The sequence below is a fragment of the Falco biarmicus genome, chromosome 1 (genome assembly GCF_023638135.1).
Source record: "Falco biarmicus isolate bFalBia1 chromosome 1, bFalBia1.pri, whole genome shotgun sequence".
Taxonomy (NCBI): Eukaryota; Metazoa; Chordata; class Aves; order Falconiformes; family Falconidae; genus Falco; species Falco biarmicus.
The window spans coordinates 108350987-108495165 of NC_079288.1; the positions used below are offsets into that span (position 1 = coordinate 108350987).

General features: G+C 40.1%; 1 protein-coding gene across 1 annotated transcript; it reads right to left on the bottom strand.

Annotated features, from left to right (window-relative positions):
* Nucleotides 1-3025: 3025 nt before the first annotated feature.
* Nucleotides 3026-59950, bottom strand: MTNR1A (melatonin receptor 1A). Its single transcript, XM_056326507.1, has 3 exons — nucleotides 59483-59950; nucleotides 54569-54751; nucleotides 3026-6528 (listed from the first exon to the last, which is right to left on the bottom strand). Exon 3 carries the CDS (start codon nucleotides 6392-6394, stop codon nucleotides 5660-5662), a length of 735 nt encoding a protein of 244 aa, XP_056182482.1. The 5' UTR covers nucleotides 6395-6528; nucleotides 54569-54751; nucleotides 59483-59950; the 3' UTR covers nucleotides 3026-5659.
* Nucleotides 59951-144179: the final 84229 nt, after the last annotated feature.

The window sequence follows — 144179 nt, forward strand, 5'->3', positions numbered from 1 at the left end:
AGTTATTGGTTAGTAGGGGAAAAGAAGGGCATTGCCAGTTTCTTGAAACAAATGAATTATGATCAGGCCCTTTGTTTCCTCAAGTGCACTGGGTTGGATTAGTTCTGTTTTGCATTTCCAGGTCATATGTAGTTAGTCAGATGTAAGGTCCATCTACTCCAGGATCCTTTGGCCCATGTTTCTTCTGAGGAAGAGGATAAGAACAGGGCAAAAATGTATTGATAATTGCTCCAGGTATCATTCAAATAATCTTTGGCTTAGGGATTCCCTGATGCTGAAGTTGTATTTTTGTGCTTGCTAGCCCTAGGGAACCTTCTTGCTGTGATGCAGTGCAATTGGGTTTTGTGTACCTGTTTAAGGTTTTTACAGACAGCGCTCCACAGAAGCACACAGCTTGTGTGGAAGAACTTTTTGGTCTGAACCATACAGGTGATAATCTCATTGTATTGCCCTGACTTGTAGATACGTTATGAAAAGCTAAACAATTGTACATGTCAAAGAGCAAAGAGTATGCATTTGAGTATAAGCACTTTTAGAATCTGGAAACAAACATGAAAAGTAAAATTCTTGTTGCAATTAAACAAAACCCTTGTGCACACATGCAATATAAGCAGAAAGAATAACACTAAATAGACTTCCTGTCTCTGGACTGGCCAAATCTCTTGCATTGGTTCAATTTTCTGCCAAATAGATACTATTATCTTGCAGTTAAGAATGAAGCAAAATAAAAGACTACTGACTTTATATATTTATTTATGATAATGACAAATCACAGAGAGAGTTCCACTGGATAAGGTTAATTTTGCAGATATTTAGCAGGCAAATTTGCATTCTCCCACAACTTGAATAGCTGACAATTGACAAGTTTCTTAGAAATGAAACATACATTGCTTGTGTAATACTGTAAAATAGCTGATTTTTATGAAATCTAATATGCCAGAATCCTCAGCTGACATGAATCAATGAAACTTGGCTGGTTTATGTGAGCTGAAAATGAGACATTGTCTCTCAAATACTGTTTGGCTATAACTTTTGGAGTGATCGGTATATATAACTATGAATAACATGCTTCTCAAAATATGCATACTTTGGTCAGTGTTTGGTAATAGGGATGGTTTGTGTGATAAGTATTTTATTGAACTGGGAAAATATTTTCTGTGACCATTATTAATATATGCACTTCTTTGCTGAATTTACTTTTCTTTCTATTAAAAATTCTAAAAGCTTTTACTCTGAGTCTTTTCCACCCTATCCTTTACTGCAACCTCTCAAACACATATTTGATGTAGGAAAAATATTTTTAATGAGTAAATTCATAAAACCACATAATAGAATTCTTAGCACAGGGGAAAAATTTAAGATATAGTAGATGGATTATAAGCCAAGCCACTGGCTTATAAAAAAGAATATTTTTTGTTTAAGAAATTCGGCTTTAGCATGTGTGATTTCCCAAGCCTCAGTGACACAATGACAGATGTTTGTAGTTCTTAATTATTTGTAAACCGTATTAAGGATACTTAGAAAGTGCAGTTATTAGAAAAGAATTAAAGTGTAAGTCTGTCTGTATTACCACAGTTTGTGAACAAGATGTTAAAATAGAAGAGTTTCTGAGATTCTATTTTAAATTGGGTAACCACATATGTACATGTGCATTGTATTTTAATGAGCTTTTTTTATGACTTTTTTTCAGTGCAGTTTAAGGGAAATAACAGTTCCCTTCACTATGTCATAATTAATCAGGTTTAACATACCATTTCAAAAGTGGTCCAAAAGAAGAAAAATGTGCACTATTAACTGATTATAGAAGGATGCACTTATACACTACAATATAGATTGATTACAATAGTATGTTTATTATGGCTTATTCAAAGACTTACCTTCTAAAACAAATAAGAAAAGGAAAAAAATAGTAAAATCACACTACATATTATGCCTATTGAAATAACATGTATTTGCTTCATATCTATGCAGTTCAACTAGCCCAATGGACAAAGAAAACATGCAAAGCACTCTTAAGTGAGCTATTCCAAATGAAATTATTGTTGCATACAATTACAGTTTAACTACCATAAATCCCCTGATAATTGATATTAATGTATTCATTAATATTCTGTGTGCTGGTAAGTTTGAAATAATGCCAAACTTTCTTGTTAACATGAAATTTGCATTGAAGATGACCACCAATAACTATCTGTCTGTAAGGGTTCAAGATGTGTTGTGGTAAGATCATATTCAGATTGTCAACATAATCAAGTTTCTGACATGAGAAATAAATTCTTGTAGGATAAGGTCAGGGTCAATTAGACTAGAAGTCTTCAGTGTTACATACAGGGGGTTCACTGCTCCTTCACAGAGGTCCTTTGGCTTGATTAGAGCTACAGATCAGAAATGGATAGGAAGTACAAAAGTACACTATAAACTTCCAGATAGAGCTCTAATGCATTTGTGCTATGCTAGCCTTTCATACAGGGGAAAAAATAATGGCTTGGAATGTAAGAAAACATGTCATGGCTCATCCACTTGCACAGAAGCAATTAATTTTGGATAAGTTTTTAACTCCATCTCCTTAGAATGGATGATTATTTTCATCAATCATTTTAGGTTGACCATAAAGAGTCTGATCTTGTGAGGTACTGATTTACATTGTCATGCTCATTGTCAATGAGCAGCTGACGAGGCTGCTGATTGTCTTACATGAATCACTTTGACTCCTTTGAAGCAATAGAATCTGATTAAAAGAAATCATTACTATAGAGTTAAACATCATTATGCTTTCACTTTGGCAATGAGTGGTTTTGCAAACCTTACCTAAAATGTACTGCAGAATGGCAGTAAATGCAAAATTAATTTGAAGAGGGCAGCAGATATTGCCCAGAATTTTAATCATCTTAATTTAAACTAAATGCTAAAGGCTAACACTCTTCCCTCCCCCCAAAGAAGAACAAGAGATTAATTTCTTAAAATTATTGCTATATTTAGCAGCTCATAACATCACCAACATGCACATTTCTGTGATTTAGATTTAATACAAATATTTCAAAATATCAGATCTGAAAAATGCTTTCCATTTTTGTTACAGGTCTATTCAATAAAATATATAACTTTGGTATAACATGTTTTATTATATATAGCAAACCATTTTTATTATCATCAAAAATATATTTTAGCACTTGTGAATTATGGGGATTTCAATACCTCAGATAACCCATTATATTGGATACAGTATCTTGAACCGGTTCATAAATATGTAGACATGATAAACATGTACATTTTCTGTTGGAAATGGCAAGTGAAAGGTCTTTGAGAATTCCAATTTTATTAATGATTACGCTACTTAAACTACCTTTATGCTACTTTATTAAATACATCATAAGACATTATTTTCATTGAAAATATGCTTTAAATAAGGCAAGTTTTGTAAGAATTTAAACATAGTTTTTTCTTACATGAAAAGCTTCTTTTCTTATAAGGTGGTCATGCCTCCCTTGCTAGTTCTAAATCACTACACATAAAGCAATAAAATTACAGAGCTAAGCATCCTCCAAGGATGGAATCACAGTGAAGAAAGCTGTGATATACTCTATGCTGTTCATCATGTTGTATCATATCGCATCATATGATGATACCACAATAGAAGAGAGCTGGTTATTTACACAGTGGTTCTGACTGCAAATGTAAACAAAGATGAGTCAAGCACCTCAGCAATGCATTGACTTGCTAGTTCATCTCCAGGGCTTTACAATGTTATTCATTAGTTCCATTGTCAACTTGACATGAGGCACCTATTTTTAAGGTAAGAAACTGGTCAGTTGACAAAGTGTCAGGTGGGGTTTTCAAGTAAATAAGAATCTTTTGTTCCCTTTTAGTTCATTATTAAGTCAAGGGTACATAGATCTATGATCCCAGAAAAACAAAACACTGTTAGATTTGTATGCAGTTTAAGGAATTATATGAAATAGGCTGTTGGCTTCTAAAACATAAAAGCTCCAGAAAATCTCCAGTAGAGCAAGTAACAATTTAAATGAACTGTTTAGGTAAAGTCCATGTTTTAATATAGATTAACAGAAGCCTGATGGCTATTCAGAAATTCTTAGTCCAGTTGAAATTATTGGAATTGGTTTGGAAAAGCTCATGTACTTGTACATCAGTGTAGGTAAGAACACTTGAGCATTAAAAGGTATGACAGTTGAAGCATCTTTCCAGAACTAAATGCTCCTTCTTCTTAAGGTCAATTTTAAGGTGAATCCTATTGTTGCGATTTGCTTTTCTCCACCAGAGGATTACATACAGATTACAAACAGATTCATTGTTGCAGGAGGCTGCCTGTCTAGCTATTCTTCCTCACTTCACAATATGCTGTCCCTCAGTGAAGAGGTGCCTGCTGTCTGTGGAATGTCCACATAGCAGGTTCTGTCCTGAGATTCACGTGTTCCTCCTTGTACCAGTATCATAAGTAGCATAATCTCTTTTCTATTATTTAAAGGTGTCTAATTTCTCTAAGTTATTACATTATGATCAGCATGTGGTAAACACCTAATTATTATTTTGAAAAACTTGTATGTGGCAGATTACAAAATAACCTATAGTCTCAGGTTATTCTCAGGAGATCAAGTTGAGAAAAATGTTAAATTCTCATCCTATAAATATTTCTCATTTCCCAGGGCTTTATGAGGTTAAGATTCCACTAACCGTACAAAAATGTCATCCTCACCCACAGTTCCTCTTAAATGCGTTAATCTTCTTCTCACCGAGGCTTAGAACTCCTGTACTGTACACGAGTAAGAAATAGTGGTCCTTCCTCGCTTATGTTTCTAGGACATAGTTCCCCAGAAACTCCTCTGGAGCACTTCCTGATTTCATGGATTACTGTCTCTTCAGAAAGAACGGTTCTTTATATTTCTCTTCCCAACCCTCCTACACCTTTTTAATGCCTAAACAGCTTGAGCTGATGAATCATTGGCTCTTTTCTTTCCTTGCTGTTTATTCTCCTGCCCTTGTAGCTTTGAAGATAATCAGTCGGGTATATTTCTCCTTCTAAAAGTTATTTTAAAATTGAGAAGTCAATTGAGAATGCCATTCCTAGGAAGGCTGGTGAGGTTTAGTCTCCAAAAAATGAATAATCCTGTCCATGTTAGGAGCAAAGCAATATAAGTAGAGGTACTTGTTTAAAATCCTAATGATTTTTCAGTCACCTTGATTTCTCACTTCACATTTCTTAATATATTTCATAAATATCTGATTCCATCTTTTAAAAGAAGTTCTCAGAGGTTTTAGAATCAGAACCATAACCTGGCCAGAAGAAGCAGGCAGAAAGTGGTAGGAACAGTTTTGTGATTACTTTTATTGAGCCATGCAGTGTGGATACTTATGTTTCAATCTTTTTCTAGTTCTTTATCTCAATTCAAGGGGGAAAAAAAGTATCCATGCATAACTTTGCAATTCCCTCAAGGATATCATTGTGGTGTTATATGAGAGATATACCACTGTATAATAAGATCTGTATGTCAAGGCTCCTTGAGTTCCCAAATACCATGCAAAGAATTTGATCAAAGTGCTTTCAGTGTAGAATAGATGTTTCACTATAATATTTAACAGTAGGTCTAATAGAACAGATACTTTATTTGGATGCTGTTGAGTAACAATAATAAGATTCCCATTTTCAGACAGAGTCCACCTTCACTTGATTGTTGTTTGTAATCAATGGAGAAGGTTTACTTTTCATCCTGTCTCCTGCATCATTAGAACTATCTTGGAAAAAAACTTTTGCTGTACAAAAAGTGACAATAATTCTCTTGTATTCTCTTCTGAAGTTCTGGTTCAGAAGTCCATATATGATAGCATTAAGGCAGCTGTTGAAATATGCCATGTAATAACTAGATACAAACAACCACTCTGGAATCCTAGGGATTATAGTTTCTGGGTTGAAGGCCACAGCAAGGCCTATGAAGTTCAAAGGGGCCCAGCAGACTGCAAACAGTACAAACACCACAAACATGGTTACAAAGTTTCTGAAGTCATGTGGTTTCAGCCGGGGGTTGTTATCTGGTTTAACCCTTCGCCTTACCTGAATAACCAGGATCCATATTCTCAGGTAACAGAACGTAACTATGGCTATGGGAAGCAGGAAATGGAAAAACACAACTGCTATTGTATACGCTGAGCTCACAGATTGTGCAAATGTACATGAATAAATCCTGGGGTCATACTGTAGCGATCCCACAAACAGGTTGGGCACAATAGCAACAACTGTTAGGACCCAGATAAGAACAACATAGCACAATGAATTCTTGTTGCTGTACAGTTTGTCATACTTGAGACTGTGGCAGATATAGCAGTACCGGTTGATAGCGATGCCTGTAATATTGAAGATTGATCCAATGACACTTAGGCCCATCAAGAAGCCACTAATCTGGCAGTGAAGGTATCCCAGATTCCATCCGTTGCGAAATACAGATGTGAGAACCAGTGGATATGGGTAGATGGCTACAACCAGGTCTGCAACTGCCAGGCTTACAACAAACACATTTCCTGTAAAATAAATATAAAAAAGCAAGTATTAGTTTTGCTCTTTTCTGTTGCTTCTGCTCTCAATATATTAATGAGCAGCCTTAGTGGAACACTTCAAATTTAATTAGTTTCTACTTTCTAGATCAAAATTAATTGACATATATCAGAAAAAGACACTCATTTTTAATCTAGAAAGGAAGTATCTTAACTTAAAGATGCACTTTTTAAAAGAAACTGTCTTTGAGTTTAATTACCATGACCTAATATTTTTATCATCTCATTTATTTGGATTCTTCCAATCATACCGACTTAGAATTCATATCAAATTAAAATATTCATAACTTTAAGCCTTGCTTTGGTTTTAAATAGATAGTCTCTCTTGAAAAATCAGCAGAAGAAATATAATTACTAATAAATTTCAAAACTCACATTTACCTTCCATATTTAATTTAATTCCCTTTCCTTACATTACCCCTAAACTTTTCCAGTCCTGAAATGAAAATCTTTTTTTTCCCATTTGCATTTCAAGCATCCATGACTTTAACATGACTTTTAAAGTTAGTCTCTGAATCTGCTGGCTAGCACTTAACTAAACTTAACTTCTAAGAATCTAGCAAACATAGCTGTCTTTCCTGAATTGAGAGACATACTCTTCAGTAAAAGAAGTGCTCCTGGACAGTGACCTAGACATTTCCCAGACACTTTTGATGCCACATTCTCCTCTGCCTCCAAACTGGAAAATTAAGAAATGATCCATCATCTTGGATCATTTTTTAATTAAAAAAAAAGGAGATTATTTTGGATTGTATTAGTTCTTGATAGAACCCTTCTCTGTTCTTCAAAGACAATGGAAACCATCATAACTATGTGTTTTGAATTAATCTTTTGAGTATAATTATATATTCTTTTTCTAGTTGCTTAAATGATAACTCATCTGAATGCCTCCACCATTCCAGTTTCTAGGAACGTCACAAGATACACTGATACAGCTTTTATTTATTTTTTTTAATAACTGCTACATGTATTGGTCCAGTTATTCATGTCCATAGCTACAGAAAGCTATAAATGTGTATACACACATGCGTGTGTGTAGGTATATAAATACATGTGTATGCATGTATACATATGCATGTGTGTATTGCAGATTATATTTTAGAATTCTGAGATTATTCACTGAAAATTAAATATGAGCTCCTATTGCAACCTGTAAGAAAATACAATGCTAGTTTTAGATTATGTAGCATTTCATTATCAATCCAAAGTTGGCTTGGTGAACTGCTTTATGCATTACTTTTGAGCAGACAAAAATTAAAATAGGTAAAAATAGGTTAAACAAAAGGTTAAAGCATCTATGGACCAATACAATTCACAAAACTTTTTTTTTTTAAATATTACCTCAAGCATAGTCTCTCACTAACCTTACGCTTTAAATGGTCAGGTAGAAATACTAAATCTGCAGACACCTACAGAGGAAAACATAGAAATTATCTGGGTCAGGATGCTACTTATTCTTTTTTGTTTAAATTTTGACACATGTATGAAGTACCACATTTGATATTTGTACTAATGGCAGCTGGGACAAATGGCCTCAGTTAAAAGATTGCTACACTGGATTCATAGAATTTGTATCTGGATTTATAAATAACTTTCTGTTGATGGTGTTTGCAGTTGTTTCTTCTTTAGTCCAGGAATTCACTGCCAAACTGAAATATGCTTATCCTGAAGGCTGTGGCAGAATTCCAGATCATTTCAGCACAGACAGTAGAGCTCCTTTAAGCAGAAGATGGCAAGGGAAAAAAACATTGCTTTCAGAATTTACCCTTCACATAGTGGCAAGCGATACAAAAATGGATAAAAAGACTATATGAAACTCAGAGCTCTGTGTTTATCTTGTGAATCAAAAAGTGGAATGTGAATGAAAAGTTGCTGTTGGCAAGTTTTTTCCCTGCCCAGAATATTGCAGGTTTGATGAAATAGCACCATATCAACTCCAGATGGGACAAAGAACTGGGACACTTATTTAAATGTAATACTTAAATGAATCCTATTTATTTTCTGCTTTGCTGTAGACTGCCTATCCCAAGCTTCTTTCTCTGCCAATCCACTGAAACTTGTGCTGGTGTTCTCCATTAATATTGCTAATATTATCATTATTTACCCACTTGAGCCAAAAGATTCAGCTATAAGAACAAAGCTAGAAGCAGGTGTTGGGGTGGTGGTGGGTGTGCCTTTGTTAAAAGAAGATAGGTGGCATACTTTGAACAATTTTAGCTGTGCTTTGGAAACAGCTGAGTCTATGAAGAGTAGGCATTCTGTCTCTGAATCAGCCAGATTTTAGGCTTCCATAAAGTGGTGCACCATGGTTGTCCCAGCTTATCTTTTCAGTCAGTTGTCACAGAGTGACAAACTGAAAGTCTTGGAAATACAAGCTGCTTCGTACGGAAATTCAAGGCTAGCAAGATATCCTGGGACCTTGACTTTTTAAAAAAATCATGAGCTTGGAAACCAAGTCCCAGGCTACCAGCTTATAGTTAGTATGTCAGCTGGACGACTAAAGCGCTGGGCTAGAACTACCTGGAAACCAGGTACCTGCTTGCAGAGAGGACTTTTAACTGGCCTTTCAGGAAGGGTTTATCTTCAGTCTTGAGTTGAGATACATTTTCCTTGTGAGTCCAGAAACTTTGTCATTAAGATAGAACAGAAAATTCAAGTAAAAATTTATTTGGGACTTGTATGTTTGTTGTATATTTTGAGGTTCATTGTTTCAGACTCTGAAGTCTGATCTAAAATGACATTGAGCTTTCATGTGTTACACAATATACAATTCAAAAAATATGGTCCTAGATTTAGGCACCCACCAGCAGTGGAAAATACTGATATTCTATGAAATTCTCATATTGTGGGAATAGCATATTATGAAATTAAACTCTTATGTGTGTGGAACACTTTGTATTGTAGAGGTAAGCATCATAAAAAAGAGATACAGGAAAAAATTAATTTTTGTCTTCAGAGTCGGGTTTGAACAAACGCTATAAATGAAGCCTGAAACTCCATATCGAACCCTTTTAAAAAGACACAAAATAAAACTCTGGAGTAACTGTTCCTTGAACAAAATTTATTCATTCTCTTTAGAGTGAGATCCTGTTTCTGTGAAAAAATTTGATTTATGTCCTTAAAGAATGAACTACTGTGCATTAACACCAGCTGGCTGAATTGAGAAGATAGAGTTTGAATTTGACTTAAATCAAATAAACTTTAACAAATTTAAGCAGATGTTGTGCTACAGATGTGTGTCAGAAGAAAGATAATCTACTGGTAACCAGCTTTAGCAGGCTATGCTTTTAGATGCAGTCTAAAACAACATTTCATTAAATATTTTCATCACCCTTACTGAAAAAGATAACTTCCTACTCAGCAAACAGACCTACCTGCTGGATAAAATCTGCTTAACAAGTGCTCTCCTAGACAATCTGACTTTTCCAAGAGCAAAATACGACATAAACTAAGTGTAAAAACTGTGACCCTGAAAGATCATAAAAAAATGCTTATGAGATTAATTGCCATGATGTCAAAATGAATGTAAGAGCATCAAATCAGAACTACACAGTAGCATCTTGTATCTGCATAACATATACAAACTATGTGGGTTGATATTCCCTAGATTTAGTGCTATGTCCTGAAGTTAATAGGAATTAGAAAGTTTCCAGAAATTTCTAGCAACTTCAAGAAATGCAGAATATTAATAGAAAAAAATACAGTTGCTTAGTCTAAGTGGTGCTGAATGCCCACCATGGACCCAGACTGGGAGGCTGAGCACTTTGCCAGCAAATCAAAAAGGACTGATTTTTCCTGCAGTTTTAGGAGAACTGAGGGAGATATGGTCTACAGACTTCTTTCCTCAAGTGCTGAGACTGTGAAGTATTTTAACTCTTCATTTCTTATTTTGATTTTAGGCTGGGCAAAATAATATATTGTAAAAAGGGAAAGAAATTATCTATGGTACAAGATAACAATGTTTTAAAGCATTAGGGACTCCAGCTAGGATTTTTCAGTAATAAGGAAATATGAATGAATTTTTTAAAAGATCTAATTTTACTGGCAACATTGGTAAGGCTACTATTTCTCTTCCTTTTTTTCCAAAATATTTCTGTACCTTTTAATATTGGTTGCTCTGTCACCATTTCTGCTCATCTGTTTCAAATTATTTCCTGTCTAAATAATGTATTGGCTTCTTACAACAAGTGCTTTCCAGACACCATCATGTTTTCATCATGTTGATACATTTTGAAGTATATAACATCACATTTCCTGTTTATGCATTAGTGTTCCACCTTACACCAGCTTTAACTAAGACTTTATGCCAACTGGAGATGCTTGTGCTTTTAGGTAAGACTGAACAGTACATGCAACTACCATTAAAGTCATGTATGAAACTTTTGTCAGTAGCCATTGACTCAGACCTCTAATGTTTACTTGTTAAGCATATCTTTAAGGAAAGAGAATAGTTGCAATGTTGGATCAGTTACAAGATCAAACTTAGTTTGTAACTACCAGATCCATGCCATTCTTATCTACTGTCTTTTTATCACCTGTCAGACATTGCCAGTTATGCTAACAGTCATTGCTGATTTTTTCATAACTAGGCTTACTTGACTAGGATGCTTCACTATAAATTTAGATCAGGTTTTCTAGGAGTTGTGATGCATTCAAATATTATATTGCTAAGATTGTTATTTTATAAAAATAAAATATAATAAGTTTATAACAATAAAATATAATAAGTTTTAATATATTTAATAGTGCTAAAGTTTCTGTTTAAATTTTAAAGCACTGATTTCTGATCACTCTAATACTTCTACTGATTTTCTTCAAGGATAGCTTACAGATATTTTTTTGGCATTTCAAAATGTTTCTCATTAATCCAGCCCTTGCTCATAATGTTAATCTGGGGTTTTATGCTGCTAGCTGAAAACAAGACTAAGATTAGGTGCATGCCACTGAATGCCTGCAGCAGTAGAGAATTTGAATGGGGTATGTCGTTGTTAAAACTGAACACAGCCTCACACTGACACATTTATATCTAGCAAAAGCCACAGCATTGATAGATAGCTGGCAAAACAGCTGGTTTAGAAAACTAGTAAGTCCTCTTCACAGGTGAATGGTAGGAGTGAATAAGTCTCTGATTCTAGAATATAAAACATTGCATGAAATAAAGCAATGAGCTAGTTTATGAGGAAAGCAAAATTAGAAGGCTAAGCATAATATTCAATATGATATGCTTCATTTTGCCACCAAGAGCTGAACTTTTTCCTTAGAAAGACATTTTGTTAGGCCTCTGCTTTCATAGCTGTTTCCATGCACAAAATGGTATCTCAGTGACAAATATTAACACTAGGTTTGTTTCATGTTCCATGAACATTTTTGCCCTGAATATTGTTGCATTAGCACCACTATTTCACTTGTAAAACATCACAAACAACTACAAAATCAAGGAATGAAAGCTGTTCTTGTGAGTGTCTGATGCAAATTTAATAAATTATCCTTCCTTGTTCATGTATCTGGAGACAGAGCTCACCTCTGCAGGCTCAGTAACCATTCTCCCTGGGACCTTCATCAGTCACAATGTTTCAAGAAAAAGAAGACCTGTCCATAGTCTTTCCAGGATTAATTTAATACTGGAAAGTTGATGTACCTTGCAGCACAGCTGGGGATTCCACAAAGGTCATATGCAATAAAAATTATTAAATTAAAATACCTCTAAGTGGGGTCAATGACCACCATTTCTTAGGCAAAATCCCAAGGTCAGGTAAGGTTACCTAGACAAGCAAGCATGCAGACAGTCCCAGCTTCACAGAAGAAAGATTTGAAAGGTTTCAGAAACTAACAGTCCTTGCAGCTCAGCATCAAAATGGCACAAAACAGCTGAGCAAAAATGTAGAAATAAATATTACATAAGCTCCAGTTACTCCTGGGAGCTTCATTCACTTAACAGATCACAATATCAACTCCCCTAGATCTAAAAAGCCTATTTTTAAACTGAAGGCACTATTTATAAACCTGGCCTGAATCAAGAAGTCCACATGCACATTAAATTTGAATAGCATGATGGGCCCGTGGGTTTTGCTTCTCATTAGCAAATTAACCCTGATGCTGCAAGTAGCGGTGCTGGGAAATTTGAATGGCTTAATGCCCACAATGAACCTTTTCACTTTAAGCACATGAAGACCTTTCTTTTTCCTTTTAAGCTGAAAAAAGACCTTGTATTTATTCTTAAAACCTCATTCAAATGTACACCTCTGAATCATAATAGAAGGGATTTTCAGACCCTCTATCATCTAGTCGGTACACTAATGAAACCTGCTCTGTAATTACAGACATGGCAACTGCCTACAGCTATAATGAGGTCAGGCAGGTAGCTTGTTAGCACTGAGGAGAGAGTATTAAATATTTATGGTTTGAACTCATTTATAATGTTATTAATGTAGAGATTTTGAGTGTCATGGACAAGTTCAGGTACTGCAATGACCTAAGTAACCTAACTTCTAACTGCAGTTGACAGAAATTTAGGGTGCTGAGTCTTACAGGTCTGGACAGCTGGAGAACTACATGACAGTATATTTGAGAGATATGGAAGGATAGATTTGCTAAAGATAATGTTATCAGAATAATCCTTATTGTAATACTTTATTCTAGTGTGCTGCAAGTTGAAGAAAAATTGACATAATCAGCACAGCACAAATGAAAGATGCAATTTGAAAAGAAAATGTTATACTGAATTTAGATTATAATAATTATCACACAGAAACTTCCAGTGAAGCTGCAGCAACAATTAAATTTGAAATGCCTATGCCATCTTCTGGCAGAGAAAATTAGATGCATGAAAGACTAATTGGCAGAAAGTGGCAGTGAGGAATTATATAATACTCAGAATAAAGGAATGGAGGATTTTGCTGTCAGGTCCAAGCTGACTGTAGCCAAACACTATGTAGATGTGATTAAGTAGTTTTGCAGGTATGCCAAATGTCATGCAGTTTTCTGTGACTATCATCTACCACCTTTTCCTGCAGTGCCATGGCACATGTGTGTGTGAGACTGCTACTGCTTTCCTTCTTACTGTCTAAAAACATTTGTCAGAGCTATTCTTGGTGGTTCAGTCATGAAAGTGATGTGACTTCTACTGTCAGGCAGAGAAAGGAACTGAATCCATATGCTGGATAAGTTCTACAGACTTGGGGATGTACCTTGCCTCTGGCAGTTTTGTATGGCACGTCAGGGCTGCTTTGAAAATGTCTCTTGTGTTGGACCTCTTATATGATAGTACTTAGTTTATACTAGGCAGTAGATTTAGTAGGTGCATGGGATATTTAGTGAACTAATACTAGTACTAGAAAGCCTGAGCATGCCAAGAAGGGTAGTGCTATCCACTGGAAGAATTTGTGTGACATGAAATATAAAGCACCTGAGAAAAGCAGCAGTAAAGAAAAGGCCTAGACTACCATTGCACATTTAAGTACCTAATGTAAAAGTAGACAGGAGTTGACTGAAGACCTTTTGTGGACCTAAACATAAAAATCTAGAGGCGGTCTGGGTCTTTTTAAAGGATTTTTAAGCGCAGTTTTAAAAAGGACTTTAAATAGCACCAGTCAGAGCTACCAGTGAACCTCAAGCTACGGTCACTTTCCTGTTACATTATGCAGTGCCACAAAATATTCTGCTTTAAGACTCTATGTAGTAGGTTCATGTCCAAGATGTTTTGCTTTAGAAGCAGCAGCAAATTGAACAAGACTTCTGTTCTTTTATGGAAACCTCTAAAATTTTATCAGAGTAATAGCTAGATAATACATATTTACTTTGGTAACAAGGTTATATTAAACTGGCACTGTCATACAATTTTGTAGTTTTATAACATAGAAATAGTAGACCGAAGTCACTCTTACTAAATAAGTAGTCTTGAAACTGAACAATGCATTTTTTTAAACACTTCATTGACAAATCTCCAGTAGATGTTGATAATATAAACAGTTTAATTGCTCTTTGACAAAATTTTGAAGTGCCATCTGCATATCTCCTGATACTCTGGATTAATATTGCTGTAGTTATGTGCCCCATTCAGTGTGTAAATATGTTTTTTCAGTTCTATGGGTGTTTTTCACCAAATGTGAAGTCATGACAACTAATCCAGTCAGATGTAATGCTGTTTAAATCATTCTTAACTTAGTTTTTGTTTGTCCATCCAGCCAAGGGTGAATTAAGGCATAACAGAAAATACCAAGAAGGCTTGTAATGACATTGAAGTGGGTCAACAAACCCTGCTGTCTTGCAGGCGGAAGTAAGAAAACAGGGCAGACAGATGTAGTGGTGTATGTCTTGAGTTTGGCGACCCCGTTTTAGCTTTGCTACCTGCCTGGACTGTTCTTTCTACAGTTCACTGGACTGGTGTGTTTTCAAGGTCAGCACCTTATTCCCTTTGAACATCAGCCCCTTCTAACACGATGACAATATTGCAGAGACCAAATAGATTTGCCTGAGTAACTTATCCACTTTTACAGAGGGGGCTTATCTTACCGCTTCTGATTTCATCTTTTCTATCTCTAAATTCTATGATTTATTTAGGACAGAAAAAAAATCCTGTGGAACAGCCTGTTTTCCAAAAAGGTATTGCCTAGGTATTACAGAACACTCAGGTTGTCATCACAGTTCGGCAAACTGTATTAAACTGATCAGAATAACAATAGTGCCGATGTCAGAGGACTGCACTACTGAACCACATCACAGCAGAAGCAGCGTAGGAGTACTTTTTCCACCAACTGTATTTGCATTAGAGACTGGAAAGAAACTGACAGACAAAAATGGTACTATCACAGCTTAGGTAAATAAAAATAATAATACAGTTCAGAGACTAAAACAAATGAAAGGGGAAAAGGCAGAAAGGGATGCTTGTGAAATAATTATGGTTTGTATTTGTACAAAATCTCACAGATCAGTCAGGATTGGTGTTAGAAAATGCAAAGATACAACCTATTCCCTTGCTAGTTCTAGTAAGTATTTTGAGAAAACAAACAGGAGAAAACATAGAGTGAAGGTGCAACCACGTAAATGACAGCAGACTTCTATACTGTATATAATAATGCAAACATGAAATCCCTTTCCTGAATCTCTTTGAAAGTCAAAAGTTTCATGTAACAGGATTTAGTGGCCGAGTTCATCCATAGAATTATTCATGGGAAGAAAAAGAAGTTAAAAATCTCTCAAGAATATAAAATAATCCATTTTCTTTCTGTTATGACTAGTAACAATATAGGTGGTCATTCAGCAAACCCCACACTTCACTACAGAGTCCACAGTAGACAGCAGAAGTAATGAAATTAGTTCATAAAACAGCCTTCTCAGTTATTTCTCTTAAAATCAGCAATAGTAGGACATCTGCCAGGAAACTGGAAAATAACACTATAGAAAATATCACTTACACACAGTTAAACACATGTATATTAACTCTCCCTTCCTCTATCTATTCTCTATTCCTTTTCTTCCTTCTCTTATTTGCTCCATCACCACATTTCTCTCCTTACCACTATACAATCCAAAATCTTTTATGTTTCTGACAGAAGCCTTTTTCCTCCTTTCTTTCCCCTCCTTTGTTTGACCCAAGTTCCTAAAAAAAGGTGAGAAGATACAGATGATTATCATATTACAGCCCCACCTTAACAGTTTGATGATTCTTAGGGTGTATCCTATCAAGTCGTTATCAAACACCCAGCTGCCTCTAGTTCTTCCTGCCTCCCCTTCATTTCTCTATTTTCTCTATTGTGCCACAGCAAAAATCCAGAAGTTGAATGGTCCTAGATCACAGCGGGGCAAGTGAAATGGTATCAAGTATCATGGGGAATTCACTAAAATAAGTACTATTTTAATTGCCATATGAGTGGGGTTTGTTGATGAAATTAACGGATGGTATCAAAAGCTCTTGCTCTTCTATAGCATCAGATATGCATTTAGCATCAGAAACGGAAAGAAGGACAAAGAAGTAGAACTTGTATATGCATGGCTGCAAGGCCAACCTTCTTAATAGCTGTCTTCTCCAGTGTTTGTCTAGTCCTCTTTTTGAAAACAAAATGGGGAAACAACAACTCTGGATTAAGAGACAGTGAAGACTCCACGACACATAATTCCTTCCCTATGTAAAAAGTTTTATAAACCCTGAGAAATTTACTCCAGGTCTTGGACCACAGTAGAGTGTTCTAGTCCAACACTGGAACACCTACACTATCCTCTGATGTCTGCGTATATCCACAGCCTGCCAGGAGAATCCCTTTCTTAGCATCACCTTTGTAATTGGTACGCACCCCCACCGACTGCAAGGTTCTGCTGCCACCATGCTGTGGTGAAAATATGGTAAGAAATGCAAATTAAACCTAAACTGGTTATGCTGAATATCAAGCAAATTCAAAACATGACAAAGCAACAATTTAGGTTTCAGAGAACTTTCTTAGAGCATGTCAGTGTGAGAAATCTATTCAGGATTGCTGCAGCAAGCAATTAAAATTATAGCCCTGACAATCTGTGTCAAAATCTTAGAAGCATTAGCATATTTTTGCCCTTTGTATTATTTAAAATAACATGGATTTAGATATATGATACAGGATAGATTTATAAGAAACTAATTAATTTATAAGAAATTAATTCATGCAGGCAATTAATTACCACACTTTTGTACCTGTATAGTATAATTAACTCAGAAACAATGTTTGCTTGCTTATATTACACATGTTTTTTAAAATTGCTTGCTGATAAAACCTAAGGCTACAGATGAAATTTTATATTAGAGGAGAAGGAATGAAGATATTGCACTACCTTAAGGGAAAATTACATTTTAATTCTATCAAAAAGTTGGGAGAAATACATAATTTTGCTGGAGCTAAGTGGTTTTTTATAAATTTTTTTCCAAACAATCTAATTTCCAGTGCTGTAACAGAATAAAATGGATTTGAATAAAACAGTTTCTCAGTTTTCTAATGATACCCCCATTGCTAGTAGCAATATTCTACAGAGATCTTAAGATAAAATTTAACATTTATGACATTTGAATGACCATAAAAATATTTTCATTTATATTAAGGCTTCTTTGTACAATTTAGTTTCTTCATTACAAAAGGAACTGGCAGTACAGATAAAGTAACAAGGACAAACTGAGCATAAAGAAATTATAGAACTTTAAAAAAATATTTGTAAGTCATTATTCCTTTAATTCTTCTTAATAAAGAAATGAGGGGTTTTTTTGGTATTTCTTCTGAGTAGCCTAAAATAGACACTGACTTCACAGCAGGCAAATAATGAAGTTATCCTAAATTCATACTGATACCTTTACAGTATGATATGAGAAATACTGATGTACATCAGCTAGTTATTCTGAAACAGGATTCATGATGGTGTTTAAAAATGTTAAAATTGTTTAAATTATTTTAAATATGATATTTAGAACAATAATTATAATCCTACCTAAGCTTTTCATAGTAAAAAATGTTTGGCATGTCCTCCATTTAGGCATCACGACCTATGGGTCAACCGACAGTTACTGCTTATGACAGAACATGGAAACAGGAATGTTGGCTTGGATATACTGTTACACTTGTAGCTAATGAATATATCACCAATTAATCTTAACTGAATAATCTATTTTTTGCCATCAGTCCCAATGATAATACTTACACAGAGGTTGGATCTAGTTTGACCAGGCTCTGGAAGTTACAGCAAGGAGGGGAATTCATTTATTGCTTGTTGCTTTTTTTTCCACTGCCTGATGGGATTTTTCACATAGCACAGAATAAAGTTTCCAAGCAATAATTATTTGAGAGAAACTAGTAAGAGAAACAGCCAGGTATTATTGCTTCTTTACATCATGGAAGACTGCAGGTATTGCCACTATTTACCCTGATGAGTTTACCTAAGTGAGGTCTACTTCTTAAAGGATTTTCCTTCTCTTTAGTAAATACTGACATGCAGCTCCAAAATTTTTCGGTATCTTCTGGTTAGTTAATTAGCAAATACTTTACTTTTATATTTAACGCTTATTATAAATTAAATGAGGTTTGGATTTATGCCTTTTATCTTAACAGTACTAAATTAAGTTCTTTACTGAGAGCTCACTTACATGGAGACATGTAGTTTAGCATGCCGATGAATTTGCCAAACCACTGCGTCCTTTGAAGTAGGCTTTTGACTAGAAGCTATTGGCTAAAATAATGATTTAGCTAACTCCACTGACTTCAGACAAGTTGAAGTAGTGTAAATGAGTAAATAAGCGGCTCTGTGTATTTAATATATATCATAATTTCCTTATTGAATTATTGCTCCTTTCCATCTTGTTTTGTTACTTGCCTGTACTCTGGTTTTCTTCCGTGAAGGGTGGTGTAGAATTTTTCAGAAAGCATTTTTTTTTTCTATTCTTTAGGTCTAAAATGTCTGTTTATCAACAAATGTAGTCAAAAGACAATGAGCTTATGGCACTAGCTAAGAGGAAAGACATACACAAATACTGTTGACTTTCAGTACCTACATATGGCTTCAGAACTTATCCCTCGGGGTTCTTACTTAACCTGTAGCACCAGAAAAATCTGTTCAGTACAATGAAATAAATTGCTTAAACCAATACTTGCTGTGAAATGTATTGGATTTTGTATTACTGTAATTTCAGTACAGTAGGAGTTAAAAGCTGTGCTATGGTATCTCATCTGAAGTACTTGTACTCATTGATTTTTGTTATGACTCAGAAATATCCTAACTGCTCACCTTAAGAGTCCAAACAAAATTGTAAAAACAAGTTCAATGCCTCCAGTATGAAAAACATGAACCCTTTCTCTGTGTGAAAATAAAATTAATTTGGAAAAGTATGCCACCAATATAATCTTTGTCTTATAATACTATGTATAATATATCTTGGCTGATGGAGCTCCTTTGTTTTTTTAATGCCTATTTTTTCTCTTATAGTCCTTTCTATCTTTGTTTAAATGTTAGGGAGAATCTTACCAAAAAAAGCTTTTAAGCAAGCTGAAAAGCTACATATAGACAGCTAAAGATAGTAACCCTTTAAATATTCAGTAAAAACTTTGCCTGTTCTCCCTCTGAACCTTACTGCTGAGTTCTTCATCTTTTTTTAGGAACAGGCCTTTAGTGTGCCAACATACTTCATTATTTATCAAAATTTAACAAACCAGAAGTCAACAATTCAACTTAGGGAGCTAAAAATAAAGGTGGCACCCAGAGAAGGGTAGGAAAATTACCTCAATGAATATTAAAAAAAATCCCTATGCTGAAAGGATGCCAGAAAGAAGAGGTTCTGTACAATCAGTGTATGCCAAAGATACAGTGTATTTATAATGTGCTGCAACACCTGACATGAAGTTTATTATGAAAAGGATGCAGTGGTGAGCAAGCAGTAAGGTAAACTTAGCTTCAGATGGCACTGAATGGTCCCTCTGTTTTACTTCAGTCTATTAGGGAACAGTTACCTCATTTTTTACACATTATACTTGTAAAATGTTCTACAAGTGACTCAATGCTAAAAAAGAGGGGAGCTGCAAGTGTCTTCCACATCTCAGCTAAAGCCTCCTAGATTTTCTTCCTTTCGTTTCGGAAACATCTGTATTTAGTTTTGTAGGTGGAAAGATCCCTTCAGCAGTTTTGAAAGTGAAAGACGGCTTGAGGTCCTCCAAGAGCCACTTTGGCAGTTTCCAAGTATGAGCACAAAGCGTCTGCTTTAGCAGAATAATGTATTTTGTAAAGCAACAGCAGAAGGGCTTCCCCAAAAGATCTGAAAATTCTTCACTCTTTAAAAAAAATATGTAAACCCAAACTAACAGCCTTCATTCATGTGAAATAAAACTAGTCAGTCCATGATGCAGAAGTAACTATTTTGGTAACACATAAAAAACCTCCTTCAAACTCTGTTATTGAAATTGCATGTATCAGTTGCAACCACTGATAGGTAATAGTAGTATTTGGTGTCATTATATTCATTTCCTGATAGATCTGAATTCATATTTTAGAAAAGTACAAGGGCATTTTTTCTATAAATCCCAATATCTGGCACGGGACAGTGTCAGCTTTGTATGATATTTTTAGGGATATTCTATTAACAAGGTCAAGCTTCCTGTAAACCTGGTGTGGCAGGATGTTGAGCTCATCAGAGCTCTAAAATAGATCAATTAACCTTCTCCTTACAGTGATCTCAATGACGAAAACCATTTAAGACAGAGAAGAATAAAAATAAACCAGTTATTCCCTGCCTTTTTTGTACTTTCAAAGCAGATCCTTTCTTCCAGGATTGATTTCAGTCACTTCAAGGGCTTTGATGGTCTCCTGTGATCCTCTTCTCCCTATTTCTTAAGCCTGATTGGATTTCTGTTCTCCTCAGCCATCTCAGTGCCCACTGTAGCTGCAAGTTCTCTTCTTGTTGATGCCTTCCCATGCCTGGTCTTCCTTTTGACCAGTGCTTGCTTTTACTGACCCTTTGCAGCTCCTTCTGAGTGCAAGAGTCATCTCCCCTTTCCTCTGGGGGATAAACCTCACCCAGGTATGCCTTTACTAACAGAATGTAGCATGCAGAGTGAAAAAAAAAAAAGGAATGTGTATCTTTAGTCAGACTTGAGGGTGAAAAGAACAGTAGTTGAACTTTCTATCTTCAAGACAGTTGCTGAAAATGTCTCTTTTAAGTCTGCATGGAATTAAAAACTTATGCCAAACTACCAAGTCAAACAAATGAACAAATGCATCTAACCTTTTTCTTTTAGGACCAGAAGAAACTTAGTTATATGAGATATTCAGTAGATGTATTGAAGTCAGTAGATGTACAAAGCAAGAGCAGGTTTAGCAGTGCAGACAAAGTACCTACCTCAGCTTGGTCACCAACCGTTTCCTCTGATGACTAATTGTCTGAACATCAGGCCAACCTGGAGACAATATCACTGATGAGCAAGCATTGCTCAGAATAAGAATTTGTTTCACACTGCTGAACAAGTCCTTAGAGTGGGAAGAATAGGCAATAAACTAGATGGTAGAAGTGACAACATAGCAAAACTAGCTTTTGATCTATATGTATTGCTTATATCGGTGTGCTTTCTAATGAGCTGACAAACAATAATTGACACAGCTGAACAGCTATATGCATATGTAGACACATAATGATGACTGTTGAACAAATATGGGCCATACAAGGCTCGAAATAATCTTAGATATATTGTGGAAAAGACATATGGACTGCCATGCATTTGTGGTTCCATAAATAAGGAAGATTATTTGAAATCACTGCTGCCTCTAGTTCATAATGAAAATGTAATTTTTAATATGAAGTGGATTATAGTTAGGACAAGATTTAAGATTTAAGAATCATGTTATCCATGAGTTCAAATTACAAATCAACCTCAGAGCAACTTTAGTTAGTCATACAAATACAGAGCATTTGGACTATAGTCTACAGTATTAAATGAGTGCATTAGTATTTATTAATGTGATAAGCCTATCATTCACACATAAAAAGATTTACTAAGAACACCAGTTACTAGATAGTGATCTTTTAGTGCTCCTACAGCACCTTGCTCATTGAGACTATTAATCTTCATAAAAATGAAGAGAGGGAATCCCAATGCCCCAAAAAGCCAATGACAGAAGTCTAGTGAAATTATCAAACCACCACAAATACATCCTGTATTTTGTATTTCTCATGCTCACTATTACTGCACACAAACAAGCCCTTCAGGGAAGACACCTGCAAAATTCCATTAGGAGTAATTGCTGCATTTTATTATTTTAGTCAGTTCATCTCAAGAAAAAATAACTGGACCATAGTGATATCAAAGCAATGCTTTTCTAGAAGAAAATTCTGAGAAGCAATCGAATTAAAATATTAGCCATTGGCTATTTAAAATGTTGCTATAGTCAACTGTTTCAGAATTTTTTCAATCAAATTCAGAAAAAGTAGCATGATTACAAAAAGCTTTAATGGGACTGCAATAGCTGCATTTTTCAAATTTAAACATAGTCTCATTTTAATTTTCAACATACTAATTCATTACAATGCAGTCTCCAAAATTAACAAATCAGGCATAACCTGTTTCCTTGTAAATCTAGCTATTCTGCAAATGGACTTCATTTATTTGCACTCAAATGTGTTTAAGAGTGAATAAAAGCACCTCAGTAAATTCATTCATATAAAGATCTGAACAAACCTTTAAAGAAAATTCAAGGGTAAAAAACCAGATATCTCAACTTTTTGGTTTTCCTGGCAAAAGTTAAAGAAAATAAAATAGTGCTTCTTACAGAAAGCAGAAATATTTTCCTTCCTAAGCTGAACTTTGTATGCAGAAAAAAAATGAAATTCTATGTGGAAAAAACTCACACAGAATATGAGAGAAATGGATGATGGAGACCTGTCCTTCACTTTGGAAGATATATTTCAGAAAAATTGCCAATTAAGTCCTTATTTTAATTCTTCTAGACACTATATACTGTCTGCCAGTGGATGGTGCTTTGCCTTGCTATACTGTAAGGTCAGTGCTTGCTGTAGAACTTCACCTAGTTTTCACAGTTCTGTGAAAAGGGATTATTTTTTAAAAATCTCACAATTACTAGACTGGATCAAAAAGTTAATTTAAAAAACCTGGCATTTAGTACAGCCAACTTGGTGTCTTGTAGATTTTGTTAATAGGTTAGAAAAGCAAACCTTCTATTTTCAAAAGAATGTTGGCATTCATAAGGACAGAGCTGTAACAAATCCTGGCCTTCCAGTAATCTTAAGAGAGCTGCAGCATGGTCATGTCCAGCCTGACCTGAGCCAGCAGAAGATATTGAAGATACATCACTTCTACAGACAGTCAATTAATGGATTGCTTCCAAAATGATGCTGGCTTTTTTTCATTCTTCTGTTTCCTTCTCTGTTCTTTGATTTCTTCTGCCCTTCTTCTTCCCACAGCTGAAGGCACAAGTAGTGGAAAATACACTAGCTCTAGAAGACAAGCTCTGCTTCCAGAGCACAGATACTCCAAAACCAAAAGGAATGAGACATTTGGAGATAGCTTAATTACACTAGGACCAGCTCTTTTGCTTCCTTTCTTTCTCTCACTGATAAATTGCTGTTGGATGGTATACGGGGAAAGACAGCCTCTGAATAAAAATGTTTCATATTCCCTAGTCTGGTAGATATATGAAAGGATATCACATTGTCCGTCACTGAATGATGGACAGCTTTTTTTCCTGAAATTTCTATGTCATGTCGTTAAGAAAACACAGGTGACTTTGCCAATGGCATGTATCAATCTAAGCTGAATTTTATTGTATTTCTTATATAGCTGCTGGAAATCTTCAGAAACTATAATATAAATATCCTATACTGGTGATCTTAATGTAAACACATGGCAATGTCTCATGGAGGTTGTACTAGAATTACTATAAAAATTGCTACAATTGTTAAATATTTGAAAGAGTAAAAAGATGTATATGTTCTCTAGAAAAAGTTTACCATTAAACCTAATTCCAATCTTTCAGGTAATTTTTTTTCTCTAACAGGCAAAAACTTTGTATGTCATTTAATACTGGCCCAGTTACTGAAGTTAACAAATCTGTCAGGCCTGATATCTTCTTTTGTAAAGTTAACTGTCCTGTGAATATAATTGACTTATGAGCTCTGTTATGGCTAAGAATGAACACAAGTAACACAGCAGATTCACTAGCCTGAGTGAATCTTCAAGTTTTAGCCCTGTAAACTTACGGCACAGGCCAGCCATAAAAGAAAAAAAAAAGTGAAAGAGCCAGTGTTTGCGCTAATAGGCATTCATGTTAACATCTCAAAAGGGCTCCATGTTAGAGAGGAATTGTAATGGTGATATCGTTGCAGGAAGAGTACTGCTGTCAGATACGTGTTCACATGCTGGTACATTCAAGACGAACAGAGGTGATCCTGTTACATGCCATTTCTGTACATTTTCTTATGATTGTATTGGAAGAAAGCTTTGAGGTCCAGTTGGGTTTGCTTGAGTTAATCAACGTACTCACAGTAACTTTGAGGAAACCGCACCGGTTCTACAGGCATTGCAAATAAAGCTATTTTGCGGGTTTTAAAATTTAAAAAGTCACATACATTTGACAATGTGTCCTTATTAAGGCAATAAATCAATCATTACTATTCTCCTATAGACTTCCCAAAAAACAAACAGGTGTTCTAGAATTTTATTGTATTGAAATCTATCCTGTTATTTCAGCATAATGCCTGAGTGAAAAATATAAACTCACTCTAAAAATGATGTTCACATCCTTGACAAGATTAGCTTTTAATTTTCAGTTAACAAACAAAATCAGTTTAAATATCAAAAAGCAGGAGTATTTTTAGATCTGTGCATGTTGTATTTTCAGAAAGTCAAGAGAATATAAATAATCCAGTGGTTCTATGGCCTGTTTCTCAGCTGTATTGTTCTTTGTATGTGCAGACACTGGGTGAGAATGTTCTTTAAATCACCTCGTCCATCATGATATGAGATATCCACATATCCATATTTCTTGGTCCTTGACCATTTAGAAACAACATGGGAAAAAAAAATAAGCATGTGTAATTCTCAGTTCATAACAACATGTGCTACCTACTGTAATAAGTACAACCTCATAGGTTACAGTATTTCACCCTAAGAACAACTTCCTGCTCTATAACCTGAACAGATGTTCATTTTACGAAACATTTTGCTTTGAGAGGTCTATTTATTTCTGGTACTCGCAAATCCCATGCTATTGGGAGCTGCAGCAGTTCCACATGCATGATATTTCTGGCCAGTTGTTTGAGCTACAGATCTGTGAAACAATAATTCAAATTTATTTGCTACACACATAAAAATACTATACTATTTCAGAGGATATTGTAGTTATGTCAGCAGTTGGAATCCTGTTCATTAGCAACATTTTATTTTGGCTCAGATCTTACTCTGTATATCTAAATCAAAATAACTTAGAGAGAGAGCACACTTATAATTTAGGAAAAATCTTTATTTTTTTAGCTGTTATTGCTAATCCAAAATACTTTTCTTGGTAGATGACTGTGAACTGGAACAAAGAGTTATACACTGGAAATAATAAACAGTCCTTGTAGTCAGCTAAATCAGAATGACTCAGTGTAAGAAGATCTGCATGGAGGGAAAAGATACACAGTAGAGCCAAGTTGATAAGGGTCCTCAAAGCATGTATATTAGCCACAATACACCTAAATATTTGATATAGACAGGGATCAAGGTTGGAGGAATTTTACTTAAGCTTCTAAACCCTTTCCTTCTCCACTAAGCTAGAAAATTTACAGATAAAGGCTTTGGTTAAGGTCTAGATCTTATCTATATGCAAAATATGTCTCTGGAATTAGTCACATCCAAGGGAGACTAACTCTTAAGGATCCTCAGTTAGTTTTAATTTTTTCTGAGACAAAATGATCAAATCAGTTTGAATTTGCATATTTGACAGCAGTATTCTGCCCACTGAGTTTTTGAGAGCTAGTAGCATACTACTTGTGAAAAACTCTACAGAGCCAGCCAGAGCCATCATTAGAAATGTGTTTTGTTTAATTCAAGGATGCCATTAATTCAGTGAATAATTTTGTCATAAAGAAGATTTCTGTTGCTTCATGGAGTTTAAATTTACATTTGTAGTATGTTTCAAAAAAACCCCAACCAAATAGCTTTCAAGCATGGATTAACATATATGGGAAGACCTTATTCTAGGCACTTATTTTCTCATGCAATAAATCACACATAGTATTTACATACCTGCCAAACTCCACTCATTTCAAGGAGACTAATAACTGGCATGCTCTCAAAATTCAAAGCTCAAAGAAAATTCAAGTATGAAGTGGTGATGACATCTCTAAAAAAAACCTTTGTTGGAAAAACAGATGGGTGTCCAACTTGAAGTCATGAATGTTTTATGAGCCAATATTCTGTAGATTTAGTGTTTTAGATGTGCATCCATGAATGAGTCTGCAAAAAATATTTTAATAAAGTTGTAATTTAATGACTTGAACACAGTGCAGTTCTCTCATATTGCTTGCATCTTTAGTTTAAATGCATTCCATCTTCAAAATATTGCAGCCAGGAGATATGACTTGTGAATATGCAGAAGTAAGTAACTGGATGTTTTTGACTTTTGATAAGAGAAATTACATACTGGACACCAGTCAATCAAGTACTCACTAGTCTTTTCTATTAAAAAAAAAAAAAAAGAAAAACCTTATGTATAAATAATTTTTTTAAATTGTAATAAATTACTACGGAAAATTCTTCAATAGTACTCCAAAACTGACCAAATGGGTGTACAAGCAGCAACCCAGTGTATGGTAGCACTGAATCTTTAATACTAATTTTTAAACTAGGGTATCATGAAAGCGTGTGCAATATTTGACAGTACTCAGTGTGTTCTTCTAAGGAGTAAGGAAACATGCTTCCTGCACTATGAGCTGCAGTGGAAAGATGGCTATAGATCATCTATAAAGAAAGTACTCTTCCATCTATTTGCTAGCCAGGACACACACTTGACTGTGATGCTTACTGATCTGTGGGGAACTGGCTGCAACAGAGTGTACCGGCAATTTAGCTGCATTTGCAATGGCCCTAACATATGATATAGGCCTCAGAAAGGGCTGTCAAGCTGTGCTAGGAATATGCGTAATGTAGGCTTTAATTCTGTACATACAGAACCAATTTTGTAGGCTGGCTACACAACCAACATATAACATTTGTAGAGTGGGTTTAGTAATAAAATGACAGTAGAGACAACAGTGATGACAAGTTGCAGAGATTAAAATAATAAAATAATCCCTTTTTAATAACTTTAGTCCAGATTTTGAAAGCTGTATTTAATGTTTTGACTCATGCTGTCCACGTCAACTCATAAGCCATGTCCAGTTTTAACTGGAATTGGCCACCTAGTAGCTTGTAGTAGGTTTACAAATATTACCCACCAATTACTATTTTACTCTACCAGTAGCTCATGTTAAACTGTTGTTATATCAGACACTATACTGAAGTTGCTGGGTTAGAGCCAAAATGACAGTACAAGAAAGAGCAGAGGAAAAAGTATTTTCACATCTATATGAAAAAAGCAAAGTAGAACATTTCTGGAAATTTTTCATATTTATACCTATTGATAGTCTTTTGCTGTACAGATTATGATGAAAAACAAGATGAGGTAAAATTTATTGACAAATATATTGGCTAGATCAAACTCGGGCTCTAAATATTAAGAAATTCTTTTTTAAATAAGAACTTTAGATATCATAAAGCCTCAAGAGAAGTGCTTCAAAGAAAATCCTGTCTGGATGTCTCCTCTTCTAATGTTTGAAACTTTTCAATCAAATTTGAAAGAGGGTCTTTAAGACTCTGCAGCAAAGATTCTAAAAGTTGTGTGAAAAATTGTAGCTAACTAAAGGAATAAGATAGGCACGTCAAGGGCCCAAGGTGATGAGAACAGAAGGGACACAGCACTCAACAAAGCAACAGAGTTGAAGTGGAAACCCTTTGAACATAGGCATGTAAAGAAGGACATGCCTACAGAACAGCCTTGTGGGGAAAGCTCTCAAGCCTGTACTGGGGAATTGGCACACTCAGATGCCTCTCTGAAATGCCTCTATGCTGGTACATGCAGCATGGAGAACAAACGGGAGGAGCTGGAAGTCTGTGTGCAGCTACAGGGCTGTGATCTCATTAGAGTAATGGTGAGATGGTGGGCTAGCTCACCCAGCTGGAGTGCTGCAGTGGAGGTATACAGGCTCTTTAGGAAGAGCAGGCTGGGAAGGCAAGGAGGGAAAGTTGCCCTTTACATGACAGAAAGCAGCTAGAATGCATGGAGCCCTGCCTTGGGACGGGTCAGGAGTCAGCTGAGAGCTTCTGGGTCACCATTAGTGGGCAGACCAACATAGTCTGCTGTTGTACTATCTAGTCCAGACCTCTTGGTCAGGAAGTAGTAGATAAGGTTTTCTTCAAGCTAGATGAGGCCTTCAAACAACTGGAAGAAGCCTCACATTCACAGGCCTTGGTCCTTATGGAAGCCTTCAGCCACCCTGAGATCTGCCAGAAGAATGAAACAGCAGGGCTCAAGCAATCTAACTTTCTCAAGTACATTGAAGAAAACTTTCTGGTGCAAGCAATTGAGGGACCAACAAAGAAAGATGCTATACTGGACCTGATATCTATGGACAAAGAAGAACTTTTTGGCAACTTGAAAGTCCGAGGCAGCCTTGGCTGCAGTGACCATGAGATGGTGGAGTTCAGGATCCTAAGAGAAGGAAAAAAGCAAAAAGCAGGATCACAGACCTAGATTTCAACCTTTTCAGGGGATATGGCCCTGGACAGAAGAGTGGTTGACAGTTGGCTGATATTCAAGGATCATCTCCTCCAAGCTCAGTAAAGGTCTGTCCCAACAATTAGGAAACCATGGTTTGCCAATGGTTTCATGTCTTCCAACCAGTGGTGGCAGAGATGCACATGGATACACAAGGAGCCACTAACTGAACTCAAACATAAAAAGAAGCGTACAAGAAGTGGAAGCGGGGGCAGTTGACCTAGGAGGTACGTAAAGTTGCTGTCCAGCCATGCAGCAATAGGGTTAGAAAAGCTAGCTGGAGTTGAATCTGGCAAGGAATGAGAAGAGCAACAAAAAGAGATTCTACAGGTACCTAAACAGCAAAAGGAAGAAAAGGGAAAACATGGGCCTGCTGCTGAATGGGGTAGGTGAACTGATGGCAAATGAAATGCTGAAGTGCTCAGTCTTTACCAGTAAAAGTGGTCTTCAGGAAGCTCAGACTCCTCAGATCAGAGAGACTGTTCAGCCTGGAGAAAAGAAGGCTCAAGGGGGAACTTATCAATGTGTATAAATATCTGATGGGAGGGAATGAAGATGAGGGAGCCAGGCTCCTCTCAGTGGTGCCCCATGATAGGACAAGAGGCAGTAGGCACTATTTAAACACATGAAATTCCCTCTGAAAATAGGAAAACACTTTCTTACTGTAAGGGTGGTCAGTCACTGGCAGAGAGGTTGTGGAGATGTTCAAAACCCATCTGGACGCTGTTCTAGGCGACCTACTTCAGCTAAGCCTGCTTGAGCAGGGTGTCAGACTAGGTGATCTCAAGAGGTGCCCTGCAACTTAGATGATACTGTGAATTTCTTACTTAACAAAAAAACATTATCTCCTTGATAATGAACATTCAGGAAACTGATAGGAGGTGGTCTTCAGTTCCTTAAACTCAGAGATCTCGTGTCATTTGTGAGACCCTAGGGTGCCCTAACTAGCCTCTTGCTGCTCCCTCAGGAGGTGGTCGCCCTGCAGGTTCTCTTTATATGCCCCAGCCCTGTGCAGACATCCGTCTCAAATACCATATGACACCTCAGATGGCATCTGGGTTTAAGTACCTCATTTGTAAGTACCTTAAGAAAGATGAACATCCAAAAAAAGCTATGGAACAGACAGGGAGAAGAAAAATAAATAATTTACAAAAAGGAATTTAATCTTTCTTTTTTATTTGTCAGAAAATTAGTGTCATGCTTTGTCTGAGATGGCTTAAGGTATGTCCTAAAATTACTGAAAAGAGAAGCACGAACTTCTAAGATCTTGGCAAACAAGTGGGTTTGTGTCAAAGCTAGTCTTGGAATGAGACATTCATGGGAAAATGAGACAGATTAGACTCAAAATAAACTTTCCCAAAATATCAAGAAACCGCCTTCTTTGCAGAAGCATTTCTTTGTAGAAAGTATTTAGTATAGACAAAGAGAAATCGATATTTCAATATAAAGTATGTATGTCATGCTGCATCAGAAAAGAAAGGAACACTGCAGCAGTAACAGGAAGAAACTATGACTATGCCAGATCTTTCATTTACACTTTTGTACTGATTCTCAACTACTGTACTACTAATTTTCTCAGTAACATTTTGTGCCATTAAGAATTATTTGTAGTACTATGAAACAGGAGGCCTAACCCCAAGTACAGCAGAGTTCAATTTTGTGGAATGCAGGTTAATCCAGCTTGAATTGCACTTAATCTTTGTTAGTAGATTAACAAAATATATTTTCCTGTTTCTTCTAAATTACATCTAAATGTTTGTAGAAATTAAGAATTGACATAGCTTAGAGCTCAATAACAAAAGCTTTATTGGTTATGATTTCAATGCTGGAAAAACACTGTCTTTGCAGTTGACAAACTCTCTAGAAACAGGAGGACACAAAAAAGCAGAAGTCACAGAACAAAATGAAGGCTTTCCTGGATATATACTGTCTCTTCCATAGGGACATTTCTTTGTTTCTTTCTGGGTTAATGATTTTACAACTTCAATGTATAATTATGCAACTGCAGAAGAAAAAATCTAAGTCTTTAATTCTAGACAAACACATAATCATGCTTACATACACATATATAGCATTATATACAGGTACATAACGCAAAATTGTCTCTGGTATCAATATAGCACAAGAAATAAAATGCAGGTAGCTGTGCTAGATACCTCTATGAATATTAGAGAAGTTCAAGTCCCTATTAAGTTTATGGCAGAACCTGACTCTATTACAAACCAAGTCTATGTTCATTTTTTTAAGGGCATTTATTTGATCATAACTCATACTATAGCCAAAGTTGTTGGATAATAATGTTAGAAAACAATGTGATAGAATAGTACAAAATTAAGCTATTTCACATATTCAGAAATCTCAGTGACAAGTCTCATTCGTCAGGGATATATTTTCCCTTTGTTGAGCATACATCAGTCTCATTAACTGGAGTGATTTATGCATGTTTAAAACTGAAGATGACATTTAATAACTGCATCAGCAATTGCATGGATATGTGTTCAGGTAATCTGACTACTCATTTCTGAAAACAATTGTCTGGAACATTTCAGCCTTGCTAAGTAGTCGTGTTTGCTATACATTATGTATAAAGCTGTATAAAACAGATGAAGTGCTCCCTTCCTTATATTGTTCCATTCTAGATATATTACTTTTACATATGTGGGGCCTTGGTTCATCTAATTAGTTAAATATTTTGATTAATAATCAAGCCCTTACTTTGTAAGAGGCACCAGAATTTTATTGCTAAGAGAATTGTCAGAAAAATCTCTATAAAGTTACATTTGTAAAAGGATAAATAAAAATAATAAATCTCACCAATTATTTAAAGTAGCTGTAAAGAATCCTGTCTAAACTCTGTATTTGTCTGTCTCTATAAAAAACTATCTACTTCCAGATGACTAAACCAACTGATTTGTTTGTAGAGCTCTTTTCCTTCATGTTCAGATATATTTACAGTTTAGAATATAACCTCATCAAGAATTTGTGGACTTCTGAAAACTTTGTCATTCATTCTTTTTTATATTTCATCTTAAAAAAAACCAAAAATAAACAAAACAAAAAAAACCCAAAAAAAACCCCACAAACAAACAAACAAACAAACAAACAAAAAAAACCCAGACCCAAATAATTTTTGGGAAAGGTGTCAGTCTTCCACTTGTTATGATCATCTTTTTCTTCTCCCCTGGCCCCCAGATGTAGTTACACCCTCGTCTTCTCACCTACCAAATGAAAGTTCATATTATTCTTCACTTGTCAATTCATCTTTTGTCACCTAGTAGAACTAGCAGAGCATCATCTCCAACTGTACTGTGGCACTCAGACAAGGGGTAACCAATTATGGTGAGCAATCCCTCTGGCTGACACCTCAGTTTATCTTTCCTCCCTTTTTCTCTGTAGCTTGTATCTATCAATATGAAAAATAGATTAGCATGCATCTCTGCCCCACATGGAGTATTCCTCCACCTTTTCCTGAAACTAAGCCACTGAGATTCCGTCAATCTAAGCAAAGAAACAAATAAGGTAGTAGATGTTTTCATAGAACCTTGGACTGAGGTTCTAAAATGTGCCTCAGGGATGTGGATGCCCAGATCTCACTTAAGATCAGTAGGAACAGAAATCTACTTTCTTTGAGTATCTTTGAGAATCTCAATCACATTTTTCAGCGGTAAAAACAGCAGGTTGTAATGGAAAGAACCCTAAGGACCGTTTCTAACAATTTGGAATAATTGTAACAATTACAAGGACTGAGAAAAGAAATTACTAGCAACTATGATTAAAAAATTATGGTTCTGAAAACTCTGGAGATAACTGAAATTTAATTTACAGTACAGAGTACATCCCACTGCTTTTAACACTGTCCCATAATGCCATATGCCTTTTAGTACTGGAGACATTCCAACATCTGGGTTAAGATGTTTTTGGCTTAATTTGAAGAGTACCCTTGCGCACATCTGTTGTGCTCCCTGCTACCCATGGACTGTGACACACTTCCACTTTGTGTGCCTGTCTGGGAGACAATACCACTGAGTTTTCTAAAATACCCAGATTATTTCAAATAAAATGTATTTGGATATATACATCCAAATATTTGGATTCTGAAAAGGTCTAAGTACAACAAATTTCTTTTTTTCTTGTGTTTTGTTGTTGTTTTGTTTTGGTGGAAAAGCAGAACATAGAGAGTATGGAGTTCAAGAAAAAAGCTGAGGGACTCACTTGGAGAAAGACAACCACAAACATAAAAGAATTTTTTGTGCACATGAAAATTGAGGCATGTTTCCTACCAAAGATGAACTGCAGTTTCTGTGAATGAACACATACCTATAAAATGTTTATGAGAATTTCATTGTAGATGGGAATGAAATGAACCAGCTGCTATTACCTGGACAAAACTGTTACTGTATTTTAATGAATTTTCTGTAAGGATTAAAAAAATCATACTGTATCACGACTTAATACCAGCTGACTGCTTAGTAAAGAAGTTATGAACCCTGTGTTTTTTCAGATCTGAGTGCTAATTCAATGACTCAATAACAACATTACTACAGTGTAATTAATCACTTCCTGCTACAACTAGAAAATCTTTAACAAATGTTATTGTAAGTGACTCCATTCTTATTCTGAGAAGTGATGCATAAAATGGAATACATTACAGTTTGGTTTGCATCTTAATGGTCTAAAAACAGAACATTTTTCCCCTCTAGTGTCTCATAGCGGAAATTACAGGACTTTGCACCTCTTAATGAACTTCATGAGGCTCCTGCCAGCCTGCTTCTCTAACTAGATTACCAAGAAATGTGTTTTTCTCTTAGTACTCCTCTCTTTTTACTTTTCTACTTTTAATCAGAGGAAAAGATCATTTAAAAATGTAATTGATCATCAGTAAAGGCCAAAATAAAGAGTTCATACTATTAAGAAGTAGCAATATTTATTTCACATTCTTTGAGAGAAACATTGTCAAAAACAATGATTTATTTAAAAATATATACTCTACCATCAGAAATGTTTCTTTATAAAGGAAAAAGCTATGAAAAGTCTTTATCCTGGACTCTCAAGTTTGCAGACAAGATTGCAGAGGTAGAAAAATAAGAGTGCCAACTCCAATAATTTTCCATCATGGTTTTGTACAAAGTCTCAGAGGTTCTGTCTCAGCTGACCAGCTTTCTTGAGGTGTTTCCATTGATTTTATAGAGGCCTCTGATAACTCTCCTCCTAACTGAGGTACTTGGTTGGTTCTCTGCAGCAGAAGACTTGAATGACACTCCAAAAAAGAGAGCAACTATGATACAAATCACAGATATAAGAAAATAAGAATGCTAAATACTACCTATTCTTGTTTAAGAAGCAGGGATATACGAATTTAAAATTCATAATAAAGAAACAAACAAACAACACCAGTGAACAGATTCCAAGATTTCTACACCGTTGTTTAATCTCCCAAACATATTACTCAAATTTCAAAAGTATGTAGATCCCACAGATCTGTAGACTTTTTGGTGCCTATCCTTTTGATACAACACTCTATTCTCCCTGTTCAGGCAATTGCCTGAGTATTTTCTGACCTAAAAAATATTTGTGGAGGAGGATAGATTCAGAAGAAAGAACTCCTATATATGGCAGATTGTTTTATTATGACTTTCCTATGAAGACAATGAGAAAAGGTGTGCAATTTTTAGAGACATTTTATAAACTTCAATACAATACTGAATTCCATTATTGCTTAAAGTTTTAGCATTCCAATATAAGAACGAAATCTCATAGCTAGTTTTCAGTTAAAGAGAATGTTTGTCATCCTAATGGAGATGTTCTTACAAGTATATCAGGCTTAAGAAAAATGAAGAAATTGCATTCCAAGAGAAGAAATTTTCAATGCCCCGCAGCAATCTCAGAAACATATGCTTTCTGTATATCAAGTAATTAATGTCTCTTATGGAACCTGTAAATTGAAAGATGCTGAAACTTATTATTTTTAGTGTCCTTTAATGAAGAAAATTTCCCTACAGGGAAAAAAATTCTAAACAGTTCAGTGCAATAACATGCAAGATTTTTATTGTGGTATTTACCCACTGCCAAAAATCACTGCTAACGGATTACATTCAAAATCTCAAGAAGCAAAAATTCATACCAAGCTTGGGTGAGCTGTAAAAATCTGATGTTTGTTGAACCTTTGGCTAAATAGTGCCAAAGGAAGTATAAATCAAATACCTTGCCTATAATGGCTCTTTAACAAAGTCCCTCAGAGTTTACTGTACATGAATTAACAAGCAATTGGTTGCAGAGGGACTTCTCTGTAGATGGCAATCTAATGAATTCTGACAGATTGAATGGTGCAAAGATAATGGGCTGAGCTGTCCACTGACTGTAAAGCAGAAGCTGATTAAGGTTAAGACTTTAGGAAAACACCCCAACAAAACTGAATCAAATTTGATTTAGGGGTTGAACTGCAGGAGTTCAGTTTCTTTACTAAAGATTGATGTGTCAAGCATCTGAAGTTTTACACTGGTATCATGACTTGCTATGTAATTTAAAATTGTTCTAACACTGCCACTGCTGTTCGCTCCTCCTTTCCAAATATGAAGGGTCACACAAAACTTACTTCATGATCTTAACACTGTCTTTGAAATAATTTCAAATTCAGTTAGATATAAAGAGTTATTATTGCATAATTTGTCAGAATACTTTTTCAAAACAAGTACCTGAAGTCAGATTTCAGGAGATGAAGAAAGATTAAATAATACTAAGAGTTATCTATCAAAGAGCTGTTCTACAGATTGTCTTCCAGAAGTGTCATTTTGTGTCTTTACTAAGACTTTACATAAGAATGGTGGCAAGACGTGTGAAAAGGCTGGATGACGTCTGTCAGGTCTAGAATCAGTAAAATTAGGTAGGGCTTGCTAGGTAGAAAAGAAAGTTTTTCTTCTGGAGATAGTAATTTGTTCATCTTATGCGCAAAACAGATAATTAAATCTCTCTGAAACCAGCAACAGAAGAAACAACTTTTACGCTTTCTATCATCATCAGAATAAAAAGCAATGAAAAAGATACTTATTTTCCTTATATATTTATTTATTTATTTATAGATGTCATCTGCAAAAAGCACACTGAACCATTCTAGACAGTGACTTGTGTAATCAGCCATGGCTGGATCCTATTATCACTACACAAGTATCAACAGACCAAGGTGCTTTTCTTGGTCATCATTACAAAGACTAAAAAAAATCCCATAAACCTAAACCAGAAAAAAAGCAATAGAACTGCACCTGAAGGTGAATTTGGCAAGATACCAAACTTGCCGAGCTTTCACAATGAGGTTATGAAAATTCCGATAGAGTTATGGATCATTAACATCACTAGGGTGCTGGAAACAACTTTCAGGAAAAAAAAAAAAAAAAACAACTTCAACATGAAGACAAAGACTGTTTTCAATGGACAAGTATAGAACCTTTACTCTTAACACTCAAGGTTAAGCCGTATATTACCTCTCCAACTATAGATAAAAACCCCTTATTCTTCTCAAAAAAAGACATAATATTAATCAGTCATTTTTTTCTTTTACAAAATGCTAATCTATCTTGAAGTATAAAAATATAATATAGTTTGAAATTAAAGATTTTGCGTTCCAAAACTGTAAGCACTCCGACAGATGCAGACATTTATATTTTTTTTTCATAAACCTCAATAAGACAATTCACATGATCCAAAGTAGGTTTTTAATTGGTCAAACTCTTTTGAGAATTTTCATTGTAAGGTCAGGTGAAGGATAAAGGGCAAGTGAATATTTCTTACATTATTTTATTGGAAAAATGATTATGTGTTAATTGAAAATTATTATGTGTTTTTAATCTTCACGTGTTACATAGACATGTGACAATGACAGGCCCCTCAGAGACTGCTGATTGTACTTTGAGCTCTCTTCATCAATTCCATATGCCATTAGAAGCAGGAAGAGAAACACTTCCCAAAGAGAATGAGAAAGTAGCTACTGTATGCATAGATACAAAGCCAGTCTTTACTCCACAACCTTACTGCAAAGAAGTAAGCAAGCAGATTCTGAAATACAATAATCAACCGACCTAGGAGATACTTTTTCAGAGTCTGTTTGGTAGAGCTGATCCTGTGTTAGGTAGGATAAGAGGCAGACTGGATGACCCCTTGAAATTCCTACAACAGCTACTTGCTCTCATCCCTATAGAATTTGACACATCCAGTATTTTGAGAGCTACTAATGTCTCGTTATCAGTGCATAAAAGACTAAGAGGTTAAAGGCAGATAGAGTGGAACAGATCTAAATTTCCAACTAGAAAAAAATGTCATTACATGTTGCAAGTTCCTAAACATCTTAATTATTTGTTTTAAGGTCATGCTTACGTGTCCCATTCAGAATTCAAGTGCCATTATAATGTCTTAGATTATTTTTCAGCAGCTGTAGTCTGCCAGGCAGAAATGAGACAGCAGTCACTGTAGCTATATAGTTTCCAAACTGTTGAAAATACTGAAGTGAGCCATTTTTCCATTCTGGTTAACTACAATACAGATGGAGTCTAAAAAGACTTCCCACTTCAGGCAGGTGTCAATGACATCATTGGCAAAGCATACACGTCAGGCAGATTTGGCTTGACAGTCCAACAGGTAGTTAATTCATGTCTTTTCTGAAAAAAAGAGGATACTCTCTTATGACAGCTCTGGTCCTGGAAATTTAGGGAGGAAAACATCTGCAAAAAGTGCTATTTAGCCAAAAAGGCATGATTAGCCAAAGGAATCACTGGCACAAAACACTGAAGTCATTTGCTTGCTGGAAATGGTCAAATTTATCTTTTGCGAACAATCCGTTTTCCTTTAGAAACCAGAAGCAGCCTGGCTGCTTAAAAAGATCAATAAGACCTCTCATGAAAAACATTCAAAGATAGGGTAACAGATTCTAAAATTGTGGAATAAAATCACCTAGAAATTAACTTCAAAGCAACAAAACCAAATAAATCCCAGAAAATTTAGCACTGAAAGCTCTTTCAGAACTTTGGATTGCAATTGATGTGCACAGCTTTGACCTGTCAGTACTCACAGAACAGCACCACAAACTTTATTTTGATGAAAAGCAGCTGCCTCTATTAATATGACTTTTGTGACAGTTCAAGCAGCTAAGGATAAGCCAAAGGGGAATGCAGTGTATTGGAACTGATTTTGATTTTAGATAAATCCATGGATTTGAGTGACTGGAACATGGACATACCAGGCACGCAGATGCAGTGACGTAAGAAATCTTCCAGTTACCATTGCTAAAAACATGTCTCAGGAACTTCATTTTTAATACTTCATTTAACAGCAGGAGTCGAGTCATTTGAACAGAATGTGCCTTGAGGATCTGGATAGAAAATAAAATACATTTGTCTCTTCTTCTCAAGTGTAACTGCCTAATATTTTTTTCCCCCTTGGGTGGTTAATACATCAATCATGCTCTGCTTTTGTGGAGGTGTTGCAATAAGATGAAGACTGAACTGTTTGAAGTAACTGAAGTATTCTTGAGACTTGTCGCAAATTCAGTGGCAGCACTTTTGTGTGTCCTGAGTATTTTCTGCTCTCAAAAGCACTTGAATCCTAAGTGCAGTTTAGGCAAGAAAAAAAAAACAAGACCAAAAAAAATCTTTTTAATGGCTTTTAGTTCCAGGCATTCCAATAGTGACATACACAGCTGAGCCCCAGACCTACAAAGCATTTAAAACATCAGTCAGCTTCAGGGATAAGCATTGTTTGATATGCTTATGATACGATATTCAAAATGTTTGTGTTGAAATGGAACTGCACAGAAAAAGAACACTGTCTGAAGAAACAAAAAAGCCAGCAGTGACCACCCTCCCCCTTTTTCACTTGTACAAAAAGGGTCCCCTGTCAGGTGACTATATTTGAAAGACAGCATGAACCAAATTTCTAAAAAGGTCCTTAGACAACTGTAGATAGGCAGTTGCTAACCTACCCAGGTTTTCCTGAAGTGGACAGAACGGACTGTTCCCCAGCCAGTAGTTTGCACAACACAGAAAAACCCCTCCGTCTCAGGGAGAGGAAAAGAAGACACTAAGTGTTACTGATATTCAGAACTCTGTGCGTGCCCATAAGGTACAGGAGGTATGTGCACCCTGCACCCTTCAGATGGAAGAATATTCTTGTAGAGCACAACTGTCCTGCTGTTCTCTCTACTCTGCAGCTGGGTACTTGCTTTCCACCTCTCAGACTGCAGAGTCCTGGTATGTCAGGGACTTTGACAAGGGGACAGGGAGAGTAAAAGGGGATACAGAGCACGCACATGGATAACACACTTTGCTAAGCTTCAGTTCCTGGTATGCAACTTCGTCTCTTACCTCTAGCACAGAGGTCCTCAAACTACGGCCCGCGGGCCGGATACGGCCCCCCAGGGTCTGCAATCCGGCCCCCGGTATTTACAGACACACACACACATACACCCCCACCGGGGGTTGCAGGGGGAACCAAGCAGCCGCAGATGACTGCCTGCCACTTCATCCGCGTGCCGGCCCCCTGGTTAAAAAGTTTGAGGACCCCTGCCTAGCTGTTTCTCACATGCCTATCTTAACTGCAGGTGATTCCCAACCATGCCACACAGCTCGCAGCTGTAAACGAAGATGTCCAGAGGACTGCTTGGCCAACCCGTGTCCCCTCTGAAGCCTCTACAATGATGTAAAGCACACTGAAAGTGTGTAAGGACTTTTAAAGGGCATTATATGGAAATGCTGAAAATAAAGACTTTTTGAAGGGAGGCCACTTAATCTATCTGATAGTATCCAACCAGGTTCTGTTTTAGCTTGAGTAGGCAGATGTCTTATTGAATAAGAAAATACCACAGCTCCTTATGGCTTGAGATTGATGGCAAAGATCATTACAAGGGGATGTGTAACATCAGTTGCAGCTGACCCACAGCTGTGGGAGCTGAGAACATCAGCATCAGTTAAGGATCTCTTTGTTTGATTTAAAACAGTTTAAGGAGGAAACTACCAAATTATATGGTGGCACAGACACCCCACTTTCACACAACAAAATGTGGGCAACGCCACTGCTACTAAAATCTACCCTGAAACTCTCAATTCAATGTAAAAAATCAGCATAGCTGAATTCAATGGGGCAGATGGCTCTGGATTTTCATCCAGTAGATGAAGTTTGAGATACTCAGTCCATTTGAAATTAGGTTTGAGGACAAATATATCGGTAGATGCATTCTCACCTACTGAGAGGGCAGAAACATCTGTAGCCAAAGGTACATAGGCGTTAATTAAAATGAAATTATTATTGTAACAAGTGCTGCCCTGGGCAATGTAAAAGATGTCATGAAACAGGGATATATATTTCCTGTAGTGTAAGATATACATAGTATATATACATACGTATATACACTGAACAGGCTTTCAGTCTGCCACATCTCTTACCCAATTGTAATACAAGTTATAGCTGTGACACACATCTGAAATGAATGATCAGCAGAGAATTCCAGAATGGTGCTGTCATTAGACCTTGAATAATAAATAATTGCATTAACCCAATTCCCAACTACTTGACTGCAATCCTTTTAATAGGGGCCTCTTTTTTCGAGCTTTTGCAATATTTACTACATAGAAGCTCAGTCCGTGATAGGGGCAGTATAGATAGCATGAAATTGGTAACTATTACTTCTAGTGCTACGTAATTTCTTTTCTGTTGTTATAAACATAAGCCTCTCACCTTTTTCTTATGGTTTAGAAAATACTTTTTCAAATTAATAAATAAGGCTCATGGGAGAGGAAAACAAGACACTGTTTCCAAATTCGTGCTTTCGCCTTGTACTGGTCATGATAGTTTCAGTACTTAATCCACTGCATATCAACAGAGGCACCAACCACTCCAATGCTTTTTAGAAAATCCTTGTTTACAGCTGTATTAAATCTCTGAGTCACACTAGCAGCTTGATTCGTGCTTTACTCTGTGTGACCTCAGCTTTGCTATTTAGTTTCTTTGGGGACAAGATTTTTTTAGGAGTCTCTGATTTGATATTGCTTTTATGACAGAGAATATTTGGCTGCTAGTCCTAAACTAATATTTTAATGTAAAAGGTGTGTTAATTCTATTATGATAATACTTTAAGTCAAAGTCACTCATTGGCTCTTAACAGAAATGGGATAAAAATACATGTCAGCAGAACAGAAACTTTCCAGGAAGTTTTGAAGTCTGCAGTTTATGTGGCAAAGACCATAACTATACTAGCAAGCATTACTAGCTTTTCCTGTAGTGATTTTAAAGCTATGCCATGCCTATATTTTATGACTGCTTTATAGCTGTCAGTAGAATTTTCACACATGCATAGTCACCATTGACTGGTATTTCAACTTGTTTACAAGGACACAAACAATTTTACTAAAAGTTAAAAAATTCACAAGCTAAAGGAGACCTTAATTCCTTACTGTAAAGCTGTTCACAGATAACCTGCTGCCTCCTGAGCATGGTTATCAGACATGCTGGTCTTAGGAGAAAATAGTCAAAGCTGCCTGTAAATAAGCACCGTAGGCTTTCCCAGCAAGTACAGCAAAGTGTTTTTCGGTCAAACTGAGGGGCTGATCACTGATTTCACACACATACACTTTAAAACAACGTTAACTTCATTGATGTGAGCAATCTTAGCAAGGAGAAAAAAGCAGCTCAAGTCCACCTCCTGCTTTCAGCAGAGTCCACCATCTGCTGTGAAGTTTCTGACTTCAGTAGTATGGAAAGCTATGGAAATGTGGTGGAAGAGATGACAAGACTTATTTCACCTGGTAAAATTGCTATTTTAGGGCCAGCTTCATGAGAAACATGATGAACTTTAGGCACTGCTGCAAGAAATGAGAGGGAATGCATTCTGGGCATACTCAACATTATTTGAACTGTCATTTGAGTGGAAATATCCAGAAGCTGCGTTTTCACTGAAGCTAGGCAATATGAGGCAGAAAAGTCAATTAAACAGCATGGTTAAAGGGGCTGACAGAAACGTAAAAGAATTCACATGAGCTTTTGAACTTTGTATCACTAGTGACTAACTCATATGTTTAATTCAATGATCTTCATGATGTACCTAGATCAAAAGAAAGGTAAATGGAGATAAGAATTTTAAATGGCATTACATAGAAATGCTGTAAATAAAGACTTTTTAAAGGGAGGCCACTTAATCTGCCTGATAGTATCCAATACCTGTAATCCAGTAACACATGTTTAGTTACAGTTTTACTGAACAGACTGTGATGTAGTGGAACCCAGCAGATCAGGTGAATCACAGTCCCATGAACTCCACTAGCTTTGCCACCTGATTGAAGTGTCTCAAAATGGGATGTTTTGGAACAATTCCAGAAAAAATAAACCCAACATCTTCTAATGTTTATCTTCATTGTGTCATCTCATCCAAAAATGGCTGTGCAAACTTAAGTAGGAGATTGTCTCAGTACCTGATTGTCCTGGTTTTGGCTGGGATAGCGTTAATTTTCTTCTGATTAGCTGGTGCGGTGCCGTGTTTTGGATTTAGTATGAGAACAATGTTGACAGCACACTGATGTTTTAGCTGTTGCTAAGTGGTGCTTACCCTAGTCAAGGGCTTTCCAAGTTTCCCATGCTCTGCTGGTGAGGAGGAGCACAAGAAGCTCAGAGGGAGCAGAGCCAGGACAGCTGCTAGAGCGATATTCCATACCAAGAACATCACGCTCAGTATATAAACTGGGGGGAGCTGGTCAGGAGGTGCCAATCGCTGCTGGGGGCCTGGCTGGGCATCTGTCAGTGGGTGGTGAGCAACTGTATTATGCATCACTTGTCTTTCTTGGGGTTTATTTCTCTCTTCTGTGTTGTCTCCCTTTTCATTATTATTATTGTTGCTGTTGTTGTTATTCTCATCATTGTATTTTATTTTATTTCAATTATTAAACTGTTCTTATCTCAACCCACAGGTGTTACCTTTTTCCCAGTTCTCCTCCCCATCCAACCAGGGAGTTGAGGGCAGGGGTGAGCGAGCAGCTGCACATCCTTAGCTGCTGGCTGCGTGAAGCCATGACAATGATCATGAAAGAACATGATCTTCAGTCCATTTCAAGGTAATTTTTTGAAGGTGTATTGGACATATTCACTGAATAAAATACTTTTGTGAACAAAAGGTATTTATAAGGAAGGGAATTTGAGGAAAACCTCAAGTGTTTTAAAGTTATCATTGCAACTTGCAAGGTACATTTTCAGAATGTCACAGGCTGCACAGAAATTGTTTTAAAAATGTATGGGAAGATCAAAACTGAATTACATATTGACAGACTCACAGAACACTCACAAAAGAGCAGGGAGAGTACCAAACTTGAAAGTCAGAAATAAATATATGTAATAATATATAGAATATATACAACAATCCACACAACCAAGTGTGCATACAGACACAAGTTTTGAAGTAATGAGTCACAAATGCGGAAAACAAAATCACAATCTTTCATATTCAGAATAGATGACTTACCCAAAAGATAAATCCACAAATTTCTGCCTCAGCTCTAAAGTACTACAGAATAAATAATCTATATAGCTTGGAATTCAGAGAAACTTAGTATCCTTCACTGTATTTAAAGAATATATCTCTCAAGCTTTATAAAGAGACTGAAGCTGCTGTATTTCACTATTCTGGATATTCAGTTTATAGAGATAATAGGTCTCCCTCAGATAAGATAGTCTGATGTTGTGCTTGTAAGATATGTAAGGATCCGAAGAGCCTGAGGCGAGACGACCTTGATGGAAGCAACAGTCCACAATAAGGACTGTTCTTAATATTTTTCTTGAAAAGTTCTACACTGCCATTGAAGCTGAAAAGTTTCCTTTTTGCTATGCCTAAATATGCTAAACTAGGCAATGCTCTGTAGAAGTGCGTTCATCACTGAAATAAACATAATTGTGCAGTGTCTGAAATTCTTAGGTGGGCTAGGGGCATTCCTGAGCATTGTACATTTGTAATGATTCCTTTAAATTACATAAGTTTCCAAAAAAATGGACTTGGGTCAATAGACTCAGAAATACACCTAGAAAGGGAAGAACCATAAGTAGTGTGAATTTGTCATGACAAAGGTTAATAGCACAGCCCTAACACACCCTCCCAACTACAATTTGTATTGATCTTGAAGATCCCGACATAGCTATTAAGACATAAGAAGAGCCTATGCACTTAACCACAAACATTTAAAATCAAATTATTAAAATAGGTGGTGAAAACAAATTAACTCTTCTGAAGAAGGAAAAAGGATATTGACAAAAAAGATGAAGAATCAGCTAAACTGGGCACACTAGGGACACAGTATTACACTAAACTGGGCACAGTAGGTACATGGTATTATACTTTTTTGGGGGAGGGTGAGGGATAAAGTCAGCTGTGGAATACTTTGACAAAAGAACTATAAGACTAATTCAGGGACATTACAGGCATCCATGCAGTAGGTAAGGACATGATACAAACTCAGAGACAATATGAGGAGGCACTGAAGAAAGCAATGACAGAAAATAGCAAGTTAGATCGGATGACATCAAGGACGTCGTGAAAGAAATCAAATGCATTAACTATATCTTCTCTCCATGGAAAACTGAGCTGATTGACTGAAAAGCTGCAGCCATAGTCTGGTACAAGTCTTCCCTATGTCACAGAGGTGCCGTGGAAGTTTATATTCCCTGCAGTTATTTCAGATAAAGAATCCTTGACTGCCCTGCTGAGACAAAAGACTTGTTCCAGTCGTTCATGAGAACATAACAAAGTATTGGAACCAATAAATTCAACAGCAGAACTGAACTGTAGCAGAACTGTGTAGCAGAACTGTGTAGCAGAACACACTACAAACAAGGCAGTATTGTTCAAACAGTGAAGTCCAAGAATGGCTTAGGCACTGAGCTTTTACAATACTACAACAGCAGGTGTGACAGGAGATGGACAGGACAGACAGTTGTAACATAAGAAAGGTTCTCAGCTGCAAAGAAATTATTTATTGTTAAAGAAAATGTATTTTGAATTAAGAAATTTCAAGTGCTGAAGCTGCTAAATGGCAGAACCAGGCCTTGCCCCTTGTATAGCCCTGATCCAAGGCTGGTTTAAAACTTAGTTCAGTTAATCAGTGGGAGAATAGAGAAACAATAGATGATCAGTTTGTGTCCACAGGTGCTCTCAGAAGCATATATGAATAGGAATTGATTGTTCAAAGACTAAGTGTGCTCGGAGGATTGTGTGAGTTAAAGCCGGCAGAAAGACGACCATGATCTGAGGAGGAACTGGGAACCAAGGCAGAGACTGGACCAAACAGATGAATCAGCTGGGACAGAGTCAGGTGATGGATTCGCAGAACTGACAAGACCAAAGGGAGCTCCTAAAAGCTTTGGACATTGACTAATGAATGGATAAGTGTATGTGAGCTGTGCTGCAGCCCTTTGGTCTCTGCCACTCACCGAGCTGGTGGCCCAACTCTGAGTTGTGATTAAAGTAAACCTTGTGTAAATTTCTCCCTTAACATCATTGTACATGTCTCAAAGAAATGTCAACAAATATATAAACAATATGGGTCAAAATAAAACAGACTGCATTCAATTCCAGGTGATATCTGATTTTCTTGGAAAATACTTCCAAGGTTATTACTCCAGTTGAAAAAAATTGATCTTAAAGTCATATTCTTATTTCACTTTGTACGGAAGGGAATCAAAGAGGTCACCCTAGTCCTTTTTCTTCTTCAAAGATATGATTAACTCTGCCTATGGCATTCCTCTGCATAACTGCCTAATTTATCTGTATCTTAAATCAGCATGTGATCTAATATCTTGCTTGTCCTGGACTAATTTTTTACACTGTCCAAGTTTCATTTACAAAGTATTACAGACTCTTACAGAACTTTGCAGGCTCTGAAAACTGAGTATCTGTAAGATGCTTTGGCATCTGTGATACCTTCAGTTCCAAAGCCAAAGGCCTCGTGTCCAATTTGGCTTGGCCAGAACACCCTCCAGCGAATACACAGGTCCTTAAAGAGTCACTATTTTTAACTACACTGAGTCCGTATTTTTCTAATACTAGAATTTTGAAAAATCTTATAGGATTGGAATTTTTTGTTCCAAACTTAGAAAGGCCTCACTCTTCTTATTTCATTACACATTTCCATCACCTATTTTTTGGTGTCAATAGTTTGCATAATGTATATACTATTACTGCTCAAAGGGCTTTACAGTTTATCAAAGAAAAGAGTTTAGACCCAAATGACAGTTAGCTGCAGAAGTCATTGGTGACAAAGGAAACTTGCAATGATTTTTTTTCTGGATTCACAAAACTAGCAAATGAGAATTTCAGGTGACTGTGAGTTTCAGGTTCAAAACTATTCTACCACTTGCTCCACTTAACTGAGACTAATTTCAAGACTCACCTTTTTCCACAGCCCTTCCTCTCAGAACAGTGCCAGTATACCATGAAATTCTGAAGACAGTGCTGACTCTTTAAATTAAGTAAACTGCCTGGACAATTAACAAAGCATTAGGTACTGTTTTAAACAGCGTAACTCCAAGCAGACTGTTTTCCAGTGGCAACAACCCAAACAAGAACTTGAAACAGCAAGAAGTGAAGAACACTGGTCCTGGTCAGTAAATCTAAGACACTTGCAGAGCAATACTGTAACTCAGAGGATTCAAATTTATTTTCTTCTCTACTTACTATGAAATTCTTATCTTTTGAAATTGTTTTGACTGAGGTTATGTTATTGCTGCACATTCTTTCAGATACTACTAGTGGTCATTATTAACTGTAATGCTATCAAGCCTATCTACCTACACAGAAAAGATTTACCTTCACAGGTGAACATTCCTAATATTTCACAATGATTTGTAAACTGAGGGGATTTGGTGTTGGGGCAAAATAAGCATTAAGTGCTAAAGTGTAATTTTTGAAGTCATTGTTTCCTCAGTACAGTCAATAGTTTAAAATGACACAGGGTTTGAGGGAGAAAATACATGTAGAAAAAAAAAATGCCTAGGGACTGCAAAAAGCAATAAACGCAAATGGATTTAGTTATTTTCTACACTGACAGCTTGAAAATCATGACATAAAGCAAGATCTATGAGGGGATCTAATGAAATTAATTAATTATAAGCTTTGGCTAGGAACAAATATGGAAGGAAAGTCACGACAGATAAAAGGACCAAAAAAAAAAAGTGAACAATATTAAAAGCAAAAGTCCCAGGGAGAACAAGAAATAGAGGTCACATGTACACAGTGCTCAGAAATTTAATATTCAATATATTGTCACAGACTGAAAGAAAAAGGTCACTTCTGAACTTTGAGCATGGATATACAGTCAACGGAGCCTACAAAGGACTGGGAAGATGGTTCTGGAAGACAGTAAGGAAAAGGGCAACTGACGCCCTTTCGTTAGAACTTCAATAGATTTTTTTTAAGTCTGATCTTCTGAAGGAGCACAGATAACAACATTTGAGAATTTGCTGCCATTTGTTGTTGAAGAGCTGGAAAAACAACGTAAAGCTGCTTGAAAACTCCAGAGAAATAAAGGGCGAAAGAAAAAGACAAGATTAACTATACCCACTTCCATTTATTATTCAGTACTTCGGAACATGCTGTATAACACGCAGTTTTGTTTTAGTTATGAGTAGCAAAATGTTTCATTCTGCTTGTCAGATAACGAGCAGGTAGGAGAACTGAATCAAATGGATTCTCTTAATACTGCAATCTAAAACGGTCAGAAACCTGGTGAAATCAAGATGTCCTGAACAAAAGAGCAAGTCCTTCTGGAAAGCCCCCTTGTGACAAGGATTATGATGGGATCTAGTACCATGCATGTCCACCTTTCACGGATGGTACAGAGGTATCCTTGAAATAGCTGTACTGTTTCTGCATGGTGGCTGAGGAGAGTTCCAAGTTGGAGCTAAGTTAAATAATTAATGTCAGGGCAAGTAAGTCTGGGTACTTATCAAAATCAGGATACTTACCAAACGACACTAACTGCAAAAAAAACTCAACCCAAAATGTTCTGGGCCTGAAGGGTCCAACTTCTTTTCCAGGATCAACAGAAATAATAGAAAACAAGAAAGCATGAGACAACACAGCACCATTTTGAGACTGCTAGCCAAATGACCCCCTGTGGACTAAAAATCACCTGGAATGACTGACAGGTTGCAGTAAGGCCCTTGCTGCCCCACCTGTAACAGCTGTAATCACTGGCTGGGTGTCGGTCTTTTAATCCTGAGAGCCATCTCTGGTAGGACAGACAGACAGCAGCCCTAAGCAACCATCTAGACACATGTGCAAAGAGAGCAGTAGCTTACTTCTGATAACTCCACACACCTGTGACAGGAAGGGTGGTTTTAGGGTTACTGCCTAATTAGTGCCCTACTACAGCTGACATTAACCCAACTTTCCCAGTTACACTGCATTCCCAACTTGTCAGCTCATCTGACTCTTTTCTTACCTCAGTAGTTTCTGAATATAGAAGGCATAACATTATATATATATATTATATATATAACGTACTAAAAATGACCATTTTTTAATGTTTCTAGAAAAAGTAGTTGGTCACATACTACATTTGTACTTATCACATGAATATGTAGAAATGCTCCCACAAAATAAATTCTTAAAATAATGTTAATAAATATGTCTTCCGAATGGGTTTTAGCTTAAATTAAACATATACCGGAGCTGCCACCCAGTGTTACTACTGGAAATTCCATTTACCTCATTGGAATACCTTATAAGAGAGTAGACCAAAAAACGACACAAGCAAGTTCATAATTTGGAGATTTATTTGCAAAATAAGCAAGTTTCATGTCTTGGAGTAAGCAAACATTCTGTGCAGTCATCACTAGGAATGGTCAGCAATTCAAAAAAACAAACAGGTAAATCTCTGTGAAATTTTAATCTGATCAAGAAAGTTTTCTGAGTAAATATGGGGACAGGAGATAATACAAATATCTGAATGTAAGCAAAAGATGTTAGAATCAATACACCGCTTTGGTGGTAGTCTGTGAAGTTCTCTGCACAAGAAAGATGTGCACAGGCAGCTACACTCCATTAAGAACTCTGGCAGCAAAGCCCTGTCACTGCAATAGCTTGAGAAGAGTAAAAGAGAAGACCTACTAGAAAAGCTTACAATGAAGGGATGCATCACTCTTGGGACAAATGGGATACCCCAGTACAAAACAAGCACCGACAACAAGCAGATTGCAAACTCTACATCCACTAGGTTGCTTCAACTGAGCTCATTAGCTTCTTTTTTTGGCATTCATACTTCTGCATTTACATGTTTGTCAGATTCAGCCACATCTTCAGAGCACATTTTAGATAATGATTGCTGCAAGCAGTATTAACAAGCTGCAAGTGCAAGATCTGTACAACTGTATAATCTCCCCTAGGTTGTCACTAAGTGTGCATTAGAAATTCTTACCAGGAATAACTGCAAAAGCAGCACTCAGCCTCCATTTAAAATGCTAGGATATGTAACACCCCTAAGAACAGCGCAGCATCTTGGTATTCTATTATTACAGAATGTATAAAAAACAGCTTTCACAGAATATGTAATTGATGCTATAAGGGAGAGACCCAAGTCATTAACAACTCGAAAACAAGAGCCTCTCAAACAAAACCTGACAGATCTACCCTCAAAGGAAAAATGCAGGGAAAAAAGAAGAAAAATCTTCAGCAGCAAACAATTTAACAACGATAGTTTAAAGTTAATCTTCAATACAGGAGCGGTCATCTTCATGTCATCTTCAGCATAACGCCCAGTGAGTATGGATAGGCCAAAGAAAAACTGCAAATACATGATGAACAGCAGTGCAATGAATTCCTAGGAATGTCCAAAAATAATTTACAATCTTATCAGGCACTGCAGAGATTCCCAGTAGTGGGACACACTGAATTGGCAAAAGAAAAAGGAATCTGAAGAGCTGCAAAAACCAGGAGTAGGATGTACACAAATTTCTAAGAGAAGCTGCCAAAGAAATGGCCAATTATTTGCTAAAAACAATGTTTAAAAACCTCTGCTGCAAGAAAGCGCAAGAAAATCTGACCGCATTTTGAGCTCTACATTAGGTATTTAATATATGCTAAGACTCGGTTCTGCTGTCTTCTCCATACTTACCAGTATACAGAGGAGACGAAAAGCTGTTTTGCCCAGCCTGGTGAGGATTACTGTGTTAACTCTGTAGTCCTAGATGCTTACATGCAGAATAGTTAGAACGAGCTCGGCCAGTGAAAGCTGTGTTTATGTGACACTCAGCGATAGAAATCCCTCTGGGAGCTGTGTCAGTAGGAACATGGAAACTGCTCTAATTTATACCATGAACTACACCTACGACCTGTATCTAGGTAGAAGAAAGATAAGGAAACATTACTGTCCTTCCTTCCTGTCAGACAACTGAATATTGTTCTCCTACATATGAACTATTCTCATTTCTAGACAGAGTGTGTATATTCGCAAGCAATATACAAAAATGAGTCACAATGTGCCAGTAGATGCTGCATCAGGGAAAAAAAGGAAAATGAAAAGATACTTTCTGCAAAAATACCCAGTTACTGGAAAGGTTTCTAGATGTATCTGTATGTGTAAATTCATAAAAACAAAGTATACCCCAAAATGCAACAACCTTTGGTATGAGTACCTTCCACAACATGGTAAAAACCAGTAGGATTTACGTATGCATTAATATAAATGTGTTTCTGTATATCCCCAAAACCAGACACAAATCCATAGCAACAGGTGTTGAAATGTGTCACATCATCAGGAAGGGAGAGTAAGATGGGTTTATGAGGCACTGCACAGGTTCTTAACAGCACAGTTCTTTAGACAAGAAAAAAATCAAAAGGAGAGCTGAAAAGACACTGGTTGAAGATAGTCAGGTTGAAATAAGAAATTTCCAAAGGAACATCATACACATACAAGATGATGTCATATTTCACAACAGAACCACCAGACAATCTGTACAATGAGGCTATAGCAGCAAAACTCCAATTCTGAAACTTATTCTGCTTAATGAATGTATTAAAGAACTATGAGTTCCTAGAAAGCAGAAGACAAAGATAACAAGGATAAACTGATGAGATCTGACCAGACAACTTTAGTACAAGCAAACTGCTCTTGACCTAAGTAACACAATTTCCATTTGTTAAACTAGAAAAATGAACCCCCCCCACAAAAAAAAAAAAAAAACACACAAAACAAAACACCCACCCACAAACACACACCAAACACCAAACCCTGGAAAGGGCAGCATTCCATTAGTAGATGGTCTCTTGTGCTTTCTTTATTCCCAGGGGTGTTCTTGAAGCATCAATTCTCAGACTTAACAGCTTGCATACCTACTATACATGAAATTCTAAGTGGTTTCCCATGATGCACCCACATCAGGATACACACGTCAGGCATGCACGACCCTGATCTGTAACCAGCTTTATCACAAGGATATCAGGGATCCAACAAAAATCCTGTTCTGACTTCAAAGTTATGGTAAAGAACTCCCTGCTTACTGCACGTTGGGCTTAAGGCTGCCAGCAGTAGCAGCCTGCCTGCTCATGGGCAAGCGCTACAGCCAAAAAAGCAAAAGGAGACACACGCTGAACTTGGCAAGGGGGTTGCTACTGATTTCAGTAAAAGCAGGATTTCACTTTTAAGGGAAGGTATTTCCAGAGATTAGGTATACCCCTGGGGGCAGTGCTCTCTTGCAGAAGGGGAAGGATTATTTTCTGAGTAGACTAATGGAATTTGATATCCAGTTCTTTTGGACTAGCAAAGTGACAGCCAGGAGGCAATGCTTTTATTCTCACTCATTACAAGAACAGAGAGATGTTAAGTAACGCTGGCACAATAGCAAAAGCATATAAACTGACAGAAAATAGATCTAGGCAGTGAGAAAACCCTTCTTGAGTTGGAATAACAAGAGAAAGAGCTATAACCTGAGGTAAAAACCAATTCTGAAAAGATCTGTTTGAGCACTTAATACACTTGGAAATTGAATGCAATGACCAAGAAGGTCCCTTTCAATGCTTTGTTCTAAGTGAACACTAATTCAGTAACAGAGATTCAGGGAACGCTCAGAGATGTAATACAGCATATTTAAATGTAGGGAAGAACCTAGGTTTTCTAAAGTTGTAATTATGTGAACCTGCATGTTAGGTGCAGATGTTACGGTACATTACAATACTCAAATCACAGAAGGCAATTACACAGCCAGAGATAATCTGACGACATACCTTTAATGTAAATAATTAGTATAATTAAGACAGAACATATTAATGCAAACACACATAAACTGTTAATAAAAAGGGGGATGGGGATGTTATTTCTTGGCCATTAATTCTTCATCCAAAATAAAACTATTCATTCACATTCATGCGAACATTGATTCTTTATATGTCCCATATTCTCAACAATATCCAGTGTCAATCAAAATAAGTCTGTGGATGCTGTTACTTAATGGGAAAAAGAAAAAAAAAATCTCCAAAGAGTGCTAAAGGATGATAAAAAGGCATTGCAATTCTTCATTTTATGAGTGACTTTGTGATGTTTGACTGATGGGGCAAACCGTTCATATAAAGAGGTACATTCCTTTCAATGTCTCTAGCACAAAAATGTCCATACCCTAACTGTATGGGGCTAGGAAAATTCCTTCACCTCTGAAAGTGAAATAACTCCTTGTCTATGTTTGGGAGAAAGGAAGATTGACATGTCCTTACAAAATAAGGCTAAGGAATAGAAAATTGCTCAACACTCAGCCTAGAAAAAAAAAAGGACCATCAAATGAAGTCCGTACTACTACCAGGGGGAAGAAACATTCATGATTCTTCCCCAAAACACAGACAAAGGTGTATCTGCTGGAATTTCTCTTTGGTGTGACTGGATACCAACTTTCAAGGCTGATCCCTGTACTCACGCCCATTCATCACCTTGGCCAATGCCTACTGAGGTGGCCATCTTGTCCGGCTAATTAACATAGTACTGCCAGTTGCAGTATAACCACACTAGGTGAACAGTCCGGTGCAGCTGAGATGGCAGACTTAACAAAAGCAGTGTTACTGACTGACCTCACGCAACACCCAGCACCAAGGGAAGAGCTGACTTCTGCTAGAGTACCTCTCTGCCTGGTAACCTCTCCCTGAGGGCCAAGTAGTTTCACTAACCTTGCATCTGCACCCCAAAGGAAAAGTCAAGGTGATACAATATAAATAGGTGCTGTATTTTTAAGCATCACATGTACACATCACATAGAATGGGGCTGCTGTAGGCTTAAATGATAAAATTACACAGCCTGCCCAACTTCACAATAAAGGTAGCTAAATAGTCTGTTTAAAGATGTGGATAGAAAAACAAAATATAATTAACCATAAACATTTCCAGCTGCTTAGTATGTATTTGAATAGGGAATTCCAGTGCTTGGTCACACACAGCAGGCTTTGAAATCAGCTGTTTCTATCCTCTTCTGTTTTAGAGGGCAGGGGGCCTAGAAGTTAGGGGAGACTAGAGGGTCCAAGTGAAGTGTTGAAGGACTGACTCAGAACTCTAGTACTGGAAAAGGAGTCATCCTCCACAATGAAGAAAACCCAACCCACCACCCTCCCCAAAACAGAGACAACCTAATTCAAGTCCCTAACTCAAGTGTAGGACTTTGAGATAATCAAGAGCTGCAATTTTTTTATGATCATCAATAAGGTAATAATTATTCTTCAAAAAGCATATACTTCCCATCTTTGCAACTTCAGCAAGGCTAAATTTTGAAAGAACACTTCTTTCATAGCAGCAGTTGTATTATAGTTTCAAGCATTAAGTACATGTGTTAAATACATGTTTATTTGTTCATTATATAAGCAAACACTACACTGTTAACCAATTGTGTTCTGTTAGCCTAAAGAATTCTTAGTAATACTTGTCCTCCTGAAAAAGCGGTTGGTAACTGTTTCTTGAGAGTGGTAAATGCAGAATTTGAGGCAGCTCAGGGATGAGAGTAGAAGAAAAAACTGCCAACAGCAAGGGTGACTAGGTTCTTACTGAGGTTGCAAAATAGAACTGTGATGCACAGCATTGCATTGACATTGCAACATTTTTATTGCCCTAGGAAAGAAAGCCTTGTTGTACAGACACTGTCGTATCAAGCACTGGATGCCTATTGTTGGTGGCATTTTCTGTCACTAAACTAGACTTGCCGATGATGTCTTATAAGATAGATATTTCATGTCTTTCTAACATAACAAGACAGAAAAATGGATAGTGTAAAAAGAAATAGAAAAGCAGATCAGAAATTGCTAATGAAAAAATTATAGATAAAAACTAAATGAGAAAAAGCAACCCTCAAAAAATATAACCTAAAAGACACAGCAAATAGTATAGCATGTCACTACGATTGTCTGCTGGCAGCAGCAAACCAGAAAAAGCAGTGTCTCTAAAAGCATCAGAACCTTGCAGAAAGAGTAAATAGCTAAGTTTGACAGACATATTAGTAAGAACAGACTATTAATGATTTGAAATACTCATCCCTACCTTTGGTCACTGACAGCACAGTACCATTTCAGCAGGTTTCTGAAGTAAACCTTTCATTCAGTAAAATATTCAATCAAAACCAGTCTGAGGAACAGCTTTATTTAAACTGTATTTTTATGTTCATTTCTGTTCAACAATTAGCAATGTTCAGCATCTCCACTAGACATTTTCCCTTCTCCCAGACGGCTTACCATTTTTAATACTGGAAGTTATTCATGTCTGAAACAATGTTCATTGCCATCAACATCTCAGTTTTCATCAGAACCCTGAATTTGTGCTACACCTTGATCTTCTACAAGTTATCTCCCTTGAATCAAAACCTTTGTCGGGCTACCCGTTGTCTCTCAGGGCACAAAAAGAAGTCCAAGGGTCACCTGTGACAAAAACAATGATTCTGTTAGTCTGAATTCACAACAGGAGTTTCATTTATCAGATAAAACAATCTTCAAAAGAGCACTTAACATTATCATTTTACAACTAAAAAACAAAACATCATCAAGAACAATCATATTCTGACAAGGCTGATGAGATCTCCAATATGATTATCAAAAGATAATTCCATTCTTATATTTAAAATTTATATTCTGGAAAATGCAGAGAGAGACACTCTTCAACTGGATTCTTACACTGCTCAAACCAAAACCCAGGGCCAGTTTGAAAAGCCTCCGAAGTAAAATGATTACTGATAGACTCCATCCCCCCATTCTGCAATGGCTGTAATATTTAACAAATATTTTTTTTAAAACAATACTCATAAGTAGCTGTATTCCTGAGTTCTTTCATAAGCGACTTCACTCATCTGACAGATTTTGGTCAGAGATGACTGTCGAGTTCATCATTCTTTTCAGCACTCACAAAGCTGTCTTTACGGACCTGTTCGGACCTAATGCAGCTGCAGCAGATTTAGCACGCGAGCATCGGGGTTTCCCTTTTTCATTGCCGCGTCACTCAGAAAAGCAGCCCATACACATGCTTAAGTTTAAGCACGTGTGCAGTCCTAGTGAAGTTAACTGTATCTCGCTGCTCTAAGGCCCTCTGCAATGCCAGGCTCCCTGTCTGCCTTCCTCACTAGTAAGGAAAACAAAGAGTTGTAGCAACAAAACACGGGGGCCAAGGACATGGGAAACTGGGAAAAAGTACAAAAACCCAAATGCATCTTGCACAGAAGAGAGATAGGCAAGAAGCAGATGAATGCAGCTTTCTGCCCTGATGCGGCAGGTGCTAGTTACCAGCTTGGCACCAGCCCTGAGCTATCCCAACTCCTGTCCGGTGTTAGCAGACAGGACAGGCACTGAAGAGTGAGGGTGAGACTGCTGGGGCTCTCTTCTTGCCTGCTGAAGGCTCCCTTCCAACACACGGGTCTGCTGGACGGGTAGTCAGGGCATCTTTGGAGCTCAGCACATAGAGCACCCAGGAAAAAGCAACCCACCAGGCCAAGAGAAAGTTTTCAAAAGGAAGAAAAAGAGCAAGAGGTAGTAGCACTCAAGAGAGCCTTCTTCATTGACCTTAAGAATGGTCCAGTCCTGCAATCACCAAGTACCCAAATACCCATTCCCAAAATGACAGGTGCACATTAACTGACATTTTAGCGTGACAAGCAGTAAACTAACCTCCACAGTCAAAGACTTACAACTGATCCCTCACTTTGTTCTTGATGCATTGTTTTTCTTGTTGTGGGTAACAGCAAAGGCATAAGGATACTACCAATCACTGAATTGGTGTGTAACATTACACAAATCACTTCATCACTTCAGTTTTCTGAGACTCTAATCCAATGTCAATTGTTTCAAGCAAAACCCCCACTTGTTGCAAAAAAGTACTAGTAGTTCTTTAATCCACCTTCCCCTAAGTCTAGGTATTTCATCTTTTCAGGGTGGAACTGTTGAATGACCTTATTTCTGATCTACGAATATTAGCAATGGAAAATGACACACATTGGGATGATTTACACCAAGCTTCTTTTTAAAATTACCTGTTCTCATTCCCTTCCAAATTATTCATAAAAGCGCATCAGTTTAAAGTTCAAGCTGCATGAAGGTGCTATCAAAATACAGGCATTAAAATCCTTATGCCTTGAATGTTTCCCTTGAACTTTATTTCAAAGTTAAAAGATCACAGACATCATAAACCAAGTTCAGTCTTTGCATGGGCCAGCATTAAATTGCCACTGCTCCCATCAGGACTGAATTGGTATCAGGCGCCTGTTAGATTACAAAGACACCATAAAAATAACCAGACCAGAACTATAAAACTTATTACAAGTCAAGTACATTAAATAAAAGAGGATCCTACCAGTTGCATCATCAGCTTCTGTGTCTAGAAGAGCATCTACTGAAGCCATGCTTGTGACTATGAAGGAGTCTGGAGTATCAGACACTCCTCGCTTGCTGAAACAAACTTCTTTGAGATACTGACTTCTCTGCTTTGATTTGATCAGTGTCTTTTACTAACCTTCTGACTGTCAGGAAGGTTACACCACTTGTTGAGAAGGTTTTTCTAGGCCTTCCTACTATTCCCCAATGCACTTTTTAAACCGTAAGTCCACAGGTTCAATTTGTAGTTATCTTCCAAAAATATTTATATAATAGAGAGTGGGACAGAGATGCAAGATGTTTTCCCCCACCAAATCCACCTTTTTGGTAAAGTGTTAAATACTCCTTATTTCTGTTAGTCCTCTCTTGCAAGGAAGGAAGGAAGAAAGTCTTCAGTGTGACACATTTTCTTCAGGAGGTATCTTCTGTTCCTCCCTGACCTTTTTCCAGTAGAATTTTCATCCTGTGTCCTTTTTCCTCAACAAATGTGCCAGCAAAAGGCTTAATATAGGTTGTTGTAAAACCAGAAGTTTCTTATTACAGCTCTGTAAAAAGTTGTAACTGTCTTTATAATTAGCAAGTTACAAATCAGTTGTATGCATAAATCAGATTATTTTTCAATTTAATCTCTTCCTGAATAATCTCAGTTAGTGTAGACACAACTTAGGAAGCTTTCTTCTTCATACTCTTACAATTAGGCCAGGGTTTTCTAAATGGTTATGCCTCATCATAAGTTTACTTACCTGAGCAACCTGGTTTTAAATGAATGCCAAGTTTAACAGCGGTGCTCATATAAGTAAAGTTATGTCCGTGCATAGGTTTCTGCAGGCTTAGCCAAAAACACTTTGCACACATTTTTGAAGCTTATTAAGCATGTTTTTTCCAAAGTTTCACTTTATCCATGTACTAAAAGATAAAAATCTTTACTGTGAAGAAAAAAAATGTAAAACTTCAAAAACTTGTTATTTTTTCCTCAAACAGACTATAAACTATTTCCCATCCTGCACCAAGTACCTACTTGTTTTCATTAATCCTTATTTCTGAGGGTAAAGCAGTATCTAGTTCACGTTCCAGTCTAGAACTGTTCAGAAGATCGCTCTGTTCTCCTAGCTGTAGAAGCTAAGAACTGCAGCAAACTGGCAACAGTCACCAGCCACTATGACAGAAAAGCCAAGAACAAGGAATGCTGCGAGAGCGAGCACGTGTCAGGATTCCGGGGGGATTACGCAAGATCTACAGGAGATAACACGCACACGCATAGAGCCCAATGATTCAGTTCTGTTTCCAGAAAACAGCCACCATGGTTATTTCGGACTAATTACCAGACATGTATGTATTGTAAACCCCCCACCAAAGTGCTGAAGTATCTACTTAGTGTTTAAGGGGGAGGAGAATATCACCCTTTCCCCTGGAGCTACGCCAGTAACATGCCTATCTTCACCCTTTCTCCCTCCTGAAAACCTCCCAGGGAACAAGGCTAGTCAGGTGCTGACTTGGACTTCGGGAGCCTGATCCTCCTCTGAAACAGACAGTACAGCAGCGTGTAACCCTGCCAGCTTCAGTGAATGGAATTTCTGTCAATGAAAGCAAGAGGAGAACACAGCTTTTAGAATTGCCATCAGCGGGAGCCATAGAGAGGGAAAAAAAAAAAAACCCACACCATAAAATCTGTTAGTCTTCGTCCTGATCCTGTGCATTGGCATTCCGCTATAGCTGAATGAAAGTGAAACATACAACCCATTTTAATTACCTGACTTAACCTTTGCAAGTTAAGTATGCCACCAATTGCCAGAGCCCAACACTAGCTCCCTTTATCAGGCTAGCTTATAGTAAAGCCTGGGCTCAAGTTCCCCCTTGGATGAATTTTAAACTGCTAGCTAACGAACTCAGGGGACTTACAATAATGAACCTGACAGCCAGTTGCAGTGGGGTGGGGAAGAAATAAAAGCAGCATCTCAGTCGCCACGGAGTGAAATTCTGCTTTCATTAACAACGCTGGTCTCTTCACACGCTTTTTTTTTTTTTCAATGAAAGATGCACAGGGTTTTGAGTACACAGATTTGGTACACGTGCGCAGCAGCTGGTCTGTCATGATAAAGCAGAATGAATCTGAAGAAGTTCCTGCCTGTCTGACCAATAATCCACGAACTAAGAAGGATTTACTCAGCAGACCATCACAAACTCTATCCTGTCAAAATTAGAGATTTATTTTAAGAACGTGCCTAAATCTGTTTTGTCTGATGTTTCCCATCGCCGAAAGACCCGGGCAGCAAACAGGAGGCAAACAAAGAAAATGAAACAACTCTCTGGGTTTTTTCGTTTGGGGTCTTTTTTCCTGAATCCTGCCATGTCTGCAAGTTTTTATTTGCTTGATTTGCAGCTCCAACCATAGTATCCGTGACTGGAGACCTTTCTGTAACTCAAAGGAAATCCATGAGGATAACAGCATCCAGCAGACACACGCTGTATGCCGCTGCAGCATCCCCAGCGCCACGGCTGAATTTCATTCTTAAACAAGACTCCCTCGCCTCGCTCGTTTGCGAGGTGGGAACCGTCGGGAGCTAAAAATAGCACCACGATTCGGTGGCGGGCGCTAAAAATACCCTTACCCGCTCGGTCACCGGCTCGCTCGGAGAGATGCAGCCCTCGGCCACCGCCACAGCCCGTGACCCCAGCTGGGGGGAAGGCAAAGCGCGCCCGGGCAAAGTTACCCGGGCAGGGGAGGGGGACACCACGGCCCCGCGCCACCACCACCCCACCACCACCGCAGGCGGCCCCCCCGCCGCCCCTTACCCGCGTTCCGCAGCTTCTTATTGCGATAGACGGAGAGGATGACCAGCAGGTTGCCCAGCAGGTCCACCACGATGGTGAAGATGAGGATGGCAGCCAAGGTGGAGATCACCCAGGGCGGGCGGCGCTCGGGTGGCGGGTCCCGCGGCAGGACCGAGCTGTTGAGCTCGCTCCCGTTCACCCTCATCCTGCCGCCGCCGCCCGGGGCACGGCCCGCGGCGCTGCCTCCCGCGGGGCGGGGGGTCCCGGCCGCAGCCGCCCTCCACCGCGGGGCCGCCCGCCCGCCCGCCCGAGGGCGGAGCGGGGCTGGCGGCAGCGGGCGCAGCCCCCGGGGTGGCGGCGACGGCTACTACCACTCCAGCGAGGAAGTTTCCCCGAAGTGTGCATGTGCCGCGGCGGGACACTTTTATAGCCTCCCCCCCGCGCCTCCCGCCCCGCCCGCCGCCGCCGCCACCGCTGCCGCCAGGTGACACCGAGCCGCCCCCGCGCCCGCACGTGCGCTGCCGGGGGCTCCAGCTGCCGCCCGACGGCGGCGGTGGCGCGGCACCACAGCGCCCCCCCGCGGCGCCCGCCAGGCGCGGCAGCCCCATTCAGGTCCCCCCATTCATCTTCCCGGCCGCTCCATTCAGCCGCGGAGGCGCGAAGGGGATCGATGGGATCTGCCGCCTGCGGCGCGGCGGTTTGCGGCGCCCGGGCCTATTTTTAGCTTTCCTGGGCAACGCCGTCTCCTAATTAGGCGCGCGCCGAACTCCCTCCCCCACCTCCCCCGCCTTTATTTAACATCGCACCCGCCCGGCAACGTGAGCGCGGCGAGAAACCCCCCATCGGGGCGCCAGGCGGTGCTGCTATAAAAAGCTCCTCGCGAAGCCACGCGGAGGGGGGGGCGTCTGAGGACCCGCATCCCCAGGGCACCACGTGCCGCCGCTGCGAGGGGATGGCGGCGGCGCGGGGAGACAACGCGCACACATCGCCCCGGCAGCTTCCCCCTTGTTCCCCCCACCCACCACCCTGGCAGCGCGACCGAGCCGCCCGGCCCAGCGGTGGGCGCGGCGGGGGCTGGGAGCCGGGAGCCATTTCCCGGCTGTAAGGGTAAGGCGGTTGAAGGCACGGGGTACCCCCTTGCCCCCTCGAGCGGTCCGTGGGACGGTAAAAAATAAAAAACAATAATCATTAAAAAAAAAAAGGCAATTTCTCCTGACGGCAATGACGGCGCTGGCCTCGCCTGCGCGGTGTAACCCCCAGCCGCCGCCAGCCCGCGAGCGAGCGCTCCCGCCCGCGGTGAGTGAGGGGCTGTGGGCGGCGGCTCCCGCGGTGCCCCGCCGAGTGCGGGGGGTGCTGGCGGCCTCGGGACACCCCCGCGCACCCCTGTCCCGCCCGAAACTCCTCCTGGGGTGCTGCTACTTGGGGTTAACGCCAAACCTGGGCGGGGGGTCCGCATCCGCGGGGCGGGAGCCCCCCTACCCCGGTCACGCAGCCCACGCCCGGCGGTGGCAGCGCTATGTGTGGCGGCTGCCCTCGCTGATGAGTAATTAAAGCCGGCGTTATGAGCGCCTGTTAATAGTTATGACCGACGTTGGCTCGGCCGGCCGCGTTACGCAACGGCGGCGGGGGGCGACAGGCGGCCGGTCCGTGCCGCGGGGCCGCGGCGAAAGCAGCAGCGGCAGCTCGTACCCCTGGGGCGCTGCCCCCGCCCCAGTGAGCCCCCGCTTCGGGAGCAGCCGGCTGCCGCCGCTCCGGAGGGGCGCGGAGGGACAAGACGCCCCCCCGCCCCGGCCAGCCCCGCACGGCTGGGTGGGTGGGCTGGGTGAGTGGGCTGTAGGGGCGGTGGGTGTCAGGGCACCCACGAGCGACCCAGGGTTTCTTGCAGCTGAGCGAGGAGAGCAGCGTCTCGGCCTCCCGCGGGTGCACGGCAGCGCGTTTTCCGTGGGGAAGCGCCGGGTTTGCTCCATCACTTAAAAAATGCTCAGTATTCCGGCAGCGTGTTTTCCTCCCTGCCCCCCTTGCAGATGATCCTGCAGAGAGAGAAAAACGAGCGTGTGTGTCCTTGTAGGTGCATAGCAAATAGGTTCTCCAGCTGTGGGAGAAGGCTAAAATTAGAGGAAGCCGGTACCAGGGGGCATCAGATCAAGCGCAGGTACAGGTGGGGGCAGGCAGGACTTCCTGGTTCTCTGCACACCTCAGCAAGTGTTTCAGCGGACAGGAGGGGCTGCCTAGGGAGAGCTGTGAAGTTTCACAAGGTCAGGTATTTTAAACCAGAAGGTAGAGCGGCAACGAGGATCAGCCCAGGATTTTGCTTCAAAGAAAGGGAACCTGATCCATGCAGGGACTGATGTCCTTTGTCTCCTTGCCAGGACATTCAGCGATAGGTTTGCAATTTAGACCCGCAGGGGAAAGGAGACTTTGCTTGGTCCCTCTTTAACCTTGTGACACGGGTGTACAGTGGGCACAAAGGCTGCCTGTGCTGGTGAGCAATGCTCAGGGAGAGGAATGTTCCTGAAGAGGTCTGGAGAGGTCGTACCAGAAAACCCTATGAAAGCTAAGGGTGACCAAGCACTGCTAAAGACCAAGATACACTGAGAAGCCTTGTGCCAACGCTCCATGTGCTGGCTTGGCTTCCTGGAGAGTGGGAGCTGAGTACGTGGGTCAGCCTCCAGCCAGGACTACCTTCCCATTTCCCCCCTCACCTTGACAGAGACACCTCACCTAAAATGCTCTTTAAGGTCTTACAGGTGTTTACTCACATTTTGAAGTTAGAGACTTTGAGGTGCCACCGAAACAAGCAGGCTGTGAAACCCACGGTGGAGCAGATCCCACAAGTTCAGGCGAATTCACACTGACCACCATTCAGAGTCAATCAGACAGTCTTAGAGGCACTTCGTCTGCAGCTGTTACATCCTCTGGGGCTGGTCTCTTTCCTTGCATTTTCTACACTTTTTTTCTATAAATGCATTTTTAAAGCGTAAGTGAAAGTTAAATTATGCTTTACATGAAAGCAGCATAGCAGTCATTGAGGCACGAGAACAAGAAAATGGGGCCGGTCACCCCATGTCATAATAATTTAAATCAGGATTGACTTCACCGTAATCAGCAAAGTTAGCAGATATCTGAACCAGCTTCTGGTGAATTTACTTTATTACATGAAGAAACACAGAGCTTGTCAGGTCTGCCTTAGGAGAGCCCTGATTTGCCTTTGCCTGCGTTACGCTGGGGGTGTGCCTGTTGCCAGTCCTGTCTCCAGCCTCGTGTCCTGGCTGATCCTGGGACCAATGTCATCACCTTGATTTTGGTCATGTGTCCTGTTGATCCTGCCTGGGCTCTCTGGATGGGTGCCAAGCCTGACTCATCTCTTCCCTGTCTAGGGCTGTCGGCTGAGCCTGTTGCCAGCACCTGGCTCTGCCTGCTGCTCTTACACCCTGTGAGACCGTGCTGTGGTTGGTGAGGGTGCTGCCCGCACTGCAGTTGCTGCTGGCTCCTGGCTTGCCTTCCCTTGTGGAGAAGCTCTTACTGCTACCCAGCAAGGGGCACCAGATGCATGTGGGAAAGGAATGGATCCGCACCACCTGTCTGAAAAGATAGGTGGAAATGTAGAAAGCGTGAGAAGAAAGTAGCGATTCAGCTGGTTGTCCGAGTAAGAAAATGGAGGCTGCCTGGTGGGTGGGACTGTGGTGGTCATTAACGGGACCAAGCACTGGGAGTGTGCCAGCATGGGCGCGTGGCACCGAGAGCAGAACAGGAGGCCAGAGGGTGATAACACTTGCCTGCACCTGGAGAAGTCTTTGCCAGGGTACCGCGTGCTTTCCTTCCATCAGAGGGAATGGCTGGGGAGGCTGGTGACAGGTAGCATACCTTGGAAAGGGCTGACTTGGACACAGATCTGGGAGGAAGGCCTTGGAGGGCTGTGCTAGGAGAAGAAACTCGGTAAGCTGTGGTGCCCGTGGCAGTGAAGCAGCGGTTTCTGCTATCTTTTAAGTTCTGGTGCCTTTCTCTTCTGCAGAGAAGCCCAGGAGCTGCCTGAAAGAAATAAATGCAGGCTCTGTTCTGCTCAATCCCAACAGGCATTTCTGTATTGAAATGCAGAAACTATGTCAGAGCTGAGGGGGAAAGGGGTGAGGTAAATAAAGCGGCAGCGCGTTTCCGTGGTAGGCAGTAGTGTGGAGAGTAGGAGCAGCTGCTCGTTTGAATGCTCCACATGAAATTACATGGGTGCAGATTCTGCCTGGTGCTGTTCTTTATAGTAAAGCTTATTATGGTGAGCCCTTCAGAGTTCCCCCCGTTATGCTGAAGAACAGTTATGATGCTGATGGTTCTTGGGCACTCGTAAGGAAAAAAGAAACCCATAGGTCCTTGTTACCGTGATGCTGTGAGCCACTATCACTGTTACAGCCTCTTGGGCTGCTCTCCTGGAGCGCTGGCATCGTTCTTTAGTTGTCTCCACAAACTTGCCTTGGCAGCTGATGTTCAGTACACAGCTCTTGTCAGTACACCTACGAGTAAACATGTGGGACAATTCCACTTCCTCAACAATGAAATTGGTTGGCAATGGGTATGTTGTATCTCATCCCGTGGTGGGAGGGACCTGCTTTTCATGACATCAGAGCATTGGTTGTGATGCCGCACTACAAATGAACTCGGCTTTTGTTCCTTCTGTCTTTTAGAGGAATGATTTTGAGTGCTGAAATTTCACCATGTTTTGTTTTGTGATCTACAGTGCTCTTTCCCTACTGCATCTGTGTGACAAGTCTTTTATTTCAAGTGGGTTTTTCTCACAACCTGTGGCACCTTCTACCTGCATATTGTAGCACCTTCTACCTGCATATCGTAAGTCCTAAAATAACGGTGTAAATTGCGTCTTGTCTCTAAGCACCATTTTTGGGCAGATGATGTAAGAGATGGTTGGGAAATGTGCCAGCTCTTTAGTTCTTCATTCAGCACTGCCTCAGTGCATTCAGAGAGAGCTGCTGTAAGAGTTCTAGTGCAGCGCGGGCTGCTTCTGCTCTGGCGTCGGGGTTTCTAAGGTAAGATGCTATTCACCACATGGCTAGGACAGGGAGAAATGCTCTGTAGAAGTGGAACTATGTCGTAAGAGTCTTCTCTGCATTAATACCCTTCTCCTGCAATATGATATGGCCTCAACAGGAAGCAATAGTAGCTTCTCACTGCATGGTAGTATATTATCTAACTGTTAAGCCTTCTCCAGGATGACTAGAAAATTATCTTGGAAACTTGGCAAGGAGAAGAGGATTAATCTTGGCTCACCTGTGTTTTAGGGTGGGAATGTGTAATGCTGCATATTGTAGCTGTTTTAAGCATGCTACCTCTTGATTTTAAAGATTTATTTGGAGCTAACTTTGAACGTGGGAAGATGGGGTGGGTAAGGTTCAGGGCTATAAATCCAGGTTGAAAATTGATACTTCCTGAGGTCTGGCACCAAAGTTGCTGAGATAAATGAGTTAATACTCAGCTTTGCCATCAGTGGCTCCAACACTGTATTAAATCAGTGCTTCTAGTGGTAGATCACACCAAGGGGCTAACTTGTTATGTGTAAGCATAGGGTGAGGTCACTTACCTCAGACTGTACCTTTACCACATGATCTGTTTCCTTGCCTTGTCCATTTCTTTGTCCTGTGATTTTTCAGGATATTGGTCCCTAACAACTGCTTTTGAGAGCTGATGGACATAGTTTGTTCCAAAATGTTGGCAGTCCAGTAACAAGCAAAGCTGTTGGGCAGGGGGCCCTCTGTGTTACTGCATACTTATGCTCTGAGGAAACAGATCTATTTTGATGTTTGTGACTGCCTTCTGCTTCCTTCAAGTCTACATTTACAACATTAAGAATAGGGATTTCCATGGCACTAGCATTTTATAGTGTCATGACAACATGTCACTCTTCTGCCCTGCCTTCTGAGCACAGTTCCAGACACTGCCTGGTATGTACCATTTACTTGCATGAACTGTAGAAGTCAAAATACTCCTGCAATAAAATTAAAGTTCTGCCAAAAGCCAGAACATACTGGCACATTCAGACCATCAGCTGGTATTCTTTTCTTGCGTGGCTGCTGCCTCTTCATGTATGCTGTTACAGTGCTTTTTTATTTAGCAGACTCTGAAGTTCATGCTGCTTCCAGTCCACCATTTCTCTAGTGTTCTCGCTGTGCTGACCAAATGCAGGCTGTCTACTTAACACCTAAATTTGGTTTTTTTCTGTACAGGACTCAACATATACTTCCTATGACAATGAGGGAAATAGCATGTTCCTTTAACAGAGCATACAAAATGGTTTAGAATAGAAATAACATTCTCTTTCTGGTCCTGTATTTTTTATACTCACATTTAAATATTCTGCTGTTGTGTGTTCATTTTTTTCCTTCTCAGCAGCAATTTTAACACCTTTCAATATTCCCTTGTATTCTCTTCCAGGACTGTTTTCTCAGTCCTAGTGAATGTTTTCTTTGGCTTTCCTTTTGTTTAAATGTGGGGAAGAGAGGGGACATGTTTTGAATTAAAATTACTGAAAGGAAAAGGGACTACAAAAAGAATTGACTGCAGTAAAGATTCATCTATTAAAATTGAGCCAATATGGTTCTTAGCAAGCATAGAAAGGCAGAAAAATACATACAAACTCAAAGGATGTGTAAACAAGTTAAAATGGAAATGGTTGAAATGCATGGGAAGAATTGAGATTGATAGTCTTTGACATGAAGCTAGATGAGAGTGAGCCAGGGGTGAGGTAGGGTAGGGTGCCGAGTGGGGGAAATGGAAGAGGTTAAAATGCTTACAGTAGAAAACCGTATGATTGTTGTGTGTAGTCAATATTCTAGTTTTAGGCTGTTAATAGTCTGCTGAAATCAGTGGAATAAAACTTGACTGAAACAGTGATGATACAACCCCGTGATGTAGTGCTATGGAGCACTTGGCAATGGGCCTTTTAAGAAAATACATGTAATTAGAATTGATGGAAAAACACCAAGACCTAATCTGATTTGAAATCCTCATAGGCTGTACAGAGTGTTTTTGATAATATAGACGCTCATAAAAAGAGGAATCGGTAACATAGTTTCTTTCAAAGTTTATTCAACAAATACAGGCTGAGCCCTTCTATTAGAATATCATCAGAAAAGCAAGGCATCTTCAAACAGTTTCCCTTGTCTGCAGTCTTTCCTCAAGCCTTTTCAGTCTTGAGCCTACAAATAACAACTTCTTGGTTTGGGGTTTTTTTGTTTGTTTCTGCTTGCCCCCCATTTACCTAGAGAAGGCTCAGACGCAGGTTGTAGCTGAGAATAAGGCTCATGACATTGATTTACCTTCCCCCTTTGTCTATGAAAGTGACAACACTTCCATTAAATCATCCAGGTGATAGGCCACTGTGAGCAGTTTCTAAACTTAAATTCTAGAAGGACAGAATGTGTAGGAAGAAATGGAGGCTAGAAAGGCCAAATAAGTAATTTTATTTGAGCTGGAAATTGTGTACTGCTGAATGTTTGCTCACATTCTCGTTATATTCATTTTTCTTACTGCCTTCAACAGGTTATTTCACACTTTATCTAATTTATTTTTATTTCTTACTCTTTCTGTTTCACTAATAAACAAAAATGGATTTAGTGACAATTTCTGCTGTAACTTGTTAATTCCCTCCTCAGTATGATGCACCAGACTTCATCCTTATTAGTATTAGTAACTCCTCAGGTAGTTGAGTCATGTGTCAATATAAAACCTAGCCATGAAATAAACCACAAGGTCAGCAAAGGCTGCTTAATCTTCTGAGGGATCTCAAAGTCAACAAATGTGGTGTTTTCCTCAAATGACTAAACAAGTAACACATCAGAGGTCCTTTAGAAGGGCTTCAATACTTCGTATTGCTCAGGAATCAAAAAACACTTTTTCAAGTGAATACAGTGGTCTTCAAAGAAACAAGTAGCAGCTCTGAGAAATGTCTCCTATACATGGATGTCCTGGTTTCAGCTGGGATAGAGTTAGTTTTCTTCCAAGAAGCTGGTGCGGTGCTGTATTTTGGATTTAGTATGAGAACAATGTTGATAACACACTGATGTTTTAGCTGTTGCTAAGTGGTACTTACACTAAGTCAAGGGCTTTCCAGGTTTCCCATGCTGTGCCGCTGAGAGGGAGCAGAGCCAGGACAGCTGACCTGAAACAGCCAAGGGATATTCCATACCAAGAACATCACGCTCAGTATATAAACTGGGGGGAGCTGGTCAGGAGGTGCCGATCACTGCTGGGGGCCTGGCTGGGCATCGGTCAGCGGGTGGTGAGCAATTCTATTGTGCATCACTTGTCTTTCTTGGGGTTTATTTCTCTCTTCTGTGTTGCCTGCCTTTTCATTACAATTATTGTTATAAACTTACTATTATAATATTTCTGGTATTTCAATTATTAAACAGTTCTTATCTCAACCTGTGGGTTTTACCTTATTTCCAATTCTTCTCCCCATCCCACCGGGGTGGAGGGGTATTGGGGGCCAGGGTAAGCGAGTGGCTGCGTGGTGCTTAGATGCCAGCTGGGGTTAAATCACAATGTTGGAAAATATGCAACACAGCCAGGGAATAGAAATGCTCTTTTTATTTCTATTGTACCGGAATGTGTACTTCAGAGACAATGATGCATAAGAGGGCAAATCTACCTTCACAGCAAGGGCTTGACATCTTTTCTGAAACTGACAATCAAGATACCCAGCACGATGATGGCTCTAATGAGATAGTTAATATTATTCTGGACATGTAAGAAGAGGCTGTCTCATTTCCTGTCTGTGTTTAGGAAAAAAGCTGGAGTGATGATGGGAGGCCATAAGAAGTCATTGGTCAGCACTACGTCACCCCGTCACACTTGGAGCAGCTTGTTCCAGGTAACACGAACTGTACCTTGTGATTCCTCACGCATTCTATTCAGGGTCGATGGTATTCATTTGATCTGCTGGTTTATGCATCATCATGGCAAGATATGTGTGTGTGCACACTTATCTAACAGGTAACATCTTGCAGCTTTATTGAGTATTTATGTTATCACCCTCCACACATCCCCATCCTCTTGCTGAGAAATCCAGTTTGTTTGCCCAACTTTGCCCCAGTCCTCCTGCTTAGCCACAGAAGTTAGCTTTAGTTTTGAACCAGTCTCACCCTGCAATGTAATTTCTGCACTTGCAGTTTTTCATTTCACTTCCATCCTTAAAAACCTCAGCCTGGGACGATAAGACAGAGGCATTTACTGACTTGTGAGCACTACTTCTTCAGAGGATGCTCTGAAGAACAACATGTTGTTTAGCAACAGCTAAAACATTTCATAGCAATTAATCCCTCTTCCAACAACCTGTAATGTCTGTACAGAAAAGATGAAGAAAAATGAGAAGATGGTAAAACAGGAAAAATAAATCTGGTGATTAATCAGTCAATAAACACCACTGGCACTGCACACAGTCACTAAGGGGATAGCATTTAAATGCATTGGCTTAGAAATTAATCTGTGATTAATCCTTGAAAAAATATTTCTGGTTTCACTGAAAGTGTTTTGCATTCTAAAACAAAAAGAAAGAAGTGACAATATGCAAATCAAAACTGCCTGCAAAGACAATACGTGTGGTAGTGAAAGTGCCAAAAGTAATCTGAAAATCTTTGTCCCTTGAGAATTGTGATAGTTACCATAAGGTGTATGTATTCTCACTAGTTTATTAAAAAAAAAGTACCCAGTTAGTCTCTAATCAGGAAACTGCTAGAGACTATTTAACATGAGTATAACTGCTCATATACACAAGGCTTCCAGGCTAAGCTCTTATAAACTTATGTTTTATTTAACATAAGAATTTATAATATTAAATACTTAATAATTTGATGTGGTGGAATGATTCTTTCTACAGCTATAAAATTGCTTCAGAGCTCTTGAAAGAAACGCAGGAACAGTTCCTTCACCCTCTGTTGGAAAACCTCAAGTCAAAGTTATAAAAACCCTTAAGGAATTACTTAAATTCAAGGGATAAACATAAACAAACTCTTAACAGATATTTTCTTAATAATTTTCTTCACTATGAGGGTGATGAGGCACTGGCACAGGCTGCCCAGAGCAGCTGTGGGTGCCCCATCCCTGGCAGTGATCAAGGCCAGGCTGGACAGGGCCCATGGCAGGGGAGTTGGAACTAGATGATCTTTAAGGTCCCTTCCAACCCACACTATTCCATGATTCTATGATTTTTGGCTTTCACAGCACGTTAAACCTTTTTTTTGTTTCAGCAAGATACGAGATTTTCTCAAATGTAGCAGTTGCACATTACTCATACAGCTTTTTCGGTTCACACAGAAGAAACATTTAGATTAAAATCTCACATAATCTTTGGGCAATTTGCTTTATGATTTACTACTGGGTTTTTTTCCTCCTCTGTCGAGTGTTCAGGGTGCCCGAATAAGTTTGGGCTTTGAAACTACGATTCTGAAGTTTGCACTACTGTACTCTTGTTACCAGACTCATTATATTTTGCTTGCTATAACATACTTTAAATCAGGGGTCCTCAAACTACGGCCCGTGGGCAGGATACAGCCCCCCAGGGTCCTCAATCCGGCCCTGGTATTTACAGAACCCCCCCGCTGGGGGTTGGGGGGGGAAACCAAGCAGCCACAGATGACTGCCTGCCACTTCATCCCTGTGCCGGCCCCCTGTTTAAAAAGTTTGAGGACCCCTGCTTTAAATACAAACTGTTGGGATTTGATTAATTCTAAGGCATTCTTCTTAATTTTCTTCGTAAAGCCATTCCATTTTTGTAGGTTTTCACTTCATATTTTCTCACATTTGGAAAGAGATCTTTTTCTCTCTGGATCTATAGCAAGAGAGAGGTAATTATCTTTTTATAACCAGTTTTTATAACCAGAAAAAAGGAGGTGATAAATTCAGAAAGACATTCTCTCTAATCTCTGATACACTCCGTTGAACAACTGGAGCCACCATAAGAAAGCACTTACTGAACTGAATGAAGCAGAAATAATCTTGTTTTCTTGTGGTATTTAATGCCCAAAGGATCAAGTTTTGCACTAATTTGCATTCTATATTGCTAGTGGATTTTTTTAGATTTTTTTTCCTTATTTTTTTAGATTAAATGATGTGCAAACCAGCAAATCTGTATGTTTTTTTCTAAATGCCCAAGTTCCAGTCCCAGGTTGATTGTGTTCCCATAGAAGCCACTAACTTTGGGAAAACAAGCCTTCAGAAAATGGGTGATCTCCTAGGTGCTACACCGTGTGCACACTGTAACACAAACAGCGGAGTGCAAATGATCTGATCTTCATCTAGAACGTGAAAGTTACAGATCTTTACCGCTTGCATTAGCAGAGGAGATGGAAACAGGAACAGTGGAAAGTTAAAGTCATTAAGAATGGCAATGTGGAAATGCTAGGAATAACTGACCCCAAACCAAGCAATTAGGGCCCATATTTTGTTTAAAACTTGATATTCCTCCTCAAACCTAATAGTCTTTTATGACTCAGCATTAGATTAATTGTAGTTTGATTTATTTGTTTCACTTGTAGTAAGCCCGCTTTCTGTGGCAGTACTTCTGCTTAAGCTTTGCTGATTTTTTTTCCAATTGTATGTCATTGTTTTCATTTTTTACTGATAACAGTTACTACAAATGAGTAGTAAAATTACTTTTCAGTTAATGCTTGCAATTAAAATGACCTTAGTTTCTTGGGGGGAGGAATGTTGGTTTAATGCTGTTATAAGAAAGAATGACAACAGGCAAAATGCAATTTGGATAGTGCACAGCTGGCATGTAAGTGTAAAATGCAGTATCACAGTAGATTCTGGCTATGCAGTATGGCACTGAGGGAAAGAAACAGGCTTCTGATGGGAAGGATTGAGAAATGTAATTAGTTCAAGGTACAGATATGCGCTTAAAAACCATCTAAGTATAAGAAGAAAAGTCAAGCTACTGTTTAAATTTATTTAAAAGTTATCACAGAACCAAAAGGGCAGGCTAGAGAACATTTTGTCCAGGTGGAGGATCAAGCTGTAAGAGAGCTGGATTAGATGGAAATTGTTTTACAAGTGGAGACTCACTTGACAGGTGTATAAGTCATCCCTTGTCACTGCCTGTGAAGTCACAGATGCACCCTCAAGTAAAAGCAGTACAGAAACAACTCAGAGACAACAACCCAATCAAAGCTGGGATTTCTTTTCAACAACTAACATGCATAAAGCACCTAATTTTTGGCCAGAAAAGTTCTTTTTTCACCATGGAGAATAGGCTTAGGAGAAATGCTAAGAAATGATCTGATGTATTCTATTATCCTGTGAAGGAATCAACTGAGCCGATTCCTGACCGGATTCTTATTCTTCCATCCAGGGGTGGATGCCTCATAGTGTCAATGGGACACTGATTACAATGTTCAGTTACCCCTGTAGCTGTGAAGATTTTCCTTGGTTTTGTTTCAATTTAAATGCAGACACTATTCAGAGGTAGCATTGAAAAATCAAGCTATTACATGGGCAGTGAAACTAACCGAGCTTGTTTTTCCACAAATTTGTTTTACTTTCCTGTGAGCTGTTCCCATCTTCCTTCTGTGCCTCGCGACACTCCAGGCAGGCAAAAAGACTGGAGTTGTGGCTAATTGGAAGCTACACATATAACTGTAGGGAAACCAGGTATGTTCCAGTTAGTTGTGTGCCTCTACCTCTGCTGATGCCTTGCTGGCTTCTGTCCTGCTTAAAGCTCATAGAAAGTGCCATTTTAGTTGAAATTGGTAAATTAGGTGTGGGAGGTAATGTCTGAGAGAAGTGTAATGCATAATTACATAAACCTTATTTTGTAAGGCAATAAAGATAGAAATTACCTGGAAGATGAGCTTCTTCATTACAGCATCATATCAGGATACAAAAAAACCCTTAGCTCAGGTCTTGTTTTAGCCTAAGACACTCTCCATCGCTCAGGACAAGTCAGTTAGTCTCTGCATACCTTAGCTCCCCATTTTTAAAATGGAAATAACCATACATTCTCTCCCACATTTTTAAATTTTATCTATTTTAACTGTCAACTTCTTAGGATAGGCACAATCTCTTATTAAATGTTCACACTGTACTTCAGCTGGAATTCTATCTGACTGATCCTCTAGGCAATACTTAAATATAACCAACTACTAATGTGTATTTGACTATGACACAAACAAGGTCAAATCAAGACATTTAGATGAGGTTTTGGCCGCTCCTCAATCTTACTTAAAAAAGCACCCAAACCAACAACAAATAAAAGACACCCTTCCCCCCTCAAAACAAACAAAAAAAAAGAACAAACCACACAAACTAGAAACCACAATAAACCTTTGATTCAGTAAAATTTTAGCCTCAGTAATAACTAGTAAAAAATTCAGGATTTTCCTACACTTGGTGAAAAGTAAGACAACTTCACTATTGCACCTTTATCCCACGAGGCACTTTTCCCCCTTCACTGAGTCCTAATGTGACCTGTCTCCTTGTGAAGACATGAAACACAAATTTAAAATTAAAAACAAAAAAAACCCAACACACAGACACCCCCCCAAAAAAAGAAAAAGCAAATAAAAACCTAGACAAACCAAGACAGAGACAAACTACTTGTTTAGATGAGGAGAGAAGTGGTTTTAGCTTACAAGAACAGTCATAAGTGATCACAGCTGGCACTAATGGAAACTCAGTTGCCTTGCCTATTTTCCTCTCCTATCTCTGGTATCCAGAGCCTTTGCATAATTTCTTAACGTTTTTCTTTTTTATATTACACTTAAATACCATGCAGCTCTCTGACAGTAAAAGGTTACAAACTATTTTATTTTTGGATTACTGATGAACACTGAGCAAAGGCAAAATAAGAGAAAAAAGATGCAGCTGGGAAATACTAAAGACAGGCTTTAAAACCTTGTGCTGACAAGAGCTAATCAGCAAATGAAGGTGTGTGCAGGCTCTGTGCAATGAACATTACTTACAGGATTATGAAGTTGTACTAACACAGGCTGAAGCCTGCGCTGGCAGCCAAAGCACAAGCTATTGAAGGACCTATGTTGCTTAGCAGATGCTATAGGCTTTGTTTAGGGCAATTTCTCAGAAGGGTGGGAAATAGCTTTCCACATGCACCCTTTTATTTTGGTCTACACAAACCAATCCTACGTAGCCTATATTGTTGCAATGTTATAAAGAGCTGTTTCTCAGATGGGCTGAGGGACTGTGACTACGAACATTTTATTTTGACAAAATATTGATTTAGTATATCTCAAATGGCAGCTTGGTATGGGTTTGGATTTATCAATATCAAATCATCATATTGATATCAAAATCAAATATCACTATCAAAGAGGCAGTGGGCAGAACAAAGGCTACAAGATGGAACGTTATGGTCTGTATTCAGTTCTCAGAAAAGCAGCTAGCTGACCTGTAGTCAGGTGCTGTGGTTCCTTACCACACCTGAAGCAGAAGCAGCACTGTGAGCCTCTGCAAGCTGGACCAAGGCACAAGTGGGTGAACTGTGCTCTGCCTCCCGTCTGTGACGGGGTGTTAAGCTGCGGCACCGACAGGCGGAGGTACCGTACGGTGTGTTCGGTCCAAGGATGAGGCAGCGTTGCCTGGGGATCTCATTCCCTGCCTCAGGTAACTTCTTAGCCATACGGGGAGTGCCCTGTGCCTGGGGTGAGTGTCCAGTACACTGAGGGAGAGAGACCATTATGCCCAGAAGCTTTTCACGGGTCCACTTTCACAAGAAAGACATAGGTAACCTGCATCGCACGTGCATCCATCGTGAAATTACGAAATCACAGCACGCGTATTCCAGCCAAATGTTTAGCTGAGGTGGAGCTCAGCTCCAAAAAGCTTTATTTTTCCTTCTACTTGCCATCTCATAACAGATGAAGGTGCAGATTTCTTTCTATCTTCTGAGATTTAAAAAAAAACCATTAAAACCCCAAAAATCCCTTGGATGTTCATTCTACTGAGTACTGAATTGTTTAGTAATAAGCTTGAAAAACTAACAGCTGTTGCAACCTCGTTTGAACCTGTAATCATTTGGCTGTTTGAGGCTAACAGTAGATGAGCTTTTCATGCTTAAATTTCATTCATTTTAAGAAAACTGAGCTGGACATGGTGATTCTTTTAAATAATTCATTTGTATGTTGATTAAATAATTAGCAGGCCAATCATAAGCAGCTTTGAAGATTCAAGTCCTTAAGGAGAATATGATCAGAGTATTGATGATATCTACTGACATCAGAACCAGATTATGGTATACTTTATGTCTACTTGCTGATACATGAATTGCATTGTTTTTTAATATTATCAAACCACAGCAGCATCAGGGAAGTCTGCTAAGCTAGGCAGTCTGAGAAGATTATCATAACCTCTGGGTTCTTGTGTTTCTAAAACAAATTTGTACTGCTACCACTTTATCTAGCACCAGAACTGATACATAAGGCCATATGAACACCCTTCTTCCTCACTGGCATGTTTCCATCCTCCTCAGAATTCTTAGAAGGGCAAGCAAAACCATACATCCAAGTTACTTAAGAAGCTGATGACAGGAACGAAACCTGTGCTACAGTTATGATATAATCATGCAAAGGCAAAGTCCTGCACTTTGATCTTATGTGAACAGACATTTGTCAACCAATTTGTCTTGATTTCTCATACCCAAAAAATGCATCAATCCTATGGAAGCCAGATTTCTACAGTAAACTTCTGGCCAAGTCCACTTTGGCAGGCGAGTCCATAACACCCTCTGTTCTCTGCCCTAAAAGAATTTGCTACAGGTGCAGGTTCATAGTCAAACACTTAGCAGCTCCAGCTGAAGTAGCAACAAGGATCTGCAAATAAACATCTCCTCCTCTAGTGGTCTTCACTTTCCTCAAAAATTTCAGTTTTGTTGAGTCTTTTGGTTATACTTTTCTTCTACTGGCACTATTTTTCTAAGGTTTGTTCTACTTCTGGTACCACGTGTTGAAAGTGAGTGAACCTGACAGATTTTTCTTGCTAACGGATCAGAATCACCTGATGTGATGATCCAGCAAGCACTCCGATCCGGTTGATGTCAGGTAGTTGTAAAGCTTCCCCTCTTCAAAAGCCTTTCATTCTTCCTACCCCATTTTGTTAAGATGTTTTTAAATAATTTAAAAAATATATAGATTTTTAAATAAATAAAGATTTTGTTAAGGGGTTTTGTGTAGTTGTGTGTGTTAGCAGCTTCATAGGTTACATTCAATTGTAATCTATCTCTTTTTAGCTGACAAAGCTAATAAAAGGCTTATTGCAATTAATATCTATCAAGTTTTCAAGTAAATTGATGTAACTTGGAGGGTCGAGGTTGTTACAGCAGATTGTATGGGGACTATACGCTGATCAGCTTTGTGTTACCAGTTTCATCATATCTAAATTTTACCTTCTGGGACTTTGTCTATGAAAAATTCTGCAGCAGTAAACTGGATAGGAAAGCACAGCGATTGTGTTCAGAAGTTCTGTCTGCTAAAGTTATGTGCTAGCCAGCAGTTTTTAGTACCGTCAATTTTGATTACATTGATCATATCTGCAATTACTTTATTAGCATGACTGATGAATTTCAGCAGTGATTTGCTACAAGGTTTGCTGAAGGTATGTTGTTCTCTAAAGTTTAAATTTTGTGCTATTGATAAGATCTCTGCAACTTTCTGTATAACACTGCTCTCCTTTACAAAGGATGTATTGCTTTTAGGCTTATTTTCGTATCTAAAGATAGTAAAGCAGTATGTAATGTGCTTTATGTCAGTCTTAGTTCACTGTGCATTTGTCTTATGCACTGTTAGTAATCTTTTTGTCAGTGCTACTAATGCCTCAGGAATCACTAAGAAAGTTCACTATGTAGCACTGAGCTACCTTGGTGGAGGGACTGCCAGGTCCTGTGATATTTAGAAATCTTTGAGGAAAACAAAGAAAAAGTGGAAATAGAGTTGTAGTTTGAATGAGTGACTTGTAAAATCCTTGGCACAATTATGGATACCCTTATTTAGTTGAGGCATGCCATTTACATGATTACAGGTATATTGAGAGTAGCAGAAAATTAAGTGTTGTTGAGATTGAGCTCTTTATTCCTGTTTCAGTGTTTCCCATCATCTATAATGTGATTTCTAAAAATGAAAATTCCTTTCCATATTTAGCTGACACCCTTCCAGTGATTACTAGAATCATTTTCAGATGTGCTTCTCCCATTGTCCTGCTTTAACTTACAGATAAAACTGTGGGCAGTAGAGAAAGACAGGAGAACATTTTTCTTATTTAATTATTTTTTGATCTGGAAGCCTGGGATAAGTATAATCTCTATTTTGATCTAGTGATGTGTGCACACAAAATACCAATAAATCTGGTGGCATTGATCACTATGTCACAGAACTGGGGCTAAAACATCAGTGGCTCTTAAGGAAGAGAGCAGAGACTTTGTCCTCCACCACCTTCTTCCCCATATGTTTTTTGCAGCAGCGGCAATCACTAAATGTAAGGTGCAGTCCTACTGTGCAACACCGAAAGAGCAAATGGAAAACTGTTGAGACAACAGTCAGGACAAAATTGTTGTGTCTTCCTGATAGACCTACTTGTTACTGATGAGCCTAGAGTTATCTGTGCCTTATTTTTCTCTGTGCATGGGAGAGACAACCTAGATTTAGAGGACTGCCTAGGGATGTCCTAAGCACATTTTTTTCCAGTATCTTTAGGCGTGTTCTAATGCTTATTGATGAAGTTCCACACCTGAAAAAAAGTCCATATTTTCTCATTGAGTCACCAGCTGTTCAATGTCTCATCTCTGTGTGACTTTGTTCAGATTAACCTGTATCTGCGCGACCATGTGGGGTGTATGTGTGTCATTGCCTTTAATGAGCATGCACTGTGTGCTTTAGTTGCACAACTGGATTATTTCAGAGACAAGTTGGAGGAAGCAGCCCAGAAAATATGATGTCACTGAAGTGCAAGGTGAACTTCAGTGCAGCAGAATCAAAACTTATAATGAATTATTATTCTTTCCAGTCTGTAAAAAAAACACAAGGAATACATAAGCATAGTGTCTGCAGTGGGTAATGCAGGAGGCTGGGGGAGGAAGGGATTTCTGCTGTTTTGTGTATGTTCTTTTTCTCCAAATTTGGCTCTGAATTTAAGCAAAAAGATTACAGCATGCAGTTTTGGATGTACTTGTTAACTAGCAAGCAGAAGGGAACCCCAGCGTTATGCAGAACAGGGTGCGGAGCCTGGTGTTTGCTGGAGATCTGGGTTATTGTGGAGGAGTCATTGTGGGAAAGGAGGTAAGCAGAGGAGAGATCGTGCAGGCTGAGCTTCTTACTCTGTGCACTAGAAATGGATTAAACGGTATGGGGACTAGTTTTTCAAAGCAAAGGATGGCACCTGTTATTTTTCCTGTGCAGTCTTTCTTGGAGTGCACTTCATCCCACCATGCATATGCTATCTTGTTTTCTGCCGCTGACTTCTGAACCTGTTCTTCTGCTCTTTGTCCTACTATCTGTACTCTGTCTGATTTCTGGGTTTTTTTCCTGCTTTTTTCTCCTGTCTTCATCTCCTTCTTGTTGTTGATGTTCTCATGGTGATTTGATTTGTTTTGAAAAGACTGATACATTTTCTTTTCCTTTTTTTTTCCTTAAATATAGCCCCTTATTTCAGGATTTACCCATTTCTCCTCTACAACAGGTGAATTTATCCACTTTTTTTGTTTACCACTCTATTGCTCCTTACTTCCAAAACTGGAAACTGTTCACCCTTCCTTTCCTTCCTTTCCCAGCTTCTTGAAAATACTGTTACGAAGATACTTTTCAAGAGCAGCTCATGGGTTTTTTTCTGTATAATCCTTAAGAGGCAGCTATGGCTTCAGAACTGTCCTTTTGGAGATCCGGCAACACAAATTCACAGGATCTTCTTTAAGTGTGAAATTGGAGATGAGAAGTGAGCACAGTATACTGAGTGTAATATAGTGTATAGAGAAAAGTAAATGAGATTTGAAAAAACATTTTGAATATTAAACTCTAAATCTTAAGAGGAGAAAAGGGAACACTGCATATACCATACTGCATATAGAGCCAAAAGTTTATTGCTCTTCTGATCAAAATCTTAACAATCTAGTAAAATACAACAGATATTATTAATCCAGTAATAATAGTGTTACCAGAATAATAGTTGTCTGACTACATGAAGTCAGAGAGGTCTCAATAATAACTGATATGCTAAAAAACTTACTAATAGCAGCCCCTTTTCTCTGCTGGTATGGTCGTCCTTTTGATGACTCCCTGTGTCCCACAGTTGATGGTGGCAGTAACCCTGAGATAGAGAGGTTGGGAGTGTCAAAGTACATCATCTTTGTCTCAAGTTCATTGTCTCCAGGGAAAGTTTGACATGAGATGCAAGGAATTACTTCCTTCAGGGTCTTGGAGTCTGCTGGGGCTGTTGGACCTTTACCACACAGGGTATTCCTGGTTGTCAAGCCAAAATGGGTCAGGCAACAGTCACTGACCGCTGTAGAACTGTTAAACCAAGATACAACCAGCTTGGGTCGAGGCACAGACAGCCTTGAGACCTTGCACTGCCAGGTCAGTGTGAAGCCTGGTGCATTCCCCTTGTAATGGGGAAAATCATGTTTATGGGGCTGCAAAGGGAGTTGTGGGATTGCATCGGGGCTCTGTGAGACCCTGAACCCCACAACCATATCCTTGCTATGACAGGGGCCTGAGAGCCTACACTGAAGCAAAATTTAGTGTCTCCATTCTAGGTAAGGGCATCTGAGTTCAGCGTCAAGATTTGATGTGCAGTGCATGTTTTGCTCTTAAGAGACAAATGAAATCATGGGTAAAAGCAGAAAATCTGTGTTTTGCTTGTGCTCCTGGGCAAGGTCTGTTTCTGTGGAAAACATAGCTGCCAGAGCCTGGCAGTTTTGCTTGAGTCTTCTCATTTTGCTGTCTAGAGTTGATGGACAGGAGAAGTAGCCCAGGCGAGGTAAGTTCTCTTTTTAAGATTCTTTCTGCGTGTCTGGAGTCTGTCTGGAATGGCAGGTTGAAAAACTTGGAAGAGCTTTCTTCTCACACGTGCGCTGGGTCTTTATCATGTGTCTTCTGTTTCCATTTGAAATTGCTTTGATTTATAGTAATTTTCTTTTGAAAGACAAATGCTCTTTTCAAGTAAGTATGGAAAAGGCTGCTCTATAACTTAACAAAAACTTCTGTGTCACTGGCGGGCAAGATCCAGCTCTCACTTCCTTTTTTTCTTTTAGTCATTTCCAACCACTGCAGCATCTTCAGACTTGCTGACTGTGGTGTATGTTCCTACTGCATTCGAATGAGCTCTACATACCTGCATAAAACTGCGCTCAATAAAAGCAGGTGCAGAAAGTAAGATGATTTAGGTGATTGGACTTTAGGGTGACTATTCTGTGGGCACTGCTGCTGGGACGACCTGCTCTAGAGGGAAAGGAGGCCCTCAGAAATCTGCAGTTCCTGTCACAGAGTCATAGAATGCCGCAAGGGGTAGGATGTGCTTGGGCAGAAGAGGTCTTGGGGACCCGGGCACAGCTCCATCAGTAGTTCAGTTGTACCGATGCCAATGTTACAAGGAAAGCAGTGCAGTGAGGCAGAAGAGGAGGGATAAGCCCTGGGTAGATGTCATGTCCTCTTGATCTTTCTGCCTATTCTGTTGTATTATTCCCAACACCTATCCTGTTGCTTTTGCAAATGAAGTAATGATACAGTTCATCTGCATGGAGATTCATGGCTTTAATAGCAATAAAATTTTCTTGTTACCGGCGTGAGAGCCTTATTATGGCTTTTCCCCAGTAGGTTAGTTATGTCCTGGCTTTGACTAGAATGAAGGATTTTTCAGATGGACTTTGTACATGTGGCATATGGACATGCTGGGAACATGCATCTTGCAATCCTCTCTTCTAAAGCCCTTCTTGTGCCCTGGGAACTGAAAACCAGAGAGACAGATATCTAAGGTGGAATAGAAAATCTGCTGCTATGTGAGAGACAGTATAAATACCAAAGACATTTATGCAGGGGGTGGGTGGGTGGGATGGGATAGGTGGATGAATCAAGGAAAAAGACTTCGCTGCCTAAACCCAAGTAAACAGCAAAATTAGGGAGATGAACCTAGTATAAATATATATTTAATCGATAACACAGGAATTTTCCATCTCTTGCTGCCCTGTATGTTATTAGCCTCTGGAGGAAATCTTAAAGTACACCAGATGAACCTTAAAGCTTAGATCAATGTGCACAACAGAACGCTTAAGAAAACCTTTAAACTAAGTCTTAACCTTATCGTGACATGTACTAGAACAAACATTGTTTCTGTTGGAAAGGTTGTTTCTGAGCTGCTCTTCAATTGCTTTGTGTAAGGTGGTGTATGCTGTTACAGGCTACTGGTTACATGAATACCTTGAAGTCATAGGTATGTTATTAAATAGACTATACCAGTACACTTCTCAGTCCGCTTGCAGAACAAATGCAGTCTTAATATTTATGAATGGCAGCTTGTAGCTATGAGTCCATAAAGACAAACAACTTGTATCACCTTTTTTTTCAATCCTGTTATCAAGGAAATAACGTTTTGTCCTCTGGTGAACACACTTGCCACATAATAATTCAGGAAAAAAGAATCATAAATATTTATAAAATGTTGTACCATTTAATTTATCTTGTAAAACACAGAATTCCTTCTGATACCTTCCAGAACTTGTAGTTCCCGGCAAAGCAGACACAAGCCAGTGTGAACTCGCAATGGGAGGTGTTAATGTCCAGGTGGAGTGGTGGTGAGCCTTAGGAAGGAAGGATACCCAGGTCAGGTGCTCCTCTGTGAGAAGTGCCAGATGCAGCAAATAAACACCTGAATCCTATGGGATCAATGACATTATTGTAACTGCTGCCCAGGTGGAAGGTCTGCATGTCTAAAAAGATGGGCTAAGCAGGCAGCAGTGGTAGTGGAAAGATCCTGGTGAGGAAGCAAAAGGTGTGGATGGACATGTCTGTGTGCTGGAAAGAATGAAGCCTGTGAGAGGCATCCAGGCTATTTATCTAGTGTGCCCTAATGTTTTACTATAGTTAATTCCTGCATTAATGGAGCCTCGTGTCACAGGACAGGCATCTATTAGCTTGCAAAGAAAGTGCAGGTAAAGTCAGATCTGACTATGGGGAAGCAGGTGTTATGTTCAAGGAGGAAGAGGATATCTTCTTCCACAGTAGAAGAACGTGACAGACACCTCATTAGTTACAAGCTGAAAGGAGTGCTTGAAATAAAGTAGGTGTAGGGTGGAGAAGAGAACGTGTCTTTTCTGATAAGATCCTGTGAAAGTTAGGAAAACACTTCCAAAATCTTTGTGGGTTACAGGATGATAGCAATGCCTCACTGGTTTAGTGTGCCATGAAGACAGTGATGTTCTTCATAAGGAAAAATGGGAATTCACCTTTTGCCCTCCATCCCTTGTTCTTTGAGCCCATTCTATTCCCCTGCAAGTAGAAAACTGGCTTGGGGAATGGAGCAATTGCTTTTTTGTTGGTAAGTTCAGCTGCTGTGTCCAGTTAAGTCCTTGGTTTGGTTTGTTGCAATGCTGAAGGCTGTAGGAGCACAAGGTAGTGGAGAGGTGGGAAGCAGGAAGCAAGGGGAGGGGGCTGCAGGGCCAGTTTGTGCTGGCTGGAACTGACAGTGGTACCCTACCTAGCAAAGTGCACTGAGTATCTTTGGTAGCGGGAGGTCCCATGCATTCTTGATGGCACTTCTGGCCACATCCAGAGCTATATTTGTCTCAAGTTTTTGTCAGCTACGGGATTTTCTTAGTGGCTTTGTGGTGTCCCTGAAAATGTAGCATCCATGTATTTTGTGAGACTGTCTCAAGATGCTCTCCTAGCGTAGCCCTGTATCCTTTCTTATAGAAGAAGCCTGTTGGGCACTATTTAACTGTAAGGAGGTTACATGATAGCCAAAAGCTTAAGAAAAGGACGTTTTTCCCTAATTGATAACATGTAGTTGAAAAGGACAACCACATCAGGATTTGGTCCTTCAGAAATGTTGCCCCATTTTTGTCTTTATTGATTTAATGTTGTTCTTAGTGGATTGTCTTTTATTACTGTAGCCTTTCCTCCACCTCCATCTTTGTATTTGCTTTTCAAGGTAATTTTCTCTCCCTAAATATGTATTCTCTGTGCACCCTTAAAGTTGCTCTTGCAATACAGTAAATGGATATCCTTCATGAAGCTATTGAGTATTTGCAATTACAGCAAAAAAACAGTGAGACCCTGAGGTGCCTTTCACTTCTTGCTGTGCAATGCAGCATGTTTAAAGAAGCTATTACAGACCAAAGAAATGGCATCAGACACAAAAGATACATACTTATGGGGAGAAAAAGACCCTGAGAAATATTTAGTGTGATATATTATGGCTTCTAAAGGTAGCAACCACTTCAGAGCACATACTATACAAATGCTAAGTTGTTTACAACTATTAGATTGCTATTTCAGGAAAACTCTTCTGTATTTGGTGTCGTGTGGAACTGTACAACATATCTGGTGTGAAAGAAAATGTGTTGATAAAACCAATGAACTGTATGCTTTAGAGGATGAATCAGTCACAAGAGAGTTGATGTTAAGATTTCCCAGGTTTATTTGCTGGCTGACAGAACTGGAAAATGGTGAACTTTCAACCTGATTCTAAAAGTCAGTATATACGGCGATGACTAAATGGACAAAAGTGAACAATTTAAGAAAAGGAACTCTAAACAAACACATGTGGACATTGAAAAATGTTGTTGTTGACCTAAATTTATCTGAAGAAAATATATGGAGAGGATTTCTTTAATGAGCTAGATGACCCTAAGAAGGGGATTCACCGGGGGGGGAAAGGCTGAATCTTTAAGGATAATGTTGTACTGGTTATTGTTTTGTGAAAACTGCAGAGACAGTGGCAAGACAGGTGTGTTCAACCTCAAGATTAGCCAGGGTGGGAATTCAAACAGAGGGATCATGGTTGAAGGAAATGCACAGGGGCTTTAGGCAAACTGCAGGACATATATTTGGAAGGGAATTAACCTGTCGCATTCTGACATTAGCTTCTCGCTCTTTAGATGACTAATGAAGCAGAACACTAACTTCTAGTTTAGAATTGCTTCTGAGCTGCTTGTGCACAAACCTAATGGTAAAAGGCCTCTTACTCCTTCCCTTTCAAACCTTTAGAATTGAAGCCACAACCCCCTGAAATCCTGCTTGCCTTCTCCCTGCGCACCCCACCCCACCACCATGTTGTCATGTGGACTTTCTTCAGATCTCTGCTGAAAACTTATTTCCATGAAGCTTTGCATTAAACACTGCCTTTTGGCATGAAGGGGTTCAGAGTGGGTGTCCTCAGTGCCCTGGGCTGTACCTGAGGGTTGGGTAGGATTAATGCTATGAGACAAAGGTATAAGGAAGGCTGGCAGGCTTCATTTGGGAACAGGCAGAAGGGAAGAGGTTTGCTGGGAGTACCTCCTCTGGCAGAAGTGAGCTGCAAAAGGGCAGCTTGTCTTGCTGGAGTTGTGTGGGACATGGAAATCCTGCAAGGATCTGAGCTGCTTTGGGGGCTGACTTGAAGGAACATGAGCCAGCAGCTACGTGGCAGCACAAGAGGCCAGACTGACTAAGGGGTAAAAAAATCTCTGTATTTTCTAATTCAGTTTTCTGAAAAGGAGATGTGTATAAGCATGATGAAGGAATGGATTTCGGTCCAGGTTTCACTGTGACTTGCTTCTCTTGGTCTTACTGATGTCCTGGAGAACATATATCATAATGTTTTTCAATATTGTTTAATGAAGCAGAATCTGGACTGGCTACTCTTCCTTCTAATGCCCACCTCCAATCAGTTTGTGCAACAGTCAGGACTGTGTCTGTCAGATTTGACAAACCTTTATTAATTTGTTTCCTTTTTAAGTTCTTGTTAACTTCAGGAATAGGATGGTCACTGATGTCTCATTCTCTAAGCTGGGAAGAGGGACCCCTCTCCACAGCTGCACCAGTGTTTTATTGGTATGTGAACAGCAACATGCACTGAAGTTCACCCAGCACGATGTTCTGCAATTCTAGCTCTCATGAGTACTGCGTTGAGCATTTCTCCTACCAAAGCAACACAGCACAGCCAGACACACAGACCAAAAGGGTGGGTATGGCTCCTGCAGCCTGAGAGGCTGACAACTCAGCTGGGCCAGTTTCAAAGTTGATAGTAAAAACAGAATAGTAGAGACATCTTTGAACTGATACTTTAAGCACAAGGAACCAGTCTGACCTTGTGATTGCAAGCTGAAAGAGAAATTGCATTAAAATTATATTTTAATTCTAGCTAGGAATAAATACTGTTTAGATGCTTCCAAGAATATTTACAAATTGCTTCACCCTGCAGTTCCCTTATTTTCCTGCTGCTTTGGCAATATAAATAGTCACAAAGGTAGTATTGCTCTAGGTGTGTCAGAGCAGATGACGAGCAGTCAGCTGTGCAGCCTGATGTCATATGAAGTTCTCAAACACAGTGGTCCCTTGGGTGTCTTTCATCCAACCAGTGTCATTCAGTGTCACATCTTGTGTTTTGGCTATGACCACACATTACTTTTCTATGAAGTGTTTATGTGTGTGTTTTCCCCCCGGGAAGAGTTTTCCTTGCTAATTTGTATACCAGACAACCATGACAATATTGCTGCGTAATAGCCAGTCTCACTAATTCAGGCTGGCGTGCCATCTGCACTGTCTAAAGGTCAGTTCAAGCGTTCCTTGTAATTCTGTGGCTTCTTAATAAGCAGTGTAATAGTGGTACACTGATTCTTGTTCCTTCATAACAGTAGCAGTAACCCAAATCCTGTACCAACAAAACAAAAGCATCTCTCACCTGGAAGAAACCTATATGTCTTATAGATCAGGAGCTGCTACTGCGTTTCTGAACGGTGAATTTCGCTGTTCTGACGTTGATGAATTTTGCCTGATGTGGATGCGCGCAGTGCTTTCCCAACCCTCTGGCCTCGGTTGCAAGGGCGAGCAGCGGCCCCTGGTGATGGCCAGCAGAGCTCCTGGTGATGGCCAGCGGAGCTCCTGGCGTTCGGCGCTCCGGTGCGGGCAGAGCTGGAGAGCACGTGTCACCGTGAGGGGCGGCTCTAGGGCTGCCTGCGGGGTCTGCAGCTGCGATGGGCTGAGCAGCACTAGTGAACAGCAGAAAGAAAGGAAGAATGATAGAAGGAATTGCAGAAATCTGCCTGGCTGCAATGCCAGGCCACCGACTTCTCCCCCTGCGTGCTGAGCTCCTCTGGGGAAGAGCCTGGGGGCAGAGTTAGGGAAGCGAAGCACCTACATGAGAGACAGAACTGGACTTTTAGAGGGGAGAAGTGTGAGCAGAGGTCTTGTCTCATAAAGAGAAATGGTCGGGAAGGAGGTGACTGGCCAGCAGTGAGTGCTGCTTTGGGGCGCTGGCCCCTCTAGGAGCGTGCACGGTAGGTGGTGCAACTAGAAATGAACCCTTGAAAAATCTCCCCAGATTCCTGCTGGGTGGTTTGTTGTAGGTTGTACTGGTCCGGTTCCATCTTGCCAAGTGTAATAAATATTTTTGCACACATTGCGAATATACATGTGTGTTTTGAGCTATATGAGATGCTTCTGAAATTCTCAGGAGGAAGCACCAGCAATGGATTGTGGTGAAAATTTACTAAGTTGATTACTGCTTATGAAAAAGTCTTTTTCTTTAATTAGGAATCATTTAACTTGGACAGGGAGCTCAAGGACAACTTTAATGAGCAGGTGAGCCCTTTGAACAAGCAAGATGTGGGCAGGACCATTCAGACAATAAATACTGTCTGCAGCTGTGTTATGGTGGTAACTCCACCATGCTCAGGTGCCTGGCCAATGTCCCTGGCAGATCATGAGACAGCACACGCCTGCACTTAGCCTAAACTTAAAAGTGTACATGCGTTGGGTGTGTAAGCTATTTTTGTTTTCACTGAGTATAAAAGTGAGCAAGATCCAGGACAGGACAGAAGCCTCACCTATGGGTAGACACACTGCACAGGAATTTTCCCAGTTACCAAGAGACTCCTGGCACCGGCTGCAATGGGGCCCAGCCAAAGGGTGGGCCTGGGTGGTGTTAAGGTGGTAATTGGTGATGTGCCCTTTTCTTAGTCTCTGTACCACTTTGCAGTAATGACTTGATGCTTTGCTCCTATTGCTCTTTTATCATATTGTACATAATAACTAGGACTGTTTCCCTTTATCATATTGCATCCTATTTTTCTTTTATTATATTGTAGTATAATAAACTGCATTTATTCTTATATTTTATTTGGAATTAATTTTTGCTTGGTATCTAGTCTATCAGCAAAACATGGATCATGAAAGAACTGGAATTTGAAAAGGTAGGAAGGTCTTTGGGCTTGAGTGCCACTGTTATGGCTGCCACCATTTTCCATACCTGTGGTGCCAGTACTGTCGCATTGCCCTGTGTTGCTGACCTGGACTTGTCACATCTTTCCTTTGAATGAATGCGGAGCTAAAATATAATAATATTGGTGGGTAAAATCTTGACAAGTCATAAGTGTATCTAACATAATAGTTATTCATTAGTTGAATAGAACATATGTTTGGCTTTGTAAATCCTAATGAAAAGACTGAGTTTGGATTTATTTGTACTGTATAGAAATCCAAGTACTTAGAAGGGATATTAGGAGGAAGCAAACTCTTGCTTTAACCTATGGTGTTCCCTGAAAGGGAGAACAATCATAATTCAGTTTTATTTTATACATTGTAATAGTCTATATACTTTGGGATGCTGCATTACTAACCTCAGGCTGTAGAGTTTGGTATCATCATTATCTGTTTCACTGGCCTTTGTAATGATTCATATGTAAAGACAGTTGAAGGAGGGATAGAAGAATGGATGAGTAGAGCTAACACCTGCAGTACTAACAAAGGTTTTAAATCATAACTGATACTTTGCTGCCCGTGACTTATATTTTAAGATTTGAAACTGAAAATTAACATATTGACAAACTATGCAAGAGTTTTCCTGTAGCAGCAATTTCTGCAAAGCTTTGTTTCTAGTGGAGGAAATATTTCTTCAGTGTTGTGTTGCCTTAGAAAAAACTTCATTGTAGGATGTAATTGGCAGTGTTGCCATATAGTAACAGAGTTGAAAAACAATTTCAGGAACAGGGCAGTAAAAGTAACTTCTGCATGGTTCAGACACAAAACCAAAAACTTTGTTCAGTACAGCTGCATGAAAGCTCCTGTATCTTGCTGAAATGAACAATGAAATAAACAACCCCAAACACCCTTGGGTCAAGTGAACCTTTAGTTTAGTTTGAAAGGAAAGTATCTTGTTTCTTTTATTTTAACAAAATGATGAAGGAACAGAACTGAAATAATTCTCCAAAAAAGGGAGAAGGCACTAGTACAACTCCTCTACACCTTTACCCAGAGCTCCAAACTGCTAAAGCAGTTTTCCTTTTTGTGGGAAACCTTGGTAAAAACTCTACATAAAAGACTCTGGGTTTTTTTTCCATTTTTCACTTTCAGGGTTGGCTGCTGTGTAAATCTTTTTCAGGAAATAGTCATCTGGTTATCTTTGGGTAGATTTTTACCTAAACCTGAATTCCTGTCCCTGTTCCATAACTATCTGAATGAAAGCAGAAACATGCAGCTTTTGTCCCCTGATGTTGACTATGCTCCTAATGTCACAATGCTCATGTGAGACCTGCCTTTACATTAGATAAGACTGAGCTGTTTGGATGAGCATTTTTGATAATGGTCATGTTGGCAGGTGCTCTTTTGTGCAGGAACAAAGAAAACATGAAAGGACTGTACAAAGAATTAGCAAATGCCCAGGCTTCTGCTGTGTGATTTTTAGTCCTCGTTTTACAAGCAGCAGACTGGATTGTCTGGTTTGACGATCTCTATTTATCTGTTTGCTGCTCCTTCTGTTATTGGCAAAGCTTCATCCATGGTACTCTCATCTTGCTCAGTATCCTGTCTTTGTCAGTGGCCAGTCTCACGGTCCTGAGACAGTTTGTTGGCTATGACACATATAGCAGATTTAGAAATGTTTAGTCAGTGCCATATTGTCTTTCATGCTGTTTATTCTCATTCATTAATATACTTTTGTTGTGTGGGTTTTGTGTTAAGACACTGGAAAGCGGTGAAACATCTCAACTTTTCCCACAGTGGACATAGCTGCAGTGGTGAAAACATCTGCTAGTCTTGAAATCGCCAAGGTTCCTGTTATACATTGATCTTCCAATAGTTTTATATTATAGATTCTCTGGCAAAACTTTCTGCTTTTCATGTGTTTTAAAATAAACTTTATTTTTTGACGTCTGAAATTGTTCCTCAAATGTTTCTGGATAACCTTACTCTGCACTGTGTTTGCTAGAGTTTGTTCCTTCTTATTTTTCTCGCTGTTGTACAAATTCAGCCTCCTAGAGTTCATAGTCTTCCTTGCTTTCCTGTTGTACCATGCCAGTCTCCTTTTTGTCTTTTGAGCCTTGTTGAGATAAATGGTACAAGCTTGCCAATATAACATCTTTGTACAATCTGTGCTCCATGCTAAGAATTGCCTTTTAGCTGCCTCTCTTAGCGGTCTTTAAAAAGCTTGCTCACTTTTTGTGTTTGGATGTTTTTGATAATGGGAGTAAAAAGTTTTGGCTTTTGATGCTCCTACAAAGCTTTAAAATTAAACTGATTTTATGTCTTCAACAGTATTATTACTCACTGGGTACTGTGTACTGCAAAGGACAAGCTGAAGAGCTATTTTTGCTTTTAGGGGATCACAGTATGTTTTGCACAACATCTTTCAGTCTTGGCCCTTTTAGTGACTTCTTCACTGTACACCATGTGGCTGTGTGTGAAATAATGAGAATTGCGAGAGGATAGGTACTTGAGGCAAGGTACTATAGAGTTAACCTTGTGGTAAATGAACAATGCGTTGGAAACATTGAGCAGTTAAGATGTTCTTTCTGCCTGGCAATTCTCTAATCCCGCTAGAGGAAGGATGGCTGGATGGACTCTATGGCAAAAGAGTAGCCTCTTCCCATTCCACAGTGAGGGAATTTATAAGGCTACCACCTCTGGCAGGCTCCAGGATTTAGGATTCCTCTTGCCTGGCTGCTGGAGGCCAGCCTAGTTTACCTGGAGACCCAGGGGTTTTTCTGTTCCGGGTTGATGGATATGGCTCTGTTTTCCTGTTTGCAACTTCAACCAAGACCAAGGCTGAGTGTGTGTCCCAGAGATACACACTTAATGTGACCATCCCTCATATATAAAAGAATCCTCAAGTTCATCTTGTTCCCCCCCTTTTTATCAGTTATTAAGTCAATGTCATTTCTTATGCCGGCATCCAAACACAGGCTGTGTGCAACTCGCTGGGTCAAGTGTCTCTGGGTTTAGTTGTTGAGCAAGCACTGCTCTGCACTAAGAGCTCATCTCTGCAGCAGGCCAGGCTGACCAACTTTGATTTTTCTTTCTTGAGCTGACTTAGGAAGATGTTCCTGCCATATTTTCACATTTGAAGGAACCTGAGGACAAAAAATGCAGTACAGGCAACCAATGCCACAATTGTTCCACAAATGATGGCATGGAAATGCCCTCACTTTGAAGCTCAAAGCAGAACATCATTTCTGTGCAGGTATGTTTTACCGGCATTAGTTGCAACTGACTCTCACATTAAAACAACAGGCAATTTTTAAACTCATAACCCATGCTAACCATCTCATCGTTTTCTGGTTTTCAGTCAAGCTGGAAGTTTAATGTGACATTGCAATTCATGTGTTGCCTGATGACTCAGTGGCCTTCCCCAATATGCTTGCTTTCTGCTTTTAACCATTACTGGAAACCCTGCCAAGGTGGGACATGGAGGAGTAAAAGAACTGAGGCTTCTGTTGTAGCCAGCTGGTCTATCAACCAGTGAGATCCACAAGCAGCAGGTATCAAGGTTTCTTCATGCCACTGTACAAGGGAAAGATCCTGATGGCAGCAGTAACTGGTAAACAGACAGAGTGACCCAGAGAAACATTATGTAATTAAAGGAATAAAGGAGATATGGTCTCCTCTGACTTTTGGAACAGCCTTAGACAAATCAAAGTTTCCAGGTGAAACCTTAGTTTTGTTGAGCTACTATAAGCATCTCTAGTACCCTAAGCAGCTCTCCTCTGCAATATAAAGAACAACAACACTGCTTTTCTCTGCTTGAATTATCAGTTTAGTTCACAGGGCTTTTAAAAAATGAATTATCAACCAAAGTACCTCACCACAGCACTTGCCTGGGGCCATCAGTGCTTTTGCAGTACTTAGAGCAGTAATAGATACAATAAATAATGAGTTCCTAGAAGAAAATAATAGTCCGGCTAACTGGACTTAGCACTCAGGGCATCTCCAAGGGCTTCCTGAAGCCATTTGACTGCAGATCCAGGGTTGGTTTCTAATTACAAGTCTTCTTGTATGCTCCAGAAGGGCACTGGGTGAACTTAAAGTCACCCCAGCAACACATTCCCTTGTCTTACAAAAAATCCACTTTCTCAACACTTAACATAAGTCTGCTTTTGTCATCTCTCAAGCTATCTTTTGTCAATGTCATCCAAAAATGTTCTGAACAAGTCGTCTTGCTCTCCTAACTGATCTACAGTGCTTTCCCACTCTAAATGTCAACATACATTAAAGGAACAGATGGAACTCAGTCTTTCTCTTTAATATTTCTGGTAGATTTATTATCTTCCAGTCCATTAGTTTGTCACATTAATAAGTATCTGAAAAGTTAATTCATTAACAGGGGTAGCTTCTTCATTTATTAGGCAAGCAGTGACTGCAATTCAGGTAGCAATAAGGGATTGATGAAGAAAGAGTAAATGTTTGAACAGTACAGTAAATGTTACTGAACTCATCTCATCAATGAGTTTGAAGATAATTAATCTTGCATTGTTAATAGCTGGAGATGAGATGAGCAAGCTTTGCTTTCTCTGGACATCTCCACATGAGGCTATCTATACCTTGTCAACACGGAAGGGTAGTGCAAAGGTAGGAAAGGCTAAGTCCGTGAAGAAAGTTAATTGAGGTTACTCAACCTCTTAAAAAAAAAAAAAAACACCAAACAAAAACCACCTACTTTCCTCCTTTCTGTCTCAAGCAAAAAAAAAAAAAAAATGTACTTTGGGTGGAAGAATCTCCATGTGGTCTCTGTTCTCTACTTAGAAAAATCTCATGGAAGAAGCCAAACTTTGAATTGGGTGTTACACTTGAAACAAGCTACAAAATTTAAATGCATGCTGAACTGCACTGTGCTTGGAGGCAGGGGGTGGGAGGGGAAGAAAAAAATTATGCATTTCGAAACATCTCATGAGTTCCAAAACTACTTGCAGGAACCCAGTCTCCTGTCATCCTCTCCTCTCCTGAAGCCTTGGACTGAGAGCTCCCTAGTATCTGCAGGCCAGAGCTGACTTTTCAGAGCAGCTCAGCCCCCCTGGGTTCCTCTGAAGAGCCTTTCTCAGGACAGCCTGGCTTCATAGACTCTCCTGGCTCAAGTTGGTGCCTGAAGAAGTCTGTTTCCTTACCACTGCTCCCATCTTACATCCTGCCCACCTGTGCCCATGGAGACTGCAGGATCTGCTCTCCTCCTCACACAGGCTCAAGGAGCCGAGCCTTCACAGTCCAAACCTTTGACTTTTACAAAGGCTCCCTGGGGGTCTGTGTTGGCGTATATCTGTCCTGCTCTTGACAATTCTGTCCCTCTGTCCTCGCCACCAATGAAGTGGCAGCACATTCTGTGTCCTGAGGTAATCAACCTCTGTTCTTCAGTTTCCTCACCCACAAAATAGGGACAGTGTACCTTCCCAAAACAGGTTTCAAACTTTGTCCAGGCAGCCATATCACCAATAAAATGGTCTTTATATGACATCAGACACTGTCTCTGATGGCATGATTTCATCAAATGACAAATGAAGCTGCTTCCCCAGTCCTCTGATTTTTTTTTTTTTTTTTTACTGCATTTGGGAACTAAACTCAGCCTACTGAAATACTTCTGATTTATTTTATTCCAGGAGGATATGATACTAAGCATGCCATTAAAAATCATTCTGAGTCACTTTTAATGTTTCATAATTGTCAGAAGCATCATAATAAGATAAAGGCAATGTCAGGAAAAGATTGCGTGTAACAAGTTGAACCCCAGCTCAACCAACATGAGGACATTCCTCAGCTTTCAGACTGCAGCCTACATACTTGTAAGGCAAATATTGCAGTTGTTCAAGGATCTGAACATGTTTCCTGATGCAAATCCATGTGCAGCTGGGAACACACTCTTTGTCATACCCACATATTATGAGTGTGTTCACTGGGAGCCTGACTGGGCATTGGTTAGTTGGTGGTGAGCAGCTCTTTTCATTAGCATCACTTGCCTTTCTTGGTTTTTATTTATCTCTTTTTTTCTTCCTTTTTATTAATTTTTTTATTATTATTTTATTTCAATTATTAAACTGTTTTATCTCAACCCACAAGGCTTTTTCACTTCTGATTCCCTCCCCCATTCTGCTGGCGGCAAGGGGTGAGCAACTGGCTGTGTGGCCTTTAGTTGCCAGCTGGGATTAAACCAAAAGCTTCAACAAACTGGACCTGTAATTACCTTAAAGTGAAACAAGCTAGAGTGTCCAGTAGCTGGAGTTAAAATTACCTTAACTTGAAACAAGCAGCAGGAACATCTCTTACCACAACTGTGCAGGAGCTGAAGCTGTAACATAGAGCCAAAGCCATAAGAAGCAGGAACTGAAATTAGCTGGAGCTGCTACACAACTGGAGTATCCATTAGTTGGAGCTGTAACAAGCCATGGCATACATCAGATGGGGCTGCATTCCAGCATCAGAGGAGTGCCTACTATCCATAGCCTCTAATAGCCAGAGCTGAGGTAACCTACCTGGAGTCAGGGTGTCCATCAGCCAGATCCATACTTTGAGGCAGGCGCAGGTAGGGCTGTCCTCAACAAGGAGCTCTACACAGCCAGGAGCAGCAGGGAGGCAAGTTGTCCTTCCGCAAGCGAGGAGCCTGGCCTGGCCTCTTCCCCACAGTTCTCCGGAGGGGTGCAGTGGCATAAGGCATCGTCATCTCCTCTGTATCTGTGAAAGGGGAGAGAAACTGGCTGGTCAGAGCTCCTGGAGTGCCCTGCACGGCCCCACAACACCCACTGGAGATGCCCGTCATGGGCAAGGACAGCTCTTCCCTCCTGCCCACGCCTGGCTTTCGGCAGAGGCTGCCCTCACTGGGGAGGGCAGAGAGAGGTGACAACAGGAGAGCCTGGGGCTCAGCCTGAGAAAACACGTTTCTCCCCAGAAAAGCAGCCAAGAGCGAGCGCTGTGCTAGACCCCCCTGCTCAGCGAGGGGCATTTTGGGCACAGAATGACACAGAGCCACGCTGGGGCTGGGGTGGTTGATTCCCACCCAGGGCTGGGCCTGGCAAAGCCAAGAGCTGTACATCAGACAGAGCTGAACCAAGCCAGGAGGACTTCAGGAGGGGCCCAGAACAACCAGAAGCCCCGCAGGGATGCAGGACGGGGCTGTCCCTGGCCCAGCCGTGGCTGAGAGCCACACCAGCGCTCGCCAGGGAGGGGCTGGGTGGTGGCTGATGGCACTGGGGGCGGCTGCCCTGGGACAGCTCTGGCACCAGAGCTTCCCTCAGCCTCCTCCCACAGCAACCAGTCCCAGGACCATGGGGCACCTGCCCCCACCACCGCCAGGACCCCTGCCCAGGGGTGCTGCTGGCGCAGCCCCAAACCACCCTGCAGCAGGACATGCAACGCAGACAGAAGCCACAGGCGAAGTCATTTCCCTCCCGAGCAACAGCCAGGCGCAACAGAGACGTGAGGCACAGCCATGGCCATCACCTCGACCTCACTGCAGCCAGGGCCGCTTCCTGGGAGCGGTGCCAGCCCCAAACCACCCTGCAACAGCCAGGACTGGCACCAGCACGGCACATACTTCTCCTCAGCCACAGCCAGGCACAGGTTCCTCAGCTCACATGTGTTTGAGATGCTCCTGCGTACCTGAGCCTGCCAGATTCCCCCAGAGCACAGCATGCCCACCCGCTTCAGAGCGCTCACCAGACATTTCCTCCCATGCTGGGGCCCTGCTCCTCATCCAGTCCCAGGCTGAATTTCTCTGCCACTTGACTGCTCCCCTGTGCCATTGCCTGCACTGGAAAAGCCCCTTGGTGAAGAAGTGGCCGCAACATCACAGCCAGGAGGTGGCAGCTCTTGCTCAAGCAGAAGCTCCTGGCCCCGGTACCCAGCCCAGTACACAGCAAACCAAGAGGCCATGCTGGACCTCACTGCAATAATGGAGCAGCCAAGTATCACAGCAGCTCCCAGATGAGAACCTGCCTGTCAGCCAGACATGGCAGGCACAGCAGTAAAGCCAGATGCTCAGCAGCACCAAACAGAGCTAACCACCAACTACTTCAGGCAAAACCCAGAGCTGCACCCCCAAATGGAATTAAACCATTTTAATTGGGAAAGCCAGCTGCTTGTCATTAGACTACCACAGAATATTAAGTGCTTTACTCAACCGAATTTGTGCTTTAAGCATATTCATCCATCACAAAGTTTCCAAAATGCTGATAGCATAGGGTAAAATACTGCCTTGAATGTAATGCACAAAGCAGCTGCAGCTATGTTAATAAACAAAGCAGGAATTATTCTCTGGCAATATTTTATTTTCCTCCATCTCAAACCACTTTTTTGGTGTTTTTTTGCAAACTGCCTTTAGCACATAGGGCCTACACAGTGTCATACTTTTATTCCCCACTCCATGCATGTTGGAAGTTAGGCTGATACATAAAAGATGCAAGAACATGGATTTACTGACAACCTATGCTCCTGTGAAGTTGTACATTTTACAAGAAATCATGCCACAAGCCCTTATCAAAGTCAGGTTCCCCTCTGCGCTAGCTGTCACTATTTAATTTACTGGTACTTGATTGTAACTTAGCAATACTGTGCAGCTTTGCATAGCATCCTTATAAATGTATTTTAGGTACCAGCTCAGTGTTTTGGGTTTTTGTTGCCTGCTGGGAAAAACATTTCTTTACCCAAGCTGTCATGACACCATCTATCCAGAGAACTACAATGCCTGCTGCTGTCACAGGCTCTGCTTCAGTCCTTTGAAAGCTGATGCATACAACATGAATCCCCAGTGCAGATACTCAGACTCCACAGATGCCCCCCTTGGCAAGTGTCCATCTACTTGTCAAGAAATCCCTTCCCTTTCTCCCCCAAAGCATCAACAGGTTTCCCAGGGTAAGGTCTGGCAGCTGTCAGATACCTTGGCAGGCTTAGCCTCTTTGTTAGTGGGAAGGGAAACTGGGTGTGACTGTCACACTGGTCTAGAGCCAGATCTAACTTCAGTCGCTGTCTCTTACCCATCTCCCCAGAAGGGAACAGGAAAGTGGATTAATTTCCTCTCTTTCCTTCTCGGCTTTTTCCCCATACACTTCAAATCTGATTATTTTAACTTCTTAAAAAAAAAAGTGGTAAACATTTCACTGACTTGAACAAGGCCAAAATATCACCCTTGAAGTTTATGACTACAGAAAAGCAATAACTGAATCCTGCTAATAGTGCTTTTAGCAGTGACTGACACAGAATTAGTTGCAAGCCCTGCCTGGCTAATGCTTTAGGCTCTCCACGTTATTCCTACCATCTGGATGGGCTATCCTTTTTCTTAACGGCTGCTTTACAGTGCCTTTTGCTCTGTAAGCAGCAGCAATCACGCCATACAAACATACCTATCTTCCAACTCTGGCAAGAACTGTCAAAGACAAAGAGCAAAACAGCTACTGCATAATCTACAGTAATTCTGCCTCTGAATGGACCCAGAAGGCTCCTTGATCTACTCTGTCTAGCTAGGTTGAAAAATCACAGTTGCAGCAATTGCTACACCCTGTGACTCCCTCTCAGGTTGTTAGCTTTGCCTTAGTTGTATAGGCTGCCAAGGCTGATGACTGCATTGGACACAATCAACCTGGAAAGCTCATTCATTTCTCCTTTGGGCAACAGCAATTCTGCCTCTGCTACAGGCACTCACTTTCATAAGGGCAAGGGGTTAGGATTACAACAGGCTGCTGCACACTGAAGTCAGACTAAGATGCTGTTCCCCAAGGACTTGGTGCAGGGAAAGCTGAGGTACATTTTGCACTACAAATGGCTTTTCACAAGGGAACCATATGCTGGTTTTAACAGAAAAAGGTGTCAGTCATAGGCAGCCACGTACACAGCTATTTGGCAGGTATCTTGCTTGAGACATTTCTTGCCTTGCAGTCTTGATGCCAAAAAAAATCAGGGGTTCAAGCTACAAGTCTTCTTGACATCAAAGCAAGGTGACTGCTAGATGTCTACAGGCACCGTATTTCAGCTGTGTTGATAGCTGAAAATGGCATGCAGGCCAGGAGATATTTAGAGGGGTCTGAATCAAAGAAATCAAGTGCTGGAAGTGATTATTTTAAAGAGGCAAATTAGGCAGCCAAAGGAACTGAGCTCACCTGACACATTGGCCAAACAGCCCATCCAGCCTACTAAGTTTTTTGCATTTAAGGCAGCAAAGTGCAACTGCAATGCTTGCTGGCAGGAGCAGAAAGGAGTGCAGAGCTACGCTCCTGTACCAAGCAAAGATAGAACCTCCAGGGCTCTACAATAATCTGCTATGGACATCTAACATACCAACATGCCTCTCTGCCTTCCCTGTTGCACTCTGGAGGGCAGGTTGGTAAGTAGCACCGGGCAGTATCTCTTACCCAAGTGACAAGCCCTGCACAGGAGTCCTTGAATGTATGCAGGATTGGGAGAACAGATTAATGATAGCATAGAGGTGAGGAAAGGTGCAAATACAATAAAGCTCCAAGAACCACCAGTGTATCACTCAATCTGCAGATTAGACACTTGTATTTGGCCTGCTTGGATGCAGTTTCCTTCTAAACATAGCCACCCCTTTCACACAAAGCAGCTTTCAGTCTCTTCTCTCCTGCCTTCAGGATGTGATCTGTGTTCCCTTATTTCTTTTTTTAAAATCTCTCCTCAGCATCTGTTGGTTCACTGCTGTCACTCCCACAGCCCTGATGGCACATGCAGACTGATACAGCAATCCCTGAGGCTAACTCTGCAGATAAAAGCCTGCTCCTCTGGTTGGCTGTGTTGCTTCTCCTGGACTTTTAAAACAGTCAAATGCAAAGAACTGAAATGCTCAAGCCACTTGGATGCTTTTTAGTACAGAGGCAACAAATATTACTTTCTGGGCTGCAAGTGGGAAAAGGGCAAACAAATTTAGGCCCTGTACCCTAAGTAGTGGCCATGAGGGGGTCCTTGGATGGTATAAGCTGGGCTAAGAAACACCAGTCATATTTCATCTGTCTAAATGCTCAGAAAACTGTATTTAAGATTGTTTCTTTTCAGACACCAAGGCCATTCTTACTTGTCTCTCACTTTTGACGATTTCCTACTGTTATAGCAGACCACTGAAGAAAACATCGGAGTTAATGATACCTTGCACTATTTCACTGACAGCTGAAGGGAAAGGAAGAAAACATCGGAGTTAATGATACCTTGCACTATTTCACTGACAGCTGAAGGGAAAGGAACATGGCCTGCATCTCAAAAAAAAAAAAAAAAAAAAAGAGTGCTAAATATACCAGAGATTGATTTCTGGTGATCTTCAGCCATATCAGTGACTTCCTACTCCAGCAAGTTTCTGGCTCCCTCTTTTCTTCTGCACAGGCTCCAACTTTCAGAGGTTTGATGCCTAGTGGGCACACTATGTCCCATTTCTCTTGCCACATTGTTTTGTGTCCAGCTGGCTCACAAAGGGCAGAAGCTCAATAAAACAACCACAAAGACCCATGTAACAGCCTTCATAACAGCTCGGCAAGTCAGATGTCCAGTTTGAGATGAGTGAAGGGTATGTTACCATAAGAAGTGCTTCGAAAAACCGTACTCCCTAAGCTTCCCAGTGGCTCAGGAAGGATATGAAGCTCACTTGCTGAACTGTCTCAGTCCCTGTAAACACAAGTCATTAAAGACATCTCCTTTGACAGGATGAGATCCTCAAAGCCAAGAGCATCCTGTACACCACAGAAGACACTGCTGAGATACCTAACCAAAATAATTATGGCACCAAAATCCCCTCTACTGTCAATCCAACAGGTGTCTCAGGAAGACCACACATTATCAATAAACCAGAGTTCCTGAGCCCCTGCAGACCTACTATGGAGTATACTTATACTACCTAAAAGGATTTGCCTCTACTGAGGTCAGAGGGCACCTGTTTTGGTGTAATTACACATCTGGGATAAAATTAGCATCTCTGCATAATTTGTGAAAATGTGTAAAGACATGCAAACATTCACATCACTGTTAGAGTACTCATATGCTTAGTAGCAGCTCATTTGTGCAAGCTCCAGGTTCCCTCCACCCCTCCTTTTTCTTAAAGCTGAGCTTCTAAGAGAGAAATGTAGTCACATTACAAAACTAATAGGAAGGGGGAGCCAGTCCCATAAACTTGCTTGCTTTAAATTCTGAGTAGCAGCTTGTTTTGTAGTCAGCACTTGAGTCTAACCTGCATTTTTCAATACCTCTATGCAATCTTCTGTTCCTCCCCAGACTTGGAGGGCATCAATATAGTTGTGCTGAGTTAGGATAAACCCAGTCCTGAGAACACCTGAGCTGATAAAACCTTCCTTGTTTTTCTCCCATTTTAAACCCAGAATACTAGCACCAGATTATATTTGGTAGGCTTTAATCCATTTTTTTTTTTTTTACACTGAAGTTTAAACTTCACTGTAGTTTCAAAGGTGTGTAGATTGTGTCGGGATTGAAGTCTTTGAACATGTACATTAACTAGGCTTTCAATTAATTGTTCAGAACATTTTGCACCACTCCCAGCTGACAATCATCTTCAGTACTGTTTCTACCTGCTTAACTCTTGCAAGCAGGATCTATTTCATAGTCAAGATCTTAATTTATATATGGAGATGAGTTTCAGTCTAATGGAACTTTTTTCTTGGGGCACTCAGTCACTTGTCTTACCTTCAGACTGTTGCAGACCATGAATACAGAGTAGCAATAAATGTTTGCTGAGGACATTTGGACAAATAAGTTTAAAAACCGAAGCAAAAAAATGATCTCTCTGAACGGTACACAGTCATTTTCTACATTAAAACAGGCATTTTTTTCATGCTGTAAGACATGTTCAGATCCTGATACTACCCAGCCTTGAAATCCCTTTTCCCTGGATGTCAGGAAAGCTTCCTTCTAAAACTGTGTAAGAGCGTTGGCCCTCAGAGTGATCCCCTTCTCCACTGCTGGTAGAGACAAACATTAGTATAGCTGAGTTTTATGAATATCATTTTAGTTATTTTATTAAACTGCTTAGAAATTCCATTTGACTGCATTTCTCTCCTCCTTGGGCTGTCTTCCTTACACTACAGCTTTATTGCCTCTCCTTAAAGTTAAGCTGGCATTACCACCACTCTACTGTCCACTCAGTTATAGCTGGTGTCTGACCTCAGAATAAGGAAGTGGTTGACATTTATTAGGCAGGTTAAAGGTTTTCTGTCATCCTTCTCACACCATTCTATCCCAATTAACAGCTTTTTTTCTAGCTAAGTCAATGCCTGCACTAAAAGATACATGGTAAATCTCTATTATACTACAAGTTGGGACAAATGGAAATCCTCCACACTAAACGTTTTCTTCTTCCAGTAAATTACATTAGGTAGCAACTAGTTATAAGTTAGGCAATTACTTCCAGCAACAGCTCTTAATAAGCTTGGGTATTTCTAAGTTGCCAATAATCATCTTGTTCAAGGCAATATTTCATTGATATTTAATCAACATGCCAGCTGGTGCTGTTAGGTCCTTGTTATGAACAGAGCACCAAGGGCAGCAGATGTAAGCATCTTAAGGAGGGCACCAATCTTCCCACTGAACATCCTCCTTCTAGTGAAGACAGAATTATAGCTGGTTCCCTGGGAGAGTGGGTTCCCATCTCAGGTGGCAAAAAGGAGCAGATATCCTGACACAACTCTGGTTGCATGGCTCAACATAGATTTGCAGCACCACCATGACAACTCTTACACTTCAAGATGCCTCTTCAGTCTTTCCTAACTAAATTTCTACAAACAATTACGTGCAAGGTCAAATTTCAGGTAGCAAACCCTTCAGCTGTTGTGGGCAGAAAGTTTTCTTTATCATACATACAGCCAGTGTGAGAGTATAGGCAGCAAGTCCTTTGGCACATACTAATAACTGCACCTCTGAGCAGCAACATGGCTATCCTGTCATCACCAGACACATAGCAAAGGCAAGGCAGCAAGGCAGCCTCACAGCTACTCCACTACCTCGGGGAATTGCCTGCAGCAGGCTATAATGCTGTTTAAACACATTTCATACCTTCCTAGTGTTCTCCAAGCCCTTCTCTAGAAGCAGCTCTGGGACCACAGGCAAAGCAGAGGCAGCACTGCGTAGGCTCTAGTGCACAGTTTATCTCCACTTAAAACCAAAGCTAACCCACACTCCCATGTCAGAGGCTTGATTATTACAAATAGACAGATCAGTCAGGCTTAAGCTTTTAGTTCAGAGTTATTTGCAAAAATAATTGGCTGTGGCATGTTGAATTGGCCAAGGCTTTAAACTTGAAAGACTCAAGAAGACTAGAGCAGGGCAAATACAGATGTGTAATAAAGACAACACAAGTACCAACTAAGCAGCATATCTTTTCCTTTCTAAAACTGTCATTTCTACACAAAGGTACTATCACAGAAGCCAGCACCAATTTTTTTTTAAACAGGTAAGCACTATTTCAAGAAAATCCTTCCATTCAGGATAAGAAACCAATTTCCCTTCCCTGTGAACAATGTTGAACAATGTCTCACACAGGAGCTCCAGTAATGAAGCTGACTCCAACAGGTAAGATTTTTTCCCTAGGCCATAAAGCAACTGAAGCTATAAGCTTTTTCACATATACACCTTTGAATGTAGGAGCTAAAAAGCACTGTGCACTCAAATGAAAATCATACCTTTCATAGTGCTTGCACAAATAGAAGGCAAAACACAAACACATGAGACATTTTAATAGGATCCAACTGTGAGGCATTGGTCTGCCCAGTGTTACCAAGCAAGGCAGCAGCAAAAGCAAGACTATATTCCTGTCCTCCAGAGTTAGTTCTTCAGTGGCAATGACTAGTCTACAAGTAGAGACTACATGACTACTAGGTTGGAACATCAAGTCTAATGCTTCTGCTAATGCCTGTTTTGGAGGCTATTTGTCAGGATACATTTATGTCATGGTTTAACCCCAGCAGCAACCAAGAACCACAGAGCAGTTCCCTTGCTCCCCCTCGGTGGAACAAGGAACAGGATCAGAAGAGTAAAAGTGAGAAGACTCATGGGTTGAGATAACACAGTTTGATAGGTAAAGCAAAAGACACACAAGCAAAGCAAAACAAGGAATTCATGCACCACTTCCCATCAGCAGGCAGGTGCTCAGCCGTCTCCAGAAAAGCAGGGCTCCACCATGTGCTAACAATTACTTGGGAAGACAAACATCATAACTCCAAACATCCCCTTCTTCCCCCATCTTTATATACCAAGTGTGATGTTCTATGGTATGGAATACCTCTTGGTTCTTTCAGGTCAGCTATTCTGGCTCTGCTCCCTCCCAGCTTCTTGTGCACCTGCTCACTAGCAGAGCATGGGAAACTTGGAAAATCCTCCCTTTAAAGCAAGCACTACTTAGCCACAATTAAAACAATCCATGTGTTATCAACATTATGTTCATACCAAATCCAAAACACAGCCTGGTATCAGCTACTGAGAAGAAAAGTTACTATATACCAGCTGAAAACAGAACATTTTAAGCTAAAAGAAACATATACAGCACTAGCCCTCCTCTAACTCACGAACTTCAACTGTATGAACCACCTTACTGTTTCATTGTATGTCCATACAATATCCCCGGTGTTACCTTCGCTTCCTACTTTGTGGCTGGCTTATCCTAACAACATGCCACCTTAACAGGTATGGGAGAAGAAAGGCCAAAGCTGCACTAAAAAGACTTAGCCACCACAAACTCAGAGCAATCTGCAGCCAGTGTGCTACCTTGCTGTAAAACAAAGACTAGCATTTGACAAGAGGCAAGAGACATAATATTTACTGCTTACAGCAAATATCTTAACACCAGAAATATTTACCAACAACCCCACTCCAAAGTAACAAACCTCTAAAATCTTGTAGTATTTGGCACCTCAGTTATTTCAGCCTAATTATATATACTGAACCATCTAGTGCCTTGGCACCTGTGTTGGGTGTAACAAAATTATACTCACACTGGTAAGACATTTTTTGGCATTTCACTGCTTTTGTAGTTACAACTAAACTCCAGCCTCCCTTTTTTAATAATTAGCCCACTCATTGATAGCATTTGAAAGTTTGCTGTCTCTCACATTCACATCCTTTCAGTACCAGCATCCCAAAATAAAGTGTTCCAGGACACCATAAAACAACATTAGCACTTTCAAATGGATGCTTGAACTTCTCCCCAATGTACATTATATTTCATCCATCTCAGCTGCATCTTGAGTTCTATTACTGCAATGTCCTTTTCTAGACATTCAGAAACAAATGATGACTCTCTAAGGTAGTAAAAACAGCACTTGTCTTGATAATTTAGTTCTAGGAAGCGTCAATCAGACATTAAGTGCTACCATAAGTTATCTGACCCAAGTCTGCAATTTCTTCAGAAATTTATGTCCTCTACTATGTTTAGCTATGGCTGCAAAGATCAAAAAGCATATTAACACAAGTTTTGTGAAAAAATATGATGTTATTCATTTTAAGACAGTTGATCCATCCTGCACATACTCCTTTACTATCATATTGTCAAAGATGACTTTGCAATTTGTTATTCACAGTTTTTCATTTTAATGCAGAATAAAACTTGTATTAACATCTCTCTTCAGATATGACAGCTGTAAGGCTTATTTCATACAAACCCCATTATAAAAAAGATTTTTTTATAGAAAATGTAGGTTGGATATAACCAGCTACACCGAAAGCTAATGTTCTGATAGTATCTTTTGAACATACAAGTTTGGATTATTTTCAAGGCTAATTTAATTTCAAAGTTCTAACTAAAATTCCTATGCTTCATATTTACTACCAAGAGTCTCCATAGTAGGGAGAAGGGCAACTGGCACAAACTGAAACACAGGAAGTTCCATCTGAAAGATAGGAAACATCTTTACTCTGAAGGTGATGGAGCACTGGAGCAGAGTGCAGAGTCTCCTCCTCTGGAGACACTCAAAACTCACCTGGATACAAATCTGTGCAACTTGCTTTAACAGGGCATTGGAGTGGATGATCTCTAGATGTCCCTTCCAACCCCAACCACCCTGTGATAATAGCTTTAGGAACTAACATTTCAGTAGCTGTTCATTTCTGTTTACCAAGGAATTACTAGTTGAAGTGGCAATATAAGCCTTACTGGAGTATATTTTATGATATTTCATTATGCAACTGAAAGGAAACAAAAAATCAAAACACCACCAGCACAACCCCAAATTTGAAAGCAAACATGATCAAAATGCTTATAGAATTATTTTTCTCTCAATATAGCTACAACATTTTAATATAAAAACAGTGAAAAAACCACATCTAACAGAAATAAAAAACATATGCAGTAACTTTAGCTATAACAAAATGCATGTGTAAAACAATTATTCAAATTTGAATTAAATCTTTTAAATTAAGATAAGGCAAATAAAACCAGAAGAAAAAACACAAACAACCCCACACCTACCAAGAACTTACTTAAAAAAAAGAAAAAAAAAGCCACAGCCTGAGCTTAAATACATCCCTCAGGCCAACAGGAAGTGGAAGTGTGGGTGGATGCCCCAGGTGAGGCTGCTCAGGGCAGTTAAGGCCTATTACCACACTCAGGACCTTGCTGTTAAAGCTGTCAGATTCAACATGCTTGTATTCATTAAAAGAAAAAATTGCTTAAAAAGACACACATGCAAATATAATCTAATTCCAAAGATTTTGTTAGGCATATGTCTTTAAGGAGCTAGTGTCATCTAGTCTCAAGGGACTTCAGTACTACAGTTTGTATGAACAGCAGTTAGTGTTTGACTGAAAATCTTCTCTAAATTTCTAAAAAGCTGTACCTGCCCGGACATCCAGCATGAACATACCTTAACCCTTCTCTTGCAGTAGCTAGGTATGTTGGCATCTATGGGTTGATGATGCCTTTGTATTTAAGAGGCCTCACATCTTTTTCTTTCCTGTGAATTTATCTAGGCCTTTTTGGAACCTATGTAAACCTTTCACATCCAGGAAGAAATTCCATAGCTTATTTGCACATAGCATTAAGAAACATCTCATAACTTACCAGCATCACTTGGGGTTTTTTCGGTCTGTATAACCCTGATGAAAAGAAGCAAGTCTGTTTATTTTCTGTTTTATTGCATTAATATAGTTTAAACATTATAATTTTTACTATTGTATACAAGCATATATTTATATCTATACTAAATATGTTCTCCCCTTACTTTTTTGCTTCAGATCTTTATAGCAATTCCTTAGAAAGCACAGTATCTATCTAACTGTTATAGACATTAGAGGCTTTATCTTGCAGCTGCTACCTGTCCTGTCAAGGCTCTGAGCACACCAATAGCCCTCACCTGCTTTAACCCGCCTCACCTAGCAGGTCAGCCCATGCATCCTTTGCCCATTAGCCTCAGGGCTGTATTTAAGCCTCAGCCTGGGTTTTTGCTTTTTGTTAAGGGTATAGTTGGTTTTGGCCTTTGTTTGTATTGGTGGGTTTTTTGGTTGTTTTTTGTTTTTTATAATTTGCTATTTTGTATCTTTTGTTTCTTAGTCATATTTTCTGACTATAGATTTGTATCATGTGTAAGTCTATAATGCAGCCTAATTTCTATTTTTGCTTTATAGGTAGGTCTTAGATCTGCATTATAGTCTTATTTTTAGTTTGTTTTTCTGTTGTATTTAATCAAACCTGATGTCTAATTCTTGTATTTCAATTATTATCTTATACTTACAATTGTTACCAGGACTTGGTTGTACTGATACTGTGTGATTCTACATAGGTTGGTAAATATTTTACTGCATGTTTTAGTTCTTATTTCATCCCAGTTTGTGGAGGTATTTCTATTTTAGTTACTGTAATATGTATGTAGAGCTATGAGTGGGGCTTGCAAAAGTGAGAAAAATGTTACTCTTAATTTAGATCTTGCATTTTATTTTCTGTAAAGTTTTTCATCTGTCAGGTTACTTGAATTATGTATTTAACTACCTATACAGCAAAGAGACAGTAAATAGAAGAAAGTTTACTCTCTGTCAGCTCTTGCAGCCTAAAGCTTCAGCTACTTTAGCTGTTAATGCTAAATAAGGCTATTCAGAGAGAATACAACTAATCAAATTTCTTCTGTAACAGTCTTCCCTTTAGGGTTTTTGGGTATCCCTGCTCTCTCTTTATGGTGTTGTATGAGGCTTTTGGTACCCCCTTATAGATTTCATAGGCACACTTATTCTGTAAATAATTCCAAATACAAGTGAAAACATAGCAGGCTACCAGAAGCGTAATAAACCCAGGAAAAAAACTTTTTAGCAATAAGCTACTGAACCATCATGATGAACCCCATCCAGAGAACAAGTTTTGTAACCAGTCACTTCTAGGGGAGTTGCATGCACTTCGGGCTCTTTTGTGGGTAGGTGTTTCTGCCTCAGTCCCCTTTAGATATATTTCATGGGGACTTCACTCTGATTTATGGTCTCTGATAGTCTGCTTTGCCAAGCCACAGGTGACTCCCTGGTCGAGGCTGCTCTAGAAAAAACAAAAATGACATGGTTGTAGGATTACTTTAGCATTGGTAAGCTTGGTTTCAATCTCCAAGGCAGGCTTGACTGAGCCTTGCAGGGTCAATTGTGTTCTAACTGGTGTTCTGTTGGCAATTGTTTAACATGAGTGGTGAATTGAATTACCCTTCTCTGCAACCTTTATAGCAAAGTAAGAATAACACAGTACATGGACCTTCCCATTTAGCATTCAACTTTGTTTTGTGGGAGTGCACTTTTATCATCACTGTGCCTCCAGACTGGATGGATATTACGTACCTGCATTCCAGCTGGTATGGGTTGAAATCTGGTTTGTAGCCTATTTCCTTGTAGATGTTTTTGTATCCCTGATTTGGTAACTTCATCTCCATTCAAGAGGATGGTCCTAGCAGGGGCAAAGGTCCCAGGTACAGTGAAGTAAGTGCCTGCCAAACACTATTTTTCTGGTGACAGCCCTAGAGGCTGGCGAGGGGTACTCTAATGTCCTATAGCACTACTCCTAAAACTTCAGGCCACTTCAAACCTACCTGACTACAATTGTGAGCCATTTTGAGTCCTACTCATTCTTTCCATGTACCCTTATGACTGTAGATGATATGAAACGCAGAGTTGTTGCTGTATTCCTAAACTTCTACAGATACTTTTTAGTATTCCTGCTGAAAAATGAGAGCCCCTGTTGGATTCTATCGTTTCAGGTATTCCATATCTGGGAACAATTTCCCACAAGAGTGTTTTGACCACTCCTGTAGTATCAGCTTTCCTGGTAGGAAAAGCTTCTACCAAACCTGAGAGTTGATCCATGATTACCAGTAGGTTCTTGAATCTCACAGGAGACTTGTCAGCATAATCCGTTTACAGTTCTTGGAATGGGAAGCATATCCATGGTTGTTCTCCAGCCTCTGATTTGGGTTCTGTGCTGGAGGACTTCCAACATGTGGGGCAAGGACTCAGTCTTTTTTACTGCCATGTGTATTCTGGAGGCTGCCTATGTTTTCTCAATCTGGTTAATAATTGCTGTCATCCTTCCATGTGTTTTATCATGAAACAGTCTAGCCAGTCATTAAATACTTTCTTGGTAAAATGAGTTTTCCCACAATAGAACAAATTCTAGTTTCATCTTTCACAGCTTCCCAACTTTCCCAACAAACCTGTTCTTCTGGAGTAAACTCTGCATATATTTTGGCTGGATTATTAATATCTGCCCAGTCATCAGCAGAGGGATTTGTTATGGTGGTACACTCATGTATAGGCTGCTGGGTAGTGGCTCTAACTGCTTTACCTGTTAGTTCATTATTTCTTTTAATTTCACTGGAGCTTTGGTATGAGCTGGGCAGTGTACTACAGCAATTTCCCTTGGAAGCTGAATAGCTTCCAACAGCATTTGGATTTCAGTTCCATTAGAAATATCTTTTCCATAGCATACCTGTTGCATGACACTCTCCAAAAGCAAATTCAGAATCAGTATAAAGTTACCTGCTGATTACATCTCCACCAGGCTGCTTTTGCTAATGCAGTTAATTCAGCACCTTGGGCACTCACTGAGGGTTGTAGAGGTTCTACTTCAAGTACCTCTAAATTTCTCACCACAGCATAGCCCATATCTTGTTTTCCATTTGCATAGTATGACAATTCATCAGTGAAAAAGGTTGGACCAGAGCCTTCTAGAGGCTGATCCTGCAGATCTTCCCATAGGTGGCTGGAGTGAAACACTACCATAGCACACACACACATACAAAAAAAAATTGCTGGTTTCGAAGTGTTGCATCTTTTAAAAGTAATATTATCTACATTCAAAATCACTAATTCATAGAAATGAACTCATTGTGAGGGCAATGCTTGTGTAGCATGTGGCTTAAGAATCAGTTCTACTTCATGTGGGGCATAAACGGTTGTTGGATCACCCAGGACTAATGGTCTGCTGCTTGCTTTGTTTGTTTGTTTCTATGATAGTCGCTGTTGCTGCTATCGCTTTTAACACAGGAATTACTCCCTGTCGCTACAGCTACAGGATCCAGTAATAAGCCACAGGGCGGCGGTGTGGACCTAGCTTTTTAGTAAGGACTCTGCTGGCTGCTGCTTTGTTCTTATGCACAAATAGTTCAAAGGACTTGGAGAAATCCAGCGATCCTAGTGCTAGAGCAGAAACTAAAGCTTCTCTTATAGCTTGGAAAGCCTTTTCTCTCTCTAGACTTCTTCTGCCTTGGTAGGTTCTGTCCATGGCTCGTCCTGGTATCTTGAGGCTGCAGTATCCTACTGCACCTAAAAATCCCTGAAGTTGTTTCTTTGTTACCAGTTAAGGTATTTCTACAATAGCCTGGGTTCTGGGTCTACAAACCCTTGTCTTTTAATGAATCCTAAATGGTTTACTTCCTGCTGACACAGCTGAAGCTTAGAAAGAGATGCACAGTGACCTTTTTCTGTTAAAGCAATACATAGGCAAATAGTATCATTTAAGTAATCTTCATATGTTTTACTAGCAAATAACAAATCACCTCCATATTGTACAAGTACAGAACCTCCAGGTAGTACAGCATCTTTCAAGTTATCTTTAAGCAAAAAGGAAAATATCATAGGAGACCCAGTGAACCCTTGGGGCAAGCAAGCCCATGTTGTTGGCCTTTCCGTAAAAATGGAAACAGATGCTGCCTGTCTTCTGCTATAGGAATATTATTTTCCCCACAACTTGACTCTTACAATTCTGTTTAGTACTCCAACACCCGTATATACCCTGAGATTTGTCTGAGTTTCCCTTTTCACATCGTTGCTGTTTGGTGATATTTATCAGATTCCTCCCCAGTCTGGGTCCCTGGGGCCCTCTCAGCCTCATGGAACACTCCCCTTCCCAATGCCCCTGCTTTCCAGTAAGTGATCACAGGTGAGCTCACTGGCTGGTGCTGATCAGATGTTTGGAGATGAGAGGTTCCAGCAGCAATTGCCTAGGGTCCTACCTGGGTTGCCAAAGTGTTATGGATTTATGCACACCAGCCACTGTAACCAGGTCTGATCTTAGAATCCCATTGAGTCTGGGTGAATGTTTACAATCACTGCTTTATTAGTTCTTATATTTCAGCAATTAGATTCCCTCTGGGTGCCTCCAGAGGCACTCCTACCCCAGTTCACACCCCTCAACTGTACCTATACCACCCATCACCTGATCCCCAAGTCCAATCACTTAATTCTGGTTGGTAGTCTCTTGATTTCTTTACTGTTTTTTGCTGTTGCTGGGCTAGCCTTCTTCTGAAGCTACTTCATTCCCTCAGAATTGTCTCCTTGTACCTTATTTTTGTTTTGCTCCTGTCAGCCAGATCCAGCTAGTTCTTTGGGAGCAGTGCTGGTTTTATCAAAAAAGGTTACTCTGTCAGCTCTCTGGCCTAAGGCTTCAGCCACTACTGCTAAATGAGACTAGTCAGAGAGAAGAATAAAGTTAATCAGATTTATTCTATAACAATAATATATAGTGTTTTGATGGATTTCTTATACTTGATCTGATCTGTCATTTAACTCTTACACATGTGGTAAGAAAGACTGAATGACTTAGTAAACTGATCTCTGAGGAATTAATCTATTTTCTTTTTCTAACATTCATAATGACTGATGCATGGCTAGAAAGGACTCATCAGATTCAGCATCCCAATTACTAAAACAGAATGTTGCTCCAGTGGAGTTTTGTTAAAGGTCTAGGAAATACTACCTAAAGATGTGGGTCCTGTTTAAACTAGTAATGTAAACTATTTCTGTTAGGAAGGTGCTGCCTCTGTATATACCTAAGATGACAGCAAGAAATCCTTTGTATATTTTAAATACAGTACTTCATGTATTTAACATGTATTTAATACTTCATGTATTGTTCATAATACCTTGCTGTGTTATTATGTACTGGATTGTACCTTCTGGCCAGTGAGGCGACACATCACCCAGACTCTTTCTGTGCTGTCTTTTTGCTCACAGAACATCTTGCTTCTCGCTTGATATACTTTGCTAATACAGAATGCTATTGCCACTTCAAATGAGGCAATCTGGACTCATTCCAAATATGTCAGAGACTGCACATTTCTGTAGCTTCTGATTTTCTTCAGGGTTTTTCTGTGTTGCAAAAATAAGTGTTAAAAGGGTATCTTCCATATGGGATTGCTTGGGATGGTGAAAAAAAGAAAAGCCCAAAATGAAACACAGGAGAGGCATGTGTCAGTTGAAAGAAAACTTTTTCTGGTATCCAGAACAAAATATTATTTTATTGCTTCCAAATAAGCATTTCCCAGAGAGGAAAAAGGGCAGTAGTTCGTTTAGGAGTATTCTCTGTGGGGTTCGTTATCAGTAATGTAACGGGCAGGAAGAGATACATGGACTTTTACAGCTTCTTGGAATACAATGGGACTCCACGCCTGGTGCTGCTGTCAGGCAGCAGTTCATGCAACCCGGGTCACTGCAGGACCAAAACAAGCGATCGCCCCGGCGGGCGACCGAGCAGGAGCTCCGTGGCCATGCCATTACCAAGCGGTAGGTAGCACCTGGCGGGGTAAGCAGCACCCCTTCGCCCTTCCCGCCTTCCGGGCCGCTGGCGGGCCCGCGGCGCAGCCGTCCCATCATGAGGCGGGCCCGGGCGCGGGAAGGTGGCTCCTGTAGGGGTGGCCGCAGCCCTGCCGCGGCGAGGGGACAGCGCGGGGAGCTAGGGGAGGAGGCGGGCGGGCGGGCTGCCCGGCACCTGAAGGAAAGAGAAGGAGGAGGCACTCCGCTGACGGAGCCTGGCCTGAGGTAAAATGGCCGCTGGTCTGAGGGGCGCCTGGGGCCGGCGAGCCTGGCAGCTGGAGGAGGCTGTGCCCCTGCCCCCTGCGCTCTCCCTTCCTGAGGGGAAGCAGCAAACCGTGGGCTTTGGGGACTTGATTTGTCCGGGGGCGACCATCTTTCCTGTCAGATGTGTTGTGGTGGCACAGCTGTTTGCTGTGGGTCTGTGTCCAGGCCCCGTACTCTCTTATGGGCCTTAATCCTTCATTCTCACAAAGGAGTCCTTAGGAGGGCGGTGAAGGCCAGCGTTCTTGTGTGTTGCTAACAACAGGCCTAAGCAAATACCTGAACAAGCTTTACCACAGGCAGGTATAACAAGGTAGCACTTGCCCCTATGCTTAAGGATGTAACCTGCTAAGTATTGTAATTAGTCATTAAGTACAATTGTATTTATTCGATATTTTCATTGCAGGCATTGGAAAAATTGCTTTAATGCATGAACATGAAAAGATGAAGACTTCTTGTGAGGCAGACATCGCTGGAATCTGAAGACTACCATGAAAAGATTACAAAGCTGGTTTGTACATGGTCTGCATTGTGTAACTCTCAATTTTCATTAGATAAGAAGTGATTTTTATTTTTTTTTCAGAGACTAAAAAGCCCCATGTCTAAAGTAGGTTGCATAACCAATCAGCTAGTGTAAGATGTGTGCAGGAACTTTGGTGTCCACTGAAATTTTTTGTGTTCAGTGTGGTCTGCTGTAATATCAATGTTTTGCAAACATGTCTTAAACTTAGATTTTGAATGTATTAAGAAAAAGAAGTACTTTTGGGAAGAGGCAAAGGTGTTGGTAGAATATTTTGGGACTGTCACTGTTTTGTGGAACACAGGGAACACAGGTTCAGAGGGAGAGCTATGTCCAAGCTTCTGGTAATTTCAAAACGAATGGATTGTGCAGTCAGTGAGAATGAAAAGCAGCCTAAAAAAAGAATGAAGTATTTATCAGCAGACGAGGCCCTATTTAATTATTTAAGCATCTTGAATTAGGTCTTAAAAGTGTAGAATATCCAAGGCTTCAGCTAATCCCCGGAATAGTCAGGCATGATATTGAATGCATAGCATGGAATTTGCCAAGCTGTCTCAGGCCACAGCAGGTGGTGTTCATCCAACAGCAGTGCTGGAGGAAGGAGTAAAACCTCCAGAGAGTACTTTCTGTGTTCATTTCATCCTACCCAGGAGCTAGCCAGTGCAAAATGGGCTCAGAAATACATATTAAAAAAAAAAATCCTTTCATAATGAATGAGAGGACACTTAATAAATTCTAAAGGCTTGTTTAGTGAAGCACTGGTTGATTTGAAAATAGAGAGGTAGATGTTAGGGTATGTCCAGGCAATAATATATACATGTAGTTAGGGTGAGTGGAAGTCTAAGCTTGTTTCTACCTTCCCAAAATGTATGGATGTGTAATGGTATAGCAGACTGAAATAAGCATATAAAGCACTTGTATTTTTTTGTGTGCTCTTTGTATTTGGAAGGATTCAATGGCAGCTCAGAACAGTGTTTGGATTGTTTCTGTTCATGATACTTTGGATTGTGTCTGTTCATGATACTTTGGATTGTGTCTGTTCATGATACTTTGGATTGTGTCTGTTCATGATACTTTGGATTGTGTCTGTTCATGATACTTTGGATTGTGTCTGTTCATGATACTTTGGATTGTGTCTGTTCATGATACTTTGGATTGTGTCTGTTCATGATACTTTGGATTGTGTCTGTTCATGATACTTTGGATTGTGTCTGTGCCTCACCTTCCCTCTTGTACCTTTGAATAACTTGGACTGATGTTACCTTGAATGTTCAGGATGATAAAATTAATCTGGTACTTAGTGATGCAGTTAACCTTGAAGATTGAGAGGTTTTGTTTTTCTTTTGCCTTTATTAGCTTTGTGCCACTTTAGGGAAAACATCTAGCTTTCATTAAATCAAAGTGAGAATTAATACAGTGTTTCATTTTTTCCAGTGTGTTATTTGGTTTTTATAATCTGCCCGTAAATATGCATATTTCAGTTAAGTCTTTCTGCTAGTGTTGCAGTGCAGCAGATGCACCTCAGTGGCACTGTGTCCCATCTGAAGTAAGTAGGGCAACTGAACTAAAAGCATAAACAAGGTGTACCTAAAAATGCTGGGAAGATTAGTCATGCCATGTGTTATCAGAGAGCTTACTGCAAAAGGAGGCGGCAAATATGGATAGTTTGAACTTGGTCATTGACTTTAAAAGAACTGTTTTGTAGGCTTGGTCCAGTACCCCCATACTACTATAAAGGCTCCTGCTGACCTGAATAGATGTTGGATTGTGTCCCTCTTAAGTCTGCTCTTCAATGTGAGCAGCCAAGATGCCTGTTTTGTTGTGTGCCACTTCCTTTGTGCAGCTGTGTTTTGGAAGTGGCTGATGTAGCTCTGTTGCTGGTGTTCTTTGCTGGTGGTTAAGTGTAGCCACATCTGTGCCTGTGGGTGCCAGGATTTTGTCTGTAGCAGCTGATGATGAATGTATTGTGGGTGGGGAGGGAGGCAGTTTGGAAGAGAATGAATTCTGCCATTAGGGTCCTGTGTTTTAAATTTTGTGCCATGAGCACTACTGATGGAAAAAATACCTTTGATGTTTTACTTTTACTCAGTGCTTTTACTAACTGTTCTGTTCCCTATTTGTCAGATGAAGTAGGTAGTACAAGGTGTACCATAGAAGAGGCACTTCAGCGCCTTGGGACGACTGGTTAACGTATCAGGAGCACAACTAGTGTTCTCTAGCCTTCCAGTTGCAGGGAATGATGGGGGAAGAAACAGGATGAGCCAGCAGATTAATACCTGGATCTGTGACCAGTGTCACCCAGCAGCATTTTGGGTCTTTTGATCATGGGTCGGTCTACAGAACACCAGGCCTGTTGGGACAGATGGGGTGCACCTGTCTCAAAGGGGAAAAAGGATCTTTGTGCAGGAGTTAGCAAGGCTTACTGGAAGAGCTTTAAACTAGATCTGAAATGGGAAAGGGATAAAATCGGGCTGGCTAGAGATAAGCCTGGGGGCCTCACACTAATGTTTGAGGGACAGTATGCTAGTGAGATCCTTCAGTCTGCTCCATGATGTGCTGAGTACACTGGAGCGTATTTGAAATGTCTTTATACTAATGCATGCAGTGTGAGGAATAAACCGGAGAAGCTAAAAGCTTTGGCCCAGTCCCAGAGTTATGACATCACCGGCATAAGCAAAACCTGGTGGGATGAATCCTGTGACTGGTGTATATATGTGACCGTTATAAGCTCTTCAGGAAGGATAGGCAGAGCAGGTGAGGGTGGTTGTATGTAAGGAACAGGTTGAATTATATGGTGCTTACAATTGGCAGCAACACAGCTAAGAGCCTCTGGGTAAGGACAGAGGGGAAAGCAAATAAAGCAGGTGTTGTGGGAGTCTACTAGAAACCACCTAGCCAGAACAATGAGACTGATGAATTATTCTACAAAGAATGAAGGGATATCTCTAGAAAAACTGCCCTTGTCCTTATGGATGGTTTTGTCATCGCAGGGCCTCTCTCCATTATTTTTCAATGGTCTTGGGAGTCTGGGGAGATCCCAGTCACCTGGAGGCTGGCAAATGTTGTCCCAGTTTTCAAGAAGGGTAAGAAGGAAGACCCAGGTAATTAAAAGTGTGTCGGTCTTACTTCAGTGCCTGGTAAAATTATGGAGAAGATTATTCTGGGAGTTATTGAAAAACTCTTGAGAGACAATGCAATCAGTGGTCATAGCCAGCATGGATTCACGAGGGGAAAGTTCTGCTTAATTAACTTAATTTTCTTTTATGGCAAGATCACCCATCTAGTTGACCAAAGGAAGCCTGTAGATGTGGTGGTTTTAGATTTTAGTAAAGCTTTTGTGTCCTTCTGGATTAACTGTCCAGCACACAGTTAGACAAGTCTGTAACATGTTGGATGAGCAATTGGCTGATGGTTCAGGCTCAAAGGGTTATAGTAAATGGGGTTACATGAGGCTGGTGGCCAGTCACCAGTGGGGTTCCCCAGGGCTCTATTTTAGGAGCAGTGCTCTTTTTATAAATTATCTGTACGCAGGAGTTGAATGTAAGTAAGTTTGCTGACAATACTAAACTAAGAGGAGCTGTGGACTCCCCTGAGGGTAGAGAGGCCTAACAGAGAGATCTGGATAGACTAGAGAGCTGGGCAATCACCAGCCATGTGAAATTTAACAAGAGCAAGTGCCTGGGATGGAGTCATCTTTGTTATACGTACAAATGAGGGGATGAGAGGCTGGAGAGCAGCCACATGGGAAGGGATCTGGGGGTTTGGGTTTATAACAAGGTGAACATGAACATGAGTCAAGTGTGCCCTGGCAGCCAAAAGGGCCAGCTGTGTCCAGGGGTGCATTAAGTACAGCATAGCTAGCCAGTCAAGGGAGGTGATTGTCCCACTCTGCACTGGTGCAGCCCCACCTTGAGCCGTGCAGTTTGGGTGCCTCAGTATAAGAAGGACATCAAACTTTTGGAGTGTGTCCAGAGGAAGATGACCAAGATGGTGAAATGTCTCAAGGGCAAGATTTAGGAGAAGCAGCTGAGGTCACTTGGTTTCTTCAGTTTGGAGAAAAGAAGACTGAGGGGTGACCTCATCACAGTCTATAACTTAAGATAGGCCAGCAGTGACCAGCAATGGGACATGAGGAAATGGAATGAAGCTGTGTCAGGGAAATTTCAGATTGAGCATTAGGAAAAGGCTTTTCACTGAGAGGGTGGTCAGTCACTAGAACAGGCTTCTCTGGGCAAGTGGTCACGATAATAAGCCTGTCAGAGTTCAAGGGACACCTGGATGATACTTAGTCATATGATTTAATTTTAGCTAGTCCTGTGAGAAGCAGAGAGTTGGATTTGATGATCCTTATGGGTCCCTTAGAACTTGAGATATTATATGATTCTGGGTCATTTCCTCTGACTTTCTGATCTGTAATTGTGGACCTGTGCATTCAAGTCTTGTATCTGACATAACTCTCTCTTGAAGATGTGATATGAATCCAGTGTCTGCCTGCAAACTTAAGAGGCTTGAATCTGAGCAAACTTTTGCTGTTTCTATCCCATTGTTCTGTCAGTGAATCTTTCTAGCAGATACTGCTAGAAGTTGCTGCAGTATGTCCTTGAAAACCTGTTGGGAAGATTAATTAGTGATGTGTGGAGTGCTTGGAAGCTGTAAAAGTTGTCAAAAGAAAGAATTATTACAATCCTAAAGGGAGCTTTTAAAGGGGTTTCATGTGTGTTAAAACAGTTATAACTATTTTGCTGTCACTTGTGTGGAAGCCAATCAGAACAGCTCAAATATTAGCAGTGCATGTTATTTGTTGTCTGGAGTACTGTACTTTTCATTCTCCAAACAAGTCTGTGCAAAGCAGTTTTATTTTCCTGCTTGGTTGTGGAAGAGACTTGCATGGGGCAGCTGGCGAGCTCTGTTGCTGTCTTTAAACAAGATGTTGTATTAACACTAATATTCTGCTCCTTTCCTGCTGCTGCCTCCTAATTCTCTTGTGGTTCAACCTTTGCGATAACTGTGCAGTATTTGATGTCTGAAGGGCAAATAAAATCTTATGCTTGCCAGTAAAAGCAGATTAGATGCTGTAGTTAAGCTAAAGTTGCTTGGAAATAATAGATTACACCACAGGACTCCTGGTAGAGCAGGGAGCTGTAATGGCTGTGATATCACATGCTTGAGTTCTGGGGATATTGAGGAGCTTAAACTGAACTGTGTGCTATTTCACTTGCTGCCTAGCAGTCAAACTTGTTTTTCCTGTAGCAGAACAATTGAATTCCCTTGAAGTGTATATCTAAGTTTTCAGGCACTTGTACTGAGGATGGAGGAGTTTGATACTTAGCCTTAAAGTAGAAGCGGTGGTAAGTACTTCCGCAAGCCTAAGCAGTTCTGGGAAGAGTGATGTGCATGGAGACCTTTTTCCTGGACTGGCCTGCACTCACTTGTACCAAAACAGAAGAAAAAATCAGTCTCTCAGCAACCGTGAAAGCTGAACCTGACGTACTTAATGCTGATACTGACTTACACTTGTGTTTCACTGGGTTAAATTCCCGTAGACTTCAGATAGAAGATAGGCAGGATCATTTTTATGTGGAAGTGCACAGTACTTGGAATGTACTGTGCCTCTAAAGCTGACTACCATACTGTTACAGCTTCCATGGTGTATAGTAGCCTTGTCTGGAAAGTGGGGAGGTGGTTGGGATAAGCAGTCACATTTGCCACTTAGGGCTGCTACTGCTCTTGGTTTTGGTGATGGAGTATAGAGGTTGGACAGTTTTGTTTACGTAGGGAAGTGCTTTCTTTATTTAATGCAATGCTTACATTTCAATACCCTTCTTTTTTTCAGAAATATACTGAAATTTAAGTATTGAGACCTTCCAGACCTCAAACTGGATTGTTTGAGCCTGAGCAGCAATTTCCCAAGCTTGCTGGAGCCTCCTGGCAAGGTTTGCAAGGAACAGATTGAACTGCCTCAAGCCCTGGTCCTTTCCTATGAAGTGGCACTGACTCCCAGGGCAAGGTGCTTCCTTGCTGCTAAAAGGATGCTCTACGTGGGTTTTACTTGCTAGTAGTCAGGGCTTGGGTGGAAGAGAAGGGGCTGGATGTGAACTTTCTCTTTTCCTTTGCTATTGGACTTGAAAGTGCTTAAGTATTTCTGAGTATAAAGAGAAAAGGATCCTTTTGAAAAGGGTATGTTTCTTGCGTGTGGACAGGGAGGAAGTGGATGTCCTGAGCACGGGGTAAATCCTGTCCCATAGGCAAATGGAGGTGATTTGTCAGTGCTTGCCTCTGCCTGCCTGCCTGCATTTCTGCAGCGTTGTCCCTCTTATCTCCCCTCTGCGGGGCCCCTTTCCTTTACTATGGTAATAGTGACATTCAGCGGGAACGAGTGGAAGCAAACGCCGAAAAGCCTAGGCACCGTGCTGGTGACTTAGTTGGTTTGTTTATTTGCTTTGTAAGCCATCTAGGCTACTACCAAGTGAATCGATGCAGCCTTGTTGAAATGCTGGATGAGAAAGATGCTGGTAGACGGCCTGGACAACACTCCCAGAAGAGAATGGCCCTGGGTTTGCCGCGATGAGGAATATTTCTGCTGAGCTCTTTTCTTGCCTAAGGATATTTACCTGGCACTGTGACAAGGAAGACCCCTTCATCCCTGCTTGTATATGGCAAAGTTTCTTGCAGAGCTCTTGGGTTGCACATTGCCAGACAAGGGCACTTCTACTGTATGTGAGGTAGGTGACTGTGTATGTGTGTGGTACTGCTGTTTGACCTGTGGTTTGGATGATTTTTTTGGAAATGTCTCCAGGATGCTGCAGGTCTGACTTTTTTGCTTGTATAACTCTTCTCCACAATAACTGCACAATAACACAATGTAAAATGTAACCTCTTTGCAATAACCAGAGGTGGGGCAGGGATTCAAGGAATTGGGTTGGTTTTGGTCTAGTAGTGTCGCTGCCCAGGCTTGCTTTCCCTTCCACGTGAGTGGTCAGGTAGCTGGAGCTTAATTGCTGCTGTTTACTGCTCACCTAAAAAAGTGCTTTGCTTGTGAAGTGAACACCCTTTAGTTCTTCCTTCAAATATGTGCAGGTCAATGATATGTATGTCTCAACCACTAGCAGAAAAACAAGCTCCCTTGTTGTAAACTGAGAGATGTGGCATGGGCCTTAAACTCCCTTTTTGCTTTTTGGGGGTGAAGGGAGTGCTACAGTAATGTCCAGTGCTCTAGGAAGAATGGCATTCAGAAAATAAAACTTTTTAACTTTAGGATGAGTTAAATAGCTGTTGAGCACTTTCTGTTCAGATGAACTTGCAGTGTTTTGGAGAAGTCTTATTCAAAGGCTCATAGGAGGGTTTTACTAGTCTTGCACTGTACTGAATGGGGGTGATTTTTGCCTGGTTTCAGAGGCTCTAGTCCAAGCCTGAATGGCAGCTTATTGTAGCAGTGTCCTTTCCTGCGTGGACAGCAAGAGGAGTGAAATAGCTTGCCTTGTACTAGGAGGCAGATTCTTTTGGTATTTTGTCAAGGGTGCCCCTTGAAGTACCACTGGACTGCATTTAGAGGAAGCAATGCAGAATGTTTCTTAGTTTCAAATTATATAGTACTTATACCTAGTGGGTTATACCTGACAAAAGTCTGAATGAAGTTAGCAAATAAATAGTCCATGTTTTCAATTTAGAAGTCTGCAGTTCTCTTGCATTGTCCCCTGCATGCCTTAATTGTTGGCAATGCTGGTGTGCTTCCTTGCTGTTCTGTCCTCCTAGCTTGTCTTTGTAAATAGCTTGATGCATGGTTTTCAAAATTTGTTCGTTTTTAAGGAATTGTTTTAACTGCACTTCCAGTCCTGTGATTGAGTGAGTGATGTCTGTAACCAAGCATCACAGTAGATTTCAAGTCCTGTAGCTGAACTTACCAGCTGAGCTCTGTTCAGGAGAGGTTTGAACACCAGCGTGTGAGGTTTGGTATGTATCTGACCCCTGAGACTGGAAGCAGGAGCCAAGAGGAAGCTCTTGAGTGTTGTTTCTCTGTATGAGTGTGGATGTTCTAAAAAGTGTGCTGCTTCTGGTTCTGAGTCACAAGTATGTGCAGTATATAATACAGGTATCCTTTTCTAGGCTTGATCACGTTCTTGAAGAGCTGTGTCCAGCTGTTAGTGTAAGCTATGTCTGTTAAGAAACTCTGGAAGTAGAAAAAAACTCTCTTGGGCAAAACACCTTTTAGTAGAATACAACAGGACTGTTAGGTTTTGGATTGGCATTCAATCAGATTGATAGAAACTAAATAAAATGACCACCTACTGCTATGAAAATGCTGATTTAATTTGAATTTGTATTTTGGCTAAGGTTTCATTTGGTCACTTGCTTCAAAGGAAACTTACCTTTGCCTCATTTTCAGACACCAAAATGTTCAAGTGGATCTAAGTAGTGGAGACTTCCTCTGTTCTTTTTTTCAAGCTCTTGGATCTGCCTTTTCAATTGGCCAGTGTCGGTTCCGTGTTGTATGAAATGCTTGCCTTTACTTGGACTACCTAGTGTAACTTCAGCTCCAAGTACTTCCTATTGCTGCTTATATGGCATCAGTTTTAAGTTGTTGAGCACTTGATTAATCTCAATGGAGGGCCCCTCACAAACATTTCAAGACTATGGAGATGCCTGGGAAACTAACACACGTTAAATCAGTGTTAAAGGAGATCCGAGGCTTAAGGGTAAGATCTGTCTATTGCTAGCATGGCTTGATCTGTTAGTGTGAAGAGGCATAAACTCATTTATTGCTGTTTGCAATGCTTTACATCTCTTCTGTGAAGCCTGGTATCTTGACATGCCTGATGAATTTTGATTCATCAATGAGCAGTGATAATAAAAGGCTTTAATATAAGGTAAGAGGAACTTCTTAGAAACTGTTGTTCATGAAGTTCTTCTCCTGATGTGTATGCTATACAGTTAACTGTGTCTTTAGTGAAGATATTGCCCATAATGCATTGCTGGCTGCAAGGGAGGGCTGCCCGACTTTTTTGGCTAATTCTTGTATGTTAGTTAGTTCCATGGATATTTTTTGTATACACTGAAGAAGCAGCAGTATGCTTTGTAAGATAAACCTTTTAAGGCATGCTTTTTGCCCACAACTGCAGTCTCTGAACTGCCTGTTGGATTTGGAGTTTTCCTTAGAGCTTGTTAGATATGAAAACATCTCTATAGCAAGAGTAATGTATGATTAGTGCTCTGGCTGGTTATTGCTCCTTGTTATGGTGTTGCAGAGCTTTGGCATCTGGAAGTTTAGCTACCTGTGCTGCTTTAATCAGCTTGTTGGGAATTTGGGCCTCTTCACTTTTAAAGAGACTGCTGTAGTGTGAGCTGTTGAGAAAGAGCAGAGGAAGGCAAGTAGTACTTGAATATGTAAACTTTAGAGCATGATTTCCTCTAGAGATTATGGTAATAGCCTGACTTCCAGTGGCATGGCTTGGTTGGGTCTGGTGGGCATGCTGCCTGCTAAACTCATTTTTGAAGGATGGAAGAGAACAGGGTTTTTGCAGAAGTAGCGTAGTGCTTTGTCATGGGTAGACAGGATAAGCACTGGTCTGGACATCTTGGTCCTGGCATTACTTTTGTCTCACGCTTCATCTGAGTACCAGCTTGCCTGTCTGCTTGTTGGGTACCTTTTTATTCATAGGGTCATATGAGGATTTTTCTGTTAAACCTTTAACTGTGTCCTGTTTTAGGAGTTGTCATTGAATGTGAGGTTGATGTTGGTTTGTGAAATAGCTGAATGATGAGGGGGAGGGTGTATGGAGCTGGTTCTGATTTGGTTTCACAGGTGTCCCTGTAATCCTGGTATCATCAGGATTTAGTTTTGTTCTTGGAGTATCAGCTCTACAGCAATACAATGACTCTTACTTCTCGATTGGTTTTCTTTTCCTTCAGATCTCTGTAAAGACTTACCTTTGGAACAGTGCTGAGCAGAAGTACAGAGAAACCGAGGTGAGCTTGCCTTGGTTTTTAAGTGATGGTGGAATTACCACTCCCTGGCAGGCAGAGAAAGTGGGGCTGTATAAGGGAGTTTGTGGTATCCATGTCCCCTGAGACACAAATGGAGAGTGCTGGCCTGGGGCATGTTATGCAGAAGTAAGTATGACAGCACTCTGGCTAATCATGCATCAGAAAAGAGTTATAATTTCAGCCTTAATCAGCTGCCAGTGGATCATAGCCAGTAATTGTTCAGTAACAGAGCTAGCTAATGCAATTCAATAGGATTAAGTGCAGGCTACTTAGGGTCATGTGGGAGCACACTCTCAACTATGAAAACAAAGAAAGGCAACAACAGGTTAAATAGTTCTGCAGGAAAAGACAACCTATATGCATGTACACACATACAGGTCGTGAATAAAGAGGCAAAAATAGGTTGCTTAAAAAAAAAAGACAAGCATACAAGCATGGAATAAGCAGAAGTAACTTTATTTTGTGACTTTGAGGCCCATGGTTGGTACAGTCTCTAGGGAAGATGTAGAAATGTGTAGGTTGCATATTGTCCCAAATAAATTATTTGCTCTGCTGCATACATAAGAAAATATTCTGTCTGGCCTGAAGTGGTAAGTATTGGTTTGTTCCATTGTCCAGAGACAACAGTTAGCTCTAAGGAGTTATCACTGGGATTTTCATATTTTGTAGTGAGTTAGCAACTCTTGGCTTCTATGAAGAGCTGAGCTGAACTAGAAGCAAGTTTGAATATTGCATTGCCTTTGACTGAACTTGAAGTTGCTTTGGGAATTAAATACTCCAATTTCACAAACATTAAAGCGTAGTTAATTGTTCTGTAACTTACATCATCACCTCATCTATATCTTGCCTATATTAAGAGTAAAAATGTTGCGATTTTGTGTTGTTTTAGTCTGTTTAAAATGATTTAGGGCAGCTCTTACTTAAAGGTTGCTTCTGTCAGTAGTGAAAACACCTTTATCCATAGACTGGGAGCAGCACATTACCACTGTGATGTAAAAACTGTTTCCATTTTGGTCTCAAACTAAACGTTAAAAAAATGGCAATGATGGAAGTTGCTAAGTCTTTTGAAACCTAAAGGCCTACCTTAATTCTTTTGATACTTGCTGATAAGATCAGAAGATACAGATGAATTCCGTAAGTCAGAAGAGTAGTCTGACTGCAGTGACTGACAAACCGGGCTGAAACATCTCTTAATGGTAATTCTAGAAGGTCACTAAGCTAGCTAGAGCAGAATCAAGTAAGTACATGGTTGTGATAAATCTGGAGCAGGGCTTTTGCAAGTTTCTCTTATGAGTCTGTGGGATCTGGGTTGGTGATTTTATTTGAAGCTTGTGGTCATTTCTGTCAGATTGCTGGAAATACTTGCAGCTTGTGTCACTGGAAAGGGAAAGCAACATGGAGAAGAACGGGAAGTTCACTGTAGCCGTAATGTCAGTTGCAGAAAAAGTTGTGTTAAAACGAGGCCCTACTCAGTCATTTTTGGGGAGGGGGTTTGGTTTTATTTTTCAAAGGCATTGCTGTATGAGGCTTGGTTTCACTTTTGGAAGAATATTTCATGTAACAGATGACAGAAGTTTGGGTTTATTTTGAACAGTTGGCTTGTACTTTGTTCCAACTTCAATTGCCCATTGTTGTATAAAATTAATTTTAGACTTAGTTGAGGCTGTACTCTGAAAGTGGAAGTTAGAGGAGTTTGGCCTACCAGGCAGCCTCTTGGGTCTGCCTTATTTATAATGAAGGGTTAATAGCCTGCATTGCAATGTTGCTGTGGAGGTAAATGCCCTGTGGGTAGGTAGGAGGGTGAGTTTGTTTGGCTGTGAAGGAAGGAGAAATATTAATGATAAACTGAAATTTGATTTTGATGACTATGACCAGGTTGAGATCTCCATGATTTTTCACACGGGAGAAAGTTAATTCTAGAGCCAGCTTAACACCGGCTTGAGCTTCAGTTCTCTGCTGAAGATTAACACTATCTACTCAGACTTCAGTTTCTAGGGCAGTTTTTCATGTGTTACTAACTCATCTGAAGTGAAAAAAATGTTTAGGTTCTTATATCAGCACAATTTTTACTTTTTTCTTTTTTTTTTTTTGTGTCCCCAGAATAACTGTCATTTAGGCCGTTATGTTAGCTCCCTTGTGCCACAGTCAAGGGGGTTGGTATTGAAGGTGTGACCCTTTCTTTCACCTTGCTATTGAATTGTTACAATCAAAAGATTATTGTTTTACTGAACTAATCTTTAACTGCATTTACTGTCGAAAGCAAATGCCTTAATTATAAACTGAAATTCTTTTTATGTGACAGTCATGTTACATGAATCATAATAACTAAAATATGTGGAGAAGGCTGTTCTTCTTAGATTGTCATTAAGAGGGTATTTTGCAGTGTGCTTAGCTTTGGCTGTATGATTAATCCCATGGATTTAATATGCTAATAAGTTTGAAGCATCTCCTACATGTGTAAAACTGAGTCTCATCACATTGGGGTCCAAGTACTTAGGGCTAAGTATGCAGCCAGGAAATTACTGTAGTGTTCAACTAAACATTCTTATTGTCACATGCCCATTTCTTCCCCCATGAGTTGTAGTCTGTCAAAGGAAAACAATCCAGGAATCAGCAGCTATGGAATCCGATGGCTGTGGAAGATGCAAACAGTGGTTGTGAAGAAGCAGATGCAGGCTAGCTGGCATGCCTGGAAGCACCTGATACAGTGCTGTGTGCACCTATGTTTAGGCAAGTGAATGGAGTCTTAGTCATTTCAGTTTATGGAGCTTAGTGATTCAGCTTATCTGGAAATAGGTCTCTAATTATTGGTCAGCTGTATAACTACTGGATGCTGTTCACTTGCTTAGCTAGATCTCCACTGCCTCTAATGGAAGCTAGGAAGCCTTGCTCACTTAGATATATGTATATTTACCTTTAGATGTTATACCCTCAAACTGAATCCTACCTCAGTTTTTATGCAGACATTCTCATGCTCTTGCTGCTTGTTGGTAATGAAAAACATAACAAAGTGGTCTGGTATCAATTAGAAATCAATGACATCTGTGGAGATTCAGGAAGCATCTGTCATACAAAACCAAGATGTTCAAAATATATACCATGGTCTTCTGCCTTGTACTTAATTCCAAGTCCAGCCCAGCAGAATGTCTGTGGAGTACTGTTTGGCGTGCACACTTTCAGGCACTTGTTAGTGAATCGTTCAGATTTGGCAGAGCATGGTTAGCTTTATGCAAGATCAATTCCAGTGGGCTGCAGTGTGAAACCAATGTGTAATGTACCCAAAAAGGTATCAAAGTGTGTGTGTATATGACTGTGGTCAGCATTGGTTGCAGATTAGAAGCAGATAAATATTAGGCCACCTTCAAAAATAACTGGCAAGTGTATGTCCAAGTGCAGTATTTATGGCCACCTGGGTTTAGAGTGGTTTCCAGAGGCTTGTGTAAGTTGATAAAGTAACTAATGTGTGCCTATTGTATTGGTAGATGGTAAGTGATTATGGTAAGATCATGGTGAAGATGGTAAGAGATGGTAAGATCAAGAGTAGCTCTCTTGATCACGTAGGCAATGCCTTCAGCTGGAGATCTGGTATTTATCAACACACTGCAGGTGTAGGATGTGTGGTATGGTGCTTTGTATCTGCTGTGGAAAAAAAATCATTGCTGCTTTGGTATTGCAGAGTAGGCCAGGGCCTGCATTGACTCTGTCCTTGGCTGAGATTGCCAGGTGCCAACCATAATGTACCATGATCTTCAGATAAGAATATGAGGGTATATTACGAATGTACAAATGTTCACCCATTTCTTGCACGGCTGTAGAAGTTAAAATTAGAAGGGAGTAGTACGTGCAACTTCTCATGAGAAATTGTGATATGGGTATCTTCTATACCAGTCAAGTCTTGTCATGATTCCAGAAGCTGTTTCTCAGTCTGTATTTTTCAAGTTTTCTCTTGTATGTGACCATGTGTGTAGCTGTTTTTTATATACGCTTTTTGTTGCAATGCTATTTCTCACTCTGAAAAACTGTTGCAGTATTTTCTGAGGAGCTGGAGGAGGCCAATGCTTAAAGGCAGCTCTGCCTTTTTATCTTGTCTGCTTCAGAAAACTTCCTTGTAGGCAGCTCTGTCTCAGTATGTTCATTTGGGATAAAGATGGTTTGAATCTCCCTGCTGGGAAGTAGGGAGAGCCCAGTGCATGGTAAGAACTCATGAAACAAATGGTTACTATTTGACACCATTAAAAAGCTTAAGCAAAATGGTGGATGTGTTTGACTGTATCCACTTTGTGGTGAGTCTTTTCTATTAAATGGTGATAGAGAACTATATCCAGCACTGAAAGCCAGGGGTTCTGAGTGAACCTGGCTAATTGGGTCTTGATTGTCTTTGACTAAATAGTTCTGCTGACATAGCAGGTAGCCTTGATGTATAACTGCTTACCTGCCATGAACAAAGCATTTTGCTAATAATTTCAGTGTTAGAATAAGCGGTTAATAGTAAGGGTAGAACCATTACATAAGAATTCTTGCATGATACTTTGAAAGTGAGTATTCATGAGCTCTTGGGAGAAAGCCTTTAGCTGTGACAAAGCATATTAGAGCATTAAATACAGGCTTAGTGTGGTGGTTGTATTTTCAAGGATTTATAGGCTGGAGGTGTGCAGTTTAGCCTTCATGAATTATGTGTTTGCTGTTCCTGGGACGTGTGGTGCCTGCTGTGAGCAGCCAGCAGATGCTTGCTCTAATAGGCATCAGAATTATTGGGTTTTTTATATATAATCAAATACTACCTTCAGTATCTAACTCTGAGTGCTCTGAGCAGCTAGCTGGTATCTGCTGCTTTGGTACATCCAAAAACTTGTAAAAATCATGTGAAAATTAAAGATCTATGCAGATTAATTCGTTGTACCTTATCCTTTTGAGGATTTGACCAGTCTGTTGGGGCATGTTTATGTGGGAAATGCAGAAAGGTCTACATAGAACAAGTTTCATGCAAATGAGGCTTCTGGCTGAAAGAAAGCCACCACGGCAAATATGCCCACTGAAATAGTATACATTAAAGTTAAAACTTGGCGTCAATACTATATCCTGGTATTATTTGGATAATAACTTGTTCAAGAAAATAGGTAGGAGGCGGGAAGAGAAGGTGTAGTAAACTGTCCAGTCATGTCTCCTTCAGTTGCATTGTCATCAGCTGTTTTTAAGGAGGTGTGAGATGGTAACTCAGAGTAGGGAAAACAAAGTGTTAACAGCCAAATCCCTTAGTCATCTATTAACCGTCATAAAACTTCAACTGATGCAGTTTAATCAGGATAATCTTTCAGGGAAATCTCCTTTGGCTAGGCAAGGGAGATGAAATCGGCCAGGGTGTTACGCTACAGCCATTCAGCAGTTTTGTCAACCCAGCATCTCAGGCAGAGATATGGAACACTGAGTAAGGAATTAAAGGCATGTGATTCATATCAATCAGCACAGATTTACAGAAAAGTCTATGCCAAAGAGTTTATGCTAGAGATTACAGGGCTGATGGAGACAAATAACAGGTGACGCAATATTAAGTTTTCTACAAGGTAGTGACAAATTATGTATGATGTTCCCTTGCCTGAAGGTAACTAGTGCACTAAATGGTTTGAAAACTGGTTTGACTGTAGTTCTCAACTAGGAATTGCATGGGGAATATCAAGAAAGTATTTCTGGTAGTATCTTTCTTTTAGTCTTAGTATTTCTTGTGGTGACATAATACAGTAGATTGAGGTGAAGTAATGGGAAAATAACTAAATGGTGTGATTAAATGTGGGAGGACTGGTTTTGTGCCTAGTTGACCAAACATGAAGTATTTGGAGGTAAACAGTTATCTGAGATCTGCAGTGCTGAGGTGATGTTTGAGTGTATAGAAAAAGGAATTTCCTATTGTACTAATAGAACTAGCCCAGTGGTCAAAAATAAAACTAACTTTGATCCACTAAGACAAAAGAATATTTTTAAACAGTACCAGTAATGTGTATTTGTTACCTTGCTTTTCAGTTGACAGTGTAAACATGTTTAAAACTGTTTGCATTTTGTAGACAGCTCATGTGAAGATGAGGTGCAATCAACCATGCTTTTGTTGTTGCCTGTCTGGTGGATGCATCTTAATTTTACTCTCCTTGGAAAATGAGCTATTATATAACTACTAGTGATTTTTAGCGGCCAGGATGACTGGCACTTGATGCAACAGCAGTAAGTAATCCCTGTATTTGTAAAAATTAAGATTAAAGGTTTGCTTTTAGTCCCCCATTTTTGCTGGTTAAACTTAATTGATTTTAGGGGTGAACTTAAAGGTGAGGGAGTTTTATTCCTTCTCTATTATGCAGACTGCTTACATCATAGCTAGCTTTTTCCTTTGTCCTGTGCTGGTCTCATCTGTTGGGACAGCTGAGCTACTTTCAATTGTGTGTAGTGAGAATGTGAGACCTAAATGGAGAACTACAGGAGTGAGGGGAAATGGGAGAAGAGGAAGCAAAAGCTTTTTTCCCTTAGGTAAGGAGCATAGAGTAAAAATCATAGGAGTAGGCATAATTATTAAAGAGGTAGTTATTTCTGTCTCTTAACTTTGCTTGCATAACACTTGGTGTTCTCGGATGGATTAATGAAAGAAATTATTTGAGCAATGTGGGTGTTGAAAAAGACAATGAACTGTATTGTATGCAGCCTGCAAAGAACAGGTTTAGGGAAAGCTCCAGCTAAGTTGATGATGAAGGAGCAGAAGAATTATTGGCCACCTTTGACCCTGGACTAGAAGGAACAGTGTTAATATTTCTCGTAAACCTGTTGCCAGTTATTGCGGACCTGGGCTCCTAGAAAGCATGCAGATGGGGCACTGTGACTTCTACCTGTCACCCAAATAGAAGAATGAAGGCCTTCCTTTACCAAGTTTTATTTCTCTCTGTGTTTTGGAGACTGCAGTATACTCAGGGTTGCTGTGAGCATCATGGGAAAAGTCAGAATGTATCCAGAGAAGCCTAGCTGCCTCCAGCTGAAGAGGAGTATATTGCTGAAAGATCAGTAACACATGTTCTCAGACAAGGCTCCCAGTTCTCATTGGTGGAGTATTAACAGAGATTGTCCTGTGCACCCCACTGGCTACTGAGTCTATACATGGAGAGAGCAAAGAGTTTAAACCAATGTCCTTGCTTGCTAATCTGTCAGTATTACTCTTTTTTTTTTTTTTTTTTTAAACAAAAACAAAACAAAAAAACCCACAACCCAACCACCTGTCTTCCTTCATCAGTAATGGCACCCTTCACAACAACTCCTTAACTTTCATTTGTTCAGTTTCTGCCATTCATCCAGAAGTATGGATCAGAGTGCTTTGTGTGGATTATATTAATGGTACCAAGTATATAGTTTCTAGGTTAATAAAACATTACAGAAACTCTATTATGAACAGGAAAAAAAAAAAAGGAAATGAAAATTTTACAGGAAAAGCTTATCACACTATTCCAAGGACACTTAGAAAATGAAAATTTCCTTGATAAACCTCAGGGAGAGATTTAACCTCAATCATCTATTGAAAGTCATAGAATCATTCAGGTTGGAAAAGACCTTTAAGATCATCCAGTCAAACTGTAAACATAACACTGCCAAGTCCAACACTAAACCATGTCCCTAAGCGCCACATCTACACATCTCTTAAATACCTACGGGGATGGCGACTCAATCACTTCATTGGGAAGCCTGTTCTAGTGCTTGACAACCCTTTCAGTCAAGAAACTTTCCCTAATATCCAATCTAAACCTCCCCTGGCACAACTTGAGGCCATTTCCTCTTGTCCTGTTGCTTGTTATCTGGGAGAAGAGACTGACCCCCACCTGCCTACAGCCTGCTTTCAGGTAGTTATAGAGAGCAACAAGGTCCTTCCTGAGCCTCTTCTTCCCTAGGCTAAACCACCCCAGTTCCCTCATGTGCTCCTCATAACACTTGTGCTCCAGACCCTTCACCAGCTTTGTTGCTGTTCTCTGGACACGCTCCAGCACCTCAATGTCTTTCTTGAAGAGCCCAAAACTGAACACAGTATCAAAGTGTGGCCTTACCGGTGCTGAGTACAGGGGGACGATCACTTCCCTCATCCTGCTGGCCGCACTGTTTCAGATACAAGCCAGGATGCTGTTGGCCACCTGGGCACGGTGCTGGCTCATGCCCAGCCAGCTGCTGATCAGCACCCCCAGGCACTTCCCAGCCACTCTGCCCCAGCCTGGAGCGCTGCGTGAGGCTGGTGTGACCCCAGTGCAGGACCCAGCACTGAGCCTTGTGGAACCTCATAGAACTGGCCACAGCCCATTGGTCCAGCCTGCCCAGATCCCTCTGCAGAGCCTTCCTGCCCTCAAGCAGATTAACACTCCCCCCAACTTCATGTTGTCAAGCAAATTTACTGAGGGTGCACTTGATCCCTTAACCAGTCATCCCAAGACCCTGAAGTCTTTCTTGATTGCCCTTGAACTTCTCATTGCAACTTCATTGCTGCCTACCTGAAAAATAAATAATGGGTAATAATCTGAAAGGCCGTAGCAGTGTAGAATGTTTTCTCATCATGTCTTTAACACAGGCTCCAGGGAGGCAGTAGACTTCCGTAAGAAGTGAGTCCAGTCTGAATACTGGGCGTTCTGTTCCCCTCAGAACAGTATCCTATGACAATGACCCGTTGTTTTTTGTTTTTTTTTTCTTTACAGAAGCAGTTCAATGAATTGATTGTATCTATTGATAGCTATGAAAGCTCTAGAAATTAGTGACCAAGAGCAGAGTTTGATATAGGAGACCTACCAGTTGGAATTTGTGGAAGTACCTCATCTTAACCTGCGTTTTTGAAGCTAGTGGGAGTTGCACCTTCTTCTTTGGTGAAGTCTATACCAGTGCAAATAGAACATCTAAAGCCAGATCATGAGTTGACCTTAGATTTAGTGGTTACAACAGAAGTTCAGTAACATGTTGTTAGGTCAAATGGTGAAATTGGTTCAGATTGGTCAAAACACTGCAGTGTTTTAGCCACCATGGGGATTTTCCTTGCTGCTATATACTCTTGCTCATTAGTGACCCAAAACTGGTTTAGAGAGCTGTCAGAGGGTGTTGTGATTGTTTTAATTATGTGCAAGTGGGACTGGAAAAGTTTAAACACAGGAGAATGCTGCAGTTGCTCATACATTAATACCTTACATTTGATTAAACCGAAGTTCCTCATGAGATCTGGATGTGAATAGAATGATTGAATGATAGTTCAGAGCCAAGTATACTAAAAAGTCTGATTGGATAACTAGTCTGATGTACTTAACACAAGTTAACAAGTTTTCCTTATTGTATTCTCAATTTAATTGTAATGTGAATGCAGGGGCTGGACAAGATAAATCTTGTTTGAAAACTATTAGGACTAGAAGAAGGAAGAACTGTTTGGGCTTGTAATTGGGGGAATGAAAAATATTTGTTACTACCACTTAATGTTAACTTCTCAGTTAATTCAAGAATAATTGTATCAGACATATTAATACGTAACTGTCAAGTTTGAACTAGCCCTAATGCAATTGTGTGAATCAACAATGTTTGATAACTTATGTAATGATTTATGTAACTATTTGCATAGTGATTGCAGCAAGGGGAAACACTGAGACTGCCTGAATCTGTAGTTTAGTTTAAACACAACTTTGAAGTTTGGTAAAGACGATACTGCTAAAGATTCCAGCTCAATAGCGTGGTACCAGGGAACTTCACTATTAACTGATACCATCCAGAAATTCTTTCCCAAAATTATGGATAAGATTTTGTTCAGCTTCCCTGTAACAGCTTATTTTCCACCCTGATCAGAAGTACTGACACCTATAAGCTTCAGACTTTAGCTGCATCTTTGCATGGAAAAAGGGATTTTTCACTGGGTAGTTCAATCGGCACTTTACTTAGATGCTTTGTCTTCTGAATTGATGTGCCTGTACTCTATAAAACAATAATGGAAATACAAGCTAGCTTCCAAGTTGGTCATGTGGAGCACCTAGGGTAAGATAATTCCTTTTCACTTGGTGAATTAAACTGCAGGTCCTTTTCTAGAGGGAAGTAAAATAAAAGTCTAAGACGGGTAGAACTGAGGAGCTTTATTAGTAAACTGGTCTTAAAATAATTATTCATTGGTTACAGTTTGTAATTATTCTCCTTAAGCATCTGGATATAGAGTTGTAGGCTTAGGTCCATGTGATTAATTTATCCAGGGTAATGTAAACAGGTGACTTACAGCTGTCTGAAAATATCTGCATGGAAAGGGAACTTCCTGCTGCACTAAACAGAGTTGGGGAGAGACCAAAAAGTTGAATTAAGGAGTTAGAGAACTGTGAACTAGAAATGAGCAGATTTTTTTGAAGTTTGCTCAATTGGTAGATTTTTTTTCAGTCAGAATGACTTAAAATTGTGTCAACTGTCTTGCCAAAAGCAGGTATTGATTCTAGTACAGGCTGTGTGCTACTTGTTAGACTGTGCAGAGGATGATATGCTCATGATAAAATTGAACTTGATCTCATCTTCAGAAAGGTTGCTATATCAACTCATTTAAGTAGCTGCTGTGTGTAAAGAGATAAAAGCAAAATCAGGCCTACAGGGTGAACAATATACTCTGTGCACAGAAAAAGCAGTGAACAAAACTGGTAGGTAGTAGGAAAAAATCAGGAGCTCAAAGTCTTTGGACAGCTTGGAAGAATTGGTAAAGTACTGGATTATTTGTGTGTAAACTGGGACTGCCTAATGGCTTTTCTGAGGTAAAACGACCTAGCAGTAATTATTAAAATTGGAAGTAATTGTGGCAGATGCTGCATTTGTAGGCAGTGAAGTCAATAGGCAGTTATTTCCATTAATATCATCACTGATGACAGAGCGTATCATATATTCATAGCAGCTGATATGACAGGCTTCCTTCTAAAAGAGGGGTATGCCACACAGGGATGGTAGTCATGGAGGAAAAATAGCTTGGGCTTTTTTTGTCAGAATACACGTCTTAAAATTGTCATACAATTTCATGGAGCCATGAAAGGCTGATGGACCATTTGAGAGGTGGGTGTGCATTAGTTGTCTTGAAAGCAAACAGATAATATTCTTTATAAACCAGACTTGCAGTGTACATGGTGTCAGCTCTGAGTAAATTAAAATAGCCAAAACCTTATGCTCTTGATAACCGTCAAGTTCAGCTTGACTTTATTTGGTATGTTCTGTGTTTGGGGATGGAGATACTTGTGGAGTTTAGGGCAGTGCCAAGTGATAGACTAGGATTTTTGGAGTGCTTGGCTGTTCCTTTCTGTAGATGGCAATGAGATCAGAGCTTGGTCTGTGTTCATGCTTTTGGGAATCTCCCTCAGAATTTCAAGTCTTTTAATCTTGGCTCACAAATGGAGTTTGTAGTTCGTTACCCAATGTGCAAAAAGCCAGTCTCACACAAGAGCTGAGATACCATTTATTGCATGTCTGTGCAGAAATGGGTGCTAGGTGGTAAATCCACAAAGCTAGCCCTCCTCTTAACACATAGTAAAACATTTTATACACTTGGAACAATGGTTCTCATTGGTTTTTACAGGCCTCGTCTCCATTTAAAGGTACAGTATTTTTTTTCACCCTGCATATTCTGTGGAGGGGGGCCTTTATTAATAGGGGGCTTTCTTTGCTCTAGGGTGGATCTTTTAGTATGCTAATTAGGATAGTTCACACATAATTCAAGCAATTTATGTGTGGTCCTATTAATGTTTGGTTCTCCTTGAGCAATCTTATGTCCCAGTTTGGCATATTTATGATGTCTACTTCTTCTCCCAAGACCATGTCTTGTTAACTCTTTGTAACATCCTGTGTTTTTCAAATTCTTTCTTGTTTTTCATTATAGGTATTTACATATTATGTCTAAATTTCAAGTGAAATAACAGACTGACCTATTAGCCACATGTATGCATAAGTCTGATTTCATACTGAGCTGGTCAACTATATTAAATTTGAACACTTCGGCTCTGTTGCTGAGACTTAAACAAAATCTTCTAGACTTGAATCCTGAGGTGCTTTTTCATTGGGCTATTTTTGACTAAATGTCCTTTTACTATCCTGAGTAATGTTCTGTTATCAAGTGGCCTGAAATAAATCATGCTCAAGGTTTTATTACAGTTCATGTTTTGTGGAGCTCTTTATTGGCTTTTCATTTGGCTTCTGAATCTCTTAAAGATGAACAAAAATTGTTTCAACTGAAGGCTACTAGTTAAATCATTTGGGTTAACATCTTAAAGGAAGCATGTTCTTCAGAGGATATACTAGGCTATGGATAACTATCCAGTTCTGATGAACAAAATGTATTTATAAGGAATGATTTAGGAAGCTATGTTGGGTAAGAGACTTTTCTTACAAAGGCTGTCTTACATGATCATAGAAGAATAAATTTTTACCATGTAAAGCATGAGAATTAATGACTCTTGATATGTCAGAGAGTGTATATGTTAGGTTTATGTATATATTTTTCCTTTTTTCCGTGTATTCTGAAATGGCTTGTGTGTACTGACCTTAAAATGAACTTCTTGGTTGTCTTGCCCCTGCCACAGTTCTGAAAGTTTAATGGAGAATTCAACCCATCTTATGTACGAGGAGGTATGATGTCTGCTTTTATCTTTCATGTGCACTGAAGTGGCATAAGGAAGATTTTCTGTAATAAGGAAAAATAGTGCAGGTCGTCTTTTCTGCAGCTTTGCAGTTTGACCAGATATTCAACTTGAATCGATTAAGCTGAGGGAGTGCAGTTGATTCTTAAGAAAAGGCGTGTGTGAAAACCATACCTGCTGTTAATTCATTGATGGGAAGCATTCTCGTATTTCCATAGGAGGGGAGGCAAAGGAAACATTCAATTTCTGTTTGATACTGATTCAATTTCTGTTTGATACTGTTCTTAAGTATGAAGAAGAATTGCACCTCTGTATTATTAGACCGATGTATAGTCATGTGGAAGTTGACACAACTGAAAGAGGACACAAGTTCAACATGGGCAAGATTTAGTGATTGGGTTGTGTTGTGTTTTAAACTTCCTGTTGCAAACCCTGTGGTGACTGTCTTTAAACTTGTAAAATAAGCCCCCAGATTCTTAGTATTGTCTTATTGTGTCTGCTAAGAAAGTTGTCTGTTCTTCCCCTCTGTGGTGCTTCCATGCCTGTATTTGACAAACGGAGAGTAAGTGTTGAATATTTGCAGTGCTGCTGCAAAGGATGATAGGTATCACTTCATTTATTCTCACAGAAGGGAAGGTAGTTCTTGAGAGAAGCATGGACAGCTCGTGAAATGAGAGCAGGTGTATGAACTGCACTTTCTAGAGGCCTCAGGAGTCTGGTCTTTCTGGATGCAGGTAAATAGTTTTCTGTACTGAGCAGATAAGAATTTAACAGCTGTAACTGGTTTGGAATTGACTATTCCTGCCCCTTCTGATAGTAGCTGTTAATCAAAATACGATCTGCATAGCATTCAATGTAGGTGTTTAATGGGCAGAAAATATCCTATGTTCATCAAGTAAGTGGAAAATCCCCCAGTTTGAGCAAGGAAACCAAAAATTAACAGTAGTTCTTAAATATGAAGACTGTTAACTACTGTTGGATAAAGGACTTGCCTTTGTTCTGAGGCAGTTACTGGAGTGACTGCCTGTATGAGTGTTTTTCTCTGGAAAGAAACTATTTGTCTGCTTCCTTCTAATCTGCAGTTGCTCAATAGCTGGGTTCCCCAACCCAGAAATTCTAAAACAGCTTTAGCTCTGTGCCTTGCCCCCCCCTACTACTACCAGTAACCTAGTGACAAAAAAACCTTGTGCATTAGAAGTAAGCCCAACTCTCCTTTGCCTGAGCAGAGATCTGGAATAAGCCAGTGGCAAGGAAGAGCTTTGATCTTTCATTGCCCTCATCTCTGAGGCTTTTTGAGTTATTCTGCTGATGGCACAGCTTCCGCCATACTTCATAGCATTTGTGTGTTCATGGGGGTCCACAGCAGCTTTTTTCAAGTGAAATACAGTTTTGTTGATGATGGATGCAATGTTCTGGAGAAGGCCTTAGATAATTAAAGCTCACTTGCAAGTAACTGCACTATAAAGGGGTTCATTTCGTTAGAAATGAGCCATTTTATTAGATGTGATTGGCATAGGTCATATCATTCAGGTAGCAAGACTTTTGTCGAAAAACTCTTAAGAGAAAAAAGGGTGACAGACTTCCTAAGATGGTCTGTTGAGCTAGACCTGTTGGGTTTTGTTATAGCTCTGGTCTTAGCTGCATTTCATGAAATGCACATGAGCTTAGCTTTGAGGTAAAACCTTAATATTTGGTCAAATCAATTTAAGGAATAAAATGGAGGAGATGTAAAACTAATCACTCAAGTGTAGTAAGAAATGGGAATAAATGGGAAGGATACCTTCCAACTTACAAAGCCTTTGTTGGTAAACAAGTTATTACGCAAACAGAGGGGGAATGTTCTGGTAAAAACTGTCCATTTGAATATTATATGTGTGCTGTAGTTTCAAGGAAGGCAGGTGTGTTGTGTGAGCTCATGCTGGGTTTGAGGGATTGGCTAGGTAATTTCACTGGAGAGTTTTAGTCTGGGTCTTACCTGCTTGGCTAGGTGGTCCTTAGTTATAGTCTGTGGTGTTGTCTCTGGTAATGTATACAGCATACTTGCAAGCTATTTGACTTGGATAAGCAAGCCTTCGAAACAGCTGTCTGGGTGGCTTCTTAGCTGCTGTGATGCCTCCACTTGATACAGGGAGAGGGATGAAAGCAATGCTGTTTTAACTTGATACAGACTTTGCCTTTGCACCCTGTTCCTTTGACACTGTAGTTGCCAAGATGCAGAGAGCAGTTGTAGGACACTGCTCCAGTTTTGTCCAACTGACCACTGAGGCTGGGAGCTAAAGCAGTCATGGTGTGCTTGGCAGCTGCAGACCTGCGCTGTGCAGGCAGGTTCCCATTGGGACCTGCTTGTTTGTGGCTTTCTGCTTGTCTGACTGGTGTGATTGAACTCGTGCTGTTTGGCAACTGACATGTGGATGAGGGGTTGGGAAAGGATACTGGGACAGTAAATTCTTCCTTCTGACAAGAACTCTGAATAGCAGCCATGCATGTCGAAATGAAGTCCTTGTGGTTTGTTTTTTTTTACCTTTTCATTTTCTCCCAACTAGACTTGGTTTTGACATATTCCTTTGTTTTCTAGTCCAGACGTCAATCCCATGTTGATATGAAGCAAGGCGCTAAGCAGAAGGTAAGCTTACAACTTTGTTTCACCAGTATGTTTTCTCTTGTAAATCATTTGAGTGCCTTTTTGTATTATCTTTCTTTAATGGGAATGTAATGGGAAAGTCTCTGGTTTTCCAGTGAATCCAGTTCCACGCTGTACAAAATTCTGAACATACTTGAGTACTGTTTTGGGCAAAATAGATTTATGAAGTGATGTAGTGGGTTCCCCTGTAACTCTGTGTTACTCTGTTCAGTATCAAAAGATTTCTGGGGAAACAATGAAGATTGTTTACTTCTTTCTTTAGTCCAGCAACTTAGTAGACTCTTAGAAACATACTGAACAAACCAATATCAGAGATCACTCTTGTATCTTGGAATGGTGGAAGTGTTGACGGTGGGGATTACTTAATCTTCCTAGTATAACAATGTCACGGAATGAGTGATGCAATTGATTTACAAGAAAGAAGCAGCAACATGTTTATTGGTATAAAACAGAAATTTAACAAAGTTTAACAGTAAATGTGGCTGTGGTTTAACAAGATTCAAAGGCAAGGCACGCTTGATTATTTACTGCATAGAGGACAGGGTCAGACAAAGCTGCCAGGGAGACCCTCCTGTTGAGTCATGGGGTTCAGAAAGGACCCTTTAGAGTTCTAAACTTCTCAGAGGGGAGTTTAGGTGTGGCTAGAGCCAGACTTAGTGCCAGACATGGTCAAGGATTTATATCTAAAGGATTATATGTGCACAAGCAATCCTGTATACCACTTAATTAAGATTTCAAAATTTAGCATACTGTTAATCACTTACTGAGAATCTGTTATGGCAAGGAATCTCAGCCTTGAGGAGTAACCTTGAGAGGCGTCCCTGCTTAAGGGGAGATACTGGTGTGCAGCCCGCTGCCATGCAGGAGAACTCAACAGGCCCTGGGCTGTCTACTATTTATGGAGTAAGATAATTGACTTATAGTCGTATTTGATTACTATCTACAGAATTTAGGTTCTTTCAAACTTGGTTTGAGTCAGACCTTGACCAGCACTGTGGTTAGCTGGGAACATTGTTCGAATTAGCACTTGGCTATTGTGTCTCCCCTGAACCCACTTTGAGTTAGACGCAGCCATCACTGTTGTCCTGTAGGTGGGGTTCATCACCCAGTGCCAATTCACGCACCAAATTGAGATATTCCTCATTTCTTTATTCTAGTTTGCATAAATTAGGTAGCTAGATGGTCACCCACAAATGCCTAGCTCCCCAGTTGTCAAAACTTTACACTATTTATACAGTTCAGCAAGCAAAGATGGCAGTCTTCATTGGTTACAAGTTACATAATTCCTTCATTACTTAATACTTGGTTTCCTATTTGTCAAGTAATTCTCGCTTCTCATTTTAATTAGTTCCCATGCTCAGTCTCAACTTCTTTTTGGGTCTGAGGAGTTTCCTGAGTCAGTGGTCACGATCTCCCCCTGATAGAATTACCTTTCCCCTAGTTAGTCAAACTCAGTTCATTCCTCTTGTGGTGGTACTTTCTTCATTTAAACAAAGATCTTGCTGGTGCTTAAGAAAGTGCTGAGCAGGACATACAAAAATGCTTATATCTTAAATTAACCATTAATAATTCATTTGTTCTGATTGTCTTAAAGTCAAGCCTCTAACAATACATTTGATTTTATTAATCAGTCCCTTAATCATTTGATATCATCACAACTAGCTGCATACATTATGACCACCACTGATGGTTATCACTTGAGCAGTGTTATGGGAAATAAAGGTCAGGATTAGGGTGGGAAGGCACCCTGCCACAATAGAGTGGATAATGGGAGATGCTTGCCTGTAAAGCTAGAGTCTCTTTCAGTTGCCCTCTGCTTCTTTGGGTAATAATTTGTGAGTGGGAGTTCAGATATTTCCAGTTTCGCAGAAGTTGTCCTAAAGGTGTTTGGTATAGTGTAATTTTTACCTGGCCTGGCAGACTGTTTTAAATATGCACTTTGTCAATAATACTTGTAACTCTCTTAAACTCATTTCTCCTGCTGCAGCTGTTAGGATAAACATCATCAATTTGTGATTTAAAATGTATTTGTATTCCAATAATACCAAAAGTCCTCAGGTAAGGTAGGAGAATTGTCATGTTAAACACTTAATAGTGAAAAGTTTAATGTTTAATGAAGCAGTAAAAGTTTGAGAGAGGGTTTTCTAATAACAGATGCATGGCAAAAGCAAGAAATAAGTAGTATTCAAGGTGTGCAGAGGGAGAGCTAAGACTACATGCTGCTTAACATGTGTTTTTAGCCTGAAATACCATAGTTTGTATCCTTTTAAAGGCATTAAAAAGAAGAATGTGCAATATGTGTTCTAAGGAAATGCCATAGTATAGCTGGGACAATATTTGCTTTCTCTAATTTGATGTTGCCATCAGGCTGTGAATCAGTGCATTTAACATAGAGGTGGGTGTAGTAAAAGTTACTAATGTGTTTTGGCTGTAAAACTTCAATGGATTTTTGTGATACTTCAATTTGCTTAAAAAACCACTGGAATTCATCAGATTTTTATCTCAATCTTAATACTCGTGTAATCAACAGAACTCGGTTGAAATTCAGCTGCTTGCAGAGGGAATTTGTACTTGATTCGGTTGAAGTCTAGGCTTATTGATTTATTATTTTGGATCAAGACTTACAAAAGCTGTTAATGTAGGCTTTGCTAGCTATAAAGAAAGATGAGGAGTAAGATGACTAAAATTGAAGAAACTTTATCTCTGATCTTTATCCTTATCTTCACTAATTAAATCTTTTCAAATAGACATCAGCCATATACAAAAAGTGTGAACAGATATAATCTGAACTTCATGTTTGTTACCGGAGTAGTAGTATTTCTACAATAGCTGTCCATGGAGCAAGTGTGTTACCAATTTTGATGTCAGTTTTCAGTTCTCAGAGTGTAAGATAAGTTTTCATATTGTAATTCAGTTTACATTGTTTTGATTCAGACTGGGTAGGAGCTTTAACAGGAAAGAACCTGGTTTTGGCTTGTACAGAGTGAAAATGCAAGAAGCCAGTATTTCCCATATTTAGCACTTGTGGAAAACAAGCTCTCCAGGCTTTGATAGGGCTGGACGCAGCACAAGGCAAGCATCAGAATTAATTTGCATAGCTTCAGTTTTACTATTCTATCTGCTGCTGTAGGTTTCCATGTCATGGTGAATCTTCTTTTGTCTGGTCAGCCTGGTGTACCTGGATCTGCAGTATTAACACATGTTCACATAAAGTGAGAAGGACACAGTTAGATAGACTCTGACCGATGCAAGAGAGCTAGGCTTTTTCTTTCTGTTCTTGGTGCTCAGCGATTGAAGAAAGATAACTTCCAGCATCAAAGCATCAGTGCAGTAGTATGGGTTTATTGTGTCTTCAAGGGGTGAGAGCTGCATTGCTTCAAGATGGGATAGTTTCCAGGGTGAAGGTGATAATGCTGAGATGTGTGGAACTCGTTGGTAGGTATTTACCATAAATGGCAAGCATCTAACCGCTTTGAACAGCAGTCCCAAAAACCCTGGTAGTTGTCTGTAACAAAGTTTGCAGCTTTTGGGGAAGATCTGTTCTGTGTATACTCTAGTGGCTCAAAAGGACAGCTGGAGAACTGGTGAAGCTGTATCAAAGGTGAGGAAGGCATACTTCTCAAATATCTTATCTATTTAACTATATGCTGCTCTACTGGATATTGGATGCAACACAGGCTTCTTTCTGAAAAGGACTTTCAATAAAAAAAGGCAGTTATAGCATGAGGTTGTATTTTGCTACATTAGTATGTCATACTTCTATGATTCTGCTTTTTGGAATTTCAGTCTGGGCAGTTTGAGACAGTCACTTAAAAGTCCCTGTTCTTTGGACCATGCAAGCCTTAGTTTTTACTCTCTAGACCATAATCAGAGCACCTGGTTTCTGTTGTGTGTAGGATGAATTATTGGACAACTTGGCAAGGTGGATATCTAGCTGTCCAATTTGGCAACAAAACTTACATTCAAGGTGTCCTGAAGTGAACTACCTTCATTATGATACTAAAGAACACACCCACAGATCAAAAAGGCCCTTGCTAAGGTGAAGACCCTTCCTCTGCACAAGCGTAGTAACAGAAGCCGATCACACAGCAGATATTATAATTATATGCAAATTAATAACCAGTCATTATAACTGGAAGTCTACTACTTTGTACTTTTTGTGTATAAATATAACGGTGAAATCAACATAGATGTGCTTAATTTGTGGAGATTTCACTGAGCACCCAGCTCTGCAATCAAGTGCCAGCTTATCTACTTCGCATAGATGGGTTTTTCGTTCCCCGGATAACAACTTTGTCCACAGGGTTGCACAGCACCTTGTAAATTAGCGCAGAGTGCTCACCATTGTGAAAGCTGAAGAATAAGTGTCCTTTTCATGTTTGCCCAGCTAACTCTTGAAAGTGATGCTGGCCCATGGTTATGAGAGAATTTTGTGTTAAGAGTCTGAGGTATTACAGGCTATAGGGAGTACTTGGAATAAGTGAAATGAAGGAACACCACATCCCCCAAAAAACCACAACTGCCTCACATCTCCACCTTAAGAAGCATACTTTCATCTCTGTGCAGCATAGAAGTATTTATCTATTTGGGGGAAGACAATTTTTAATTCCAGTGGTTGTATCAGGTTTTTGGAGGCTGAGAAGCTGATCATCTTCTCAGTGACCCACTGACAATCTGGACTATATTGCCTTATCTTTTAGTGCTTCTCTCTGCCCATTGTTTGTTTTCCTAGGTTACCTGCAGCACAGACTTTACCAATGTATTGTTTGAGTCATATCATACGCTGGAAAGAGAACAGCTGTATTGAGCTTCTGAAGGTAGCTGATTCTGCTTCCCCAGTGTGTTTCTGCAAGTCTTTCTATGCCAGGCCCCCTGTCTCCTAGGAGCTGATGCATTAGAGCACCCAGCACAGCATCTTTTCTTCCTGGGCAAAGCTTCATAAAAACAGCATGTAGCATTAGTATAAGTTGGTTTCTGTCTTTCCAAAAGCATTTACTACTATGTCCAGTAAATTTCTGGCTTTTGGGTGTGTCTTTTAAAATGTCAGGCATGTGCTTTTGAGGATATAGCAAATCTACTTGCTATGAGAGTTTCTCCTTTTGGGACCAGTTGATTTAATTAAATGTAGAAGTTGGATAACCCGCACCCCTCAAATGCTATCAGCTCCATCCCTTCAAAGGCACTCTAAAGCTGACAGAGTAGCCATGAGGTTTGCCAGCTTGAGGCAGGTCCTGGAACTGCCACAATCCCTGGTTTTCTTTTGTTTCTTTGTACATAACTTGTGAATCTTTCCTGTCCCTGACATAATTTTCTGTCCAGTGTTGAAGCTTTTGGTCTGCTGAAAGACCATGTGTATGCAGAGGGGAGACTTTTTTTGTGGATGAGTTCAGAAAGTAACTTGTTAAATCTAGTCCTGTTTCACTGAATCTGTTTTAAAAGCAATAAAAATATATTCATCTTCCTGTATTCACACTGCTTTTGGTAGTTCTCTACAAATACCTCACCAAACAAGCATGTTGGGTCAGCATGTATCTGTGGAAAAATGTAGCTTATAATTGTTTCTATTTGGTATTTAACCTTTTGTGGGCACATAAAGAGGGAGGCAATTTCTCTGCTGGGAAGGTGTACTGGGAGGAGCTGACTATTGTATCCTATGTGCATTAGACAAAGGGGACTCTAGCTCCCCAGGCCTGATGGGGATCAGGGGACACCAGACACTGCCATGCTTGCACACTTGCTCAAGTTTTTTTGCTGTTTCCTTTAGTATCTGAACAGACTGTTTGAAACACATCTGGTGAATCAGGTGTACAGACATGCAATTTCAGAATATGGTAGAAAACTGGAAATTCATGAGTGACCTACATGCATTCTCTGGCTGCCCTTTATCCTGGATGCATGTGTTAATGTGTTCTGAATTGAAGCAGTAAGGCTACTTTTGATTTAAATCAGGCAGTAACAAGCTGATATTGATGGGTTTTTTTCAAGTGGTTTTCATGTGAAGATCATGTAGTTCCCCCTGGGTCTAGTTAGTATTTTGTGGTGTTGAGAAGACAGGCTTTGTTTTCACATATTTTGTTTGCCTGGTTTATTAGATCAGTCTTAATGCTCTTTGTTCAGCAAATGTTCTTACCGAATTCGCAGCTATATGAGAATGGTAGTATCAGACCTTGTGTGTGTCACTGAAAAAAACAAGAGTCTATATGATGCCAAGGCAATCCCAAAACTCCAAAGCCAATTAACATCAGTAGAAATATCCTTAATGACTTCCACAGGCATTGGATTAGACCTTTACAAACAGGCCTAGGGCCATTTCTTCAGAGAAGAGCTTGCACTGATTTTTCTTGTGGATAATTGGAAGCTTGCCTATACTTGCAAATCTAAGCTACACTGTGTGCAAATGGAGTTTCTGCACTTGCCCCTTGTGGTTTGTGGTTCATGGGTGTTTGTATGTAAACAGGCAATTGTAAATACCTGAACTGATGTTGTGCCATTCTAGCTACTCTTTCACTTGATTTCTATTTCAAAGAATACCTTTATTTTTTGAATACATCTTCTGAATAATAAGAAACTACATTTAAAAAGTGAAATGTGAGCAGGAAGACTGAGTACAGGTGTGTGGCATGTGTAACCCTGTCCTTAAAGCTGTTCAAAAAGCACAACATAGAAATGCCACAATGCAGTGTATGGAGGTTTGTAATAACTGCTATGTGTTTATAGATAACTGTAAAACTAAAAGTTCTGAGATATCAAATATGAAGCTGAAGTTAAAAAGCTGTCAGTTTCACTAGTGTTTTCTCTTCAGGTTATTAAGGATCATATAAGTTAAGAAACTTGCCCTGTATCTGCCTGCAGTGACAACAGAAGAGCAGCTGGAGTCAGGCATGGATAGTGCTGGCAGTCTGTCAGGTAGATATCAGGGGACGGAGGGAATGTGAATGCTAGAACTCGACTTATTACTAAGACACCTAATATTTTCTTTTTAGTCATGAGGAATTCTTCAAATTATATTTCACTTTCCTTACCACCACCCTTGGTTTTATTTCTTTACTGTCTCCTTAAGCTTTCTAATAATTCTAGATTTACTTCTCTGTCCTCACCTACTAATCTTATTAACTTCATTCTTTTCAAAGACTGGGCACTAGCCCAGTACCTGTTCTGCTGCATGAAAATGTAATGAACTGGTAATGAGCTGTGTGTTGGAGTACTCCCATTGCAGATTGTCCAGATGCTTCATTATTTGCTTTATAATGCTGCCATGCCTGCA

Excerpts from the sequence above, each read along its gene's own strand:
- MTNR1A (XM_056326507.1), bottom strand. The coding sequence starts at position 6,394 with ATGGGCCTAAGTGTCATTGGATCAATCTTCAATATTACAGGCATCGCT.